This window comes from Nicotiana tabacum, chromosome 18 (assembly GCF_000715075.1).
Source record: "Nicotiana tabacum cultivar K326 chromosome 18, ASM71507v2, whole genome shotgun sequence".
Classification (NCBI taxonomy): Eukaryota; Viridiplantae; Streptophyta; class Magnoliopsida; order Solanales; family Solanaceae; genus Nicotiana; species Nicotiana tabacum.
Window position 1 is genome coordinate 122,007,261 of NC_134097.1, and position 144,179 is coordinate 122,151,439.

Sequence of the window (144,179 nt, forward strand, 5' to 3'; positions counted from 1 at the left end):
ACAGCATCTGCACTTAGGATTTGATTTTACATTTTTTGGTTAATTTAATAAAATGTTGTTTACAAAAATGAAAATTTCACACAAAAAAAAACGCATTCTTGCATTTTTAGTGTTTAATGTCAAAATTTTGTAATTTTCTTTTTTATTTAATTAGTTGTGATAATTTTTATTAAGTTAATTTAGTATAATAATTTAATACAAGGATTAATTAAGGTTTTATTTTTATTTTTTGAGAAGACAATACTTCTGAAATAAAAAGAAAAGGAAAAGAATGAAAGGAATTAAAGTTTTGGGCCAATTCAATTAAAATTCTCCAAAGCCCAACCGATTTTCGTCCAAACCACGCCCGCTACCCATCCAAACCGGCCCAAATCCGCTCCCCTACCCGATCCAACCCTACCCTAACCTAAACGACGCCATTTCGAACCCCCTACCCCAAACCAAACGCCCCCGTCTCTCATCCCTTCAGATGATCAAATATAACGCTGCATGAACCACCGTCCGTCGCCAGCCGGAAATCGCTCACGGCGGCGGACAACCTCCAATCAGCCCCAAATTTACACTGTAAAACCCCCCACTCCCCTCTTCCCAAATCCGTAACCCGTTACCTTCAAACATCCCTGGAGCCCTTCGAATATCGATTCAAAGGGATGAACCCTAGCGCCGCCCTAACTTTCTCCAGTGGCGGCGCCACCTCCAATCGACCCCAAACTAACACCCCTTGATCACCACAACTCCCTCTTCCCTAATCCATAACCAATTTCCTTCGAATGGGGCTCAATATGCTCGAATCTTAAATCCAAGGGTCCGAGTTCTAAAGTCAAACCTAAACTCGAGAATTGATGATAATTTTAGAGTCGGTTTCATCACAAAATGGTGTTAATCACTTGTTTTTAACAAAGAACAAGTGACTAACAACAATTGGCGATGAGATCAAAAAGAAGAAAAATTTGGTACCAAGTTGTCCAGTTGAGCCGGTAAGTTTTCTTGATTATTGATTTTTTAGTATTTGTTTTACTTCTCTATTTGTTGGTCCACTAACTCAGTCAGTTTAATTAGATCTTTTTATTAAATTTGTTTAGTAACAAGTCTAGTTATTTTGGTGTTGATTGTTTTAAAGGTCAAATCACAAATGAGTTCATTCGTTGGTTATTTCTTGCTTGTTTCAATTCTAATCACTCATGTATGGGGCATTTTCTGATTTCTTTTCACTGTTAAACCCTTATATATTCAGAAATTGATGCTGTTTGGTTTTGGCTGTTTGATGATTTTGTTTTATAGAATTGTTTGTGCAAGTTTACAAATAATCAGAATTTTCAGTAGTTCTGATCAAATAAGTAGGATTTCAGAGTATAGCTTGAGAATTGTTTAATAAAAAGGGGTATTCACATAACTTAAGAAGATTCTAATAGTGGTAGGGTTAGAGGTACATTAATTGAGTAAGTGGAATCATTTTAAAATGTTGAAAGGTCATTTTGTGAATCCAAGGGGCATTTCTCGTGACCTATTTAAGAGATCTTAAGACTGAAAAAGAAGAGAACATTCTGACAGAGAGGAGAAGAACATTCTGATATTCTGAAAGTATTGAAAAATACAGATTTTTTTAGAAATAAGAATCCAATAAATCAGCTGAAAACTCTCTACTGTACCATTGAGCCTCAGTAATTCTTGATTCTTTTAAGCTCTGAAAATAATAATGTTCAGTGATGGGATTTGAGTTGGTTTGATACTAGTTTTTGGAAGGTTTTGATCAAATTGTGTTAAAGACTACTGTTCCATTGGATTGTAAATTAATTTTCTGGTTTCATTTGCTGAATTTGGGCTGTGTTGTTGCTGCTGTCGATTTCTGCTGTTTAAAAATTGCTGATCCTTCTTTATTTCTTTGTCCCTTCAATCTCAAGTACCTTCTTAGCCCCTGAATAATGATTGATTGTTGAACATGTAAATCAGGTGGAATACTAATTGGATACAGGCTACATTTGAACTTAGTTTCCTCTGTTTCTCATACTGCTTTAATATTCTATAATAGATATGTAGTTTTAGATGTTATCTAAGCTATCATTTGCACATTTAATGTTGTGTATGTTCAGTAGTTATATGTATGGGTAATTGGACATGTATGTATGATTCTGCTGTGTATGTTCAATAGTTGTATGTATAGGTAATTGGACATGTACTTATGATTCTTATTTGAGATTAGTATGGTTCGAAGTATTTTGCAAGCATGTTCTGTATTTACATTTGCTCCTGAATGAGTTTGAAATATCTAAGGATTATATTGAAAGCTTTAGTATGATTTTCTGGAATTCATGAGAAAACCAAATTCTAATGTACTGGCTTGGTGACTATCAGTGTTAGGGGAAATTCAAGTTAGTTTAGTTATGTTGAAAATGATTCACTGGTTATCTACTGTTGCTTGCATGTCAATTGAGCATATTTGGTTGTTTTAAATTCTACAAGTTTTGTTAACGTGAGGTTTAATTAAGGTTTAAATATCAGCATTTCAAGTTAATTTAGGGCCTTGAAAATTTAGAATCATATGCTGTATAGTTTATCAAGAATTTGATCCTTAATTGTTTTCTATTTCAAATTCTTAGAGTTGTTTGTATGTTGTGACTAGCTATTTAGGTTCATTCTGAACTTTTGTTGCTCAGCCATCACTGGATCACGATACAGACTCGATGTCGAGTCTAATTGGTGTTGGTTTTGAGGCTTTAAAGAATTTGGGCCTTCTGCTTGGGCTCAATTTGGGCCTAGAATTTTAAAATTAATAAGAAATAAAAGTGATAGGCCCTACTGCATGAGTTTTCTTTTATTTGCTTCAAAACAGGGTTCTTCACTGTTAGTTGGGGTCGGTACAATTTCGTTTTAAGATTGGCCCAGTTCCCCAATGTTACAAATCAATTATGTTAGTTTCTTTAAAAGGGATTACCACACCAATTGGGCGAATAATTACGGCCCTTTAATTTGATGGTTGCTAATTAGTAGGAAGAAAATATATTTTTGATTCTTGCTCATATCTAAAGTACTACATATTGATGCAAAAAATCTTGAGCTTTAGTAATCAGGCTAATGATTTCGTGCGCTTAACGATACGGACTTCTCTTGGTCTCAATTCTCAATATGCTGTTAATTCCTCCTAGGCGGTTTCGAAGTGATTTGATCACAAAGAGCTTCTAAATTCAATATCTCATGATGTGCTTGTTGGAATGATTATTTGGTTTGTTTTGTGAGCTAATCTGGTAAATATTGAAATAAACAGAGGTCTATTGGGCTAAACTCTAAGAATGAATAGGTTGAGAAAAAACGTGATAGGCGTAAAACCTTTTAATAACTTTTTCTGTTGCATGTGGCATGATTACGGGTTCCAGAATTAAGACCAACGTATGCGTTCGCGTAATGTTGAGCGAAACAATCTTAGTCTTAATAAAATACTATCGTGGTTGTGTACATGTTCGCGTGGCATAATTACGATTCTAAAAGCAAAATCGGAGTATGCGCAACTTCGACCCAATTTTCTTAACATTAATAAAGCGTTATTAATTGTGGACACGTTCGCGTGACATGATTTTTGACGCGCCAATCAAATGGGTATACGTGCGCGTAACCCGTTTCAAGATAATTTTCTTGATTAAAAAGCGTTGAAAGGTAAATGCACATAGGTTTTAAAATTAGTAATTAAACAATTTTAATAAGCCAAGTATGATCAAAGCGACCGTGCTAGAACCACAGAACTCGGGAATGCCTAACACCTTCTCCCGGGTTAACAAAATTCCTTACCCGGATTTCTGTATTCGCGGACTGTATTATAGAGTCAACCGTTCCTCGATTCGGGATTTTAAATCGGTGACTTGGGATTCCATAAATCTCCCAAGTGGCGACTCTGAATTTAATGTAAATAATCCCGTTTCGATTATTCTTTAATTGGAAAAACTCCCTTATACATTCCTTCCCGGGTGTAGGAAAAAGGAGGTGTGACATATGCGTATGTGTATTGATAATCGCCTGTTGAACAAGGCTACAATGAAGAACCATTATCCTTTGCCTCGTATTGATGATCTGTTTGACCAGCTTCAGGGTGCACATGTGTTTTCTAAGATTGACTTGCGCTTATGTTACCATCAGTTGAAGATTCGGGAGCCATATATCTCGAAGACTACTTTCAGGACTCGGTATGGTCATTACGAGTTCCTTGTTATGTCATTTGGGCTGACCAATGCCCCATAATCCTTTATGCATTTGATGCACAGTGTGTTCCAGCCGTATCTTGACTCGTTCATCATTATCTTTATTGATGATATTCTAGTGTATTTCCAAAGTCGGGAAGATCATGAGTAGCACCTGAGGACTGTGTTTTAGACTCTGAAAGAGAAGAAGTTATATGCTAAGTTCTCGAAATGTGAGTTTTGGCTGGATTCCGTGGCATTCTTAGGCCATGTGGTATCGACTGAGGGTATTCAGGTGGATCCGAAGAAAGTATAGGTCATGCAGAGTTGGCTCAGACCATTCTCAGCTATAGAGATCCTCAGTTTCCTTGGCTTGGTGGGTTACTAGTGTCGTTTTGTTGAGGGGGTTTCGTCGATTGCAGTCCCTATGACCAGACTGACCCAGAAGGGTGCTTCATTCCAGTGGATGGAAGAGTGTGAGGCGAGCTTTTAGAAGCTCAAGACAGCTTTGACTACAGTCCCAATTTTGATACTGCCTATAGGTTCGTGGTCTTATACGGTCTATTGTGATGCCTCGAGAATTGACCTCGGAGCGGTGTTGATGCAAGACGGTAGGGTGATTGCCTGCACGTCCAGACAGTTGAAGGTACATGAGAAAAATTACCATGTACACGACCTTGAGTTAGCTACCATTGTTCACGCCCTGAAGATATGGCGTCATTATTTGTACGGGGTTCCCCGTGAGATTTATATTGATCTTCGGAGCTTGCAGCACCTGTTCAAGAAAAGGATCTAAATTTGCGCCAGAGGAGGTGGTTAGAGTTGCTGAAGGACTATGATATCACCATTTTGTATCACTCGATCAAGGCCAATGTGGTGGCCGATGCCTTGAGTCGTCGGGCAGAGAGTCTGGGGAGTTTGGCTTATTTACAAGCATATGAGAGACCTATGGCGATGGATGTTCAGGCCTTAGCCAGTCAGTTTGTGAGATTGGATCTTTTGGAGCCTAGTTGGGTTCTAGCTTGCGTGGTCTCTCGGTCTTCCTTATTTGATCGTATCAGGGAGCGACAGTATGATGACCCTCATTTGCTTGTCCTCAAGGACAAGGTTCAACATAGGGATGCCAGAGATGTGACTATTGGTGATGACGGGGTGTTGAGGATGCAGAGTCGGATTTGTGTACCCAATGTTGATGGGATTCGGGAGATGATTCTGGAGGAGGCCTATAGTTTGCGGTATTCCATTCATCCGGGTGTTGCGAAGATGTACTAGGATTTGAGGTAGCACTATTGGTGGAGGCGGATGAAGAAAGATATAGTTGGGTTTGTAGCTTGGTGCCTCAATTGTCAGCAGGTGAAGTATGAGCACCAGAGGCAAGGTGGGTTGCTTCAACAGATAGAGATTCCGGAGTAGAAGTGGGAGCGGATCACCATGGACTTTGTAGTTGGGCTCCCACGGACTTTGAGAAAGTTCGATACTATTTGGGTGATTGTGGATCGGCTGACCAAGTCTGCTCACTTCATTCCTGTGTGTACTACTTATTCTTCGGAGCATTTTTATTATATTCGTAGCTTGTGATTCATGGGTTTCCGGGTTTTGGGAAAATGTATTAGTTTTGAGGATTTATATTGTGTATGTCGAGCGGCACTTTTAACGTTGTTATATCACTCTATTTCTGTTTTAAATTATTTTCTTCCGCAAATTGGTTTATCTTCCGCATTTTAGGCTTCGCCGTCACGATGGTTCACGGATGGAGAACCGGGGTCGTGACATATGACTCCTGCTTGGTGAGATCAAACTTATATTGCCCACTTGGTATCTGTGAACTTATCCATTCCGACTCATAGTCTCAAAATTTTCTTATAACCAATACTTTCAAATTAGTCTGTTCCTCTTTCGAGTCCTGTTTCCAGGAAAAGTTTTCCCACTTAAGACTTTTAATATTCTCTAATCATCAAAATTATTTTGGAATATCCTTTTATTCTTTCCAAAGATTAATAAGATATTTGTCTCAGATTTATCCATAATATGGTAATTTAATACCCCTACTTTCGCTCGTATCTTTAGAGCTCATGCTAGATTCATAACTTGATAATAAATATTACCAAAAAGTTTACTCTGAAAGCAATTCAACTCACTACCAAGTTTGTCACCTAATCGGGGATATCCGTGTTCCAGTTTTATTTCTTAACTTTTAAAAATTCCTTGACCCCATTGAGTATCTTGTGATATTTTTCTACCAAAAATTCATTTATTTCCATGCACACCATAGACATGCTACCGCAGCCCGTAAGTTTTCAACAGTCGAGAGTCACTGTATTCGTGATGGTACTTGCACCCTTTTAATATTAGTGCTCTTCTTTGAATCCATGCTCTTTACTGATATACTTTATTTTTTTGTATAAAAGTCTTTTCTCATTCAGGAATGTGCATTACATTACCCTTTTCTATTTCATCTCGTGCTAAAGTGTGCACACATTAAAATATCCTCTTATTCCACTTAATCCCACGTACAATTTAAAGTATTTTCTTATTCTCCGCCAATACTTGAATTTAATTCAAATCGCACATGCCCCCAAAGTTGTAGGAATTCATTCGAGTGTCCATTAAATCTTTGACTATCAAACATAAATTTTAATATCCCTGATGAAGAACATCATAACTATTACTTGTAATGAGTCTTTGAATCCCAACACAATTTTTATGGTAATTGTGCTCATTCAATCATGAAGTTACCGAATGTTTTCTCTTCATCTTGACTCTAGTAAATAAAATATCTTATTTCTCAAACCATTATCTTTAAGGTGAATCCTTTTTGTTCTGATACTCCCCTACTTAGGAGTAAACCCAATTCAAACTCTTACTTGCCACTCGAAGTCAATATTAAACTTATATCTCACATAGAACTTTCATTGACAATCAATTTGTTCACCCACTACACTAGGCTATTTATCCCTCCCAATTAGAAACCTCCATTTTACCGCTTCAATATTTCATCATACATAGACTGTTATTTCATCATTATGCCGATTTGATCATTATTATGAAGATAGGATGGATTGCTTATACTCATAGGAACTTTCTTTGTTCATTTTCGTATCCAAGTATCACGTCGCTACTAACTGCAACATATATTGCTAAGGGCCACTATTTTCCGCCCTTATGACATCATTATAGTTACCACTCCACTCTTTCATGTTCACTCTGCTATTGAGATCTCTCATAATATTTCACCCTTCAATCCATGCTCTAATATAGTTCTAGCAAGTATGACCGCCTTGCGCCTCTCATCTAATGCTTAAATATGCTGAACAAGTGTGACTCCCTTAGGATAAATCCACATATCATTATATAACTTTTCACAACATATACCATCTTCACAATGCTATATGTAAGAATTACACATCCTATCTTTATGCCACCATCATGTTCTCAAGCCGCATATATAGATGAGATTCTGTAGTATATATCTCTGAAATTATATTTCTTGCTCTTAAGTCCTTTCATTAAACTCTATTTTGATGGTATCCCACCAAAAAACTTTATTTTGATGGTATTCCCACCGAGTAGGATAATACTTATGATAAAGATGTCATGCCTGTAGGGTCTTATTACCTTATGTCTGCATCATAAGACGAACTCTTTGGCCATAGCTCATACCACATATTTACATCAACACATTTCATATGAGAAATATATACTTTCATATTTTTCCATTCTTCATTGTATCATTGACCTTGTCCATAGATATCATGTTAGGGATTTATGACACATTATCATTTAGACCTAGAGTTCTTGTAACTTCTCGATCTCCAAATCCGTACCATAACCGCTTTCAATTTTTGTTTTTGAGATTTATGTCGTACACGTTATATGTATAACTTTCCAACAACTTTAACTTAGCCCATGAGCCATTTCAGTATTTATTCTTCTTAAATTATAAGGTTCCGTTCACTCACAAGTTAACTGCACTTTTAATATTGGGCACATATAGAGTTACTTTGAGATCATTCTTGGAAATTCTCAATATTTCATCATTTCAATAGAATAAAATAAAACATACCTCAATTAGAAAAACTCAAAGTTATTATTCCATATCATTTTTTTTCTTCCTTCTCTAACAATCTATATTGCTTCTTATAACCTCCAAGATTACACCTTTTGTGCATCTTATGCCTTAATATTTTCATGCGTACACATTTATGTCCGCAAACTTTATCCTCGGATGACTTGGCATGTATAATTAGAGATTGACTTTTATTTGTATCACATTCATCATCCGAAGGATCTCAAGGTTGTCATGCCCATCTGTTACATATGGCATGCTTCGTATACCCTCAACTCTTACTTACACGTGGCACTTTATTTTTTGTGTGTCACTTCTATTACATATGACACAATCATGATGATAACCTACCATGCTCAGAGGAAACCACGATCTCTAGTCTAATTAAGGGTCATCTCCCTCATCTAATATATTCCCTTTCCGGATAATCAAGAAAGTTTTGTTCTTTTTCCTTCGGGAATGTGTCTTTGGTCATTGTTGACAGTGTCTTAACTATGCCATATTCCTTATGAGTCATACTATGTTTACCACAAACTTGACTGATTCATATTGACTTATCAATCAGATACATATCACTTCTCTATATCTTTTCATGATAATTTAAGATGCAACATCTTCATTTACATTTTTTTATAACTTTGCTTAACTCGTTAATGGTGATTACCATTGTAAACAATCGCTCTAAAAATTTGACCAACAACCTTGAATTGAAATCCAGGGTCTAACATAGGTGCCCTTATTCGCATCCATTAGTAAAATTCTTTATAAATCAGGACATCATCCTGACAACACTAGATGACATCATCCCTTATTTTTCCATGATTTCTCAGTATTCGACTGATAATTCTTATTCACCAAAGTTGTACGTGTTAACTGTATTGGTCCCAATCTATTCTCAACCCGTCTTTCCATTTTGAACAAATCTGACACTTTCTGGCTATTAGTCAAAATATCTTGTGTTATAACTGGAACCTTGAGCTTCATTCTTGTCACTTTTATATCTTCCACAACAGGTAATTAATACTATCGAGAATCCGTACTCTCGCGTCAGGCACAAACACACGAACTGGAGTATGAAGAAAGTGAAATACCCTAGATGTCATTGTAGCCTCCCCGATATAAGTGTGGTCGGCGACACACTGATAAGAGGGACTCTACTTGACACGGCTCCATAGACTTCCTAGGACTCGACTTAGAACCTAGTGCTCTGATACCAAGTTTGTCACGACCCAAAACCACGTGAGCGGCACCTGGCACACCACCCGATCCGAGCGAACCAAACCATGTGATGCACCCAAATCATATGCATGAAAACTAATTTAACTGCGGAAGCTCCTTGAAAATCATATACACTTTCAAGTTAAATGATAAAATATTTTCCAACTCAAAATCACACATGATGCCCTTTCATAATAATAACAATGAGACTAAGTAAAATAAATATACTTTCATGAATGTCGTGTATAAGCCCGTTACTACAACCTTTCACAACTATCTATGAAGCCTCTATACCAAAGAATAGAATCAACGGTTTGGAATAATTCCAATAAAATAAAATAAGGAAGAACATGATGGCTACCACGAAATAAAAGTGGTGCTTCATAATACCTCAAAAAGAGAGTCATCTTGGCCTGACTGCATGCCACATATCATACATCATCCAGAAACATGTAAAGTAAGCAGGGTCCTAGAGGGGGTCCCCTAAGGGCTTAGTACACCACAACGATACTCAATAAGTGTCATAGACTCTCTCTAACTTAAGTTCTTAGGACAAATTTTATAAAAACATAATGCACCAATATTTGATATAAAACGATAAGAAATTTTATCAATTCATGACCTTTGTTATTTTAAATAACAACCAAGTGAAATATAACCCATAATATAAACTTTTAAAACATTTACATCAATTCAAAATTTTGGATAAGCCGTACAAAATCATTTCATATGCTTTAAGTCATCGAAATCGCTTTCGGCTCCTTAGGCCTAAATATAAGAAAGTCATCCTTACCTTTCACTGGGAGTACTATAACAGCACCAACATAAGAAAGTCAACTAGGTTATGTACCTAGCGGCAAGTATCATATACCCTACTTGCTCAGGTCGTCTCATCGTAGTGCCGTATGAATCGACTCAGCCATGCTAATAATAGTGCTAAATAGTACTCTCTCGAGGGAGAGCACTCTGTCGTAGTCTATACCACAAAGTGGCCATCTACGCCTACACCGGCATGTGTAGTTTCATGACAACGAACACAATATATCTGAAGTCAATCTCGGTGAACACAAGTAACTCCCAAAACATTTGATACTTCAAAAATAGATTCATAGCATAGTAGCTTTTACATGCTAAAGCCTTTAACAATTTAACATCAATCTTTAAAAGATACCACAAGAGCTATTCTGCACATCAATTTCCAAAAGAATTGCTTTCCGTGAAAACTTATCTTTAGCACTCAAATATGTATACTCCTGTCAATACGTAAGTATTGATAAAAACTTATAAAATTTACCTCGAGTGTCATTTTTCCAACAAGATTTAAAATAATTTTTTTACAAAACGGCATGACACTACATATGCAACATAATATTTAGTACATGGAGACACCCGTACTTGTTTGTCCCCACAAGCACGAAAGCACATTTTCAAACAACCTAAGTATTAACTTGAAACATGCTTTTAGAGAAAGTCCCTCAAGAAGAGTAAATTTTAATCAACTTGCTTCCTTTTTGCTTTATTAACATTCACAAGCTTTCAATCCTCTTCCATCATTCCAATGTTGATAAAAAAGCTCAACATCACCAACAAGTCGATATCTACAATTAGATATCCTAATTACATCAAAATATGGCCTAAGATATTAGTCAATATCCATATATGGCTCATGTATTGGCTACTAGCCTCCAACAACTCCAATCGCCAAATAGATTTACATGCTAGACCATTCAACTCCATTCTTATATTTTAATACCCATTTAATGTCATTAATGATACTACATCAATTGTCCAATGCCACCAAGTCACTATTCATCATCTTCCATAATCAAAACTTGAATAATATACAATTCAGATGATTACTTAGTTGATCATTTTCATCTTTTGCTAACAAATAATTCCATAGGTTCATTGTAATCAATCAATTTCATCGCCAAGATTCACCATTCATCTTCTCTCTTATTTTCTCAAAAGTACTATTCATGCCATGAACTAGAGTTTTACCATCCAATCTTTCAACCAATAAAACTTGTAAAAAATACTTCAAATACTTCTAACTACTCATAGTAACCGAGTTTGAAGCATTGAAATTACCTCTAGTAGATCAATCTTGAAAAATCACAACTTTAGTGTTTTTTGTGTTCTTGAGGATTTGATGATGAAATCTAGAATTTGGATGTTTAAATGATGTTAGAACTCATGTATATTGAGTAAGAATCAACCCAAAATAACATTAACAACTTACCTTGGTTGATTGGACTTGATTTGAGCTTAAAATCAACCCTTCACCTCAAGAACCCTAACCCCCAATACTCAAAATACTCTCTCCCCCGACTTGGTATTTATAGGCCTAGATTTCTGGTCTTCGGACGTGACCTTGGACGCTATGGCAGCACTTCACTGCCAGTAATCTTCCGGTCGCGGCTCCGGATGCTTCGCATCCGCAGGCTCCTCCGCCAGCCTTTGATAATTCGGTCATAACTTCTTGTATGAGTGTCCAAATGACAAATGGTTTGAAGCGTTAGAAAATAGACGCAAAGAACTTTCATTTGATAGGTTATCCATCATATAAATCTTTATACATATGTAGATATGCTCGTCAAAAGTTAGGTCTTGTGCGTACTCATTTGGAACTTTAGTCTACCATGTAATTTCCAACCTGACTTTGACTTAGGGCTATCCTTAGACCCCACATCACTTATAATATACCTCGTACACTTATTATCATATTTAATTAATATCAATCATATTAATAGTCCTCGTCTGCACACAAAATATTTGAATTAGGACAACACTAACAGTGATCCAGACAGGGTAGTTACATATTGAAAGGTCAGATAATAGATAGGAATAGACTGGTAACTAGTAAACTAAAACAGCAAGAAAACATATAGTGTTTAGGACTTGAATTGAAATCAGAACATACCAGTTAAGGAGAATAGACACAAAGTGAAGAGCAATAGGGTGCAATAATTAGCTTTGGCTTGCAGCCGGCTAATTCAGTAATAGTAGCAAGTAACAAGAAAGAGCAAAAAAGCTTTAAGTGTGTGAGGGAGTTGTGAACTAATGTTCGTGTCTAATGAGAGTAGAAGAAAGCATATATATAGTAGTTTGAAAGGTAGGTAAATAAGGTAAGAATCAAATTGTTCAATAATTGGAGAACTCAGAATTAATTAAATTAAAATCAGTCCAAGTCTTCCCTTAATTAAGGGAGTCATTTCAAATGGTAGAGAACATCTACCAAATAAGGAAAGAGTTCAAAAGACCTAAGTACAGAATAAGCAATTAAGGGTAGATACATAGAGCTCTAATTAAGGAAATAACAGTAAGAATAGAGCAATAATACAGTCAATCACATAGCAAGGTATGAAAATATTTTAAAGGTTGTGAAAATAGAAAAAGTAGCCAGAAACCAATAAAGAGTATCATCCCAGGAAATCAGGGATTTAAAGAATCGGAAAATAGTACTAATATTAAGGGAAACATTATAAACTTCCATGAATAACAAGTATCGAGTATAGCCAGAAAGAGACAAATCAAAAATCCTAGTAAAGCATTATTGGGGTAGAAATCACTAATCGAAACATATTCATGGGCTTCGAACACACACGTAGCAGAATCGACAAGAATGAACTCAGGATTATAAGATAGTGTTAAACCTTGGGGTTTAACATTAAAATTAGGATTAAAAAGCAATTTTAACAAAAAGTCGTTCAGACATATGATAATCAGAGAACAACATTAAAAAGACCAGAAATATGTTTTTGAAAAAAAAAGTTTCAGAAACCTAATGGGAAAATAAAGCGACGCTTTGAGAAATCGAAAGATTTTTCATAAAACAAATGAAAATAGCTCAGAAAAACCTCAAATCTGTTATAGATCTAAGATGTACAGGAGAAGAGATTAGGGTTTTCTAGAAAATAACCCAGAAATAGAGAGACTGGCTTAGAAACCCATAGGTTTAGCCGAGAAATATGAAGATCTTACTCAATCAGGCCATGGTGGTTTGAGAACGGCGAAGACAGGTCATAGGTGGTGAGTGAACAACTACTGGTCCCTTGAGGACCTCAAGACAGCAAGAATCCGGTCATGGGGGAGCCATTAAGGCTAGGGGTGGTGGTGAGCCACCATTATTACTAGTAAGCAAGTAGCCGGCGAAGAGGAGTTAGGGTTTAGGCAGAAGGAATTTGAGAGAGAAGGAGAGGGGTGACGGCGGGTGAGTGAAGAGTGAATGAGGTGTTTGGGATATTGGTTTGTGTTAAATTAGGAAAGAATGAATTCAGGTCGTTGATCAAAATTGATCAACGACCATGATTTAATTAGCATTGGGTCGGGTAGTATTAGGAATTGGGCTTGGGGTATGGGCTAGTTTAATTAAGGGTTTGGGCTGGTTTAATTAAGGCTAAAATTGAAATAGAAATGGGCTATTTGTTAAATACCCGAATTAAATTAGTCAAAAATAGTTTATAACATAATTATTAATTATAAAAAGTGATTCTATTGCATAAGAATAATTTAGAAATGATTATTTGGTATTTAAAAATATAAAGGACTAATTTATGGTAAAAATAGTGAAAAATTATACGTATGGGCTATAATTGCAAAGTTATTGCAATTATAGCCAAGAGGTGCCAATTTGGATATTTATGGAACAATTTGGTCTTAATAGGACCATAAACAATAAATTAAATCAAGAAATGCCTTTGAAATCATTTGTGATGCAATTTTATAATCATTTATTGGAAATAAAATACTGGACAAATTAAAAAAAGTGTAAAAATTATGGAAAAAAATATCAATTGGTGTTAATGCATGATTTTGAAGGTATATATGCAACTAAAAATATTTTGGAAAAATTGGGTATCAACAGCTGCCCCTCTTTACCTAGAAAGGATGAAAGAGTTGTCGGGTAAAGATATGATGGCCAATTTTGACCGAGCAAAATGGTTGAGAGATTTTGGCCGCCCCCTGGCTTCTGAGCTACCGACATATCCCTGGTTTTACAGGAATCAGGCCGTATGTAGTTCCGGATTCATCGGCAAGATATATCGGTGAAGTCGTTGCAAGAACAAGCGCAATATCTAGGGATGAGCGAATGAACGGTTCATGAGAGAGGTTAGGTTTGATAAAGTTGAGGGAACTGGAGTGGGATCGCTCCTGCTGGGATAGCCGTTGCTCACCGGGTTACCTGCAAAAATAAGAATACTACAAGCGTGTATTGTGCATAAATTTAAGCATGGTGCAAGTTCCCGTTCGAATATGAGAGTTGTCTTCGGACAGTTAGGGATGACGTCCTTAGAACCATGATATCGTGGGCCATGAATTGTTTGATGAGAGATTCCCAGGCCATGAAATGATGTTCTCGGGCCATGAAAATGGTGCCTCCAAACTATGACGCCTTTGAATAATGATAATGCAAATTTGAGAGAGATCCTTAGGCCATGACATGGTGTCTTCCGGCTATGAGGATGATGCCGTTAGACTATGGCACCTTTGGATAGGTTGGCGATATTTCTGCCCATGAAATGCAATAATATGATGCTACCAAGTGCTTAGTCTTGTGGAATGAAGGGCAAATCTTAGCCCGATTGAAAAGCAAATAGGTGGTGCTAGAAATAGAGCAATATTTACGCAAAGAGGGACAATGCCTAGTCCCATGCAAATATGGAGGCAAGGATTAGCCTCATGCAAATATGGAGGCAAGGATTAGCCTCATGAAAATATAGAGGCAGGGATTAGCCTCATGCAATTATGGGGGCAGGGATTAGTCTCATGCAGGTATGGAGGCAGGGATTAGCCTCATGCAAATATGGAGGCAAGGATTAGCCTCATACATGTATGGAGGCAGGGATTAGCCTCCTACAAATATGGAGGCAAGGATTAGCCTCATGCAATTATTGAGGCAGGGATTAGACTCATGCAAATTTGGAGGCAGGGATTAGACTCATGCAAGTATGGAGGCAAGGATTATCCTCATACAGATAGGGGAGGCAGGGATTAGCCTCATGCAGATAGGGGAGGCAAGGATTAGCCTCATGCAATTGTGGAGACAAGGGTTAGCCTCATGCAGATAGGGGAGGCAGGGATTACCCTCATGCAAGTATAGAGGCAAGGATTAACCTCATGCAATTATGGAGGCAAGGGTTAGCCTCATGCAGATAGGGGAGGCAGGGATTAGCCTCATGCAATTATAGAGGCATGGATTAGCCTCATGCAAGTATGGAGGCAAGGATTAGCCTCATGCAATTATGGAGGCATAGATTAGCCTCATGCAGATATGCGGGACAAGGCTTGGTCCCATGCAAAGAGCGAGTAGCAAATATGAGTAGTGTATGTCTTAGCTGGAGATATATTCGGTATCTGAGGGCCTGATTGATAGTGATCTTGTTACGTGTATATATTTGCGGACGCTATTGCTACGTCAGATATGCCTACATTCAAAGAAAAATTGTAAGTTCTATGATGGGGAGGTTAGTTCATGCTTTTGTCCACTGGTCTTGCTTTGCTCCGTTCTGGAGGCCTTTTCGAGTTTCCCCGAGTAACACCTGGCAGTTACGAAAATAGAGTTTTTGAAAATATGCAATTATTGGTAGGAAATAGAGTCATTTTGGAAACACATTGATAAATCAAGTGATTTTTTAGATGAACTAGTGACTGTAACACATTTCAGAGACATTGCAGCTTTCTTGTGTTAGAATTTTGAGGGTCCTCCTCAAAATTCTGCCCCAGTTTGGTAGATGATCTTTTGACCGTTTGCGGATAATGGGCCTTACTGAACCTTCTTCGGAATTTTGAGAATCCTTCTCAAAATTCTGCCCCAGTTTCTTAACTGATTTCTAACCGTCTGACACATGTTAGCGTTGGCTGGACTTGCTCTGGAATTTTGAGGGTCCTCTTCAAAATTCTGCCTCAATTTCTAATCTTGGGGAAAAATAGATATTTTATTATGATATGATCGAACCCACATGGCTGCCTACATATCCCCTCTTAAACGAGAATCAGGTCAAGCGTAGGTCAAGTACATTAGATGAGTAAATGTAAATAGTCTAAGCATATTATCTCTTGATTGCGTCTGAATTGATTGGTTTTGGCCAAATTTCTCCATCCATTTTTGCAAGTATGAGTGCTCCTCCTGTCAGCACCCTGTGAGCCATGTACGAACCTTGCCAGTTGGGAGAGAATTTCCCTTTTGGCTTCATCTTGGTATGGGAAAATCTTCTTCAACACTAGCTGTCCTGGTGCAAATTGTCTTGGTTTGACCCTTTTGTTGAAAGCTCTAGACATTCTGTTCTGGTAAAGCTGACCATGACATACTGCGTCCATCCTCTTTCCATCTATAAGGGCCAATTGTTCATAGCAACTCCTTATGCACTCTGCATCGCCGAGTTCAGCTTCCTGTATGATTCTTAAAGAAGAAATTTCTACCTCAGCTGGGATGATAGCCTCGGTTCCATAAACCAGCATGTAGGGAGTTGTCCCGGTTGATGTGTGAACTGTAGTGCGGTATCCCAATAAAGCAAAAGGTAGCTTCTCGTGCCATGGTTTGTGGTTCTCTACCATCTTCCTTAGTATCTTCTTGATGTTTTTGTTGGCGGCTTCCACAGTTCCGTTCATCTGAGGTCTATAGGCTGTGGAATTCTTGTGCTTGATTTTGAAAGTTTTACACATGGCTTTCATCAAATCACTGTTGAGATTTGTTGCATTATCAATAACAATGGACTCGGGAACTCCGAATCGGCAAGCAATACAATCCTTGACAAAGTCTGCGACGACTTTCTTGGTTACAACTTTGTAGGATGCAGCCTCTACCCATTTTATAAAGTTATCACACCTCATTTTTCTACCCCGGAAAGGATATAAGGGAGTTTTTTCCAATTTAAAGTGACAATCGAAATGGAATTATTTAATTAAAAATCAGAGTCGCCACTTGGGATAATTTATGGTGTCCCAAGTCACCAATTTAGAATCCCGAATCGAGGAAAGATTTGACTCTGTTTATGTCTGAGAACACAGAAATAAGGGTAAGGAATTCTGTTATCTCCGGAGAAGGTGTTAGGCATTCCCGAGTTCCGTGGTTCTAGCACGGTCGCTTTGATCATACTTGGCTTGACCAAATTGTTTGATTACTGATTTTAGAATTTATGTGCATTTGCCGCTTTTAATTAAGAAATTATCTTGAAACGGGTCACGCGCACGTGTACCCATTTGTTTGGCGCGTCAAAAATCATGTTACGCAAACGTGTCCACAATTAATAATGCTTTATTATTATTAAGGAAAAGTTTGGCCAAAGTTGCGCGAACGCATACTCCGGTTTTGTTTTTAGAATCGCAATCATGTCAGGCGAACGTGTCCACAACCGCGATAGTATATTAAATGTGCCTAAAGCAAACTACGAACATTTGTCATTTTATGTCTAAGTTGTGGAATTAATACGAGGTCCATGTATGAATGAACGGTGGATGACACACCTCAAACTATATGAACTAAATTAATTAGTGGCCTATTAAAACCAATTCTATTATTAAGAAAGTTTGATTGAAGTTGCGCGAACGCATACTCCGAATTGATTTTTTAGAATCGTAATTATGTCACGCGAACGTGTACACAATCACAATAATATTTTGAACGCGCCTAAAGGCTTTTCTACGAATATTCATTATTAATAACTAATAAAAGTATATTGTGAGGGATATAGGTGGTATAGTTAAATGGCACACCTCAGTCCATTCTTTAAGAGTCATTTTTAAACTAGGCCCAAAGACACTTGCATTTGCAATGGTTTGAACTTAAAAAGGATTGTTGGTTGTGAATAAATTTGGCAGTGGGTTATTTAACGGAATGGACCAACATGTTAGTCCCTTGGGCCGTTAAAGTCAAATGGCCCTAACTACTGAAGAGGAGCGTCCGGGGCATTGGGCCTGGGTAATGAATCCAAAATAAAAGGAAAGGGCCTGGGACCTGCGAGCCTAGCTTGGGCCCAACAGTCTTTTGGGCCATTTAATTCGCCTGACCGATCCAAAGGGTGTTGTTCTGCATTTCAAACATCTATTACACTTTGATTAACCCAAACATTAATTTACATTAGACTAACTGATTTCATCAAATCTAATAAAAGAGATTCACCATCTAATTTAAATCTAAACTGCAATTTTAAATACTCAAACCACATGCATTTTAAAGATCAAAACTACTATTAACTGATGTGAATGCATACATACAATGATTCCAACAGTAGAATACTTCAGACATTTCAACTAAGTGTTACAACGGCAACCATAGAACCCAAATTCATTCAAGTACTTAAACCAAAAGCTAAACAACGAAATCTTAACCTGAATCTAATCATGGACTAAACATCATTACTAACCTAGGCAAATTTAAAAAAATTCCAACAGGGAAAGGTTTCTTATATACATTAAATCCATGTTGTAACAGTCCAAAACCAAATACACGACAGAAAAGTTCAACCTAGCTGAAACCAAAATGACAAATCTAAAGTCCAAATACAATCCCAAGTTATACTATCAACAACATGAATAAACATAATAGATCATATTGTGACATGCTGCAGGAAACAGAGAAAAATTATAAATAACAATCAACTAATACTAATGCTTAAATCTCCACATTCAATTACATGCTTCAATTTTGAGCTTCACATTCAATAAAGTCCAAAGAGGAACCTGGATATCAAAATAAACCAAAGAGAATGAAGATTTCAGCAGTAGCAGCAGAGTAAGTGAATAAATAGATCAAACATAGCAATGTTCAGCTCCTTAGACCATTTTTAACCTAAACAAACAGGAATTCCTTGCAGCTTTCGAATTCTGCCTTGCCTTTGTTCTCCAGGTGGGCGCCTGATTATCAACACTTGAATTGCTTTCCCTTTTTTCTTCAGGTGGGCGCCTGATTTCCAACACTTGAACTGTTTTTCCTTTGTTCTCCAGGTGGGCGCCTGATTTCCAAAACTTGAACTGCTTTCCCTTTGTTCTCCAGGTGGGTGCCTGATTTCCAAAACTTGAACTGACTCCTCTGAAATTGCTGCTTTCCCTTTGTTCTCCAGGTGGGTGCCTAATTGTTGAACCTGAAATGCTTTCTCTTGAGACTGCTCTTCCTTGGAACTGTCTTCCCTTGTTTCTCCAGGTGGGTGCCTGATTGCTGAACCTGAATTGTCCTCTTCTTGAAACTGCTTTTCTTTGAACTGTCTTCCCTTGTTTCTCCAGGTGGGTGCCTGATTTCCCAAACTTGAACTGCTTCCTATTCTTGAAACTCGTGTTGTCTTCCATTGTTCTCCAGGTGGGTGCCTGATTTTAACAAATACAGACAAAACAAAAGAAATTTTTCTGCCCCAGTTTGATATTGGGAACATCTGTGAGTGTTAACCGATTCTTGTTATCAAAATAAATTCTAAATTAGATTCTTTTATCCTGCAAATTTCAAACCAAGCCTCATTTCAAAGTGAAAACTAAAATGCCAAATTACACTTCACAAAAGTAGACCTCTCGTCAGACCTTGTCATCTGCGAGGGCCTCAAAACTTACTAGATCCTATTATCCAGGAGAGGACTGGCATTTACTATCGAGCCTGTCTGGCGCTTGCTTTCCTTATGGAGGGTTTCTCCAAAACAAATGAAATTTTCTGCCCCTGTTTCAATTAAAGAAAAATTTTGTCAGTTTAAAAATGTGGTGGTTAGTTTGAGGCATTCTTGCTGAAGGTGGCCCTTTCGTTGCCGTGCTTTGCTTTGACTATCTACCTTGAACTGGCCAAGAATTATCTGCCTTTCTGACTGAATTTTAACCACAGGACCCTGAATGACCTGAATTCTCTATACCCAACCTGCTGTTTCATATTTCTGTCCTTCCAATTTGAACCTCTGTATCTTTCCCGAAATTTACAAACCACTCAACCGCTTGAACTTTCATCAACATCATACTTTCATTTTTGCATCATGCTATTTCTGGCATGCTTTGGCCGCACTTTGCTTTGTGCAATTTGGCAGTTGGTAGTAAGCTTTGCAATCCTTTCTTTTGCTTAGCAAGTTTAACATTGAAAGAGATCTAGAGGGATAAACCCAAAAGGAAAGGAAATGCAATGACTTCAAGAGTTATGAATAGAGAAGAAAAATCAAAACAGAAGGACTGTTTGAGGAAGTAAAGAAAAAGGGACTTATTTGAGTGAAGCTGTTGGCACCAATGATCATGACATGTACTTCAGATTAAATAGCCTTGTCCATCCGGTCAATCCTCTTCAGTCTTCACACTTTATGCCTGGGGTTCCCATAATCTGACTCCTTAGCAAAGTCAACAACCTTATTCGACTTGCGGTGCCCTGAAGGGTTTTCACCAACAAACCTCTCTCACTTATTTATATCTCAACTCACTGTCGCCTTACAGTGCCCGTGAGGGTTTTCACCAATAAGACTCTCTCATTTTTAATTTCTCTCGGCTTTCCATCGCCTTACGGTGCCCGTGAGAGTTTTCACCAATAAGACTCTCTTATTTTTCATTTTCTTGCTCAAAAACGAGTGTTGCCACTGATATGAATCACACTTCTACTTGCTCAACTGGGCATCTCTCGAAGACCGATCGGAAGGTCTTTCTTTGGACCGTAGTGCAGGCTTTTGGACAAGGTTAGAAAGAAAATGTATCACAAAGGCTCAAAACAACTTGGATGGGTTCAAAATTAGAACTTTTGGAATCAAATCTCTTACAATAACCACAACTTCTGCCCCAGTTTCTTTGCTTGGGGACTTTTGGATTTTTATTTTGATGGGACCGAACCGTGAGGCTGCCTATATATCCTTAAAAGGAATCAGGTCGAACGTAGTTCATGTCATAGGAATTGCTTTGTAACAACTTTTCTTTTTTCTTTTTCTCTCTTTTTCCTTTTCTTTTCTTTTTCTTTCTCTTTTTTTCTTTTTCTTTTCTTTTTCTTTCTTTTTTTCTTCTCTTTTTTTCTTCTTTTTCTTTTCTCTCTCTTTTTCACTCTTTTCCATTTTTTCCTCTTTTTCTTCTTTGCTTACCTTTTGCGTTCGTGTTCCTGAATTTTTCTACCGATTCCAAAAGAGGGGTATGCAAGGAAATAAATAAGGCTCAAAGGGGTATCAAAGGGTAAAGTTTTTAGATAGCAGAATAAAATACCTTCATCACTCTAATCTTCAAAATATGCCAAGTACAAACAACAATTTAAACAAACCAAAGAAATCATACATAATATCTTTTAACTGCATCAGAATTGATAGTCATGTCTACACACTTGCCTTCTATGTCTGTTAAATATAAAGCACCATTAGACAACACTCTTGTTACAATGAACGGCCCCTGCCAATTTGGGGCAAACTTGCCTTTCGCTTCAGCCTGATGTGGAAGGATGTATTTCAATACTTGCTGACCTACTTCAAATTTCCGCGGATGCACCTTCTTGTTGTATGCTCTTGTCATTCTCTTTTGATACAACTAGCCATGAGACACTGCTGCCAATCTTTTCTCACCAATCAAACTCAATTGCTCCAGACGGGTTTTGACCCACTCATCATTATCAATTTCGACTTCAGCAACAATCTGAATGAATGGAATTTCAACTTCTGCGGGTATCACTACTTTTGTTACATATACCAACAAAAAAGGAGTTGCACCTACTAAAGTGCGAACAGTAGTGCGATAGCCCAACAACGCAAAGGGCAACTTTTCATGCTATTGCCTGGAACCTTGCACCATTTTCCGAAGTATCTTCTTTATGTTCTTGTTGGCTGCCTCAACTACTCCATTCGCCTTGGGGCGATATGGGGTGGAATTGCGATGCGTAATCTTAAACTGTTGACACACTTCTTTCATCAGATGATTGTTAATATTAGCACCATTATCTGTGATGATCACCTTTGAGATTCCGAACCGACAAATGATATTCGAGTGAACAAAATCGACCACTGCCTTCTTTGTCACAGATTTGAAAGGTTTAGCTTCAACCCACTTAGTGAAATAGTCAATGGCCACCAGAATGAACTTGTGCCCATTGGATGTTGCTGGCTCGATTGGTCCGATGACATCCATACCCCAAACAACAAAGAGCCATGGCGCGAACATTGTATGTAATTCAGATGGTAGAGAATGAATCAAATCTCCGTGCACTTGGCACTGATGACACTTGCGCACAAAACTGATACAATCTTGCTCTATGGTGAGCCAATAATAACCTGCTCAGAGAATTTTCTTTGCCAGAACATACCTACTCATATGCGGTTCGCAGACTCCGGAATGTACTTCAGTCATGATAGCCGTGGCTTGTCTAGCATCTATGCATCTTAACAATCCAAGATCTGGAGTTCTTTTATAAAAAACCCTTCGTTGAAGAAAAATCCACTTGCCAAACGTCGAATTGTCCTCTTTTGATACCTTGTGGCTTGTACCAGATATACCCCCGACCTGATGTGCTCCCTGATATCATGGAACCAAGGTTCACCATCAAGTTCTTCTTCCACCATGTTACAGTAAGCGTGCTGATCGCAGACCTAAATATGCAAGGGGTCAACATAAGCCTTATCTAGATGATGTAACATCGACGCCAGAGTAGATAAAGTGTCAGCAACCTCATTGTGGATCCTAGGGATATGTTTGAACTCCACTAATTTGAACCACTGACAGAGATCCTGCAGACATTGACGATACGATATGAGTTTCAAATCCCAGGTCTCCCATTCTCCCTGGATGTGGTGTACTAATAGATCTGAATCTCCCAAAACCAGCACTTCTTGGACTCCCATGTCCACAGCTAACCTTAAACCCAAAATGCACGCTTCGTACTCGGCCATGTTGTTGGTGTAATAGAAACGAAGCTGAGCAGTGACAGGGTAGTGATGCCCTGCTTCAGAAATGAGTACAGCTCTTATCCCAATGCCTTTCATGTTAGCAGCCCCATCAAAAAAGAGTTTCCAACCGGGCCTTTCCCTTTTCTCGACCTCATCAATGTGCATTACCTCTTCATCAGTAAAATAAGTCTTCAAAGGTTCATATTCTTCATCCATCGAGTTCTTGGCCAAGTGATCAGCCAAAGCTTGGGCTTTCATCGTCATCCGGGTCACATATACGATGACAAACTCTGTGAGCAAAATCTGCCACTTTGCGAGCCTTCCTATGGGCGTGGGATTTTGAAAGATATACTTTAGAGGATCCAGGCAAGAAATTAGGTAAGTAGTGTAGGATGACAAATAATGCTTTAACTTCTGTGCTACCCAAGTCAGGGCGCAACATGTCCTTTCAAGGGGAGTATACTTAACCTCGTAAGATGTGAACTTCTTGCTGAGATAGTAAATGGCTTGCTTTTTCCTGCCAGTGATGTCATGCTGACCCAACACACAGTCAAATGAGTTATCCAGGACTGTCAAATAGAGAATCAACGGTCTCCTGGGTTCCGGCGGGACCAACACAGGTGGGTTCGACAAATACTCTTTGATCTTATCAAATACTTCATGGCACTCATCAATCCATTTGACCGCAATATCTTTCTTTATCAACTTAAAGATGGGCTCACAAGTTGTCGTGAGCTGAGCAATAAACCTACTGATGTAGTTTAGCCTCCCTAACAGACTCATCACCTCGGTCTTGTTCTTTGGTGGTGGTAATTCCTGGATAGCCTTGATTTTTGAAGGATCCAACTCAATGCCCTACCGGCTGACTATGAACCCCAACAGTTTCTCAGATGGAACACCAAACGCGCACTTTGCAGGATGGAGTTTAAGATTATACCTACGGAGCCTCGGAAAAAACATTCTCAAATCTCTGACGTGGTCAGACTGCTTCCTGGACTTTATGATCACATCATCCACATAAACCTTGATCTCCTTGTGTATCATGTCATGGAATATGGTTGTCATTGCCCTCATGTAAGTTGCCCCAGCATTTTTCAAACCAAAAGGCATGACTCGGTAGAAATATGTTACCTATGGCGTGATGAATGCCATCTTCTCCGCATCTTCCTCATCCATTAAACTCTGATGATACCCGCATAGCAATCCACAAAAGATCTAATCTCATACTTGGCACAATTATCGATCAAAATGTGAATATTTTGTAGTGGGAAATTGTTCTTTGGATTGGCTTTGTTGAGGTCACGATAATCAACACACACACACTATGGTCTTACCATCTTTCTTTGGCACAGGCACAACATTGGCTAACCACTTGGGATACTGCATGACTCAAATGACCTTCGCGTCAAGCTATTTTGTGACTTCTTCTTTAATCTTCACACTCATGTCAGTTTTGAACTTTCTCAACTTCTGCTTGACGGGAGGGAATGCTGGGTCAATTGGCAATTTGTGGACCACCAAATCGGTACTCAAGCCGGGCATATCATCATACGATTATGCAAAAATATCCTATACTCAAAAAATGCTTTAATTATTTCTTCCCTGATTTGCAGTTCAAGATGGACCCTTATCTTAGTTTCTCTGACATTATCTGGATCCTCTAGATTGATTGCTTCCATTTCATTCAGATTAGGCTTGGGTTTTTCTTCAAAATGACTGAGTTCCTTACTAATCTCTTCAAAGGCCTCATCCTCATCATATTCTGATTCATCATCATACTCTATTACTTGGATTATTATTTCAGAATTAGATTGACTTTTAAGACTTGGCTGAAGATTCCTCATGCATGTCATGTCATTAAAACCAGCATAAAAAGAACTGTACAAAGAAGAAAAGAAAAACAAAAATAAGAGCTATCAAGAATGATGGAAAAAGGAAATTGCATTTCATTGAACATAAAGGATAACAGGGTTGGTACATCAACAAGCGGAAAATAAAAATCTGGGTCACAACCCTGGAATGACCCAAATAGAAAGGAAAACAAAACAAACTACCAAGACTCCTTCCGGGTAGGGAGAGGAGTAGCCTTCCAATTGTTAATCTTTATATTCGGCCCGATGAACTGCACGTCTGCTTTGCTAGAACCTTCTCCAACTTCTACCATGTTCACATTATCAAAGAACCTCTGGAACCTTTCGATTAACTTCATCAATGTCGACCACAGAACTTGGAAATGTCACCACTGGGCGTTTCCTAGCACCGGGCTTGACAAAAGACCTGGAAAGATGCAGGATAGGCTTTGGAAGTGCCCATGCCTTCTGTTTCAACTTTCTATCCCTTTTCACATCTGCCGCTATGGGTTTGAATCCAAGACTGAACGTACCCAAGTTTTTAGGGAGGGACACTGGCTGTATGATACCCTGCAAGTATGCACCCAGACCTTTACCTAGCATAAAGCCATTTTTCAGCATTTCAGAGGCCACCATGACGGATGCAGAGGCTATCTTTGGAGTTGGAACACATTTCCCTTCTGAAACTTTCTCGACCGGCACTATTTCAAACACTTGATAGACCCAAGGCCCTTTGTCATCTTCATCCTCAATGAACGGGACAGAGGCATCACTGTAAGCACACAAATTATCCTCACCATGCATAACGATCTCCTGTCTATCCCATTCGAACTTGACCATCTGATGCAGAGTGGACGGGACTGCTTTGGCTGCATGAATCCAAGGTCGACCTAACAGCAAGTTGTAAGAGATGACTACATCCAGCACCTGTAACTCCATGGTAAATTCCACCGGTCCTATTGTCAATTCAAGCACTATATCACCAACCGAGTCTTTTCCTCCACCGTCAAATCCTCGGACGCATATATTGTTCTTGTGAGTTCTCTCTTCATCATTTTTCAACTTATTCAGAGTAGAGAGAGGGCAGATGTTCGCACTGGAACCATTGTTAACCAGCACCCTGGTGACCACAGAATCTTCACATTTTACCGTGAGATAGAGAGCTTTGTTGTGTTCAGTACCTTCCACAGGCAACTCGTCATCAGAAAAGGTGACCCTATTCACCTCAAATATTTTGTTGGCGATCCTTTCCATATGGCTCACTGAGATCTTGTCGGGGATATGAGCTTCGTTCAGAATTTTCATCAAGGCCCGACGATGCTTGTCTGAATGGATCAACAATGATAGCAAGGAAATCTGAGCAGACATCTTTCTCAACTTCTCCACGATGGAATAATCTTGTACCTTCATTTTCCTCAAGAACTCCTCTGATTCTTCTTCAGTGACTGCTTTCTTTACTAGAACTGGATTATCTTTGGATGTTTTAACTTTTCTTAATTCTTCCAGGGTAAAGCATCTCCCTGAACAAGTTAGTCCCTGGGCCTCAATGACTTCTTCTTTCACTTCCTTTCCCTTATAGGTCACTATCACCCGTTCATAGTTCCATGGGATAGCCTTGGGGTTGATTACTGGCAACTGGGTTACTGGCTTGATGAGGACAAGATCCGTACGGGCACCCTCTACAACTATGATAGGCTTGTTTGCCAGTCCTGGCATGACCATTTTTGACTTTTCTTGCTTTGCTATAACATCACTTGGGGATATTTTCTTAACTACCACAGATGTTTCGTCATTTGTCATGCTCAAGTTGTTCACTGATCCTTCAACCATTGGTTTTTTGACTGTTTTGACCTCACTGGACCAAATCATCATGACGGACTATGAAGGCTTCTTGGGCTCCCCCCTTGTATATTATCTCGATCATATTTGTTTCCTCATGGGTTGGCAGTGGGTTCTAGTTGATGTTGGGTGCCTCTAGAGTCTGGACTTCAATCCGATTTGCGTCAATGAGCTCCTAGATAGCATTTTTTAAGTGCCAGCACTTCTCCATATCATGCCCTGGAGTACCAGAACAATATTCACATCTCAAGGAGTAGTCAAGATTCTTTGGAGGAGGGTTGGGCTTCGACTCAACTGGCCTCAGCATATCAAACTGCCTCAATCTATGGAATAAACTGGTATAAGACTCCTCCAATGCGGTGAAAGTTTTCTTCCGCTGCAACCTCTCATTATTGAATGCTGGATTGGGTCAGAAACCTGGGTCGGTAGGGTTTCGGTAGGCTCATAGGGGTGGGTAAGCATTTTGTGGAGCTGGGTAGGTGTTTTGTGGGACTGGGGAACGCCATTGTGAGTAGGCAGGAGGTTGGGTATACGTCTGGGCGTGGTGGACAAAAATCTGAAGGTCTGGTGATGGGAAGTAATGCTGGGATGGATTACATGGGGTTTGGGTGTAGGTTCAGTGATGGGGTCGAGGTTGAGTATAGTGGTGTGGTGGGCCCCTAGGTCCAAACCATGATCCTAAATCAACTGTTGCCACATCTTCTTTCTTCTTCTTTCCGATCACTCCTCCAGTACCATTCTGAACGGCTTGGGTAGTTGCTTTGATAGCCGAGTAACTCATGATTTTGCTTGATTTAAGCCCTTCTTCCACTATGCCACCCATCTTCACTACCTCGTTGAAAGACTTGCCTATGGCTGATATCAGATGGCCAAAGTAAGTAGGCTCCTGAGCCTACAGAAAGTACTCCGCCATTTTCTTTCCTCCATCGAAGGATTGACTCTTCCCGCTTGTTCTCTCCAGCGAAAACCATATTCTCTAAAACTTTCACTAAGCTTCTTCTTAATTTTAGTTAGAGACAAACGATCTGGAACAATCTCGATGTTGTATTGGAAGTAACGAGCGAATGCTTGTGCTAAATCATCCCAGGTATACCATCTGCTATGATCTTGACGAGTGTACCACTCAAAGGCTGTGCCACTCAGACTCTGGCTAAAGTATGCCATCAATAACTCATCTTTCCTACCGGCTCCTCTCTTTTTTACTGTAGAATCCCCTCAAATGGGCCACCGGGTCCCGTGCCTGTCATACAAATTAAACTTCGGCATCTTAAACCCCACAGGGAACTGAACATCGGAGAATAAACACAAATCTTTGTAGGCTACGCTCACCTGGCCTCCCAATCTCTGCATGTTTCTAAACGACAGTTCTAGGCTTCTAACCTTTCTGAACATCTCCTCCTGTCCTGGTTCTTAGGGGGTTTCTCAGTCTTAACTGGGAGGTCAAAACGAGGAGTGTAGGAGTAATGTTCTAGGGCCTTCAAAGTAGGCTTCGGGGTGGTTATCTTGGGTCTGGAATAAGGGCTCACTGGAGAATCGATGGAGTGTAGTGGGTGGGGGTGCCACAAAATAGGGGTAGCTTGCGGAGGGGGGTATGGGACTGGTTTCGGTGGTAGTGCTTGTGGGTTTGGAAGTGGTGCCTTGGTAGTAGTGGTAAGTGGGAAAGTCCGAAGATGAATCAACAATGGGAGGTTCTTGGGATTGAGCCAGTGGTGGGACAAAAGCAGGGTTAACGGGGTATGATGGTCGTGGATGCCCTTTCACCCAAGCCTGGTACATCTCTGCCATCTGGTGTTTCAGCTTATATAACTCCTCTTTCAAATTAACATCAGACTCTTCCCCCTCCCTTGTCGGATCAATAACACTTGCATCCAATCCTTGGCCAACCATGATCAACTTGTCTTTGGACCTGGTGTTGTACGGGTGAGTTGCCAGAATGCCAAACAAACTAACCACCTGCCTGGACTAGATGACAACAAGCAGACTCGTTAGCGATTAGAGTTTAACAGATAGGTAATTTCACATTGGGGATGCAATGCACCTAAGCAGTTAACCATTTCTATTATGCAATTGAACGGTCGCTTGCGTCATCCCGACTTTCACTACTTTCCATTTTGCAATTCTCTTTTCTTTTTTTTTCTTTTTCACTCCTGCTTTTCTTTGCTCGATTCTCACTGTTGTTATCTTATTCTCTCATTTTTACTCTCTTGTTTTACACAATTTTTCTTGTTTTCATCTTCTTCTTTTTCATTTCACGATTATGATCGAATCCTATGGGGATTGCCTACATATCATGATGCCGTATAAATCAGACCAAGCATAGTTTTGGGAACATGTGCGAAATAAATAATAATAAAAATAATAATAATAAAAAAAAACATTTTTTGGGCTTTTCAAATTTCATAAAATAAAGTAAAATATCTTGATTACTACAACTTCCCTTACAGATTCAAACATAAAGACTAACAGACTCGATGAGTGGACTGACAACTTCAAAAGAAAACTGAAAAAACAGACTCGAATAAACAAAGTCAAGAATACATAAGTGCTTCAACTGCTGGTCTAGTTGGCCTTGCTGCGGGCCTTGCGCCATGTTTTCTTGGAGGCGAAACAAGTCATCCATGATCTGTTGGACAAAAATCGTAACTGAAGCGAAGAACATGGACCTGGTCATGTCTTCACACTCGTTGGATTTTATCACAATGTAGTCCGCAATCCTCCTAACCCTTTCCCTGATAATACCCTTCTCCTGTAACAATCGTCCGATCTGCTGAGATCTGGCATCCAAAACTTGTTCAGCTGTGTGATTTTGCTCTTGAAGCTGCTGCAGGTCTTTCTCTAGCTGTGACATCAGGGCATAGCAGTGTTCCCTTTCTGCTTTGAAGTCTCTAGCCTGCTTGGCCATTTCATTTTCAAGGACATTGACCTTTTTCTTTATTCTCACCATTCCTTTGTTATACTTCTCCTTCAGTTGCCGAATGAAACTGGTCCATCCCTCCGCATTCTTAGCTAACTTAGCTCGGGCATTTTCTAGCTCCACTTCAGTCTTTTGCAAATCCTCCTTAGAGTCACGTATTTTTTGTGTAAGGCTGTAGATGAGCTTTTCATCTTTTCTGCTCCTGCCCGGGTTCTCAACTGCTATTCTCATTGTTCGAACTTGGGCTCAGAGAGCTTCATTCTCTTAGGCCAACTTTCTTCTTTCACCTTCGGCTTCTTGTGCCTGGAGATCATTGTTGAATTCCATGTTTCTCAGCTTCTCTTTCAAGGCGTGAATCTTGGCTTGATATTTCTTCTCCTTTTCTCCCCAGGCCAACCTTTCTTGGATTTTATCGTCAAAAGCTTGAACATGAGGTCTCTTGGCAGACCTCTCGGGCTCGGGCTTGAGCTCTGGCTCATTGCTTACACAAGACCTTTTCTCAAACCATGCAGCATAATTTGGATCCACTTCCCCCTTTGCAATATCTGGTACCTGGGTGCCATTTTTCAAATAATGGCAACCATTCCAATCCTGCTAAACCAGAGCTTCAGGCAATGCAACTTCTGGATGTAGCTCAATGACCCAGGTGGTTAGATCTTCGTCTTCAGGCACTACATGATATCTCCCTAACTGCCTTAATACCCTCTGCAGTGCATATGGCTGGATACTCCTCACACCCATCAACCTCAGGTAACCCTTGGTAGCCGTCATGTATATGGCTTCTATCATCGGGTGCCATCCAATAGTCCACTCGACCTGACTTGCTTTGAGAGCTTTCAAGTGGGAAACCCAGGCTTCAAACATAACTCTCAATGAAGTTATTCGGGCTCGAACCATAACTAATGAATTTGGGATGATGGCGGAGATGCTCTATCAACCACATTTATAGAAGAATACTGCAACCTTCAAAGAACTGAGCCCTCGCTTTGCATAATGTCAATGCTCGATAAATATATGCCAGCACTAACGGGACAAGTGTATGATCTTCCTTGGTAGTGAGGATTTGGGTAATTCTGACCGTACGAGTATCCATTGTCCCTTCCTCATTTGGAAAAACCACGATCCCTAAAAACGCCACAATAAAAGCGAACCGATGATGAATTTGTCAAAGGACCTTATCTTGTTTGTTCATGCGTTTCAAACCCAGCTGAATGCCCGAACCTGAAGTACAAGAAGTATAAAAAATAGCACCTTTTGCTTACATGGGCCTTCTTCATCTATTTACTAAAATTTAGGAGATCAAAGAACTTGTGCACCGAAGGAGCCCTTGGAAATATAAGTTGCTGCTTCCTCAAATCCCAGCCAAACTCAATATACCCAGCCATTTCCTCCAAGGTAGGGGTGATCGCAAAGTCCGAGAAACGAAAAACATTGTGGACAGGGTCCCAAAAAGTTACCAAAGCCTTGATCAAATCTTCCTGCGGCTTGATTTCCAAAATGTTTATAAGGGCACCCAACTGTTGTTTCACCCACTTCTGACCATCTTCATCTAGATCATTCCACCACATACACAACTACAACTGAGCCTGTTTTCTGACCACTTCTGACGGGTTCTGGTCAGTGTTCATTTGTGATGAGTCCTGGATAATATTCATTTGTACCCGTGGAGGGTTAAGGTTAGGGTTGACTCTGGTAGACCCTTTTTGTAAAACAGGTTTTCCAATTTTTACAATAAAAATCAATGGATCATGATTCCTTCCCCTATTTTTTGGCAAAATGATCGTTTTGCAAACGTGGCCCCTTCCAAATTCCAAATGAATTTTGAGGCCGGGGAGGACTATTTTATGGAAAAAATGACACTTCACTGATAGACTTGTCCGTTCTTTTACAAAAATGGCCCTTCGACAACTGAAGATATTCTAAGGCTATCTCGGCAAGAACGATTTAAGACATTACCGAAGCTGGATCGGCTTATTTTGACCAAAACTCCAAACTACATTTATTTGACCATTGACTCTTTTTTTCTTTTCTTTTTCAAAAAATAAGGCCGAACCTTATGTAGGTTGCCTACGTATCCCACATCCGGTGAGAATCAGACCTGCGTAGTTCGGTCAGCTTTGACACATTTGAAAAGGACACAGTATTTGACTCTTTTGAAATGACTCTCTTTCTTTTCCTCTTTTTTGAAAAAAAAAATTGGCAGAGTTTTGGGACATTTTCCAAATATCAGGGATTTTTAGAACCGGGCTTTATTTTCCTTCCCTACATCACTCTTGGTTTTTCTTTTGCTTTATCTCCCCTAGCCGGTCAGCATGCAGGCCGAAACAAATAAATGTTCACATAGCACATAGGTTGCATCAGGATGGTCTGTTGTTTTGGGTCAATCTGTCTTAGACAGACCCAACCTCTGTGTTGAGTCCCCTAAGTCAAATGTACATGATGCAAACAAGCGCTCCTACTAGGGATCCGGCATGAGGCTATATTTTTCTAGGTTTAAATCCTGGGGTTGTGCTCTAGACCTAAGTTACCCGAGCAGACAATTGGGCCAAAGAGGGGGCAATGTACCAGGAGCACTAAAGTCTACCCGGCATTGTTGCTGGCCCAGCCTCATTCTATTTGGTATAATTTCTACAGAAAAGGAGGGCCATGTGAACATGTGCACCATTTTCAGAAGACTTAGAGGGGTGGCGTAAGAAGACAGTTATATACAATTCAAACAATATTAAAGCGGTAAATAGATAGCATTTACCACAAAAGGTTCACAGAATACAGTAATATTAACAATAAATGAAGCCAAGTAAAAATTATATTAATAAGCTCGAATTATTGAACCTTGAACCAGAAGTTCTGGGTTCTTATCCCCAGCAGAGTCGCCAGAGCTGTCACACCTCCTTTTTCTATCCCGGAAAGGGTATAAGGGAGTTTTTTCTAATTTTAAGTGACAATCGAAACGAGATTAATTAATTAAAAATCAGAGTTGCCACTTGGGATAATATATGGTGTCCCAAGTCACCGGTTTAGAATCCCGAATCGAGGAAAGATTTGACTCTGTTTATGTCTGCGAACACAGAAATTCGGGTAAGGAATTCTGTTAACCCGGGAGAAAGTGTTAGGCATTCCCGAGTTCCGTGGTTCTAGCACGGTCGCTTTGATCATACTTGGATTGACTAAATTTTTTGATTACTGATTTTAGAACTTATATGCATTTGCCACTTTTAGTTAAGAAATTATCTTGAAACGGATCACGCGCACGTGTACCCATTTGTTTGGCACGTCAAAAATCATATCACGCGAACGTGTCCACAATTATAACGCTTTATTATTATTAAGGAAAATTTTGGCCAAAGTTGCGCGAACGCATACTCCGGTTTTGTTTTTAGAATCGCAATCATGTCACGCGAACGTGTCCACAACCGTGATAGTATATTAAATGTGCCTAAAGTAAACTACGAACATTTGTCATTTTATATCTAAGTTGTGGAATTAATACGAGGGCCATGTATGAATGAACGGTGGATGGCACACCTCAAACTATATAAACTAAATTAATTAGCGGCCTATTAAAACCAATTCTATTATTAAGAAAGTTTGATCGAAGTTGCGCGAACGCATACTCCGAATTGATTTTTTAGAATCGTAATTATGTCACGCGAACGTGTACACAATCACAATAATATTTTGAACGCGCCTAAAGGCTTTTCTACAAATATTCATTATTAATAACTAATAAAAGTATGTTGTGAGGGCCATAGGTGGTATAGTTAAATGGCACACCTCATTCCATTCTTTAAGAGTCATTTTTTAACTAGGCCCAAAGATACTTGCATTTGCAATGGTTTGAACTTAAAAAGGATTGTTGGTTGTGAATAAATTTGGCAGTGGGTTATTTAACGGAATGGACCAACATGTTAGTCCCTTGGGCTGTTAAAGTCGAATGGGCCTAACTACTAAAGAGGACCGTCAGGGGCATTGGGCCTGGGAAATGAATCCAAAATAAAAAGGAAGGGCCTGAGACCTGCGAGCCTAAGTTGGGCCCAACAGTCTCATTTGGGCCATTTAATTGGCCTGACCAATCCAAAGGGTGTTGTTCTGCATTTCAAACATTTATTACACTTTGATTAACCCAAACATTAATTTACATTAGACTAACTGATTTCGTCAAATCTAATAAAAGAGATTCACCATCTAATTTAAATCTAAACTGCATTTTTAAATACTCAAACCACATGTATTTTAAAGATCATAACTACTATTAACTGATGTGAATACATACATACAATGATTCCAATAGTAGAATACTTCAGACATTTCAACTAAGTGTTACAACGGCAACCATAGATCCCAAATTCATTCAAGTACTTAAACCAAAAGCTAAACAACGAAATCTTAACCTGAATCTAATCATGGACTAAACATCATTACTAACCTAGGCAAATTTAAACAAATTAAAATAGTGAAAGGTTCCTTATATACATTAAATCCATGATGTAACAGTCCAAAACCAAATACACGACAGAAAAGTTCAACCCAGTGTAGACATGTGATTTTTGACCCTCCCCAAGATTTTTCACTTTTTAGCGTAAAATATTTAATTTAGGCCTAATATAGCTATTTCAACTATTTTTTGACTTCTTTCCTTTATTTTCGTCATAAAAAATAGAAAATTACAAAAAAAATATGTTAGCTTACGTATCTTTCATAAATTTAAATAAGAAAATATACAAAAAATAGCTTATTTTTATCTTTACATAATCTTGAAAATACAAAAAAAAAGTATGTAATAGTTTCATGTTAGCCTTTGCATTGTGTAGTATTTTTATCTTATTTTAAAAGAAGTCAATTAAGGTGTTGGATCATAATTTTAAGAGTTTTAGAACCCAATTATTGGCCCAATTCGGATTAGTTCATTAAGCCTAGGGACCCTTCTAGACTCTTCTTTGGAACAAAAAACAAATAAAAAAGACCCTAAGGACTTAACACAAAAAGACCTAGGGACTAATTGGCAAAATACACAAAAATACACCTAAGCCTAGACTCTACATATAAAGGGATGCTTAAAAATCCGAAAGGGGCTAAAGCCTAAGAGACTAAAAAAAAAAATCAAGCAGCTGAACAACAGGACCCCCGTCGCCCTAAAGATCGTCTTCTTCAGTCCACCCCCTCCCCGTCATCGTCTTCTTCAGAGGACACAAACTAAACCAGCCAAAGCCGCTCCTTTTCCTTCATCTCACAAACAACAACCCCCTTTCTCTTCACCTCACCCCAAACAACACTTCAGCTTCTCCTCTCATCAAACCAGTGACGAATTTGCCAGAAAATACTACGACGCACACACCAGGTGTATAAAAGTGAGGGGTGACTGCTCGTTCTTCACTGCCCAAACACCAAGAACAGAACACAACGACACAAGGTCTCTAACGAGCTCGAGTTGATTCTGTCCGTCACCTATCGAGGCTGGTTCGCGGTTCTACTCATTGTTGAGTTTCAAACTAGTAAAGTAAGATGCTTTATTTGAGGTTCATCCTTTGTTTCAGTTTGAAAACAAAATGTCTTTGCCTGTTTTCGTGCTTTTGGTGTTTAATGTGGTGATTTTCAGCGTTAGTTTTAGACTTGTTTGAGCTGGTTCTTTGTTTCTAATTTCTTTTGTTATTATAAGAAAGTAGGGGAATTCACATTTTGTTCTGCAAATCTGTACCAACGTGCGCTTATATGGGTCATGAGAGCATTCAGATAGAATGTGAATAACTAATAAATTAGAGTGTAGTTGGCATGGATGGAAGGTGGAATTTCCTAATATAATTAATCCTCACCTTGTTGCTCTCTTCCTACACAAAGTTTTGATTGCCAACAAATGGAGACGACACTATCAGTTGTACTATATTCCGTTGTGATTAGTGATTAGAAAGAATCGATCTATTATGGTAATTGTTTTAGGTAAAATCGATTCCAGCATTATTATGTGGTGGTTACTTAGTGCTAATAATTGTTTTGGTTTTGATTTAGCGAGATTATAAAAATGAACTGCTTAAATTTCATTTGGAACCACTAGCCCCTTTTACTCACTATTTGAATGTGGGCGTGATTAATTAAATATATTATCATGGCTACGGGTACGGTTCCCGTGACGTAGTTGCGATACTTCATTTCAACTTATTTCTAAATATGAATATCCGTAATTCACCTAATTGAATGCCTTTCCTTTAATAAAATCGAGGCGTGCCATTTAGTTGATTTTCCATGGCCCTCGCAAAGTTGAAAGTGCGTAGTTGCTTTAGGCGCGTTATGTTAAAATTACCTTCCTAAACTCGGGTGTGCATTTCATGTGACCCAAATCCCAATCTTAGCAATGTTAAATAGAACATATCTCGGATTGCGGGTGCATTTCATGTGGCGCAGTCCAAAGACGTGATTTAGATGACGTTGAAATCTTCCTTAAAATAATTGAAAGCGGTTTAAAGTTAAAATTTGCACATAGGTTCGTAATTATTTAAAATCAGATAATTAAGTTGAATATAACAGTTGAGCGACCGTGCTAGAACCACGGAACTCGGGAATGCCTAACACCTTCTCTCGAGTTAACAGAATTCCTTACTCGGATTTCTGGTTCGCGGACTGTTAAACAGAGTCAATCCTTTCCTCGATTCGGGATTTGAACCGGTGACTTGGGACACCATAAATTATCCCAAGTGGCGACTCTGAATCTTTTAATAATAAATCTCGTTTCGATTGTCACTTAAATTGGAAAAACTCCCTTATACGCCCTTTCGGGGGTGTAAGTAAAAAGGAGGTGTGACAGCTCTGGCGACTCTGCTGGGGATCGAACCCAGAATCTCTGGTTCAGGATTCAAGAATTCGAGCTTAGAATAATTGTTATAGTTGGCTTTATCCATTATCTGAATTTGTTACATGATTTGGGACTAATGTGCTAATTGATTGCTTTTACCGCTTTGATATTCTGTGAATTGTATATAAACTGTTGCGAAATCCCTCTTCTCTCTGAGTCTTCTAAATTATGAAGAAGTGTGCACTTCGTGTGACTTCTTTTCTGTTAGAGTCATATTTCAAATTTAGAACGAGGTTCGGACAAGTTGCAAAACCGGTGAAGCTTCTGTATTCCCGGTACGCTGCCTCTCCCCCCCTACTCGAGTTGTCCGGTATGCCAAGTTTAGAACAAATAAACCTAGGTTTTTAAACCTAGAAAAACACAACCTCATGCCGGATCCCTAGTAGGAACGTTTGTCTGCATCACGTGCATTTGACTTAGGGGACTCAACACAGGGGTTGGGTTCGTCTAGGATAGGTGTACCCAAAATAACAGACCATCTTGATGTATCATATGTGCTACATGTTGCATTTCTTCAAGGGTAAAAGGGTCATTTGGCGGACCAATGATAATTGAGGGCGAATGAAAAAAAAGGGAAAAAGAGAAAAAAAAAAAAAGAGGCTGAAATGTGAGGATGAAGCGAGTAGGGCCCAATTATATTTTTGTCACATTTTATTAAGGAAAAAAACATGGAAACTTCAAAAAGATTTTGCACTTCTTATCATTTTTCAAAAATCAAAAAATCAAAAAAAAAAAGAAAAGAAAATCCAAAAAGGTTTTATATGTTTCATCATTTTTCGAAAAAAAAAAAGAAAAATTGTGTTTTCTATATGTTAGTTGTTTTTTTTATTATTCTCGCCCGTATCCAATCTGCCCGAACTACGCATACCTGATTCTCGTCTTTCGGGGCGTGATACGTAGGCAACCCACATAGGGTCCGGTCTTCCTAGTAAATCTTAGGTTCTTGGCTTTGCGGGTCATAGCCAAATTTTGCACTTCTAGCCACCTTTTGGCCAAATAAGCCAGTTTGCAAAAATAGCCTCAACCATGTCTTCCATGTGTCCAGTAGAGAGTGTTATTGTCTCACATAGTGTTGCTTTAAAGTTTTCTCATACATGTGTGGATTTATTTACCGAAGTTTGAGCATGACAGACACCCCGTGACCGTCCGGTCAGGATCGCTCAGTCAGGAGTTGCTTAAGGAGACTTGTTTTATTTTTATGTTTTGAGTATGTTCTTCATTTTATGTCGTCTTTTACTTTCTAGTTTTGTACAATAATGTCAAGCTTTTTGTTATTGTATTTTCTGCTTTATATTTGAAAAATATGTTGTAACTCAAAAAACCGAAAAAAGAGATGTTGCATTTTATATTTCGTTATAAATTTTCTTTAGAATACTAATTCTAGAAATAAAAAAAAAATGTTGAGGTTGTTTTTCCTTTAGGCAATTAATATCTAGGACTTAAAATGAATTGTTTTTATGTTTCCTTTAGTATATTAGGACCAAATTTCAAAAAAAAGAGAATTTTCTTTTAGTACTTCTTTCAAAGCTTTCTTTAAGGTGTTAAATCCAAAATCCAAAAAGATTTTCTTTTGAGGTATTTCTTTGGGAAATTAGTGAAAAATGAAAAAAAAAATTCTTTTATTTTCATTAGAACTTTAGGATATTGTACATAGAAAAAAATACTTTATCTTTTGTTTATCATTAGAATTTCTTTTTAGGTAATCAAAATTGAAATCCAAAAGTATTTTGTTTTATCTTTTTCATTGCTCGTTTCGAAATATCGTGTCAGGATATCAAATGAAAAATACAAAATATGTTTCTGTGGTTTATGGTTTAGATTTCCTCCTTAAAAAAAACAAATCAAAAAATATATTTTTTTCTCTTCTAGGGTTTTCTTTAATAATTTCCCACGGAGTATTTGTCTTGAAAAAAAATATATGAACGTTAAACTTGAGTTTAGAATAGGTTATAGAACATTAAGTCTAGAAAATTCAAAAAAAAAAGAGATTTGCTTCATTTATTTCTCTTTTTTCAGCAGAGTAGTCATTAAGGTAAAAAGAAAAAAAAAAAGAAAAAGAAACAAAGAACGTCAGTTTGCTTCCTTTATTCCTGATCTTCCCGAACTACGCAAAGATCTGATTCATGCGGCGTCATGATACGTAGGCAACGTACATAGGGTTCGATCGAATCATTTTTTTATTTTTTAAAAGAAAAAAAAAGGAAAAAAAAAGAGAGAAAAAGATGGTGAAATTATGGGAGGTGAGAATTGAGAAGGAAGAAAAGAGCAACAATCAGAAAGAAAAGGGGAAAGAAAATGAGCGAGCTAAGAAGTGCAAGGAAAGAAAAGAAAAGAGAAGATTCAAATAGCCATATTGGGATGATGCCAGGTGACCTTATGACCTTCGAAGTCATTCTAGAACCATTAATTGTTGCTAGGTGCATTGCATGCAATGTGATATTTCTGGTGTTAAATGCCCTAACGCTAACGGGATGACCCCATTTTGTTCCTTTTGATATCTTCATAGTAAAAAAGGTGGTTGGTTTGTGGTCCTCGAAGTAGTAACTCCTCTCCACAACATAAAATCAAAAGGCAATGGCAGACAACAACAAAACTGAGTTGGTTGATACAGGTGCCCAAAAGCAATTGGTTGAACAGGACAATGGGTTGATTGAAGAGGTGAGGATGTTAAGACAACACATGACGGACATGTATCAGGCCTGGATGACTGGGAAGGCACCACCCCCGCCACCACCTAGCTTCCTAAATGCTACCCTTACCCAAACACAGGTCACAGTGCCAGATGATCCCCCATACTATTCAGATCCACCCGCTTATCATGGCTTTCCCAACCACCCTAGTAGCTCCATCACTCATCTTCCAATTACCTTTCCCAAAAATTGCCCTCCGGTCTTATCCACCATCCCCAACAATGAACACCCACTCAAAGCTCATGATGCCCAATATTACCCCTCAGAGATTGCCCACAAGGTTCCCAACTCATACAAGCAGGGTCCGCGGGATAGGCCTCATGTTGTAAATGAAGAGTTCACAGGAAGAAAAGGGCGAGATGGGATACCGAGGAGGCTGAAAGGCATAGAACAATCCTTAAAGAACAAACAAGTAAGGGGAGACTAGGGTAGTATGGCTTATAAAGAATTGTCTGTGTCCCCTGACATTCCTACCCGCGGGATTCAAAGTGCCAAGATTTAACTTGTATGATGGGTGTGGAGATCCGGTAACCCATTTGAGGGATTATTGCAGTGAAATGAGAAGTGTTGGCGAGAAAGATGATTTGTTGATGGCGTACTTCAGTGAGAGCCTGACCGGGGCAGCTTTGGAATGTCATAATCGTCAAGATGTTGGTAAGTGGCCTACATTGGGTGACATGGCTCAAGATTTTGTTTGATAGTTTCAATACATATCAGATGCTACCCCAGAACGTTCCTCCCTATCTAAAATGGAAAAGAAGTCGGAGGAAAGCTTTAGAGATTTTGGAATCAGATGGAGGGATCAAGCTACTCGAGTCAATACCCCAATTGGTGAAGAAGAAACGGTTGAGCTTTTCCTACAAGCCCAGGGGCCCAGCTACTTCAGTCATTTAATCCCGGCCTTGGGAAAGCCTTTCAAAGATGTGTTAAAAATAGGGGAGCTAGTGGAAGAGGGAATCAAGTCAGGCAAAATCATAAGTTGTTCGAAAGACATTCAGAACACCCCAGTAAGCTTGGGTGGAAGAAAGAGAAACAGAAAAGATGATCCGATGGGCTTTCCCGATCAACACTTCCAGCCTCGACATCGTCCCCGTGGATATTCTTGTGCGCCAAATGATCCTCCCCAATGCCACTTCTCTCCACAGAACTCCCAAAATCGTAGATCACTTTCCCAGTACCCAGCTCCATAAAATGCCTATCCACCCCCACGAGCCTACCGAAAACCTCCTAGATCAGGTTTCTGGCCCAATCAAGCATTTAAGAATGAGAGGTTGCTGAAAAAAGAAAAGGCTTTCACCCCTATTGGAGAATCATACGCAAGTTTGTTCCAAAAGTTGAAGCAATTGGACATGTTGAAGCTGATTCATATAAAAATGCCAAACCCTCTATCAAAGAAGTTTGATTTTTCTCAAAGGTGCGCATATTGCTCAGATGCCTAGGGGCATGACATAGAGAAGTGTTAGAATCTGAAGAAAGCAATTTAGAAGCATATTGATGCAGGTGACATTGTCATGCAAAATCCAGATGCAGCAGACACTATCCAAAGTCCATCGCCTGTTCGTAATGAGATGCATATGGTGAGAATGATTTGTTTTGAAAAGGAATATGAGAATTCTTTTGAGATCCTCGAAGGTCCACGCGCTGCAAAGTTTTCAGTGCTATCAGAGGTTGATCTTAAGAACGAGCCAGCAAAGGGAACCCAAAAGCAATTTATTAAGAACAATGTGATGGAGGTTTGTGAGGGTCGTAGTAATGTTGATGCGGAATTCAGTGGCTAAGATGCCGAGCTTGACAATTGGAAAGACGCTCATTTCTTGGTTAGTCAGGGAGGAGTTTTGGTGGTTTATTTTGTTGTCATTTCTGTTGTCCGGGTTATTTCAGGGTTGTAATCCGGATATTGTCTGGTGACTCAAACCTTTCTATCCTTTTATTTTGCCTAGTTTGTTTAGTCATAGTAGCTCATCTAGTGTTGTCTAGGTTTGTTCTAGGTTTGTGACCCCAGTTTAGTTTGTTTGTTTTGTTGTTCAAACCCTTTCACCATCTGTCTAATGCAATTTTTTGTTTTCTGTAATTTCTAGTCATTTTCATTTAGTTCCCTTTTCTTTTTATAATTCTTTTCCTGATTGACTCTAGTGACATGACATGCACGCGTAATTCTCAACCTGGTTTGAAAAATCAGTTTAGTCACGAAGCAACGAAACAATGTTGAAGATGTAGGGACATTTGAGGGAAATAAGTGAAGGTAGTTTGAGATCACTTCAAGCCCGAATTGTGCGAAACTATGGCAGATAGAACATAAAATACACTATTGAAATGCATCATGCTGCATCGGGTGAAGATAACGGCAAGTTTGCCCCAAATTTGTAGGGGGCTGTTCGTGATAGTGAGAGTGAGAGTGTTGTCTAATGGTACTTTGTATGTAACAGATGTAGAAGGTGAATATGTGGATATGGTCATCAAGTCTGGCGCAATCAAAAGATGTTACGAATGTTTTCCTTGGTTTGTTTAATTGTGTTGTTTGTACTTCACATGTTTTGAAGATTGGAATGACGAAGGCATTTTGCTCTGCTATCTAAACACCTTATCCTTCGTTACCCCTTTGAGCCTTGTTTATTTTCTTTCATACCCCTCTTTCGGAATCAGTAGCAAAGATCAGAAACACAAGCGTGAAAGATAAGTAAAGGAAAAGGAGAAAAGAAAAGAACGAAAAGGGAGAGAAAAATGAAAATCAAAAAAAAGGAAAAAAAGAGAAAGAAAAGAATGAAAAGAAAAAAAAGAAGAAAAACAACAAAAAGAGAAAGAAACCAAAAAAGAGAAAGAAAAGAAAGAGAAAAGAGAAAATCACAACAACAAAGTAATTCCTATGTCATGAACTACATTCGACCTGATTCCTTTTAAGGATACGTAGGCAGCCTCACGGTTCGATCCCATCAAAATAAAAATCCAAAAGTCCCCAAGCAAGAAACTAGGGCAGAAGTTGTGGTTGTTGTAAGAAATCTGATTCCAAAAGTTGTAATTTTGAACTCATGTGAATTGTTTTGAGCCTTTGATATCCTTTCTTTTTAACCCTATCCAAAAGCCCACATTACGGTCCAAAGAAAGACCTTATGATCAGTCTTCGAGAGATGCCAAGTCAAGCAAGGAGAGGTAATTCATATCAGGGGTAACACTCTGGTCCAAGCAGAAATCCAAAAATGAGAGAGTCTTATTGGTGAAAACCCTCACGGGCACCGTAGGGTGACGGAGCTGAGAGAAATCCAAAAATGAGAGAGTCTTATTGGTGAAAACCCTCGCGGGTACCATAAGGCGACGGTAAGTTGAGAGAAAGAACAGAATGAGAGAGGCTTGATGGTGAAAACTCTTCGGGCACTACAAGTCGAATAAGGATTGTGAATCAGATTAGATAATTAGAGCATTGAAGTCCAGTTTCACGGTTTAGGGGTATAACAAGAGTTGAACATCAGACTTGTTTGACGGATTAGGCCACTTAATCAACATGTGTATGTCATGGTCATTAGAGTTGGTATCCACATCTGATAGGTTTCTACTTTGTAGTTTTCTTGTTAGGAATCATCTCTTTCCTTTGTCCTTTACTCTGTTCCTTTTGTCTTGTTTACTTCTTCTTCCTGAGTCTGTTTGGTCAGAATAAGTGAGAAATGACTTCAAAATTTGCCACCAGCTTTCCAATTGCACAAAATGGGATCTGGCCAGCACATCAAAGTGGCATAAGTTAGGAAAGAACAACAAACACACCGAGTTGGTAGCAATCAACATGCTTTGGAGTCCATCAGAAATACAAAGGTTTGGTATATTTTAATTCGTGAACAATGCAACAGATAGAGGATGTTGGGTGAACGGGTCAAAGGTATTCTCTGTGATGAGGTCAACAAAGAAAGTGGTTAACCAGTGACAAGCGAGGTCTTCCAAGCAGAAATCAAAGTTATCGTGACAAGTGAGGGAACAATAGACTTCAAGGCCAAGGCCAGTGATTTAAGTCAAGAAAAAACAGCATGCGCACTAAGTGAATGGCAATTAACGTGCTTTGGAATTCATGAGAAACACAAAGGTGCAGTACATGTCAACACAAGAGCACGATGCAACAGATGGATGGTGTTAGGTGGACAGATCAAAGGTATTTTTGGTAAAACACAAAGGTTGGTAAATGTCAGTTCATGAGCAATGCAACATATAGAAGGAATTGGGTCTAAACGGAGAAGGGGTATTTTCTGTGATAAGGACGATAGAGAAAGTGGTTAGTCCATAAACAAGCAAGGTCCTCGAGTGGAAATCAGTTATCATGGGAAGTGAAGGAGCAATCGCCCTCAAAGTCAAGGCGACAAACCAACCACCACATTTTAAACTGACAAGATTTTTCTTTGATTGAAACAGGGGCAGAAAATTTTGTTTGTTTCGGAGAAGCCCAGCGTAAGGAAAGGCAAGCGCCAGACAGGTTTGATTGTAAATATTCAGGACCCTCCTGGAAAATGGGACCTAGTTTAAAATTCAAAACAATCATGAGTAGCATAATCTAGCATAAATGTAACCCCAAGGAATATAAGTTGGCTTCAAAGTTTGCATGTTTGAGATAGTATTCAATTAAGAGTTGTCAGGACCCTCCTGAATAATGGGACCTAGCTTTAAAATTTCCATTGGATAACAAAATCTAGCGTAAGTTCTAGTGTAGGGTAATATAATTTAGCCGTGAAATTGTCACTCTTAAGATAAAACTTGACTTTTGATTTTCAGGACCCTCCTGGATAATGGGATGTAGTTTTAAGACCTTCGTAGTTAACAAGATTTAACGGAAGTCATACCTTTGAAAGATATAGCTTAGATTTAAAATTGTCATTTAGTTAAGAGTTGTCAGGACCCCCCTGGATAATGTGACCTAGCTTTCAAATTCTTAGTAATATTTGGTAATATGATTCAGTTTAACACTCACATATGTGCCCAGTTACCAGACTGGGGTAGAAAATTTTCTTTATTTTGTCTATTTTTGTTGAAATCAGGTACCCACTTGGAAAACAGGGAGAAACGGTTCAAGTCAGTAATCAGAAGCCCGCCTCGAGAGTAGGGAATACATTTAAGTCTAGCAATCAGGAGCCCGCATGGAGAGAAGAGAATACATTTCAAGTCAGCAGTCAGGAGCCCGCCTGAAGAACAGGGAATACATTTCAAGTCAGCAATCAGGAGTCCACCCGGAGAACAATAGAGTATAGCTCAAGTTTTAGTTTTCACGTTCTTATTGATATTTGGTAATGTGGTTCGTTTTACACTTACATATGTGCCCAGATACCCAAACTGGGGCAGAAAATTTTTCTTTGTTTTTGTCTATTTTGTTGAAGTCAGGAGCCCGCCTGGAGAGCAGGGAATATATTTCAAGTCAGCAGTCAGGAGCCCGCCTGGAGAGCATGGGAATACATTTCAAGTTAGCATTCAGGAGCCTGCCTGGAGAGCAGGTAATACATTTCAAGTCAGCAATCAGGAGCCCGCCTGGAGAACAAGGGAGTACGATTCAAGTTTTAGCTTTCAAATTCTTATTGATATTTGGTAATGTGATTCATTTTACACTTACATATGTACCCAGATACCCAAACGGGGGAAAATTTTTTCTTTGTTTTTGTCTACTTTGTTGAAGTCAGGAGCCCGCCTGGAGAGCAGGGAATACATTTCAAGTTAGGAGTCAGGAGCCCCCCTAGAGAGCAGGGAATACATTCAAGTTTAGCAATCAGGAGCCCGCCTGGAAAGCATGGGAATATAATTCAAGTTCAACAGTCAGGAGCACACCTGGAGAGCAAGGGAATACATTTCAAGTTCAGCAATCAGGCGCCCACCTGGAGAGCACGGGAATACAATTCAAGTTCAGCAGTCAGGCGCCCACCTGGAGAGCACGGGAATACAATTCAAGTTTAACAATCAGGCGTCCACCTGAAGAAAAGGAAAAGTATCTCAGATTGCAATTCAAGTCAGCAACCAAAGAAGCTCGCGGTAAGAATGCGAGTCAACAGTCCGAGGTGATCAACAGAAGTTAGTCACAATAAAGAGAAAAAAAAAGAGAAAGGCAAGAAGTGAATCCAAATGCAGAAGTTGATGGAAGATGTGAACTGCTTAAGACATGGTGGAAGTCACAAGCACTACATGTCCGGTCTTGATCCAAAAAGCTGTAGAAGAACGAGCTAGCACCTGCAGCTAACAAGCGCCAAGGTTCAAATCTAAAGTCTGCATGAAGAACCATTCAAGACTCAAGATCAAGCTTCAGAAGACTTATAGATAGGAATCCTGTGATTCGTAGTTGACAGGTTTAGTTAGTCTTTTTCATTTGATTTTTGATGTAATAACAGGAACCGCGGACCGGACCTCGGCGGAACGGCACCTCGACCAGCTCTCCACCTTGGCATACTCCATCACCTCGCTCACCTCTGAACTACACGTGGCCTGATTCCTTTATAGCCAAGGATATGTAGGCAGCTCAGATACCAGGGCTCGGTAACATTCCCCTCTCTCTTAGTTTTAGTCTCTCCAAATCAGGGTCGGGTCAAAATATCTATCTAATCGTTCTTTGTCCGAAAATGCTTTGCATTTCCAGTCAAAGAGGGGCAGCTGTAGACATGTGATTTTTGACCCTCCCCAAGATTTTTCACATTTGTACCTGTGGAGGGTTAAGGTTAGGGTTGACTCTGGTAGACCCTTTTTGTAAAACAGGTTTTCCAATTTCTATAAGAAAAATCAATGGACCATGATTCCTTCCCCTATTTTTTGGCATAATGACCGTTTTGCAAATGTTGCCCCTTCCCAATTCCAAATGAATTTTGAGGCCGGGGAGGACTACTTTATGGGAAAAATGACACTTCATTGACAAACTTGTCTGTTCTTTTACGAAAATGGCCCTTCGACAACTGAAGATATTCTAAGGCTATCTCGGCAAGAACGATTTAAGACATTACTGAAGATGGATCGGGTTATTTTGACCAAAACTCCAAACTACATTTATTTGACCATTGACTCTTTTTTTCTTTTCTTTTTCAAAAAATAAGGCCGAACCTTTGGTATGTTGCCTACGTATCCCACATCCGGTAAGAATCAGACTTGCGTAGTTTGGTCAGCTTTGACACATTTGAAAAGGACACAGTATTTGACTCTTTTGAAATGACTCTCTTTCTTTTCCTCTTTTTTGAAAATTTTTTGGCAGAGTTTTGGGAAATTTTCCAAATATCAGGGATTTTTCAGAACCGGGCTTTATTTTCCTTCCCTACATCACTCTTGGTTTTTCTTTTGCTTTATCTCCCCTAGCCGGTCAGCATGCAGGCTGAAACAAATAAATGTTCACATAGCACATAGGTTGCATCAGGATGGTCTGTTGTTTTGGGTCAGCCTGTCTTAGACAGACCCAACCCCTGTGTTGAGTCCCCTAAGTCAAATGTACATAATGCAAACAAGCGCTCTTACTAGGGATCCGGCATGAGGCTGTATTTTTCTAGGTTTAAATCCTGGGGTTGTGCTCTAGACCTAGGTTACCCGAGCAGACAACTGGGGCCGAAGAGGGGCAATGTACCAGGAGCACTAAAGTCTACCCGGCATTGTTACTAACCCAGCCTCGTTCTATTTGGTATAATTTCTATAGAAAAAGAGGACCACACGAACATGTGCACCATTTTCAGAAGACTTAGAGGGGTGGCGTAAAAAACAGTTATATAAATATTAAAGCGGTAAACAGATAGCATTTACCACAAAAGGTTCACAGAATACCGTAATATTAACAATAAATGAAGCCAAGTAAAAATTAAATTAATAAGCTCGAATTATTGAACCTTGAACCAGAAGTTCTGGGTTCTTATCCCCGGCAGAGTCGCCAGAGCTGTCACACCTCCTTTTTCTATCCCGAAAAGGGTATAAGGGAGTTTTTTCCAATTTTATGTAACAATCGAAACGGGATTAATTAATTAAAAATCATATTTGTCACTTGGGATAATTTATGGTGTCCCAAGTCACCGGTTTAGAATTCCAAATCGAGGAAAGATTTGACTTTGTTTATGTCTGCGAACACAGAAATCCGGGTAAGGAATTCTGTTAACCCGGGAGAAGGTGTTAGGCATTCCCGAGTTCCGTGGTTCTAGCACGGTCGCTTTGATCATACTTGGCTTATTAAAATGGTTAATTATTGACATTAGATCCTATGTGCATTTACCCTTTACCGCAGAAATTATCTTGAACGGGTCACGCGCACATGTACCCATTTGTTTGACACGTCAAAAATCATATCACGCAAATGTGTCCACAGTTATAACGCTTTATTATTATTAAGGAAAAGTTTGGCCAAAGTTGCACGAACGCATACTCCGGTTTTGTTTTTAGAATCGCAATCATGTCACGCGAATGTGTCCACAACCGTGATAGTATATTAAATGTGCCTAAAGCAAACTACGAACATTTGTCATTTTATATCTAAGTTGTGGAATTAATACGAGGGCCATGTATGAATGAACGGTGGATGGCACACCTCAAACTATATGAACTAAATTAATTAGCGGCCTATTAAAACCAATTCTATTATTAAGAAAGTTTGATCGAAGTTGCGCGAATGCATATTCCGAATTGATTTTTTAGAATCGTAATTTTGTCACGCGAACGTGTGCACAATCACAATAATATTTTGAACGCGCCTAAACGTTTTTCTACGAATATTCATTATTAATAACTAATAAAAGTATGTTGTGAGGGCCTTAGGTGGTATAGTTAAATGGCACACCTCATTCCATTCTTTAAGAGTCATTTTTTAACTAGGCCTAAAGACACTTGCATTTGCAATGGTTTGAACTTAAAAAGGATTATTGGTTGTGAATAAATTTGGCAGTGGGTTATTTAACAGAATGGACCAACATGTTAGTCCCTTGGGCTGTTAAAGTCGAATGGGCCTAACTACTGAAGAGGAATGTCCGGGGCATTGGGCCTGGGAAATGAATCCAAAATAAAAGGGAAGGGCCTGAGACCTGCGAGCCTAGCTTGGGACCAACCGTCTCATTTGGGCCATTTAATTGGCATGGCCGATCCAAAGGGTGTTGTTCTGCATTTCAAACATCTATTACACTTTGATTAACCCAAACATTAATTTACATTAGACTAAGTGATTTCATCAAATCTAATAAAAGAGATTCACCATCTAATTTAAATCTAAACTGCATTTTTAAATACTCAAACCACATGTATTTTAAAGATCAAAACTACTATAAACTTATGTGAATGCAAACATACAATGATTCCAACAGTATAATACTTCAGACATTTCAACTAAGTGTTACAACGGCAACCATAGATCCCAAATTCATTCAAGTACTTAAACCAAAAGCTAAACAACGAAATCTTAACCTGAATCTAATCATGAACTAAACATCATTACTAACCTAGGCAAATTTAAACAAATTCCAACAGTGAAAGGTTCCTTATATACATTAAATCCATGTTGTAACAGTCCAAAACCAAATACACGACAGAAAAGTTCAACCCAGTGTAGACATGTGATTTTTGACCCTCCCCAAGATTTTTCATATTTTAACGTAAAATATTTAATTTAGGCCTAATATATCTATTTCAACTATTTTTTGACTTCTTTCCTTTATTTTCATTATAAAAATGGAAAATTACAAAAATAATATGTTAGCTTACGTATCTTTCATAAATTTAAATAAGAAAATATACAAAAAATAGCTTATTTTTATCTTTACATAATCTTGAAAATACAAAAAAAAGTATATAATAGTTTCATGTTAGCCTTTGCATTGTGTAGTATTTTTATTTTATTTTAAAAGAAGTCAATTAAGGTGTTGGATCATAATTTTAAGAGTTTTAGAACGCAATTCTTGGCCCAATTCGGATTAGTCCATTAAGACTAGGGACCCTTCTAGACTCTTCTTTGGAACAAAAAACAAATAAAAAAGACCTTATGGACTTAACACAAAAAGACCTAGGGACTAATTGACCAAATACACAAAAATACACCTAAACCTAGACTCTACATATAAAGGGATGCTTAAAAATCCGAAAGGGGCTAGAGCCTAAGAGACTAAAAAAAATCAAGCAGCTGAGCAACAGGACCCCCGTCCCCCTGAAGATCGTCTTCTTCAGTCCACCCCCTCCCCGTCATCGTCTTCTTCAGAGGACACAAACAAAACCTGCCAAAGTCGCTCCTTCTCCTTCATCTCACAAACAACAACCCCTTTTCTCTTCACCTCACCCCAAACGACACTTCAACTTCTCCTCTTATCAAACTAGTGACGAATTCGCCAGAAAACGCCACGACGCACACACCAGGTGTATAAAAGTGAGAGGTGACTGCTCGTTCTTCACTGCCCAAACACCAAGAACAGAACACAGTGACACAAGATCTCTAACAAGCTCGAGTTGATTCTGTCTGTCACCTATCGAGGCTGGTTCGTGGTTCTACTCATTGTTGAGTTTCAAACTAGTAAAGTAAGATGCTTTATTTGAGGTCCATGCTTTCTTATGTTTCAGTTTGACAACAAAATGTCTCTGCCTGTTTTCGTGCTTTTGGTGTTTAATGTGGTGATTTGCAGCGTTAGTTTTAGACTTGTTTGAGCTGGTTCTTTGTTTCGAATTTCTTTTTTTATTATAAGAAAGTAGGGAAATTCACATTTTGTTCTGCAAATCTGTACCAACATGCGCTTATATGGGTCATGAGAGCATTCAGATAGAATGTGAATAACTAATAAATTAGAGTGTAGTTGGCATGGATGGAAGGTGGAATTTCCTAATATAATTAATCCTCACCTTGTTGCTCTCTTCCTACACAAAGTTTTGATTGCCAACAAATGGAGACGACGCTATCAGTTGTACTATATTCCGTTGTGATTAGTGATTAGAAAGATTCTATCTGTTATGGTAATTGTTTTAGGTGAAATCGATTCCAGCATTATTATGTGATGGTTATTTAGTGCTAATAATTGTTTCGGTTTCGATTTACCGAGATTATAAAAGTGAACTGCTTAAATTTCATTTGGAACCACTAGCCCCTTTTACTCACTGTTTGAATGTGGGTGTGATTAATTAAATATATTGTCATGGCTACAGGTACGGTTCCCGTGACGTAGTTGTGATAATTCATTTCAACTTAGTTCTAAATATGAATATCCGTAGTTTACTTAATTGAATGCCTTTCCTTTAATAAAATCGAGGCATGCCATTTAGTTGATTTTCCATGGTCCTCGCAAAGTTGAAAGTCCGTAGTTGCTTTTGGCACGTTATGTTAAAATTACCTTCCTAAACTCGGGTGTGCATTTCATGTGACCCAAATCCCAATCTTAACAATGTTAAATAGAAAATGTCTCGGACTGCGGGTGCATTTCATGTGATGCAGTCCAAAGACGTGATTTAGATGACGTTGAAATCTTCCTTAAAATAATTGAAAGCGGTTTAAAGTTAAAATTTGCACATAGGTTCGTAATTGTTTAAAATCAGATAATTAAGTTGAATATAACAGTTGAGAGACCGTGCTAGAACCACGGAACTCGGAAATGCCTAACACCTTCTCTCGGGTTAACAGAATTCCTTACTCGGATTTCTGGTTCGCGGACTGTTAAACAGAGTCAATCCTTTTCTCGATTCGGGATTTGAACCGGTGACTTGAGACGCCATAAATTATCCCAAGTGGCGACTCTGAATCTTTTAATAATAAATCTCGTTTCGATTGTCACTTAAATTAGAAAAACTCTTTTATACGCCCTTTCGGGGTGTAAGTAAAAAGAAGGTGTGACATCCAGCTGAAACCAAAATGACAAATCTAAAGTCCAAATACAATCCCAAGATATACTATCAACAGCATGAATAAACATAATAGATCATATAGTGAAACTAATGTGTTGCAGGAAACAGAGAAAAATTATAAATAACAATCAACTAATACTAATGCTTAAATCTCCACATTCGATTACATGCTTCAAGTTTGAGCTTCACATTCAATAAAGTCCAAAGAGGAACCTGGGTATCAAAATAAACCAAAGAGAATGAAGATTTCAGCAGTAGCATTAGAGTAAGTAAATCAGCAGATCAAACACAACAATGTTCAGCTCCTTAGACCATTTTTAACCCAGATAAACAGGAATTCCTTGCATCTTTCGAATTCTGACTAACAATCAAGACTCAAGAGCAAAATCAAGACCAATTTCGACCCAAAAGATGCAGGAATTTTTAGTATTTTTTTAGAGTATCAAAGGCTGCTCAAAATGAAGGGAAAGAGGTCTTTATATAGGCATGCCTAAGTAGCCCTAGCCTAGCTAACCATTTCCCTTTTTACCCCTCGAATTCTTGATTGTTTTACCCCTTTTAACCCTTCAAAATATCTGAAACCCCTTCTTTTAACAAACTAGCTCTAAACTTATCCTGTAGAAGCTTCCTCCCAACAGAAAATGATTCCCTACCCTCAAATACCTAAAACACCCTTGACACCCTTGCAATTTACATTCAGAAAATCAATATGGGTCAAATTTGACCCAAGCCCCAAACCAAAAACCTGGGCTTGTCTGGCCCAACAGGACTAAACCAATCAACCCAAAAGAAAGACCTAGGCATCAGACTCTGAGTGGTAACCTTAAGACTTACTGATTTCAATTAACAAATAATATCAAATTAATTAAAGTAAATTGTGACTGACCTTGAACTAAAACATGCTGAAAATGTATCGATGATTAACTAATTTGAACAAACTGGATAACAACAACTAATCAGGGCAAATAAATAACACAAACAAATTCAGATGAACAACTTTAAAATTGAAAGAAGAAAATAGAAAACAAACGGAACAAAAGCAAACCATAGAAAACCAAAGAGAATGAATGACGTATTGGCTAAGTCCAAAGACTATTCCTTCATTACTTTTTTCCGGTCAGAAGAAGAGGAACATGAAGAAACTGATTAAAAAAAGGTGGAAGAAAAGGAAAGAAAATAGAAGAAGAATCACAGAAATGGGTAGAGGGAAAACAAGAGAAAATACCTAGTGATTAACTTGAAGAAATTCTGGCTACTTTGATTTAAACCCAAAACTCATGTTAGTCGCATGTTCTTTGTCAAGAACCAACGACCAACATCAATTTTGGTTAAATCAGCCCTGGAACTTGAAGGCTTGACTCTTAACTTTGCATGCCACAGATCCGAAGTTAGGGTAAATTTGGGGCTTTAGGGTTTCGGGGTGTTGATTTTAGATCTAAAATTCGAGAAGATTGAGAGAGATTCGAGGGACATGGTTTGGGTATTGTTAGAAAGGAGGTTACAGGGATTCTAGGGTGTAATTTTGGGGCGAATTGGGGCTATGCCGCCGATGGAGATGGTGGGGAATTTTAGGGCGGCGCTAGGGTTTTGGTTCTCTGAATCTGAAAGATGTGAAATGAGGCCGATGGAACTACGGGATAGGGATCGTTCAGACATTCTTATACTATGCCTATGACTAGTTCTCATCCGTTCGATGAGAAGAAAATCAACGGATGAGATTTGTTTGAACAAATACGACGTCGTTTGGCTTGGGGAGGGGCTGGACCGGGTAGGGATTGGGACTGGGCGGATAGGGTCGAAATTGTTTGGATTTTCCACTGAATTTGCCCAATTTCGGGGCTTTAAATCAAACTCTCAATTTTCCCTTTCTTTTGTTTCCTTTTATAATTGTTTTCTTTTCCTTTTCAATTAATTAAAAACCTAAATTAGACTCTTAAATTAAACTAGGTTGTAAAACTAAGCTAATTATCTACTAAGATATTTATGAAAGTTAATTACTCCTAAATTAAAAGAAGAAATCACTGATTTAATACTAAAAGGCAAAAATGCAAAAATAGACCAATTTTGATTTTCAATTTTAATAAAGCAAATAATTGACTAATTAACCTTAAAAATATATAAAAAAAATTGCCTAAATGCAATGCATGGTATTTTTATTTTATTTTTTTCTTTTTCGTGATTTTTAACAAAAATAAACATACACAGAAAATGCAAATAATTAGCACAAATTTCCACAAAATCCTATAAAATTGTAAAAAAAAATGGAAAAAATTATTTTTCTTGTATTTTATGGGAGTAATTCACATAAAGCAAAAATCACGTGCTCACAGAAGTAATCAATGGCTACCAGAATAAACCTGTGTCCGTTCGAAGCGGTGGGCTCAATCGGACCAATAACATCCATTCCCCAGGCGGCGAATGGCCAAGGTGAGCTTGTTGCATTAAGCTCATTCGGTGGCACTTTATCATATCAGTGTGTACCTGACATTGGAAGCATTTGCGGACATACTGGATGCAATCTGTCTCCATGGTCATCCAAAAGTAACCGGCCCTAAGTATCTTCTTAGCCAAGATAAAACCATTCATGTGCGGGCCACAGGTTCCGACATGCACGTCCTCAAGCAGTTTAGAAGCTTCTTTTGCGTTGACACATCTTAGCAGTCCCAAATCGGGAGTTCTTCTGTACAGATTTCCTCCGCTATGGAAGAAGCGATTGGACAGTCTTCGGAGTGTGCATTTCTAGGTGTGATTTGCATGCTCCAAATATTCTCCCTTTGACAAATACTCTTTGATGTCATGGAACCAAGGCTTTCCATTTGTTTCTTCTTCAACATGAGCACAATAAGCTGGTTGATTATGGATTTTCACTCGAATAGGATCGATATAATTCTTATTTGGATGTTGTATCACAGATGACAAGGTGGCCAATGCATCGGCAAACTCATTCTGAATTCTGGGTACGTATCGAAATTCTATCTTTGTGAACCTCTTTCTTAATTCCTGCACATGGTGCAGATATGGCAATATCTTGGAAATCTGGGTGGCCCACTCTTCTTGTACCTAGTGCACAAGCAAGTCTGAATCACCGATTACCAGCAGCTCCTGAATATTCATGTCGACTGCCATGTTGAGTCCTAGTATGCAGGCTTCATATTCTGCCATGTTGTTGGTGCAGGGAAATCTGAGTTTAGTAGATACGGATAATGTTGACTGGTTTCTGATACCAAAACTGCTCCAATGCCCGCTCCTTTGAAATTTGCAGGTCTGTCAAAGAACACCCTCCAACCGTCGTATGCTTCGGTAATGTCCTCTCCTACGAATGACACCTCTTCATCAGGAAAATATGTTTTCAAGGGATCATATTCTCCTCCCACCGGATTTTCAGCAAGATGATCTGTCAATACTTGCCTTTTGACTTCTTTTGGAGTTACGTAGACGATATCAAACTCACTCAACAGTATCTGACATTTGGCTAACTTTCCAGTCGGCATGGGTTTCTGGAATATGTACTTTAGAGGGTCCATCCTGGATATGAGGTATGTAGTGTAGGCACAAAAGTAATGCCTCAATTTTTGAGTTGTCCAGGGCGAAGCACAGCAAGTGCGCTCCAGCAAAGAGTACCGTGCTTCTTAAGGTGTAAACTTCTTACTCAGGTAGTATATTACATGCTCCTTTCTTCCTGTCTCATCATATTGTCCCAAAACGCATCTGAAGGCTCTATCCAATATAGATAGATAGAGTAGCAAAGGCTGCCCCGGCTCTAGCGGGACCAAAACTGGTGGGGTGGATAAGTACTCTTTGATTTTGTCAAAGGCCCTCTGACAATCCTCTTTCCAGCTTGTTTCGACATCTTTCCTGAGCATCTTGAAGATGGGTTCACATATAACTGTGGACTGTGCTATGAATCAACTGATATAGTTTAGACGCCTTAGGAAGCTCATCACGTCCTTTTTGCTCTTAGGTGGTGGTAAATCCTGAATAGCCTTGACTTTAAACGGATCCAGCTCGATCCCTGGACGATTGACAATGAATCCCAATAAATTTCCTTCGGGAACCCCGAATGCACACTTTGCGGGGTTCAGTTTCAAGTTGTACCTCCTTAGCCTGTCAAAGAACTTTCTCAAGTCCGCTATGTGATCCGCGGCCCTTTTGGATTTGATATAGTTGTCATGGCTCTCATGTAGGTAGCCTCAGCGTTCTTTAGATCAAATGGCATCATCTTGTAGCAGTATACCCCCCAAGGTGTGATAAAATCTATTTTCTCTGCGTCTTCTTCGTCCATCCAGATCTGGTGATAACCCGTGAAGCTGGACCGGATTCGAGGGACATGGTTTGGATCTGGAAATAACTAGAACCTTTCTTCCTTTTACTTTTGCTCTATACTTGGAGTCGTTTATAGGTTTGGATCTGTTTGTTTGAATCAAAATTCAATACCAGTTGGTTTGGTCAAGGTTGTATTTGGGTGTTCTTTTTTTTGGTTTCTACTGGGTTCATACTATTCCTGGTTTGGTCGAGTTAAGCTCTGGGCTGTTGTTGATTTCTGCCCGTTACTGCTGCTTGTTGATTGTTGAATACTAGTTGATTACTTGCTGCTGACCTCTCCTTTTCTATTTGATTCGATTTCCAGGTACACATCTTAGACTGCTTCAATGTATTGTCTCCTGTCGGAATAGCGAAAATGAAACTGAAGTTTCCTGCCGTAGATCTGTTGTCCTCATAGTTTCATTATGTTTTTATATAACTTATGTAGTTTGGTTTGTTGTATGCTGTAATTAATTGGAGTGTATAACTGGACTGATTAAGTTGAATTATGTAGGTTGCTGGACTGTTGATTTATGGTTATTCTAGCTTTAGACTTAGTATGGTTAGTATTTATTTAGTTGAGCATTTGGTTGTTTAAAATTTAAGAACCAAAAGCAGTTTAAAATTACAACCAAGTTGAAAGCAGGAGGCACTGACCACATCAAGTTCATTTCTAAGCCAAACGTGTTTGGGTATTCGAGGGACATGGTTTGGGTATTGTTAGAAAGGAGGTTACAGGGATTCTAGGGTGTAATTTTGGGGCGAATTGGGGCTATGCCGCCGACGGAGATGGTGGGGAATTTTAGGGCGGCGCTAGGGTTTTGGTTCTCTGAATCTGAAAGATGTGAAATGAGGCCGATGGAACTGCGGGATAGGGATCGTTCAGACATTCTTATACTATGCCTATGACTAGTTCTCATCCGTTCGATGAGAAGAAAATCAACGAATGAGATTTGTTTGAACAAATACGACGTCGTTTGGCTTGGGGAGGGGCTGGACCGGGTGGGGATTGGGACTGGGCGGATAGGGTCGAAATTGTTTGGATTTTCCACTGAATTTGCCCAATTTCGGGGCTTTAAATCAAACTCTCAATTTTCCCTTTCTTTTGTTTCCTTTTATAATTGTTTTCTTTTCCTTTTCAATTAATTAAAAACCTAAATTAGACTCTTAAATTAAACTAGGTTGTAAAACTAAGCTAATTATCTACTAAGATATTTATGAAAGTTAATTACTCCTAAATTAAAAGAAGAAATCACTGATTTAATACTAAAAGGCAAAAATGCAAAAATAGACCAATTTTGATTTTCAATTTTAATAAAGCAAATAATTGACTAATTAACCTTAAAAATATATAAAAAAAATTGCCTAAATGCAATGCATGGTATTTTATTTATTTTTTTGCTTTTTCGTGATTTTTAACAAAAATAAACATACACAGAAAATGCAAATAATTAGCACAAATTTCCACAAAATCCTATAAAATTGTAAAAAAAATGGAAAAAATTATTTTTCTTGTATTTTATGGGAGTAATTCACATAAAGCAAAAATCACATGCTCACAGAAGTAATCAATGGCTACCAGAATAAACCTGTGTCCGTTCGAAGCGGTGGGCTCAATCGGACCAATAACATCCATTCCCCAGGCGGCGAATGGCCAAGGTGAGCTTGTTGCATTGAGCTCATTCGGTGGCACTTTATCATATCGGTGTGTACCTGACATTGGAAGCATTTGCGGACATACTGGATGCAATCTGTCTCCATGGTCATCCAAAAGTAACCGGCCCTAAGTATCTTCTTAGCCAAGATAAAACCATTCATGTGCGGGCCACAGGTTCCGACATGCACGTCCTCAAGCAGTTTAGAAGCTTCTTTTGCGTCGACACATCTTAGCAGTCCAAAATCGGGAGTTCTTCTGTACAGATTTCCTCCGCTATGGAAGAAGCGATTGGACAGTCTCCGGAGTGTGCATTTCTAGGTGTGATTTGCATGCTCCAAATATTCTCCCTTTGACAAATACTCTTTGATGTCATGGAACCAAGGCTTTCCATTTGTTTCTTCTTCAACATGAGCACAATAAGCTGGTTGATTATGGATTTTCACTCGAATAGGATCGATATAATTCTTATCTGGATGTTGTATCATAGATGACAAGGTGGCCAATGCATCGGCAAACTCATTCTGAATTCTGGGTACGTATCGAAATTCTATCTTTGTGAACCTCTTTCTTAATTCCTGCACATGGTGCAGATATGGCAATATCTTGGAAATCTGGGTGGCCCACTCTTCTTGTACCTAGTGCACAAGCAAGTTTGAATCACTGATTACCAGCAGCTCCTGAATATTCATGTCGACTGCCATGTTGAGTCCTAGTATGCAGGCTTCATATTCTGCCATGTTGTTGGTGCAGGGAAATCTGAGTTTAGTAGATACGGATAATGTTGACTGGTTTCTGATACCAAAACTGCTCCAATGCCCACTCCTTTGAAATTTGCAGGTCTGTCAAAGAACACCCTCCAACCGTCGTATGCTTCGGTAATGTCCTCTCCTACGAATGACACCTCTTCATCAGGAAAATATGTTTTCAAGGGATCATATTCTCCTCCCACCGGATTTTCAGCAAGATGATCTGTCAATACTTGCCCTTTGACTTCTTTTGGAGTTACGTAGACGATATCGAACTCACTCAACAGTATCTGACATTTGGCTAACTTTCCAGTCGGCATGGGTTTCTGGAATATGTACTTTAGAGGGTCCATCCTGGATATGAGGTATGTAGTGTAGGCACAAAAGTAATGCCTCAATTTTTGAGTTGTCCAGGGCGAAGCACAGCAAGTGCGCTCCAGCAAAGAGTACCGTGCTTCTTAAGGTGTAAACTTCTTACTCAGGTAGTATATTACATGCTCCTTTCTTCCTGTCTCATCATATTGTCCCAAAACGCATCTGAAGGCTCTATCCAATATAGATAGATAGAGTAGCAAAGGCTGCCCCGGCTCTAGCGGGACCAAAACTGGTGGGGTGGATAAGTACTCTTTGATTTTGTCAAAGGCCCTCTGACAATCCTCTTTCCAGCTTGTTTCGGCATCTTTCCTGAGCATCTTGAAGATGGGTTCACATATAACTGTGGACTGTGCTATGAATCAACTGATATAGTTTAGACGCCTTAGGAAGCTCATCACGTCCTTTTTGCTCTTAGGTGGTGGTAACTCCTGAATAGCCTTGACTTTAGACGGATCCAGCTCGATCCCTGGACGATTGACAATGAATCCCAATAAATTTCCTGCGGGAACCCCGAATGCACACTTTGCGGGGTTCAGTTTCAAGTTGTACATCCTTAGCCTGTCAAAGAACTTTCTCAAGTTCGCTATGTGATCCGCGGCCCTTTTGGATTTGATATAGTTGTCATGGCTCTCATGTAGGTAGCCTCAGCATTCTTTAGATCAAATGGCATCATCTTGTAGCAGTATACCCCCCAAGGTGTGATAAAATCTATTTTCTCTGCGTCTTCTTCATCCATCCAGATCTGGTGATAACCCGTGAAGCAATCCACAAAGGATTGGAGTTCATGCTTAGCGCAGTTGTCGATCAAAATGTGTATGTTTGGCAGTGGAAAGTCGTCCTTTGGACTTGCTCTGTTTAAATCTCTATAGTCAACACATACCCCGACTTTCCCATCTTTTTTCAGAACCGACACAATGTTGGCTAACCAAGTTGGGTACTCAACCACCCTGAGAACTTTGGCTTTGATCTGCTTGGTAATTTCCTCATTGATATTCAGGCTCATATCTGGTTTGAACTTTCGGAGTGTTTCTGCTTTACTGGCGGACACATGGGATTAGTAGGAAACTTGTGAGTCACTATAGACGTGCTCAAGCCGGTCATGTCATCATATGACCATGCAAAAATGTCCTCATATTCCTTTAGAAAACGGATGTATTCTTCCTTCTCTGTTGGTGATAAGTGAATGCTGATGCGAGTCTCCTTGTTGGTCTCGGCGTCCCCCAAATTTACTGCTTCGATTTCGTCCAGATTGGACTTAGGCTTATTCTCAATGTTTTCAACCTCCCTGACAATTTCCTCGGGTATTTCATCCTTTTCATCTGAATCGCTATTCTTATGTTACGTTGCCTCATTAAATGTCACAGTCACTGGTTCATCAGGAAAAGTAATAATAACGTTGTAGAAAGAAAAAAGTGCAAAGATAGTAATGAATAATAAAGTGCAAATGCATTTGATTAAAATCGAAAAAACATCCAGACAAGTACGGCTCGATGAATCGAGCATTTATTTTGAAACAAGTAAATCTTAAAACAAAATTACTGGAAATCTTAAATGCCTAGAATGGCTATAGAAGTAAAATCTGCCAAGTTACCTAGGGACTCGGCAGGCTCGAGATAGTGTGACGGTCCAATTCCTTAGAGTAGTTCCCTTCTTTACGGTTTGAATAGTGAGGCCTTATTCTTCTTCCTCCTCCTCCTTCTCAATTATGGAATTGTAGTCCATGTCCTCATCCTCCAAGAACAGATTCTTTAACCCAGCTAATGTTTTCTCTTCTATAGTTCCCCATATTGTATCAGCTTGGTAAAAAGCTTGATCTAGATATGGTACTGGTTGCTCGAGAGGGTAATATAGTCCGTGCCATGGAGGCGACCAGTCATTATACTCTTGCCATGTGTACTGATATCCGAACGCAAAGGTGGTACCATGACCATTCAGTCGTATCGGTTTAGTGATACCTTGGAGGTTCTTCCCCAACCCTTTGCCGGGTTCATATCCAGACCAGGCCAATATGCTTTCTATTTTACTACTCTACCATTTATCTTTCTCGACAACATTGACACGTTCAATGTGATGATAGGTTTCCCCTCCTAGCCTTCTTCTATGTCCAATGACCGGGATGGTTTGACTGGTGTAAATGGGGTTACTTCCATCTCCGTGAATGATCACCTCCTGACGATTCTATTAGAACTTCACTACTTGATGTAGTGTGGAAGGCACGGCTCCAGCGGCATGGATCCATGGTCGGCCCAACAGAAGATTATATGGGGTTGGTATGTCGAGCACCTGGAACTCGACGTCGAACCAAGTTGGCCCCTTCTGCAAGCAAAGGTTGATTTCCCCGATTGTGGCCCTTTGGGACCTATTGAAAGCTTTCACACTCATGTTTCCTACCCGTATTTCATGAAAACCTTTGTCCAACCTTTCCAGAGTGTCCAATTGACAAATATTGAGGCTTGAACCTTCGTCAACCAAGACCCTAAATTGCATCGTGATATGCAATGCTCGATTGTGATTCTACCCCTCAGGCGGTAGCTCATCTTCGTGGAAGATAATCTTATGACTTTCCAGTATTTTCCGTACCATATTGGCCATTTCTCCACCAATGATGTTATTGGGTACATAAGTCTCGCTCAACACCTTCATTAAAGCATTCTTATGTGCCTTTGAATTTTGCAACAGTGACAGGATGGATATCTGAGCTGGGGTTTTGTTCAGATGGTTAACGACGGAATACTCCTTTGCTTGTACTTTGCTCCACAAGTCATCTGGCCCTATCTCAATGACAGGCTGTCTGGTAGTGGCATCCTTACTTGATCCTCCCAAGCAGCATCAGATTCTTCTACCTTTGCCTTCCCTTTTCGCCGAGCTTCAGCAACGTAATCCTAAGGTATTGCTTTTGAGTGGAAAGGAGGTGTGGTTAATACTATCACTGTAAAAGGTATGACCACTTCTACTTCAAACGGAGAATGGGTGTCCGTGGGCGGAGCCACCTCTACCTCAAATGGAACTAATGCAGCTACCTCAACCTCGATTAGGGACTAAGTCTGTACTACAATAGGAGTAAGTGTGACCGAGGGTTTAAAGTCATCACCCTCTCGAATAAGCCCAATCGACCCCTTAGGGTCCCATTCTTCGTTCGTCTCTATCACATGTACCCCACCACCTATATGATCGGGGAGAGGGTTGTTGCGGACATTGGGTGCGGCTTCCTTTGCATGTATGATCTTGTTGTCAATTAACGTCTGGATCTTATCTTTCAATGTTCGACACTCATCAGTGGTATGCCCTTTCATACCAGAGTGGTATGCACATGTTTTGTTTGGATTGACCCATTGGGATAGATTTTCTAATGCCACAGCAGGAATAGGGGTGACATAACCAACAGCTTTCAACCTTTCATACAGTTGGTCGATGGTTTCAACAATAGCGATATACTGTCTGGGTGGCTTACGGTCAAAGTTTGGCCGTGGTCTTGGAAAATTTTGGCGAGTTGGAGGTGATTGGAAATGAGATGGTTGGGAATTATAAGTGTGATGGACAGTGGCTGGTTGGAAATATCTGGGAGATGAAGGTTGATATATAGGCGGTGATGCTTGGTATGTGGGCGGAGGTGTTTGATATGTGGGAAGAGGTGTTTGATATGTGGGTGGAGGTGTCTGATATGTGGGTGGAGGTGTTTGATATGTAAGTGGAGATTTCGGGCCTTGGGCTACCATTACTTCCCCAACGCTCTCTTCTGTGATATTCCTCCTGATTGTAACGCCTTATTTGTGTCCTGTAATGCCTCAAAATTCGTTACCATCCCGCTTTTGATGCCTTCCTCAATTCTTTCTCTAAGCTTGATAATATCAGAGAACCTATGGTTTTCAATGACCATCAACCTCTCATAATACTACGGATCCTGTGCTCTGACGAAGAACTTGTTCATCTGTTCCTTGTCCAAAGATGGCCTGACCTTGGCCGCTTCCAACCTCCAACGAGTAGCATACTCACGGAAGGTTTCGGTGGGTTTCTTCTTAAGATTCTGGATGTAGAAAACATCTGGTACATTCTCTGTATTGAACCTGAACCGATCCATGAAATCCAACGCCATACCCATCCAATTGGACAATTTCTTGGGATCCTGGCTGATGTAGTAGGACAAAACATCTCCAACAAGTCTCCTCATAAAGAGCTTCATTCGGATCTTTTTGTCTTTCCCGACCCTGACAAGCTTGTCACAATAGGTCCTCAAATGAACCCTGGGATCACCTGTACCATTAAATATTTCAAACTTGAGAGGTTTATATCCCTCTGGAGGTTCTACATCTGGCTGTATGCACAGGTCTTCATAGTTCAGACCTTCTATTCCCTTGCCGCCCTCGACACCCTGAACCCGACTTGTCAGCTTCTTGAGTTCTTTAGCCATGTTTTTGATGAGCAGGTCATTCTCGGCGGATTCTGGTGTGTAGGAGATCGGTTGGGTAGAGTGAGGTACGGTTTCTACGTATATAGGATTGCTTTGATGGGTGCCGGGTACTTGGGTGTAATGATGGTCGTTGGTTGAATTTTGAGGATCGGGAATGGGTTGTGGTGTGTTTTGGGGAGTGTGGTAAGTGGTGGTTGGTGGGTACTGAATTGGTTGATGGTAGTGTTGTGGAAGAGTTGGTATTGGTAAGGGATTGCGATTTTGGGGTGGGGTTGCATATTGATGCGGCGCATGAGGGTTTTGTGGGTGTTGGTTTGGTGTGTTTTGGGGAGGTGTTGGGTTCTTTGTATTGATGGAAGGGACATTCAGGGTGAGGGATAAGTTTGACAAATTGCGACCTGCTCAAGCTCTCCCTATAGCTCCAATATCTTTTGTTCCAACCTCAAGACTAGGTCGTTTGGTGCCGGAGTACTTTGTGCATCCGAAGTTTCTGCATTATCAACATTCTCTTTTCGAATACCACTTAAGTCGTCCATTTTTGTTTTTCCTTTGCCTTTTGTATTGCTTGGAGGATGAGGAGGTAGAGGGCCTCTAGATCTGGTATGATATGCTGATGATGCCAGTATAAGAGAACCAACCTTAGGGAATGGGAATAAAGAATAAAACAAAAAGGTAAACAAGTCAGTAAGGATCCTAAAATGTTTGCAACATTTAAACACATATTGCAGGAATGTAAATTCGTGTCCTAATTTGTGGACCTCGTTGTGCCCGAGGTAGGCCTAGAGACAAATAAATTTGGAGAAATTTAGTACCAATAATTGCCTCATTTCATTAATGTAAAAGTAAACAAACCAAAACTAAACTAAATAAGATAATGTCACTAATGGCACTTGGCCTTATTACATTTGAAAGGAAAGCAAGTAAATCTAATCTATTTGGTTCCAGAAGGACCTTCTCCGGACTGGATGCTCTTGTCGATCAATTCTCCTATCTTGCGCAGGTTCAGCAACATGAATGCCCTTACCAGATGTCCTCCTTCATTTCCTTCGGTGTTCTGGCAGTCAGTGACCCTCCTCCTCATTTTCCCCTCCAATTCATCAGGATGTAATCTAGCTATGCCACCTCTGCCTCAGCAACCTCATCTATGACCCGATTTCCTGGCCCAGCCCTTGGCTTAGAGACCCCAACTATGTTGTCCTCCAACCATGAAGAGTAAAGGTATGAATGGCCCGCATGGTATCGGTCCGGCTCAATAGTATCCTTCTCTGCGATAATTAAGGTCCACATGTGTTGCGCTTCATTCTTATACGGGATGGCGTACCCTTGGAAATCGGCCCTGAAGTGACACATCTTTGTGACCCATGGTATGATTTGTCTTTTGCCTGCTTGCCTCATAACCCTGAGAGGAGCGTAAGGGTATATATCCCTCAATCCAATCAGCACCAAGTGTGGAAAATCTCTAGACCTGATGATGAACTCATTGGTAGGGAACCACTCGAACATCCACTGGACCTACTCCTCGGTCAAATTTTTGAAAAGGTGTACCCATCTCACAGCGTCCTCTGGCTGAGCAAACATGTCTGGAATGTAGTTCAATCTTTTGGGATAGTGGAAGGCTATATGATCATTCCACGGCCTTCGCGGAAATTCTTAACGGTATTGTCCCTTTTGGAGATGTTCCAACAACTAGACCTATAGCAGCAAGTTGCAACCCTCGAAGAACCTGAACCCCTTCTGACATCTTTCCAAAGCCCGGTACATGTCTGCAACGATCATAGGGACGATAGTGTATGTTTCCCCCTCGATTCCATCCATCAGAGTTTTGGTTACCATGGCCAACCGAGTATGGATTCTATCCCCTTAGATTGGGAATACCAGCATACCCAAGAAACACATAATAAATACGAAGACCCTGCGATGAATCCAACCTAAATAAGTGATTGAAAACTCATCATCAAAAATATGGTAGGAACTACTGTGACCGTATCTTTCATAAAGGAACTCAAAAGGTATGTAAGAGTTCTTTAGGCATTTCAAGTTGTCATTCTTCTTCAGCCCTACCATTTTCAAAAATCCTCTAGCAGTGCAATTTTCATGTGCTAATAGATTAGGGCTATCCCAAGGCAACCCATCAAATCCTCATAATTCCTCTAGGAGAGGAGTCATTTCTATGTTCCCAAAATGGAACACAGCCCTTTCCTTGTCCCAAAACATAGTTGCAGCCTCGATCAGCATTTTGTTGAGTTGAAGATCCATCAGAGAAGGCAAGTTTCCTAAGACTCGTTTCACGTGGTTTTGGTCATATGGAGGAAGATCCCTCCACCAATCTAGCAAGAGTGAAGGTGTACTAACCATACCGAATCCGGGGACCTCATACCTCATTTTCTACGAAACAAAGAGAATTAGGCCATTTCCCCCTCCAAGTTCGTCTATTTATATAGTAATGATTAGCATATTGACACTTATTTCTCCAAATTAATGCACATAATCGTGGTTATGTCCGTTGGAATTATGAAAAATCCGGTGGACTTTTGGACAAGGCTTGTCTTAAAGAGTTACTATGCGGACAACATATTAACCCGATTAGGTTTGACCATGATGCATGTACAATTAACCAGAGTAAGGTTACTATAGAGGTCTAGACTGGGACCCTCAAACGGACAACTTGAGGGGAAAAGGCACGGAACTGTCGAACGCACCGCTGATCGACTAGTTTTACCACAAATACGCCTTTCCACATTTAAAGGGTGATAATATAGGAAGAGCGCAAACACTCATCAAGCGTTGCTATGGTAGTAATTACGCAAGAGTGGAGTATGATGTTGAGCATGATTTATGCAACAATAAATAGCATGTTGTCAAGTATTTGCACGTAAGAAAATGATAAATGCGATATTTAAATAATTAAAAGGCGGTTACAAAAAAGAAAACAAGGAGAAAGTCAATTTCACGAAAAGTAAGGAAATCATAAATGCTTGAAAATAGACAATTAAATTCAAATAAGGGAAAAGGGTACGTGGGATAGAGCATGCTTGGACTAATTCACAAAAGATAAGTTCATTATGGTAAGAGTCTAAAAATATCCCTAGCAGAGTCACCATACTGTCGTGCCCCTTTTTTCCCTCCACGGAGAGAGAAGTCCGGGTTCCGACGTTCATGGGGTGTAATAACTCATTTCCTTTTAAGAATTTGGGTATTTGAAGAGTCACCACCTAATGGATTATGGTTCGTTAAGGCACCTAGAGTGATTAACTCTTAGACTAGTTTGCATTACTAGAGATTTAGGGTAAGGGCTCGAAATAACCTTGAATGGAAGGTGTTAGGCACCCCTCTCGGTCCACAATGGTGGGTCCCGGCCAAACTTATACTTGTGAATTAGTACTTTTAACAAATAAATAATTTAAACACATACTTGCAAATAAAGGCATATTTTGGACATTGTATGATTCAAGTAATGAGACAAAAGGAAAAGACTTGAACAAGTTGCATATATAGAGAAAAGTAAAGTCTAAACAACGAGAATTGGGAAAGAGGGGTCCTAGGTTAGTTAGCCTATAGGATCACCCTACACAATGCCCGGTAATCACTCCTTAATGAGAGGCTACACGTGACATTAGTGCGTAGTCATCATATCCTTACTACCCAATTCTCTCCCCTTGGTCATGGCCTAAAGCGTTCTAGCAACCTTGAAAATATCCTATGCGTGCACTACCCGTCCCTTCCTCGTGGCCCTAGAGGTATTTTAGGACCTCTACTTTTGGGCAGTTCTAGACCATTCTAAGTTATTTAAAGGAGAAAAGTCTAAGCGTCAATCAAAACAATTAGGACTACACATAAAGAAGGAACAAATAATGGCTCACATTTTTACCTCCACAAGAAGAACAAACAAGTGCACGTCTCAAAAAATTGTTTCAGGTAATAAAACTTAGAACATGATATCTAAGTGAGCAGGAAGTATACAACATTAAATTAGGACTGAAGTGTCAAAGACCTACTAATTTTAGACCTATGAATACGAGCAATTTTAAAGCGCAGTTTTATAGTTGCAGGCCTTTAATCGCCCTATAGGCTTGCCTAGGTGTGGGATCATGCATAATAGTTACCAGAATCATTAATAGTTCAGAAGTCGTTTTACCATAAGAGCATGTTGTTCTAGTTGATACGAATCTGAGAATGCAGAGATTATTACCAGTTTTATTCAGAAAACATCACAATGTGAGATTATTTTTATTACCTTTTCATGAATCAGTGATTAATTAGGCGTCTTAAACAAAATGCAAACAGGTCCTAGAACATGGTATCTAATATGCACATGCAAATCGCAGGATTGTTAAAAATAGAATCCCTAAGGCATGATTTCTAAATGCACAAAAGAGTTGCAGAATTATTGAAATATGACTTCTGAATGCACAAGAGTAACAACTTTTATTCTAATGTTGTTATTGTCCTAGGAGCAGGATTTCTAAGTGATAGACATAAAACATGGATTAGTGACGGATGAGATGCTGAAACAGTAGACATGAAATCATAGGAACATCATATCTAGTGCGTATTTGGCATGATTTGGATGAGCGTATTGATCATAAAAACATGGATTATAATGCAGATATAAATAATGTAAAGTCTACGACATGCTTTCTACCCCAATAATATTAATAGGATTATATAGCTACCCCTCCCGTTTCACTAGCCATCCCCAACATTTGTTTACAAATAATTAATACAGACCAGCTGAATAAATTACACAAACAAATAAAGAAAAACAAGAAGTTAACTATAGGGAGCCTGAAGCAGGCCCAAGTGTATCTTGAAGACACCAGATTTTTCATAGCCTCAAATGCCAAGTTTATAGTCAGTCCCATGTCCGAGTGTGTCAGAGTTCCCTAAGGACCTCAAGGATCTCGGACAGTGCTTACACCTAGATTTCATAACCAGAACTGAGTAAGTGTAGTATGGAAGGGCGAGCCCCAGTGCATCAGAGTTCAGAGGGATCTCGCAGGGATTCCAAGGCAGTCACACACTGGAGGGGCAGAATCTAGGGACTTAAGAGTGGAGTGAGAGTGCTTGACATAGTTTTGAAAAGGTTTGATAGGAAACAACGTATTGAAAAGGACTCAATTGAGGTAGTTTTATAAAATAGGAGAGTTGTTTAGCAGTAAAACAGTTTCAACAAGAGTTGTATAGTCAAACAAACAACAGATCAATCACAGAGCAAACAGAGTCCTAACCACATGATTCATACACGGGAATTGGGATTTGGGGACACATAATACACATAATGAACATATAATAAATAAAAGTCTTTTGTAATTAAGGACTAGCTAACAGTGCAAGCAGTAAGGCATGGATTTCAGAGGTGCTAATTAGAACATAGTTATAGAATCAGAAGTGCTTAGGGGGTTCATGGGATTGGGAGATGACATAGTATAGGATTTCATAGCAACAGTGAGGACATAGAAGTACTAAACATGATTGGGCATAACATCAGAATAACTTAGGGTAACAAATCAGTTTTGCAAAAACAGGAGCAAACCAGAAACCAACTAACACATAACCATTCAAACATATACTAATAGAGTAAAGCCAGTACATACTACAAGGAATGGACAAGCTCATATCATTCTGATCACATATTAGAATTAGGACAGCACTAACAGTGATCCAAACATGCTAGTTACATATTGAAAGGTCAGATAATAGACAGGAATAGACTGGTAACTAGTAAACTAAAACAGTAAGAAAACATATAGTGTTTAAGACTTGAATTGAAATCAGAACATACCAGTTAAGGAGAATAGACACAAAGTGAAGAGCAATATGGTGCAATAATTAACCTTGGCTTGCAGCCAACTAATTTAGTAATAGTAGCAAGTAACAAGAAAGAGAGCAGAAAAGCTTTAAGTGTATGAGGGAGTTATGAACTTATGTTCGTGTCTAATGAGAGTAGAAGAAAGCATATATATATAGTAGTTTGAAAGTTAGGTAAATAAGGTAAGAATCAAATTGTTCAGTAATTGGAGAACTCGGAATCAATTAAAGTAAAATCAGTCCAAGTCTTCCCTTAATTAAGGGAGTTATTTCAAACGGTAAAGAACAGGTACCAAATAAGGAAAGAGTTCAAAAGACCTTAGTACAGAATAAGCAATTAGGGGTAGATACATAGAGTTCTAATTAAGGAAATAACAGTAAGAATCGTGCAATAATACAGTCAATCACATAACAAGGTAAGAAAATATTTTAAAGGTTGTGAAAACAGGAAAAGTAGCCGGAAATTGGTAAAGAGTATCATCCCAGAAAATCAAGGATTTAAAGAATCGGAAAATAGTACTAATACTAAGGGAAAATATAAACTTCCATGAATAACAAGTACTGAGTATAGCCAAAAAGAGACAAATCAGAAACCCTAGTACGACATTATTGGGGTAGAAATCACTAATAGAAACATATTCATGGGCTTCGAACACACACATAGCAGAATCGACAAGCAAGAATGAACTCAGGATTATAACATAGTGTTAAAACTGGGGTTTTAACATAACAAATTAGGATTAAAAAGCAATTTTAACAAAAAGTCGTTCAGACATATGAGAATCAGAGAACAACATTAAAAACACCAGAAATATGTTTGAAAAAAAAGTTCCAGAAACCCTAATGGGAAAATAAAGGGACGCTTTGAGAAATCGAAAGGTTTTTCATAAAACAAACGAAAATAGCTCAGAAAAACCTCAGATCTATTACAGATCTAAGAGGTACAGGAGAAGAGATTAGGGTTTTCTAGAAAATAACCCAAAAATAGAGAGACCGGCTTAGAAACCCATAGGTTTAGCCGAGAAATATGAAGATCTTACTCAATCGGGCCATGGTAGCCTGAGAACGGCGAGAACATGCCATGAATGGTGAGTGAACAGCCACTGGTCCTTTGAGGACCTCAAGACATTAAGAATCCGGTCATGGGGGAGCCATTAGGGCTAGGGGTGGTGGTGAGCCACCATTATTACCGGTGAGCAAGCAGCCGGCGAAGGGGAGTTAGGGTTTAGGCAGAGGAAATTTAAGAGAGAAGGAGAGGGGTGACGGCGGGTGAGTGAAGAGTGAATGAGGGGTTTGGGGTATAGGTTTAGGTTAAATTAGGATAGAACAAATCCGGACCAGGATTTAATCAGCATTTGGTCGGGTAGTATTAGGAATTGGGCTTGGGGTATGGGCTAGTTTAATTAAGGGTTTGGGCTGATTTAATTAAGGCTAAAATTGAAATAGAAATGGACTATTTCTTAAATACTCAAATTGAATTAGTCAAAAATAGTTTATAACATAATTATTAATTATAAAAAGCGATTCTATTGCATGAGAATAATTTAGAAATGATTGTTTGGTATTTAAAAATATAAAGGACTGATTTCTGGTAAAAATAGTGCAAAATTATACGTATGGGCTATAATTGCAAAGTTATTGCAATTATAGCCAAGAGGTGCCAATTTGGCTATTTATGGAACAATTTGGTCTTAATAGGACCAAAAACAATAAATTAAATCAAGAAATGCCTTTGAAATCATTTGTGATGCAATTTTGTAATCATTTATTTGAAATAAAATATTGGACAAATTAAAAAATGTGAAAAAATTATGGAAAAAAATACCAATTGGTGTTAATGCATGATTTTGAAGGTATATATGCAACAAAAAATATTTTGGGAAAAATTGAGTATCAACAGCGCACACACCCAACAACTCAAAGGAGCGAGTGCGGAAGCATAGCAATCAGTGATGTCGGGAGTCAAACTTGACGTGCGGACAGACGTTATCAAGGAACCTGACATCGTGGAAGCATCCGCACCAACGATAGAAAATCTTGATCCCATCCTGCTGGACGGCAATGACAGCACAAAAAAGGCTTATATCGGGCACAACCTCTCGGAACCAGGTAAGTTTCATAAGTTCTTGACTGACCATGCCGATCTGTTTGCATTTTCCCATGCAGATATGCTAGGCATCCCAAAAGATATTGCCACCCACAAGCTAAGTATAGATCCCCTCTACCCGCCGATGCGGCAAATGAGAAGGAAGTTCAACGTCGCTATCAACGAAGCCGTTAGCGAAGAGGTCGATAAGCTGCTCGCGAATGGTTCGGTCCGGGAATCAAAATATCCTCAATGGGTCGCCAATGTGGTCATGGTGAAAAAGAAGAACGGAAAGTGGCGGATGTGTGTAGATTTCACGGATCTAAACAAGGCATGTCTGAAAGATTCTTTTCCATTGCCACACATCGACCAGCTCATCGACACAACAGCAGGGCACGAGTTGCTAAGCTTCTTAGATGCCTATTCGGGTTACAATCAGATCCTCATGGAAGAAGAAGACTAGGAGAAAACCACTTTCATCACTCACCAGGGAACATACTACTATAAAGTGATGTCGTTCGGGCTAAAGAATGCGGGGGCGACATATCAGAGATTGGTCACCAAAATGCTGGTTAAGTCGAAAAGGAAATAAGATCATATCGATCATCTGAAGGAAGCTTTCGATATATTAAGACGGTACGACATGAAGCTGAACCCCGAAAAATGCGCCTTCGGTGTAAGCTCGGGTAAGTTCCTCGATTTCCTGGTATCCTAAAGAGGCATTGAGGTCAACCTAGAATAGATTAAGGCAATCGAAGGAATACCCGAAATGCTGACCAGCAAGAAGTACGTGCAGAAGCTGACATGACGGATAGCCGCCTTGTCAAGGTTCATCTCACGGTCATCGGATAGATGCCACAAATTCTTTAATGTATTAAGGAAAGTCAATGGACTTCAATGGAATTCGGAATGCGTCGACACCCTAAGGAAACTGAAGGCATACTTGTCTTCACCACCCTTACTCGCCAAGGCAGATCCAAGAGAATGCCTCTTAGTCTACTTGGTTGTGTCCGAAGTCGTGGTAAGTGTAGTTCTAGTCCGAGAAGACAAAGGTACGCAATCTCCAATTTACTCTATCAACAAAACCTTAATTGAAGCCGAAATGAGGTACCCCCACCTCGAGAAACTGGCCCTAGCATTAGTCATAGCTTTACAAAAGCTTAGACCGTATTTCCAATGCCACCCTATAAAGGTAGTAACAACCTTTCCCCTCAGGAGTATCCTACACAAACCCGAACTATCGGGAAGGTTGGCCAAGTGGGCAATAGAATTAAGAGAGCATGACATAACATATCAAATGGGAAATGCGATAAAGTTGCAAGTACTCGCCGACTTCAGTGCGGAAATACTGCCTGAAGTCAAACAAGAACCACTTCGCATTTCACATGACTGATCTGACCTCTGGGTCCTCTACACCGATGGCGCGTCCAACGCCTCAGGATCGGGACTAGGACTCGTACTCGAAGTTTCGACGGGCGAAATAATTCGTCAATCTGTACGATACCCCGAAATGACTAACAATGAGGCCGAGTATGAGGCCGTAATTGTAGGATGAAAATTGGCTCTCAAGTATGGTGCTCGGCAGATCATCCTCCGCTGCGACTCGCATCTCGCTGTGAATCAAGTCACTGGGACTTTCCAGATTAAGGAACAAAGGTTGCAGAAATACCAGACCAAAATCCACAAATTGCTGCCAGAATTCAATGAATGTCGATTCACCAAATTCCCCGAGCACACAATATCGAAGCAGATAGTCTCGCCAAACTAGCGACAGCAACTAGAAACATCACCAAGGAGAACGTGGTCACCCTCCTCCACTCATCAATAGATCAAGTCATGGTACATTCTATAAATTTAACTTGGGACTGGCGTAATCGCATCATATCATATCTACAGGAAGGAACACTCTCGCAAGATAAAAAAGAAGCCAAAAAAGCTCTGAATACAAGCGGCCAGGTAAAGCCTCATTAACCACGACCTTTACAAAAGGACGTTCGGCGGCCCCTTAACCAAATGCCTTGGACCAAATTAGACAAGGCGTGTGCTCGAAGAGGTATACGAAGGCCACTGCGGCGCCCATACGGGCAACCGGGCCCTCGTCAGGTGTCTTATTCGTGCAGGATACTACTGGCCCACTATGAAAAAAGAGGCCGCAGAGTACGTCAAGAAATGTGAGCAATGCCAGAAATATGCCCCTATGATACACCAAGCGGGAGAACTCCTACATTCCGTCACCTCTCCATGGCCGTTTATAAAATGGGGGATGGACATCATCGGGCCCCTCCCAGCAGGGTGAGCTAAGACACGCTTCCTTTTGGTTTTAACTGACTATTTTTCCAAATGGGTGGCGGCAGGTGTATTCTCTCAAATACGCGAACAAGAAGTCATCATGTTCATCTGGAAAAACATCATATGTCGCTTCGGCATCCCTAAAGAAATCAGTCGCGACATCGGACCCCAGTTCATCGGGAATAAGACGACTGAATTCTTCGAGAAATGGCACATCAAGTGGACACTCTCCACGCCATATCATCCCGCTGGCAACAGTCAAGCGGAATCCTCCAATAAAACAATATTAAACATACTAAATAAAAATCTTGAAGATGTCAAAGGGTTATGGCCGGAATTGCTACCGGAAGTGCTATGGGACTACTGCACAAAGCCGAAGACCAACACAGGCGAGACACAATATTCACTAGTCTACGACATCGATGCAGTCATACCCGTTGAGGTCGGGGAACCCAACCTGAGATACTCAAATGAGAGTGGATCAAGCAACGACAAGGAGGGAGCCTCAAGGTGTGAGGTATTGTTCATTGCCCCGCCTGCTGATTACATCTCCAGGCCGAACAATGAAGGGACTAGATATAAGGAATCTCCATTACATGTACAAAATCGACATGTACCGCCATTGTACGAGCAAAGTTGACATGTATCCCCAACATATGAATAAAATCACCCCATTATGTACACGAAATCAACACGCGTCTCCAATGCACGAATAAAACCGACACCAACAACATTCCAATAGCTAAGGCCATCGACAAAAGAATGGGTTCGACATCATTCGAACCATGACGGGATATTACTTCAACGCCAGCTTGAAAGTAATATCCCAATGGCTAAGGCCATCGATAAAAGAATGGGTTCGACATCATTTGAACCACGACGGGATATTACTTTGGCGCCCGCTCGAAAGTAACATCCCAATGGCTAAGGCCATCGACGAAGAATGGGTTCGACATCATTCGAACCACGACGGGATAATACTTCGGCGCCAACTTGAAAGTAACATCCCAATGGCTAAGGCCATCGAAAAAAGAATGGGTTCGTCATCATTCGAACCACGTCGGGATATTACTTCGGCGCCAGCTCGAAAGTAACATCCCAATGGCTAAGTCCATCGACAAAAGAAGTGGGTTCGACATCATTCGAACCACGACGGGATATTACTTCGGCGCCAGCTCGAAAGTAACATCACAATGGCTAAGGCCTTCGACAAAAAAGAGTGAGTTCGATATCATTCGAACCACGACGGGATATTACTTCGGCGTCAGCTCGAAAGTAACATCCCAATGGCTAAGATCATCGACAAAAAGTGGATTCGACATCATTCAAACCACGATGGGATATTCCTTCGGCGCTAGCTCGAAAGCAATATCCCTATGGCCAAGGACGTTGCTAACGAACATAGTTCAACTAAATGCAATAAGTTTAGCATTTCAACAAAGCTCTAGAGCGATGTCATTGCGGCAGAAGCCATCGTCAAATAAACCAAAGAAAGAAATGACTCGGAGATGCACGCCCAAATCGACCTTCATTTATAGCAAATATATTACAAATATTGATCTTTACAAAGGGTTCAAAAACACCCTTACAAAAATCGCGAAGCAAAAAGCACAAAACAAATACTACACATCATTTATGGTGGCATACACGTCTTCTTACCAAGAGTCGGAGGCAAGTCTGTTCGCATCATCAGAAGTTAATATCATCTCCATCGGTCATGAGAGGATCGTACCCGCATGCCTCACGAGTCGCATAAGCCCTAGCGTGTACATCCCAAAGTTTTATTTCAGACACCCTCCCATCAACATGAAGAGCTTTGTACACATCGAGCTGAGCCTCAGTGTGAACCCACAACTCATATAAATGTTGAGGCACGAGAGGATCAGCTGGGGCATAAGATGTAGAAGGACGCGACTATCGTCGTACGTCCTCCGCTTTCAAATAATCCACTTGCTTGTTCAGTGCGAACAGTTCCGCCTCCATCTCCTTAGTCCGCTTTAACTTATAAACACGGAGAGCGTCCTCTAAAACCGCCACCTCAGAAACGGCCGCCGCCCTCCCCCTCTCAGCATGGGCCAATCTATCAGCATTTGCTCTCAATTCACCCTTAAGCTCGTCGACCTCAGTCATCTTCATATCCAGTTCAATAGTCAAACTGGCTACCTTCGCTTGAAGATCGGCATTTTCAGACACTACTCCCCTACTTAGCTCAAGCTCATCTTCCCTGGCTTTGAGGGCTGCCTCAAGTTTACTACTATGGGCAACGGCCCTCATCTCGTTCCTTCAACTCGTCGACCTTACGCGTCAGTTGATCTTCCCTCTGTTTGAGCCCTTCACAGAGCAGTTAGAGGTCACGATCTCTATTGTAGATGTCGACCATTGTACGATGCTTGGTGCGATGTTGTTAGTACTTGGAAAACATCTTTCCATAGAGGGTCGTCCTTCTCCTTTACCGACGCTCACGGTCGATCTCCATGATGAGGGTCTAGCACGAGAAGTAAAAGTTAAAACAAATGGGCCAAAAATAGTAACATGGATCCAACGACAAAACAAAAAGAAAGACATTTACCCGTAGAGCCATGCCAAAAATGCTCCGAGACAACTCTGCATCATCGCTTTAAGTGCCTTGCTCTCAGGGGAAGTACACAAAGGGGCAAAAACAGATGCCACCCGATCACAGTCCGACAATAAGTCATAATTCCCAGGAACAACTATATGTCGATCAGAACCCTCCATTCTAACCTCTACGTGAGTATGACGCTCTGCAAACTCGCGAACATCCTCTGGGTCGACGTCTGAACCTGAACCGTCACCCTTGGCGCGCAAACCCCCGCTAACAGTAGATGATGTGCCGCCCTCAGCGGGACGCACAGACCCCTCTCCTTGATAAACCCCTTATATTTGGGGAGATCTCCCCGCCAAGATGGCGTCGGCCATAAAGTGGGTACCGATGCCGTCTCCGATGCACCCGTCCTGCTCTTGCCGGTCTCAACGACCACGCTCTTCCCAAGATCCATCCTCCTCTTCTTTCTCAACGAAGACTCATCCCCATTAGAGGACTCATCCACGGTGTGTTGAACTAGTAAAGAAGGGATCTCCTCCCTCATAACCATGTCTCGAGAGGAGCCCCTCGCCTGTAGTGACTGGGCATGACCCTCTCGGGCGGAATCACCCAAAGTGAATTGCATCCCTGCGAAGCCGACGGCCCTACAAAATGCAGGGACTGGGGGCCCCCGCCTAGAAGCTCCACGACCTGTCATCATAAAGAGTCGTATCAATAGACAACGGTATATAGTCGAAGTCTCTGCTGTATGGGGAAGCAGAAGGGCTACCCAATCCCTTATGACTGCAATGGGATGGGGTGGGTGCCTCATAGCTGCAAAAGAAAACCACAAATAAACACTAAGGTGAATGAGGAAAAAAGAAAGAGTAAACAAGTGGTAGCACTTATGATTCTCATTCCACCGCTTAGAAAATCTAGCGGGGTCGGATACGATGTGGTCAGTTCTGACAAAGAAGTATTTATACCAAAATTTGTGGCTTGCCCAATCATCGGTTCCGAGCACCAGCCCTTTTGTCCCACGGTGCCTCAGATGCACCATAGTACCCATGTGAAAGCTGGGTGAAAACAAATGTAGGAGGTGGTGAACGGTAACTTCACACCCCGCCAATTCTGCATACTTTGTCAACAACAGGAGTATTTTGAGCGTGTACGGGGAAAGTTACGCCGGGCAAACCTGATAAAATCGACAGAACTCGTCAGCTAACGGGAGAAGGGGGAAGGAATGACCAATCACAAAGGGGTACTCATAAAAAGCACAGTACCCCGGTCTATGGACTTCTATGAAGTCTCTTCCCGCTGGAACCATTTCAATATGAGCAGGAATGTTATATTTTGCACGGAGGGCATTGATGTGGACTTGCTCAGTTTCAGAGAATACTGGGACGGGAGTAGGAGGAGGACCTTTGAGAAAGTCACTTCAAGACATAGGGTGTCTCGGCAATAGCTCATCCACGGTAGGAAGGTTATCTCCTTCCTCCATCGTTAGGTCCTCGCCACCGGGAGGGGGTGCCATGGATAACGGGGTGGCGTCAAAAAAACCCTCACGTGATCGATGTGTTCTAGGCATGTCTGTGAAGGGAGATGTGCTAATGGAACAAGAAAGACCAAGAACAATGAACGAGAAAGAGGAGATGAAGAAAAACGCAGAAGCAAAGCTAGAAATGCGAAAGGAAATGATCGGAAGAGAAATGGCCAAACGTTTTTGAAAAAACAAACCCTTCCCCTATTTATAGGGTTGGGTGGCGCCAGAATCGAAACGAAACGACTTCTCGTGGCAGCGAAACCGAAGTGACATGCCATCATGTTGTTCCTTGGGAAGACGTGTCATGATGACGCACATGGAAGTGACATCACTCCAAAGATGGCACACACCGCCCAAGGTATGGCGAAATGCTTCGTTCTTCCGTTATCAATCGAAACCGTCATGGTTTGCAGATCAAATCTCTTCGTATGCATGGACGACGTTCGCTTATCAAGGACGCCCCAAGCTGCGACCTCGACAAGAGGAGGAACTAACTGTATGGGTCAAAATTTGGACGACCACGACCGAAACCAAGTGTAGCAGAGAACGAGGTCCCTACGATGTCGCTTCTTAAGGATCGTCATGAACGACGATTGACAGTAGCTAGTGAACGCACGACGTTTGTAGTCGTGTTAGCATGATAGGAAACAATGGGAATATGCCTTTGGAATATTCTTTAAGTTGTACTTTTTCCTTTTGAGAGTAAGAAGGAAGATTGTCCCCTATAAATGGGGACCGAACACTCTGTAAAAAGGGGATTTTTTGGATCACAATTTTAAGATCTATATACGATTTTTACTTGAAGTTAAGAATATCTGTTGCAAAATCTCTCTACATTCAAAGCTGTCATATTTATAATTTGTCGTTCAACTCTGAAATACAAAGAAATATTATTCATCTTGCTCATTCTTAGCATCCTTCAAGCTAGATCTTATTATACTTGGATGGAATTTACACCTTCAATTTTCTTAATTGATTTAATCAAAAAGGTTTCAATATTTTTTGGTCAAACAGTTACCTTGAAGTGAATTATCATTAACAACATTCCATATTGAACCACTGATCAACCTTGATCAACCTGAACAACAAAAAGTAAATAGAAAAACCAAGTTCTAACTACATATCTACAATATAGCCAGTTAGCCACACGCATCCAGAATGTAAACAAAGTATCTACTGTCTGTGCCACTACTAATTAGATCGAAATAAATTTTGGACCCTGTCGAATAGAAATCTTTTGATTTATGGGTTCTATGTATCAACCCATAAAGCAAGGCCAAAAAATTGCACACTTTTTAGGTGGTCTTTTAACTTTTGACTCTCCTTGTCTTATAGGTCAAATTTTAAGGTCAAAAGTAAAAGTGTTGCTCATGGAATAAGCAAGAGACAACACTTGTTAAATTTAAAATTCTACCATGAAATATACAGAAACAAAAATTCAAGATCATCTACTTTGAGGATTTTTGTGTACTTCACACAAGCGAGATAGACGCGGATGAGTTTCAAGGCTATTTGGTGAATCGAATTTAAACCTAAAATCAACATAGAAATTAACCGAATTCACTTTAGTCTTAATTTAGCTAAATGCAACGAGAGGTAGACACGGGTGATCTGCAGTTATCTTGATTATTTTTTAATCTTAAATAAAGCCAGGATGAAAATTGACGCATTTGAACTTATATAAATTACTAGTTTTTTTTGGGTACGTGCAATGTGCGTGTACCCCCTAATGAGTATTAGACTTTAAAAATAACATAAATATAATTAAAAATTTATTTTTAGTTATAAAAAAATTTAATTGCAAATTCTAAAATAATGAATGTTGATCTTGCTTAGCAAATTTCATAAAAGAAGAAACCTTATAAGTTCTTGGATACCTTAGATGCTAAGGTTTCTTTTATTTTAGATAACCCGTAAATATAGTAGCAAAGAAGCCAATACAAAAGAACTGCGCAAAGCAGACATTTCAATTTAATTGCAAAAAAATATAAAAAAATGCAATTGACTATTACAAGAATGTCATAATCATAAGAATACAAACTTTCGTGAAGCTAATTTTAAATAATTTTTTTAAGAAATAAAAGAACAAAATGATTAAGGAATACACATCAATTTAACATAAATTTATATATTTGTATGTCAGAGATATTTATTCAGTACCTGAAGAGAAACTAACCACTTGCACTCAATTGCTTCACTCGCTGCATCGTTAACTCTAGTAGGCAAAATTTTGACCTCTATCTCACACCTGCAACAAAAATCATAAAATTGGGTTTAAGATATCAATATTTTAAATTAATCCAAATCAAAAAATTTAAAATTATGAGTGACGAACGTGCATATATAAAAAAAAACAAAGTGGAGATAATGAAGTTTCTTTCGTAGAATAAAAAGTAAAGTTACAATACGAAAAATATAAATTTTTGAGTACAACTTACATAGAGAAAAAGATGGAGATAAGCTTTTGCCCATAAATAAGAGGTAAAGCTACGATATGAAAGGTTATGAAGATTAGTCAATTAAGAAGGTGTTTTTCTAAATTTTTAAACGGAAGAATAAATATGAGTGTTCTTGTAATTTAGTGTGATTTAAAGAGCATAATAAAAGTGCAATGTCATAAGTCAAAACTAACTCTGTGGCTAATATATTGCTTAATAAACCTTGCATATATTGAATGGATAATAAGTTAATGAGTAATAATTTGCATTCAGGTGATGAATTTGGCTTGTATTAAATTAGCCAAATGAATTTAGCCTATTACTTGAGTTATTCAATGCAACTCCTTACATTCTCCAAAAAAATTTGAAACTTTATTAGTATGTGTAATTCCATTTTTGCACAATCTTTTTTACTTTAGTAGTATTTGCTTGAAGGGTAAAGAATGACATTTAACTTTTATAGGATAATTTGGTAATTCAACTTTCACTTTGAGTTTTTCTACTTATAATATAGTATGATGATATGATGACGATAATTGGTGGAAATCAACAATTAATCTCTCAACCGAAAATAAAATAACATTCATCAAATAAATAGGCTCATAATAAGTGTTGAAATGAAATCAAATGCTTTCGTTAAAGAACCTATTAATATTTTTAATAATTATACTATATGAGTAAAAATAATTAAAAGCTTGAGATTTGGTTAATGGCAACGCATTTGCGATATTATTTTTCATATCCTTTCACTAATCCCATGCATAACATTCCAAGAATACCAAGGATACTTGATATCATAATCTCTATCGTCCATTTAGCGAAAATGATCTAAAGTCGTTTATTGCTTGAACCGTTAGGAGCTTTCTACCATTTATGTGTTGCTTTCAAAAGTACTGTATGGCATTATAGCTAAGATATTCAGTTTCTAACAAATGTTCTTAGCAATAGGAGAAGGGACATCCAATGAACAAATAGCAATAAATTGGAAAATTTTATAGCCCCAACAGCAGGTCGATCAAAATGATACAAGATGCTTCCATACACAGGAAAAAATAATATATGAATTAGCAACAATTATTAAAAGAACAGGACAGCTTTTCCTTCGTCTAATACCCAATAACTGTCGTAGACAAGGCTCTAGCGGCATACACCAACCTATGACACAATTTTGTAATGAATCTGATGTCACAAATTAGAATACATGATTGCTTACAGAAGAGAGGTACTTTAGATGTTGCAACACGTGAATAACGAAAAAATTACGTGTATGAGAGACAAACTATGTAGATTTTTACTGAGGAGAATCGTATGAAGAAAACGAAAGACCTGCCAACGAGTAGCAAACCATCAATTGGCAGTTGTTTTAGACATGGCCTGCTTGACAGCCTCAGCATATGTCCTGTGTTGGTATGTGAGCGTGGATTCAAGCAAGTCCCATAGGGAAGTCTTCGGGTTCCAACCTGGTCATCACATTTAACAGTCAGATTATTCTTGAGCTTTACAAGTATTAAATTGTCAGTGGGCGAAGAAACAGATCAATACCAAGCTGCCTGTTGATTATGGTCATGTCTGGGATTCTCTTGTCACTGTCATCATACCCCTCACCATAAAATTCTTTAGAACTTACATCAATGGTGGGTGTTTCAATAGAAGACTCTCCACTCACATTTGAGTAGACCTGGTATTATTCAGAGAAAGAGCTGAGAAAAATCAGCATGATTTGGACAATATGCTGCATTTAGGACCAGAGTAGTTGCCACCACAAGAGGGTAGCGAAAAGACAAAATGAACATTTAATTCACCTGAGTCATCATTTCAGCCAGCTGCCTGACTGTAACTTCATTGTTCGGATTACCAACGTTAAAGATATGACCATTGGCCCTTGCAGGATTTTCCTGAGGAGATATACTTGAATCAATATAGATCGTAATGTATTTCAATAAACAAAAGAAAGGGTAAGGAGGTCAAACTCACGATCATTAGAAGAACAGCTTCAATAGCATCTTTTATATAAATGAACGTCCTTTGTGATTCTCCCCCATCCACAAGTTTCAAAGGTTCACGTCTTAAAAGGTTCTGAGAATAGGAAACATGAGATGATGGAATCATAAGACTAACAAATGAACATCAGATACAGGATAAAAGCCAACCAAAAGGGAAGTATACATACGTTACTAAAGCAAGCCAATACTCTTGGAACACCTTCACTAGGACCATCAATGCCAGGAATGAAATCCATCCTAGGACCAATCCAGTTAAAGGGCCTCACAATGGTGAACTCTAAGCCATTTTCAGCACCCTCAGCTGTAAATATAACACATGAGATACATATATATGATAAGGGATTCAACTATGAAACAGCCACATCAATGCATAATGTTACATACCATAGACCAGCCTCTCAATCAATTGCTTTGCACATGCGTAGGACCATCTCTGCTTCTCAATTGATCCAAATATGCAAGGGGACGTATCTTCCTTAAGCACAAAGTAGGCAGGATCCTAGAAAACGCCAAAGAGTTAGAACATTTCCACAACAAACAATGGAAAAGAAAATGGTAAATAATGCCAATTCTCAACGTTTCCTAAATTATGATTCAAATTAAGAGGTAACTAATGTAACTTCAAAGGATAAAAAGCAAAAGACTACTTCAATTATATAAAGTCAGACGTGCTAAACTGGATAAAGTTGGCTAGCTTCATCTTGCTTAGACTAGACTTCAACTCGGGTTGCCGAAGGAGAAGAAAGGAAGACATAGAAACAAAAGCAACAAGGTAAATGTTTAGAACATGTTAGGATATCTACAGGTTTCCATCTAAATTGAAACATGTTTACCAGAAAAGAAGAATCACATAAAGTAAATTTAACATTATTTATATCTTACAGCATTATTTGCAATATTAAGACCATATTCAGCATACACAAATATTTGATATTTTAAGGATATAGCATGAACTTTCATGATATGACACGTGAAACACAAAGAAAATAACAGATCAAGGTTTTGCACCAGTTTTGCATTAAACTGAAAATACAACACAGAGAAAGCAAAGTCTCACCTGCCGCAATGGGCTGTCTTTGGGCAAAAATGCACCTATGGTTTTCCCATAAACTTCACAAGTTGAAAAGTGAATGAGACGCTTTCCATTTTCTGAGCAGTACTTAACCTGCATTAATCAATTCACATCAACTTCAACTGAAAAAGTGAAATCTTTTCCAACAATTGACAACCATCAAAATCTAAACTATCAATTTCATCGACCAATATAAAGTTAATAATCCAGGATTAATACCACAGGTAGAGCATCAATGAAATTGCTGTAAATTGTGTCAAGTGGTCGAGTGTTGTAATCTGCTGGAGTACAGATCGCAGCAAGATTTATGGTCTACAGCACACGAAAAAACAAAAAGTCAGCAATAGTGAAAGACTTGCACGGATCAATATTAAAATTCCAGGGAAAAGCATCTGAAAACGTACAGATGCATGAATTAACCAAAACCCACATAAAATTAGACAAAGCTATTAAATTAAATAGTCCAAATAAATAAATAAACACTACATTAGGTACACAAAAAACCAAAAGACTGCTACGTTTTAGGAATCCCTGGATATTCTCTCTAGAACATCACAATAGTCAGAGGCGGGTCCATAATGTAACCTATGGGTCACGGACCCAAATAGCTTAGTAGCTTTTCCTTGGACTCTATAAACATATTAAGAAATCTACTAAATATTTATAAATATTTGACTGTGACAAATTATAATTGTATATTAACAAAATCTCAAATCCTGAATCCGCCTACGTGACAAAAAGGATCAAGCTCAGATCCAAGAGTAATCTCGAATCCACAATATAAATCCATAAAAAATGCGTAATAAAATTGGAAATTCCGAATACCTATAATAAGAAGTTAAAAAGACATCATAATGACGCAACAACCAAAAAGAGAGATAATGAGATCAACTCATAGTGGCAATTTCGCAATAAAACGGAAAACCTGATCCTAATGTTCAAATAAGGCAAAATAACCAAGCACAAATGAACACTATGAGAAAATGCGTGATAATTACCAGATCTGCCATCTTGATGAGACCTTCAAGGCGAGAATCATTCTTAATATTGATTCGATGGAACTGAATACGATCGGCCCAAGGAAGAGTTGCCGGTTCAAGCAAATGCTTAATTTTGTCACTGTAAACGTCGACGGCGAGTACCTTGTGAGGAGTCTCCGACATGAGTTTCTCGCATAAGTGGGACCCAATAAATCCACCGGCACCAATCATACATATTGAAATTGGCTTTATTGGATTACCGTCCAGATCTACTCTCCCTGCCATTTTTGAAAAACGTCACTTTCTCTCTGTATAATTTTTGGAAGTTATTCTTTGATTGTTCTTTCAGTTTCTCTCTCTGTATTGACGTGAATGGATATGGAGGATTGGGGGAAAATGAATGGGTTTTTTGACGGTGAAGAAGAAAGGTTATACATATTTAAAGCAAGAAAAAGGAGGGAGGAGAGCTTTCTCAAAGTCTGTGGCTGTGGCCCGACTGTATTCATTTTTCTAAAGAGTGTTATTTCTACGCTCGAGAGCATCACGTTTATTCTACGCGCTACCCGATTGGGAAATGTTAGTTAAATGGAGAGTTACGAGTTTGAATTGTAAATTTTGTCTATAATAAAAAAAAATTCCTGTCATTAAAAATTTAGTATACTACACTAAATAGGAAGAGAAATGAAAAAATGGAAGTAGCAATTGAAGTTCACCCTATGGAACAAATGGTGTCTAGTTTATAAAAGGAAAACAGTAGTAATAGCCTGTTTGGCCAAGCTTCTCGGGACAAAAAAAATATTTTTTTTCCCAAAAATACTTTTTTTTTCCTAATTTGAGGTGTTTGGCCAAGCTTATTTGGGAAAAAAGTACTTTTGGGAAGAAGCAGAAGCAGTTTTAGAGAAGCAGAAAAAAGTAGCTTCTTTCCAAAAGTAGAAGCAGAAGCAGTTTTGGCTTTTCTTCTTACCTAAAATACTCTTAACAAAATATATTATATAGCCAAATAAACCCTTAAACCTAATACTTAGGATATTAATTTATAAATATTTCTTCTTATTTTTAGGAAACTTTCTAATATATAGTGACTTTAGGGGTGAATGATTTTATATTTGTTGAAGGAATTTTAATATATTTAACTTATAAGAATTAAGTACTTTTTAATTTTATTTTCATATTTTACTTAAATAAAATATTTTTTTTAATTATTGCATGTAATAACAAAATTTTGATATTATTTATTTACTTATAATATTAATTATTAAGTAAATCTATTTAGGTCCTTATTCGTAATTTGACACTTAAAAGCACTTTCTAAAAAGTTTGGCCAAACACAAATTATTTCTCAAAAGTGCTTTTTAGACTGATTAGCCAAACACAAACTAATTCTCTCCAAGTGTACTTTTTTCAAAAACACTTCTCAAAATAAGCTGATTTCTCCAACTTGGCCAAACAGGCTATAAGTAGTAATCTTGCGAGGAGAATGTCAAGCAGGGAGAGGTAGCAAGATATATGGTTCTGAAGGCGAGGATGTTGAGCATATTATTTTTAGATGTTTTCGTTCTTGGTTAGTGTGAAAACTAAGCCCTATAAATTGACCAGACTTGAAAAACATTAATGATTTGTTAGTTTGATGGATTGGTTTCTAGTACTAGGCAGTATCCTGAGTCGATAGAGTTACTCTTTCCGGTCCAAAATAAGTGGCCTTTTTTTCATGGTCCAAAAAGAATGAATTAATTATTATTCTTTACATTGCTCTTGGAGTAAATAATGTTAGAGTATGTGTTTATGTGAAGAGATAGTAAAGGTTAATTTGGTCAATTTCATTACTAATTAATATTAAAAATAGATTTCTTAATCTGTGTGAAAACAACTAAAAATCACTTATTTTGGACCGAAGGGAGTATTAAATTTAAGTGTTAATATTATGTGACATGTATGAAAAACAAGTTAAACATGGTATTTTAATAATGATAGGTTTGAACCGACCGATATCATTTTTAAGTTACTGTGAACACCTAATTTTTGACAACATTTAATTTTTTATCACTTCTTTTATGTAAATATTTTAGGGGGGTTTAACCTACTATTATTTTAGCTTTATTACACTTTTTATTATAGGATAAAAATACAAAAAAAAAAGGTGAATTATCACTATTAATATTTTTTTTATTATTTTTTGTTTTTTTTTATAAAAAAAATCCGAAAATATTATTTTTAAAAAAAAAAAAAATTTCGGGAATGATTTAAAAAAAAGAAAAAGGGAAGTATTGAATAAAAAAAAATATAAAAGTAAAAATAGGTAGAATTCTCTTTTTTTTTTAAAAGTAAAAGAATGTAGAAAGTTAAAAAAAATAAAAGGTTTTGTGGAAATTTTGAAAAATTAAAAAGTAAAAGAAGGTTGGAATTAAAAAATAAATATAAAAGGTATCTGAAAATTTAAAAAATTTAAAGTAAATGAAAGTAGCATTTTTAAAAGAAAAAGGAAAAGAAAGTGGTTTGTTTTTTTAAAAGAAAAGTTAAATAAAGTGAGATTCTCTTTTAAAAAAATAAAAAGTGGGATTTTAAATAAGATAAAAGTAATTAAAGTTGAAATTTTAAAATAAAAGTAAATAAAGGTGTGATTTCTTTTTCTAAAAAAATAAAAGCAATTTGTAAGTGGGATTTCTTTTAATTAAAAAATAAACAAATAATAAAAAAACAAATCTGAAAAATTTCAAAAAATTTGCTATAAATAGAAGAGAAAATTTAGGAAGAAGGGGGTTGAAAAAAGAGGAAAAAAATAGAGGAGAAGAAAAAAAGAAGGGGGCGGAGAGAGCAGTATACACTCGATATACACTCTTGATACACTGGATATACGAAAAATTCATTTTGCAAGAGTTTTGGGAGTTGAAAAAGAATAGCTACTGTTTCATTGCCTCGCTTAGGATCTGAAATAACTAGAACCTTTCTTCCTTTTACTTCTGCTCTATACTTGGAGTCGTTTATAGGTTTGGATCTGTTTGTTTGAATCAAAATTCAATACCAGTTGGTTTGGTCAAGGTTGTATTTGGGTGTTCTTTTTTTTGGTTTCTACTGGGTTCATACTATTCCTGGTTTGGTCGAGTTAAGCTCTGGGCTGTTGTTGATTTCTGCCCGTTACTGCTGCTTGTTGATTGTTGAATACTAGTTGATTACTTGCTGCTGACCTCTCCTTTTCTATTTGATTCGATTTCCAGGTACACATCTTAGACTGCTTCAATGTATTGTCTCCTGTCGGAATAGCGAAAATGAAACTGAAGTTTTCTGCCGTAGATCTGTTGTCCTCATAGTTTCATTATGTTTTTATATAACTTATGTAGTTTGGTTTGTTGTATGCTGTAATTAATTGGAGTGTATAACTGGACTGATTAAGTTGAATTATGTAGGCTGCTGGACTGTTGATTTATGGTTATTCTAGCTTTAGACTTAGTATGGTTAGTATTTATTTAGTTGAGCATTTGGTTGTTTAAAATTTAAGAACCAAAAGCAGTTTAAAATTACAACCAAGTTGAAAGCAGGAGGCACTGACCACATCAAGTTCATTTCTAAGCCAAACGTGCTTCAGTAGTTGGAATTTTGACATAATGGTTAACATTAGTTCAGGGCTTAAACCATTTCTCATGAGTAAGTTTCTTTTATTTTGATTGGCATGTGAACTCAAATGGTCCTCCCAAATTAATATTAGTGTTTGAGTATAAGTCAGTGAAGCAATGGTCAAGTCTGTTAAGTTTTGGTCAATAAGTTGGTCAATTTGATTTAGGTAGCATAAGTTGAATCCATATGATAATCGTGTTCTCTATTTCAATAGTAGGTTCATTAATGCCAATTAGTAATATTAGTTCGGATCAACCTAAAAAAATTGGGTTTTCACGATCGTGTTTCCAGTAGCTAATACATAATTATTCTGAGTCTTAAACTAGGATTCTATGGATCACTATTTCATTAATTTCTAATAAGTAAATACGACTTCTCCTTGATTCTAATTGTTAAGCACGTTTGAATAATCTGGATAATCTCAGTGAATAAATTAGGATTTTTTTTTAAAGACAAATAAATAGAAAATCATAGTCGCTTTAGGATATCCTTGAATAAAAAATGAGATGTGCCTCGCCGAAATAAAAAAAAATACAAAATTGCGGGGCCCTCAATAAATATTTGTTTTAAAATACTTAGATTTAGGGATGGGCCATCTAGCGAATTTCACGGTCTTCCCCAAAAGATAATAACGTGCAAGTCACTTCCGGCGCGCTTTAAATAAAGTACTTTCTTAAAACTCGGGTGCACATTTATGTGACCCAAATCCAAATCTCAACGGAGTCGGAACATGTCAATAACCACGGGTGCATTGATGTGACGTGGTTCGAGATGTGTTTTCACGACGTTGCAATTCTCAAAAAAAATAAAAAAAAAAGCTGTAAAAAGTTAAAATTTGCACATAGGTTCAACATGTATTAAAATCAGATAAATAAGCCGAATATGACAGTTGAGCGACCGTGCTAGAACCACGGAACTCGGGAATGCCTAACACCTTCTTCCGGATTAACAGAATTCCTTACTCGGATTTCTGATTCGCGGACTGCTAAACAGAGTCAATCTTTTCCTCGATTCGGGATTCAACCGGTGACTTGGGACACCATAAATCTCCTAAGTGGCGACTTTAAATTAAATAATAAATCCCGTTTCGATTGTCCTTTGATTGGAAAAACTCCCTTTCCGCCCCTCTACGGGGTGTAGGTGAAAAAGGAGGTGTGACAGCTCTGGCGACTCCGCTGGGGACATAACCCAGAACCTCAGGTTCAGGGTTCAGGATTCGAGCTTAGATAAATTGTTGTATTTGGCTTTATCTGATTTTTTGTTACATGTTTGGGCCTAATGTACTAAATGCTGCTTTTACCGCTTTGATATTATCTGAACTGTATATAAACTGTGCCGAAACCCTTCTCCTCTTACCTCCGGGGATGAGCTCGCTGGTCGAGACTCCCTATTCTGTTAGTGTCATACCTTGAAATAAGAAAGAGGCCGGACAAGTTACAAAGCCGGACGATCCCGCGGGTCCCTGATACGTAGCCCCCTCCTCGACTCGAGTTGTCCGCTCGGGTACACAGTCTAGAACAAATACCCAGGTTATAAACCTAGAATAACTCAGCTTAATGCCGAATCCCTAGTAGGAACGTTCGTTTGCATCACGTGCATTTAACTTTGGAGGCTCAACACAGGGGTTGGGTCTGTCTAGGACAGGTGTACCAAAAATGAAAAGACCATCCTGATGCATCTTACTTGTGCATTCATTTGCTTCGGACTTGCATGTTGACCGACTTTTGAATATCTTTACGAGGGTTAAAGAGAGTTAATCGCTTATTTTGGAAAAAAAACAATGTCCAAATAGTGTCGAAACTCTGCCGAATTTTTGAGAAAATGAAAAAAGGAAAAAATATATATATAAAAAAATATATAGTTTTATCTACCAATGAAAAGAGTCTGGTTTTCAAAAAAGAAGTTTGTTTTATCGACCCGAACTACGCCGGTTTGATTCTCACCGGATGTGAGATACGTAGGCAACCCTCATCGTGTCCAACTTCCCCTTTTTACAAAATAGCCAAAAATGTCAAATTTTAATTGTCAACATAAATAAGTCGGATGATGCCGTTTTTGGCAAGAATAGCCGAATGTTCCCGAAAGGGACGCCGGAAGGCTGACTTTGCATAAACGGCCACTTTTAGTCATTTTTGGATTTTTGACCGGTTGACTCACCCAGCTTTAAAATCTTCGTTCCCGAAATGCTGAAAAGTCGTGTGCGGAGCCGGATCTTTATTTTAATCTGTGAAAAATTTTTAAAAAATATAGCCAATTGGTTGAGTCAAATAAATTTTATTTTTTGCTCAAATCACCTTAATAAATGTGCAGGATAAGCACGATGCAAAATGAACCTTTTTCAAAAATGACTAAAATCCCTTTCAAGTTGCGACTATGGTGGAATGATTTTGGTGGTGAAGGGCAAGATGAGGTCAAGAAATATCTAAAAGGTCTTACGGGTTTATTGGAAATCCAACCTCGGGGGGATATCATAAGAGCTTTGGTCACTTGCTAGGACCCGGCACATAATGTCTTCCACTTCTCCGATTTTGAACTCACCCCGACTTTGGAGGAAATAGCATGGTACGTCGGAAATGCTGAAGTTCCGTTGAGGCAAAAATACCTGGTTGCTCCAAGAGCTGTCTCTGTGCATCGGTTTTTAGATTCGTTAAAGATACCCAGGATGGTCCATAACCCAGATTTGGCCGCAGGGTTTTGTAATCCGCGCTTCATATACGACAGATACGGTCATGTTGGAGGATTCAACAACCCGGGTAACAAGTTATGCAGCAAAAGTAACCGTCAGAAATGGGATGAGCATATACGAGTGGCTTTTATGATAACCTTTTTGGGCCTTTTGGTATTTCCAAGGAAGGACGGAAACATTGATCTGAAAATAGTCGGGGTCGTTAGTACCTTGCTCATTCAAGCCGAAAGCACTTTTGCGCCTATGATAGTATTTGATATCTTCCGAGCTCTCATAACCTGCAAAGCCAGAGGGAACTTTTTCAAGGGGTGTAACTTGTTGCTACAAATATGGATAATTGAGCATCTCTGCCACCGTTCTCAGCTCTTGAGTTATGGTTCCTCGAAGAAAACTTGCATAGAAGAGTTCTACACAAGAATCAAGGGGGTCGTCTACCCGAGGGAGTTACGGCGTGGACGTCGTTCTTTCGGACCCTCACCGCCAACCTAATACAATGGACACTAGGATGGTTGCCCGTTGACGAGGTCATCCATATGCCGGCAGCTAGAACCCACTTTCTATTGATGGGGCTTAAGAGCATTCAGCCTTACGCGCCATATCGAGTTTTGAGACAACTCGAGAGATGCCAAACAGTGCCACAGGAGGAAGATCTTAGTGCTCAAGTAATTGAGATTAGCCCTGACGGACAGTTCCTTGAAGCAAGAGTCCATCAGATCTGGAGTGAATGCCGATATTTAAAAGCAGATACTTGTGTACGGGATCGGGCCAAAAGCTAAGTGGCACTAGGATACCTTGCTTGGTACAGGAGAGAACTTGAGCACGAAAGGCCGGCTAAAAAACCCCATCTCTAGGAGTTCGTCAAGGCGTCGCAAGAACAGTGGGATTGGTTGGTTAAAGAAGAGAGTTACATGGCAGAAATAGGCCAGCTAAAGCAACAGGTTAAAAACCTGGGATTTGAAAATAGTCTGCAAGCTGACGCCGATCAGGGAGAAAAGAACAAATTGGCCCAAGAAAATGAGGCGCTGAAAGCCCAAATCCGACAAATGCGGATAGACGCTGACAACCAACAAAGGAGTCGATCGGATGAGCGATTAATAAAAGGGTTGAAAAAAGAAATCAGTGAATGCCGAAATGATTTGAAGCAATCCGAGGGTACCATAGCACAACTCCAGGCGCAATGGGCAAGAAGAACTAAAGAGCGCACACAGTACTTACAGCAGGCGAGGAAGGATTATGAAAAGATCATTGTCAGTCTAAAAAGAGAGGTAACCACCCTAGAGAGCAAGGCGGATAAACAAGCCAAGGCTTTTGAAACCGAAAGTAAACACTGCTATAATCTAATGGCCTCGATGGAAGATGAAATACAGCAGTTACAGAAACAACATCTGCATGACTCTCGGCTTTTGAAGGTTAGAGAGGATCAGGTAGAACGCCTACTCCTGGAGAAAGACCGAACCAGGGACAAGATTCTGACTATTGCTCACGCCATTACCAGGAAATGCTGGGTGTGTGAAAACATGACCCGCACTACTTTCTTCTCGGCGGTGATGATATTTGTGAAGCAAATCATGCATGAATTGGAACAGCTGGAAAGGAACCTCACCCCTAAACCCGCGGCGAGGCCGAATGACGCCCTGCGGGCACCCAAATTTAAAACTTTAATGTGTTCATAGTTTGAATCTACATTTTTCTTTCTTTCCTAGAGTCTGTTGTCAGTTAAAGTCTGTCTTTCTTTCGCGTCAGAGTCTGTCAGTAGTTATCGAGTTCGTATTTGGTTTGGTTTCGAGTCTGTTATTTTTCTTTCCAAAAAGTGTCTGGTTTGTAATAGAATATTTATTAATGAAAAATCGAAAATTTCCAAAAAAATTATCTCTTTGCTTTTCTCACTTGTAGGGCAGAACTACGCCCGGTCTGATTCATGCGGGGACATGATACGTAGGCAATCTCTATAGGATTCGACCACCACTAAAAAGAAAAAGAAGGGAAAATGAAAATGAATAAAGAAGGATAGAATATAGGAAGCTTAAAAAAAGGGGCACAATTATGAGAGGCTGGAATGACGCATGCAACCGAAGCAAATGCATGATAGAAACGGTTAATTGCCTAGATGCCTTGCATCCCAACGTGTAATTGCATATCTGTTAAACTCTGAAAGCTAACAAGTTTGTTGATTTTCAGAGAATTCAAGCAGTTAGTTTATTTAGAGGATACTGACACATTACCATTACCAAACCAGATCGAAGGGACCAATACCGGAAATCATGTCTATTCTAGATGTCGACACTAGTGTTGAAGTAGAAGAGTTGTACGTCTACAAAATGAAAGAGGAGATGCTCAAGCTCAAGCAACAGATGGCCGAAATGTACCAGGCCTGGTCCAAAGGGAAATCACCGTCGGCTTACCCTGCCAACCCGGCTCTTACCCCACCATTAGCTCAGTCTCAGGATCCGCCCGCCACCGATCCAGGTTTTCCCATTTATCAGCACTACCATGGCACTACTTCTCATACGCCACAAGCTCCACCACCAAAATCAGTCTCATACCCTCCTCCGCCAATCACCCCTGTCTTTGTGACATCTCCACCAACTGCACTCCATAAATCCCCGAGTGAACCTTTGTTTCAAGCACAGGACAACCAGTATTATCCCCCGGAGCTTACCTTCAAAGCGCCTGGAGCTTACCCACATGATGCACATTCTGACATACCGAAGAAAGCAGAAACCCCGGCCAGAAATCCTGAACAGGAAGAGATGTTCAGAAAAATGAAAAGCATAGAGCAATCCTTCAGGGATATGAGAGGGCTAGGAGGTCAGGTAAGCATGGCTTACAAAGATCTGTGTTTATTCCCGAATGTACAACTACCAGCAGGGTTCAAAATGCCAAAGTTCGACTTGTACAACGGACACGGCGATCCGGTGGCTCATCTGAGAGGTTTTTGTAGCAAGATGAGGGGAGCGGGCGGAAGAGATGAACTACTGATGGCGTATTTCAGCCAAAGTTTGAGTGGATCGGTGCTAGAATGGTACACCAGGCAAGATCATAACAGGTGGTACACATGGGATGATTTGGCCCAAGCATTCGCTTGTCACTTTCAATATAATCTTGAGATCATTCCGGACCGACTGTCCCTGACCAAACTGGAAAAGAAGCACAGTAAAAGCTTTAGAGAGTATGGTTTCCGGTGGAGGGAGCAAGCAGCAAGGGTAGATCCCCCAATGAAAGAGAGCGAGATGGTCGATTACTTTTTGCAGGCTCTGGAGCCGGCTTACTTTGGTCATTTGGTGTCCGAAATTGGCAAATCTTTTAATGAGGTTGTGAAAATGGGAGGCATGGTCGAGGAGGGGCTTAAGTCCAACAAAATCATGAGTTATTCAGCGATCAAGGCAACCACTCAGGCCATCCAAAGCGACACTGGGGGTGTACTTGGGAAGAAGAAGAAAGAAGATGTTACGACTGTTGAGTCCGGAGCCTGGTTTGGATCTAGAGGCCCGTTACCCTACTATAGCCAACCACGACCCTACCACCAAAATTACCCCCACATTCCTCCACAACATTACTATCCACTGCCAGATCCCCATTTTTCCGTCCATCATGCACAAACCTATACCCAAACTCCGGCACATGCGCCATGGCGTACGCCGGCTCCACAAAATCCATACACAGCTCCACAAAACACATATCCACCCCCACGGGCCTACAAAAATCCCCCCGGGATAGGTTTTCGACCAAACCCAGCCCTCAAGAATGAGAGGTCACAGAAGCAAAAGACTTCCACTCCACTAGGGGAATCATATACCAGTCTTTTCCACAGATTAAGGCAGTTGGGCATGTTAAGTCCAGTTGAGCCCAAAATGCCAAATCCTCCTCCTAGAAATCTTGACCATTCGGTGAGTTGTGAGTACTGTTCAGGGGCCCCAGGGCATGATACAAAGAAATGTCGGAAGCTGAAAACAGCTGTGCAAGAGCTTATCGATACTCATCGGATCGAGGTTCAAGCACCAGAAGCACCAAATATTAATCAGAATCCACTGCCAACTCACCATGAGACACACATGATTGAGTTGATACACAAAGAGGGGAGCCCAGGAAGCCCTCACAGACGGTAATGATGATCCGTTCCAGCGAAACCAGCTCAAAGGAAAAAGTAACCAGTAGGAAGTCCGTGGTCCAGTTGAGAGGGGTAGAGGATAAGACAGTTGTGGTAGCCGAGAGAGGGTCGTCAAACATTGTTGCAGTGAAACCAGAGAAAGATAAAATGGTAGTGCCAGGGGTTGCAAGTAAATCTGTTGTGGTTGTGAAGGGTGCTCGCACAGAGCCTGTCATTATAAAACCGGTAACTCAGCTTCTAGTGATCAACAACAAAGCTGTTCCTTGGAATTATGAACGAGTGACGGTGATATACAAAGGGAAAGAAGTCAAAGGAGAAGTGTGTGAAGCCCAAGGTCTAACTCGTTCGGGGAGGTGTTTTGCTCCTGCAGAGTTAAGAAGGGCCAATCCAATAGCAACAAAGAATTCAGTTATCGAGGAAGAGGCGGAAGAATTCTTAAAGAAAATGAAGGCGCAAGATTACTCCATTGTGGAGCAGTTGAGGAAGACCCCGACACAGATCTCATTGTTATCCTTGTTGATCCATTCAGATGAGCATCGCCAGGTATTGATGAAAATTCTGAACGAAGCCCATATTCCGGATAAGATCTCTGTGAACCAATGAGAAAATAGCAAACAAGATTTTTGAGGTCAACAGGGTCACTTTTTCAGACGATGAGTTGCCCGTGGAGGGTACAGAACATAATAGGGCCCTCTATTTGACTGTGAAGTGTGGAGACTCGGTAGTCACTCGAGTACTGATTGATAATGACTCCAGTACCAATATCTGTCCGTTGACCACCTTGAACAAACTGAAGGTCGATGGTGACAGAATTCACAAGAACAACATCTATGTTCGAGGGTTTAATGGTGGTGGTACAGACACAGTGGGTGACATCGTACTTGAATTAACAATTGGTCCGGTCGAGTTCACCATAGAGTTTCAAGTGCTGGACGTGGCAGTGTCATATAATCTTTTGTTGGGGCGACCCTGGATCCACGCCACCAAAGCAGTGCCTTCTACATTACATCAGATGATCAAGTTCGAGTGGGATAGGCAAGAGATCGTAGTACATGGGGAAGACAATACAAGCGTCATAAGTGATGCCATCGTACCCTTCATAGAGACTGACGATGACAAGGGGCCGTGGGTCTACCAGGTTTTCGATACGGTTTCAGTGGACAAAATTCCCGAGGGTGAAAGTATCCCACTTCATAAAATAGCAGCTGCAACTGTCATGGTAGCCTCAGAGATGTTGAAAAACGGGTTTGTGCCAGGCAAAGGTTTAGGGGCTGATCTTCAGGGTATTGTTCAACCGGTTTCTTTGCCCAAAAATCTGGATACCTTTGGGCTAGGGTTCAAGCCTACCGTGGCGGATGTGAGACGAGCCCGCAAGTTGAAGAAAAGAGTCTCGGTCCTTCCCAAGCCAATCCCACGCCTGTCCAGATCTTTTGTTAGGCCAAACATCAAAAAGCAATTGCTGTCCAAGATTATAGGGCCATTGATTGGTGTAGATGGAGATTTAAATGAAGGCTTTGAGAGATTGTTTACCAAAATCAACATGATAGAAGTTGGGGAGGGGTCCAGCAAGGCGGATGTGCAGTTTGTGGGGCCAAAGGCAAAAATCAACAATTGGATGGCTACTCATTTTCCCATTCGGAGGGAGTCTTGGTAGTTGGCTCTGATTTTCCTTCCCGTTTTCTGGATTATTCCAGGGTTGTAGTCCAGATTTCTTTCATTTTGTTGTGTTCATCGAAGTGTGAAACCTTGTTATCCCTTAATTCAATAAAATAAAAAGTTTCTTCTTCATTCCTTATTTCATTTTAATTTTATTTTCTTCTTTTCTTTTTCTGTATAGTTCTCTTTATACTGGTCTTAATGACATGGCATGCATAAGGAATTCTCAGCCCAGTCTAAAAAATCAATCTGATTCTGAAATGATAGTTCAAGAAGTAGATTGCGATTACGAATCAGAATATGATGATGATGATGAAGCCTTCGAAGAAATTAGTAAGAAGTTAATTCACTTCGAAGAAAAAACCAAACCCAATTTGAATGACACAGAAGCCGTCAATTTAGGGGACACGGACAATATTCGAGAGACTAAAATAAGTGTCCACCTCGAGCCAAAAATCCGGGAGGAGTTAATCAAAACACTCATTAAGTACAAAGATGTTTTTGCGTGGTCATATGACGACATGCTAGGGTTAAGCACTGATTTAGTGGTCCAGAAATTGCCCACTAATCCATCGTTCCCTCCCGTCAAGAAAAAGTTGAGGAAATTCAAAACTGATATGGGTGTGAAGATTAAAGAAGAAGTTACCAAATAGTTGGATGCAAAGGTTATCCGGGTCACCCGATATCCTGTTTGGTTGGCTAATGTCGTGCCGGTGCCGAAGAAGGATGGCAAGATCAGAGTATGCATTGATTACCGCAATCTCAACAAAGCAAGTCCGAAGGATAACTTTCCGCTACCCAATATCCACATTTTGATCGATAATTGTGCCAAGCATGAGATCTGATCTTTTGTGGATTGCTATGCCGGGTATCATCAGATTCTAATGGATGAAGAGGATGCAGAGAAGACGACATTCATCACACCCTGGGGAACTTATTGCTACCGGGTAATGCCATTTGGTTTGCTGGGGCAACTTATATGAGGGCAATGACTACTGTGTTTCATGATATGATACACAAGGAGATTGAGGTATATCTAGATGATGTGATCATAAAATCAAAGCATCAGGCCGATCACGTCAAAGATTTGAGGAAATTCTTCCAGAGGCTTCACAGGTACAACCTCAAGCTTAACCCCGCCAAGTGTGCATTTGGTGTTCCATCCGGAAAGCTGTTAGGATTCATAGTCAGTCGGCGAGGCATCGAGTTGGACCCATCAAAGATCAAAGCCATACAAGATTTGCCCCCTCCGAGGAACAAGACTGAAGTGATGAGTCTGTTAGGAAGGCTGAACTACATCAGCAGGTTTATTGCTCAGCTCACGACAACTTGTGAGCCTATTTTCAAGTTGTTAAGGAAGGACGTTGCGATCAAGTGGACTGACGAGTGCCAAGAAGCGTTCGACAAGATAAAGGGTTACTTGACAAACCCACCTGTGCTGGTTCCGCCAGAACTAGGGAGACCTTTGATTCTTTACTTGACAGTCTTGGAAAATTCATTTGGATGTGTACTAGGGCAGCATGACATCACCGGTAGGAAGGAGTAGGCTATCTATTATCTAGCAAGAAGTTCACAGCTTATGAGGTTAAGTACACTCACCTGGAAAGGACATGTTGCGCCTTAACTTGGGTGGCACAGAAGTTGAAACATTATTTGTCATCCTACACTACTTACCTTATTTCACGCTTGGATCCATTGAAGTATATTTTCCAAAAGCCTATGCCGATAGGAAGACTTGCAAAATGGCAGATTTTGCTCACAGAGTTTGACATAATCTATGTGACTCGGACTGCGATGAAAGCCCAGGCATTGGCTGATCATTTGGTCGAGAACCCAGTCGATGAAGAGTATGAGCTGCTAAGGACTTATTTTCCTGATGAAGAGGTGATGCATATTGATGAACTAGAACAAACCGATAAACCAAGCTGGAAACTTTTCTTTGATGGGGCTACTAACATGAAAGGAGTCGGAATAGGAGTTGTGCTTATTTCTGAAATAGGGCATCACTATCCTGTTACGGCTCAACTTCGTTTTTATTGTACCAACAATATGGCTGAGTACGAAGCATGCATTTTGGGTTTAAGATTAGCTGCGGACATGGATGTCCAGGACGTCTTGGTCTTGGGAGACTCGGACCTCCTGGTGCATCAGATTCAGGGTGAATGGGAAACAAGGGATTTGAAGCTCATACCATATCGACAATGCTTGCTTGATCTGAGTAAACGATTTCAATCAGTGGAGTTCAAACACATCCCAAGAGTTCATAATGAGGTCGCCGATGCTTTGGGCACTTTAGCATCGATGCTGCACCATCCGGACAAAGCTTATGTCGATCCTTTGCATATTCAAGTCCGAGATCAGCATGCTTATTGTAACATGATTAAAGAAGAACTGGATGGCGAACCATGGTTTCACGATATCAAGGAATACATCAGAATGGGGATATACCCAGAGCAAGCCACGGGGGATCAAAAGAGAACAATTCGACGGTTGGCAAGTGGATTTTTCTTGAGTGGAGGATTTTTGTATAAGAGAACACCAGACCTGGGACTGTTAAGATGCATAGACGCTAGACAGGCTATGGCTGTCATGTCCGAAGTACATTCAGGAGTCTGTGGACCACATATGAGTGGATATGTGTTGGCGAAGAAAATTCTCCGAGTAGGTTATTATTGGCTCACTATGGAGCGAGATTATATCAGTTTTGTGTGCAAATGTCATCAGTGCCAGATACACGGAGATCTGATTCATTCTCCACCATCAGAATTACATACAATGTCAGCACCATGGCCATTTGTCGCCTGGGGCATGGATATCATTGGACCAATTGAGCCAACAACATCCAACGGGTATAGGTTCATTCTAGTGACCATCGATTATTTTACTAAGTGGGTTGAAGCTAAGACTTTCAAGTCGGTAACCAAGAAGGCACTGGTAGATTTTGTTCACGCCCATATCATCTGTAGATTTGGAATCCCGAAGGTGATCATCACAGATAATGGTGCTAATCTTAACAGCAATTTGATGAAAGAGGTATGTAAGCAGTTTAAGATTACACACCGTAATTCCACCCCATATCGTCTCAAGGCGAATGGAGCAGTTGAGGCAGCCAACAAAAACATAAAGAAGATACTTCAGAAGATGGTAAAAGGTTCGAGACAATGGCATGAAAAGCTACCATTTGCATTGTTGGGATATCGCACTACTGTTCGCACTTCAGTAGGTGCAACTCCTTATCTGTTGGTATACGGAACTGAAGCAGTGATACCGGCAGAAGTTGAAATCTCGTCCCTTCGGATTGTCGCTGAGGCTGGGATTGATGACGATGAATGGGTCAAAGCCCGATTGGAGCAGTTGAGCTTGATTGATGAAAAAAGATTGGCAGCAGTATGCCATGGCCAACTATATCAAAGGAGAATGGCAAGAGCCTACAACAAGAAGGTGCGCCCCAGGAAATTTGAAGTAGGGCAGCAGGTGTTGAAACGAATCCTGCCACATCAGGCCGAAGCAAAAGGCAAGTTCGCCCCGAATTGGCAAGGGCCATTCATTGTAACCAGAGTGTTGTCCAATGGCGCTTTATGTTTAATAGATATCGAAGGGAAATGCATCGACATGGCTATCAATTCGGACGCAGTTAAGAGATATTATGTATGATTTCTTTTGATTGTAATTGATGTTTGTTTGTACTTGGCATTTATCGGAGAATGAAATGACGGAGGCAATTCTTTCTTCTATCCAAACACTTTAACCTTTGCTTCCCCTTTTGAGCCTTATTTATTCTTTCATATTCCTTTTTTAGAATCAGTAATGAAAATGAAAGAAAAGAGAAGACAAAATAATGATAATAAAGACAGAAGAAAAGTCACAAAAAAAACAAAGGAATTGGGAACTACGTTTGACCTGATTCCTCAAAAAGGATACGTAGGCGCCTCACGGCTCGGTCATAGTGTAACAAAAAATAAAAACCCCCAAGCAAGAAAAATTGGGGCAGAAGTTTGTGTTTGTAATTTTGGAAAGAAAGTTTGATTCCAGGAATTGTACTGTTTTACCCATCAAAATTATTTTGAACTCTTGATACCCCTTTTCTTTAGCCATACACAAAAACCCATATTGATGTCCATAAAAGACCTCCCGATCAGTATCCGAGAAGTGCCAAATCATGCAAACGGAAGTCGGGGATAACACTCCGATCCCCAGCAGAGAAGAGGATCATGAACTGGAAATGAATTGATAGCCGAAAAGAATACCCAGCAGAGAGAGTCATATCGGCAGCACTCCAATCCCCAACTGAAAAATAAAATAAAATAAAATGAGAGAGTTTTATCGGTGAAAACTTTCACATGCACCATAAGGCGACGGAAGATGAGAGAAATAAAATGAGAGAGTCTTATCGGTGAAAACCTTCACAGGCATCATAAGACGACGGGAGTTGAGAGAAATGAGAGAGTCTTATTAGTGAAAACCCCTCGAAGGGCACTATGAGGCGACAAGACAAGATTGGCGGAAAGGATTCGCATTTGGCAAAGAGTTGAGTGTTTGTTTATCCCCAGCGAAATGAGGCCGTCCGAAAGATTGATTGATACAAATAGACTGGGTTGATTAATCTGGAATGCACGACATGATCGTGGGGATCGGTTATATCATTCAGATAAGTTCTTTTCTTTCCTTTTCCCCAGCATTTGTTCAGAAAGATTTCCTCTTTTTCTATCTTTTGAAATCATCACTTTTTCATTTCTTGGTCTAAAGACTTTATCCCCCAGCAGTTTATTTTTGAAAAGGATTTTCAGAGCTTACTACCAGTTGCCAAAGCGGTGCAAAGCAAAATGCAAATAGGACAAGCCAAAGATAAGACGACACAACAAAAAAAGTTTGTCGCAAGACCAAATGATGAAGGGGTCTAGATTCGGAAAGGACCGAATTTCCAGGGGAAGTGGGAGAAAAACAGAAAAAACAACGGTTGAAAGGTTATGGATCGAATTCCAAGAGGATCGCCAGCAAATTTGCGAGATGCAGGAACAACTCTGACAGATTATCGACCAAGTTCCGCGATAATTGGACAACACAGAGCGGGGAAGGGAGAGAAAAGAAAAACCATCCCCGGCAGGAATATCATCCCCAGCAAATAATATCATCCCCGACAAGTTTTGTAATAAAACGCAAAGCAAGGAAAGGAAAAGGAAAACCATCCCCAGCAGGAGTGTCACGACCACTCACCACGTTTTAAACTAACAAATTTTTCTTTGATTTGAAGCAGGGAAAGGAAATATTATTGACATCAGGAAGACATGGCCGCAAAGAAGATTATCAAACTGGGGCAGAAAATTTTCTCTCATGGCGAAAATTTTCTTGAAATCAGATACCCACTTGGGGAAGATGGAAGATAACACAAGTTTTGAAGGAAGTGGAATCCCCAGCAGTATACAGGAGAAGGCAATACAAATTTTAAAGAAAGCAATCTTGGAAGAAGCAAGATAACTCGAGTTTTAAGGGTAGTGGTCTTTGAATCAGTGTCATCCCCACCATTGTTAAAAGGAGAAAAGTAACTAGTTTTAAAGAAGGAAGATAATTCCCCAGTAGTGTTATCCCCGGCAGGTTTCAGAGAAGTGAAAGCACCCGCTTTAAACGAAGTAGTCTTTGAAGAAGGAAAATAACATATTTGTGAATAAAATATCGGTGTTATCCCCAGCAGTTTTCAGAGGAATAAAACACCAGTTTTGAGGGAAGCAGTTCTGAAAGAGGATGATTCAAGTTAGAAGGAAAATGGTTCGGGAGGCAAGAAGGAACAATAGCAATAAAATGCATTATTTAAGAAGTAGTTGAAGTCAGGAACCCGCCTGGAAAATGGAGGTATTACATTTTACGAAATAGTTGAAGTCAGGAGCCCGCATGGAGAATGGAGGTGTTATATTTTAAAGTTTATTGAAGTCAGGAGCCCGCATGAAGAATGGAGGTGTTATAATTTTAAGAAGTTGTTAAAGTCAGGATCCCGCCTGAAGAACGGAGGTGTTACATTTTAAAGTTAATTGAAGTCAGGAGCCCGCCTGGAGAATGGAGGTATTATGTTTAAATTGTTTATCGAAGTCAGGAACCCGTCTGGAGAATGGAGGTGCTATATTTTTAAGAAGCAGTTGAGGTCAAGAGCCCGCCTGGAGAATGGAGGTATTACGTTTTGAGTCGTAGTTGAGTTCAGGAGCCCGCCTGTAGAATAGAGGTTGTTAATTTTAAGTCGAAGAAGTCAGGAGCCCGCCTGGAGAATAGAGGTGTTGTATTTTTAAGAAATTGTTTGAAGTCAGGAGCCCGCCTGGAGAATAGAGGTGTTGTATTTTTAAGAAATTGTTGAAGTCAGGACCCCGCCTGGAGAATAGAGGTGTTATATTTTTAAGAAGTTGTTGAAGTCAGGAGCCCGCCTGGAGAATAGAGGTGTTGTATTTTTAAGAAGTTGTTGAAGTCAGGAGCCCGCCTGGAGAATAGAGGTGTTATATTTTTAGGAAGTGGTTGAAGTCAGGAGCCCGCCTGGAGAATAGAGGTGTTATCTTTAAGAAGTTATTGAAGTCAGGAGCCCCCCTGGAGAATGGAGGTGTTATATTTTAAAAAGTAGTTGAAGTCAGGAGCCCTAACGGGAGAAGGGGGAAGGAATGACCAATCACAAAGGGGTACTCATAAAAAGCACAGTACCCCGGTCTATGGACTTCTATGAAGTCTCTTCCCGCTGGAACCATTTCAATATGAGCAGGAATGTTATATTTTGCACGGAGGGCATTGATGTGGACTTGCTCAGTTTCAGAGAATACTGGGACGGGAGTAGGAGGAGGATCTTTGAGAAAGTCACTTCAAGACATAGGGTGTCTCGGCAATAGCTCATCCACGGTAGGAAGGTTATCTCCTTCCTCCATCGTTAGGTCCTCGCCACCGGGAGGGGGTGCCATGGATAACGGGGTGGCGTCAAAAAAACCCTCACGTGATCGATGTGTTCTAGGCATGTCTGTGAAGGGAGATGTGCTAATGGAACAAGAAAGACCAAGAACAATGAACGAGAAAGAGGAGATGAAGAAAAACGCAGAAGCAAAGCTAGAAATGCGAAAGGAAATGATCGGAAGAGAAATGGCCAAACGTTTTTGAAAAAACAAACCCTTCCCCTATTTATAGGGTTGGGTGGTGCCAGAATCGAAACGAAACGACTTCTCGTGGCAGCGAAACCGAAGTGACCGTCATGTTGGAGGATTCAATAACCCGGGTAACAAGTTATGCAGCAAAAGTAACCGTCAGAAATGGGATGAGCATATACGAGTGGCTTTTATGATAACCTTTTTGGGCCTTTTGGTATTTCCAAGGAAGGACGGAAACATTGATCTGAAAATAGTCGGGGTCGTTAGTACCTTGCTCATTCAAGCCGAAAGCACTTTTGCGCCTATGATAGTATTTGATATCTTCCGAGCTCTCATAACCTGCAAAGCCAGAGGGAACTTTTTCAAGGGGTGTAACTTGTTGCTACAAATATGGATAATTGAGCATCTCTGCCACCGTTCTCAACTCTTGAGTTATGGTTCCTCGAAGAAAACTTGCATAGAAGAGTTCTACACAAGAATCAAGGGGGTCGTCTACCCGAGGGAGTTACGGCGTGGACGTCGTTCTTTCGGACCCTCACCGCCAACCTAATACAATGGACACTAGGATGGTTGCCCGTTGACGAGGTCATCCATATGCCGGCAGCTAGAACCCACTTTCTATTGATGGGGCTTAAGAGCATTCAGCCTTACGCGCCATATCGAGTTTTGAGACAACTCGAGAGATGCCAAACAGTGCCACAGGAGGAAGATCTTAGTGCTCAAGTAATTGAGATTAGCCCTGACGGACAGTTCCTTGAAGCAAGAGTCCATCAGATCTGGAGTGAATGCCGATATTTAAAAGCAGATACTTGTGTACGGGATCGGGCCAAAAGCTAAGTGGCACTAGGATACCTTGCTTGGTACAGGAGAGAACTTGAGCACGAAAGGCCGGCTAAAAAACCCCATCTCTAGGAGTTCGTCAAGGCGTCGCAAGAACAGTGGGATTGGTTGGTTAAAGAAGAGAGTTACAGGGCAGAAATAGGCCAGCTAAAGCAACAGGTTAAAAACCTGGGATTTGAAAATAGTCTGCAAGCTGACGCCGATCAGGGAGAAAAGAACAAATTGGCCCAAGAAAATGAGGCGCTGAAAGCCCAAATCCGACAAATGCGGATAAACGCTGACAACCAACAAAGGAGTCGATCGGATGAGCGATTAATAAAAGGGTTGAAAAAAGAAATCAGTGAATGCCGAAATGATTTGAAGCAATCCGAGGGTACCATAGCACAACTCCAGGCGCAATGGGCAAGAAGAACTAAAGAGCGCACACAGTACTTACAGCAGGCGAGGAAGGATTATGAAATGATCATTGTCAGTCTAAAAAGAGAGGTAACCACCCTAGAGAGCAAGGCGGATAAACAAGCCAAGGCTTTTGAAACCGAAAGTAAACACTGCTATAATCTAATGGCCTCGATGGAAGATGAAATACAGCAGTTACAGAAACAACATCTGCATGACTCTCGGCTTTTGAAGGTTAGAGAGGATCAGGTAGAACGCCTACTCCTGGAGAAAGACCGAACCAGGGACAAGATTCTGACTATTGCTCACGCCATTACCAGGAAATGCTGGGTGTGTGAAAACATGACCCGCACTACTTTCTTCTCGGCGGTGATGATATTTGTGAAGCAAATCATGCATGAATTGGAACAGCTGGAAAGGAACCTCACCCCTAAACCCGCGGCGAGGCCGAATGAAGCCCTGCGGGCACCCAAATTTAAAACTTTAATGTGTTCATAGTTTGAATCTACATTTTTCTTTCTTTCCTAGAGTCTGTTGTCAGTTAAAGTCTGTCTTTCTTTCGCGTCAGAGTCTGTCAGTAGTTATCGAGTTCGTATTTGGTTTGGTTTCGAGTCTGTTATTTTCCTTTCCAAAAAGTGTCTGGTTTGTAATAGAATATTTATTAATGAAAAATCGAAAATTTCCAAAAAAATTATCTCTTTGCTTTTCTCACTTGTAGGGCAGAACTACGCCCGGTCTGATTCATGCGGGGACATGATACGTAGGCAATCTCTATAGGATTCGACCACCACTAAAAAGAAAAAGAAGGGAAAATGAAAATGAATAAAGAAGGATAGAATATAGGAAGCTTAAAAAAAGGGGCACAATTATGAGAGGCTGGAATGACGCATGCAACCGAAGCAAATGCATGATAGAAACGGTTAATTGCCTAGATGCCTTGCATCCCAACGTGTAATTGCATATCTGTTAAACTCTGAAAGCTAACAAGTTTGTTGATTTTCAGAGAATTCAAGCAGTTAGTTTATTTAGAGGATACTGACACATTACCATTACCAAACCAGATCGAAGGGACCAATACCGGAAATCATGTCTATTCTAGATGTCGACACTAGTGTTGAAGTAGAAGAGTTGTACGTCTACAAAATGAAAGAGGAGATGCTCAAGCTCAAGCAACAGATGGCCGAAATGTACCAGGCCTGGTCCAAAGGGAAATCACCGTCGGCTTACCCTGCCAACCCGGCTCTTACCCCACCATTAGCTCAGTCTCAGGATCCGCCCGCCACCGATCCAGGTTTTCCCATTTATCAGCACTACCATGGCACTACTTCTCATACGCCACAAGCTCCACCACCAAAATCAGTCTCATACCCTCCTCCGCCAATCACCCCTGTCTTTGTGACATCTCCACCAACTGCACTCCATAAATCCCCGAGTGAACCTTTGTTTCAAGCACAGGACAACCAGTATTATCCCCCGGAGCTTACCTTCAAAGCGCCTGGAGCTTACCCACATGATGCACATTCTGACATACCGAAGAAAGCAGAAACCCCGGCCAGAAATCCTGAACAGGAAGAGATGTTCAGAAAAATGAAAAGCATAGAGCAATCCTTCAGGGATATGAGAGGGCTAGGAGGTCAGGTAAGCATGGCTTACAAAGATCTGTGTTTATTCCCGAATGTACAACTACCAGCAGGGTTCAAAATGCCAAAGTTCGACTTGTACAACGGACACGGCGATCCGGTGGCTCATCTGAGAGGTTTTTGTAGCAAGATGAGGGGAGCGGGCGGAAGAGATGAACTACTGATGGCGTATTTCAGCCAAAGTTTGAGTGGATCGGTGCTAGAATGGTACACCAGGCAAGATCATAACAGGTGGTACACATGGGATGATTTGGCCCAAGCATTCGCTTGTCACTTTCAATATAATCTTGAGATCATTCCGGACCGACTGTCCCTGACCAAACTGGAAAAGAAGCACAGTAAAAGCTTTAGAGAGTATGGTTTCCGGTGGAGGGAGCAAGCAGCAAGGGTAGATCCCCCAATGAAAGAGAGCGAGATGGTCGATTACTTTTTGCAGGCTCTGGAGCCGGCTTACTTTGGTCATTTGGTGTCCGCAATTGGCAAATCTTTTAATGAGGTTGTGAAAATGGGAGGCATGGTCGAGGAGGGGCTTAAGTCCAACAAAATCATGAGTTATTCAGCGATCAAGGCAACCACTCAGGCCATCCAAAGCGACACTGGGGGTGTACTTGGGAAGAAGAAGAAAGAAGATGTTACGACTGTTGAGTCCGGAGCCTGGTTTGGATCTAGAGGCCCGTTACCCTACTATAGCCAACCACGACCCTACCACCAAAATTACCCCCACATTCCTCCACAACATTACTATCCACTGCCAGATCCCCATTTTTCCGTCCATCATGCACAAACCTATACCCAAACTCCGACACATGCGCCATGGCGTACGCCGGCTCCACAAAATCCATACACAGCTCCACAAAACACATATCCACCCCCACGGGCCTACAAAAATCCCCCCGGGATAGGTTTTCGACCAAACCCAGCCCTCAAGAATGAGAGGTCACAGAAGCAAAAGACTTTCACTCCACTGGGGGAATCATATACCAGTCTTTTCCACAGATTAAGGCAGTTGGGCATGTTAAGTCCAGTTGAGCCCAAAATGCCAAATCCTCCTCCTAGAAATCTTGACCATTCGGTGAGTTGTGAGTACTGTTCAGGGGCCCCAGGGCATGATACAAAGAAATGTCGGAAGCTGAAAACAGCTGTGCAAGAGCTTATCGATACTCATCGGATCGAGGTTCAAGCACCAGAAGCACCAAATATTAATCAGAATCCACTGCCAACTCACCATGAGACACACATGATTGAGTTGATACACAAAGAGGGGGAGCCCAGGAAGCCCTCATAGACGGTAATGATGATCCGTTCCAGCGAAACCAGCTCAAAGGAAAAAGTAACCAGTAGGAAGTCCGTGGTCCAGTTGAGAGGGGTAGAGGATAAGACAGTTGTGGTAGCCGAGAGAGGGTCGTCAAACATTGTTGCAGTGAAACCAGAGAAAGATAAAATGGTAGTGCCAGGGGTTGAAAGTAAACCTGTTGTGGTTGTGAAGGGTGCTCGCACAGAGCCTGTCATTATAAAACCGGTAACTCAGCTTCTAGTGATCAACAACAAAGCTGTTCCTTGGAATTATGAACGAGTGACGGTGATATACAAAGGGAAAGAAGTCAAAGGAGAAGTGTGTGAAGCCCAAGGTCTAACTCGTTCGGGGAGGTGTTTTGCTCCTGCAGAGTTAAGAAGGGCCAATCCAATAGCAACAAAGAATTCAGTTATCGAGGAAGAGGCGGAAGAATTCTTAAAGAAAATGAAGGCGCAAGATTACTCCATTGTGGAGCAGTTGAGGAAGACCCCGACACAGATCTCATTGTTATCCTTGTTGATCCATTCAGATGAGCATCGCCAGGTATTGATGAAAATTCTGAACGAAGCCCATATTCCGGATAAGATCTCTGTGAACCAATGAGAAAATAGCAAACAAGATTTTTGAGGTCAACAGGGTCACTTTTTCAGACGATGAGTTGCCCGTGGAGGGTACAGAACATAATAGGGCCCTCTATTTGACTGTGAAGTGTGGAGACTCGGTAGTCACTCGAGTACTGATTGATAATGACTCCAGTACCAATATCTGTCCGTTGACCACCTTGAACAAACTGAAGGTCGATGGTGACAGAATTCACAAGAACAACATCTATGTTCGAGGGTTTAATGGTGGTGGTACAGACACAGTGGGTGACATCGTACTTGAATTAACAATTGGTCCGGTCGAGTTCACCATAGAGTTTCAAGTGCTGGACGTGGCAGTGTCATATAATCTTTTGTTGGGGCGACCCTGGATCCACGCCACCAAAGCAGTGCCTTCTACATTACATCAGATGATCAAGTTCGAGTGGGATAGGCAAGAGATCGTAGTACATGGGGAAGACAATACAAGCGTCGTAAGTGATGCCATCGTACCCTTCATAGAGACTGACGATGACAAGGGGCCGTGGGTCTACCAGGTTTTCGATACGGTTTCAGTGGACAAAATTCCCGAGGGTGAAAGTATCCCACTTCATAAAATAGCAGCTGCAACTGTCATGGTAGCCTCAGAGATGTTGAAAAACGGGTTTGTGCCAGGCAAAGGTTTAGGGGCTGATCTTCAGGGTATTGTTCAACCGGTTTCTTTGCCCAAAAATCTGGATACCTTTGGGCTAGGGTTCAAGCCTACCGTGGCGGATGTGAGACGAGCCCGCAAGTTGAAGAAAAGAGTCTCGGTCCTTCCCAAGCCAATCCCACGCCTGTCCAGATCTTTTGTCAGGCCAAACATCAAAAAGCAATTGCTGTCCAAGATTATAGGGCCATTGATTGGTGTAGATGGAGATTTAAATGAAGGCTTTGAGAGATTGTTTACCAAAATCAACATGATAGAAGTTGGGGAGGGGTCCAGCAAGGCGGATGTGCAGTTTGTGGGGCCAAAGGCAAAAATCAACAATTGGATGGCTACTCATTTTCCCATTCGGATGGAGTCTTGGTAGTTGGCTCTGATTTTCCTTCCCGTTTTCTGGATTATTCCAGGGTTGTAGTCCAGATTTCTTTCATTTTGTTGTGTTCATCGAAGTGTGAAACCTTGTTATCCCGTAATTCAATAAAATAAAAAGTTTCTTCTTCATTCCTTATTTCATTTTAATTTTATTTTCTTCTTTTCTTTTTCTGTATAGTTCTCTTTATACTGGTCTTAATGACATGGCGTGCATAAGGAATTCTCAGCCCAGTCTTAAAAATCAATCTGATTCTGAAATGATAGTTCAAGAAGTAGATTGCGATTACGAATCAGAATATGATGATGATGATGAAGCCTTCGAAGAAATTAGTAAGAAGTTAATTCACTTCGAAGAAAAAACCAAACCCAATTTGAATGACACAGAAGCCGTCAATTTAGGGGACACGGACAATATTCGAGAGACTAAAATAAGTGTCCACCTCGAGCCAAAAATCCGGGAGGAGTTAATCAAAACACTCATTAAGTACAAAGATGTTTTTGCGTGGTCATATGACGACATGCTAGGGTTAAGCACTGATTTAGTGGTCCAGAAATTGCCCACTAATCCATCGTTCCCTCCCGTCAAGAAAAAGTTGAGGAAATTCAAAACTGATATGGGTGTGAAGATTAAAGAAGAAGTTACCAAATAGTTGGATGCAAAGGTTATCCGGGTCACCCGATATCCTGTTTGGTTGGCTAATGTCGTGCCGGTGCCGAAGAAGGATGGCAAGATCAGAGTATGCATTGATTACCGCAATCTCAACAAAGCAAGTCCGAAGGATAACTTTCCGCTACCCAATATCCACATTTTGATCGATAATTGTGCCAAGCATGAGATCTGATCTTTTGTGGATTGCTATGCCGGGTATCATCAGATTCTAATGGATGAAGAGGATGCAGAGAAGACGACATTCATCACACCCTGGGGAACTTATTGCTACCGGGTAATGCCATTTGGTTTGCTGGGGCAACTTATATGAGGGCAATGACTACTGTGTTTCATGATATGATACACAAGGAGATTGAGGTATATCTAGATGATGTGATCATAAAATCAAAGCATCAGGCCGATCACGTCAAAGATTTGAGGAAATTCTTCCAGAGGCTTCACAGGTACAACCTCAAGCTTAACCCCGCCAAGTGTGCATTTGGTGTTCCATCCGGAAAGCTGTTAGGATTCATAGTCAGTCGGCGAGGCATCGAGTTGGACCCATCAAAGATCAAAGCCATACAAGATTTGCCCCCTCCGAGGAACAAGACTGAAGTGATGAGTCTGTTAGGAAGGCTGAACTACATCAGCAGGTTTATTGCTCAGCTCACGACAACTTGTGAGCCTATTTTCAAGTTGTTAAGGAAGGACGTTGCGATCAAGTGGACTGACGAGTGCCAAGAAGCGTTCGACAAGATAAAGGGTTACTTGACAAACCCACCTGTGCTGGTTCCGCCAGAACTAGGGAGACCTTTGATTCTTTACTTGACAGTCTTGGAAAATTCATTTGGATGTGTACTAGGGCAGCATGACATCACCGGTAGGAAGGAGTAGGCTATCTATTATCTAGCAAGAAGTTCACAGCTTATGAGGTTAAGTACACTCACCTGGAAAGGACATGTTGCGCCTTAACTTGGGTGGCACAGAAGTTGAAACATTATTTGTCATCCTACACTACTTACCTTATTTCACGCTTGGATCCATTGAAGTATATTTTCCAAAAGCCTATGCCGATAGGAAGACTTGCAAAATGGCAGATTTTGCTCACAGAGTTTGACATAATCTATGTGACTCGGACTGCGATGAAAGCCCAGGCATTGGCTAATCATTTGGTCGAGAACCCGGTCGATGAAGAGTATGAGCTGCTAAGGACTTATTTTCCTGATGAAGAGGTGATGCATATTGATGAACTAGAACAAACCGATAAACCAAGCTGGAAACTTTTCTTTGATGGGGCTACTAACATGAAAGGAGTCGGAATAGGAGTTGTGCTTATTTCTGAAATAGGGCATCACTATCCTGTTACGGCTCAACTTCGTTTTTATTGTACCAACAATATGGCTGAGTACGAAGCATGCATTTTGGGTTTAAGATTAGCTGCGGACATGGATGTCCAGGACGTCTTGGTCTTGGGAGACTCGGACCTCCTGGTGCATCAGATTCAGGGTGAATGGGAAACAAGGGATTTGAAGCTCATACCATATCGACAATGCTTGCTTGATCTGAGTAAACGATTTCAATCAGTGGAGTTCAAACACATCCCAAGAGTTCATAATGAGGTCGCCGATGCTTTGGGCACTTTAGCATCGATGCTGCACCATCCGGACAAAGCTTATGTCGATCCTTTGCATATTCAAGTCCGAGATCAGCATGCTTATTGTAACATGATTAAAGAAGAACTGGATGGCGAACCATGGTTTCACGATATCAAGGAATACATCAGAATGGGGATATACCCAGAGCAAGCCACGGGGGATCAAAAGAGAACAATTCGACGGTTGGCAAGTGGATTTTTCTTGAGTGGAGGATTTTTGTATAAGAGAACACCAGACCTGGGACTGTTAAGATGCATAGACGCTAGACAGGCTATGGCTGTCATGTCCGAAGTACATTCAGGAGTCTGCGGACCACATATGAGTGGATATGTGTTGGCGAAGAAAATTCTCCGAGTAGGTTATTATTGGCTCACTATGGAGCGAGATTATATCAGTTTTGTGTGCAAATGTCATCAGTGCCAGATACACGGAGATCTGATTCATTCTCCACCATCAGAATTACATACAATGTCAGCACCATGGCCATTTGTCGCCTGGGGCATGGATATCATTGGACCAATTGAGCCAACAACATCCAACGGGTATAGGTTCATTCTAGTGACCATCGATTATTTTACTAAGTGGGTTGAAGCTAAGACTTTCAAGTCGGTAACCAAGAAGGCACTGGTAGATTTTGTTCACGCCCATATCATCTGTAGATTTGGAATCCCGAAGGTGATCATCACAGATAATGGTGCTAATCTTAACAGCAATTTGATGAAAGAGGTATGTAAGCAGTTTAAGATTACACACCGTAATTCCACCCCATATCGTCTCAAGGCGAATGGAGCAGTTGAGGCAGCCAACAAAAACATAAAGAAGATACTTCAGAAGATGGTAAAAGGTTCGAGACAATGGCATGAAAAGCTACCATTTGCATTGTTGGGATATCGCACTACTGTTCGCACTTCAGTAGGTGCAACTCCTTATCTGTTGGTATACGGAACTGAAGCAGTGATACCGGCAGAAGTTGAAATCTCGTCCCTTCGGATTGTCGCTGAGGCTGGGATTGATGACGATGAATGGGTCAAAGCCCGATTGGAGCAGTTGAGCTTGATTGATGAAAAAAGATTGGCAGCAGTATGCCATGGCCAACTATATCAAAGGAGAATGGCAAGAGCCTACAACAAGAAGGTGCGCCCCAGGAAATTTGAAGTAGGGCAGCAGGTGTTGAAACGAATCCTGCCACATCAGGCCGAAGCAAAAGGCAAGTTCGCCCCGAATTGGCAAGGGCCATTCATTGTAACCAGAGTGTTGTCCAATGGCGCTTTATGTTTAATAGATATCGAAGGGAAATGCATCGACATGGCTATCAATTCGGACGCAGTTAAGAGATATTATGTATGATTTCTTTTGATTGTAATTGATGTTTGTTTGTACTTGGCATTTATCGGAGAATGAAATGACGGAGGCAATTCTTTCTTCTATCCAAACACTTTAACCTTTGCTTCCCCTTTTGAGCCTTATTTATTCTTTCATATTCCTTTTTTAGAATCAGTAATGAAAATGAAAGAAAAGAGAAGACAAAATAATGATAATAAAGACAGAAGAAAAGTCACAAAAAAAACAAAGGAATTGGGAACTACGTTTGACCTGATTCCTCAAAAAGGATACGTAGGCGCCTCACGGCTCGGTCATAGTGTAACAAAAAATAAAAACCCCCAAGCAAGAAAAATTGGGGCAGAAGTTTGTGTTTGTAATTTTGGAAAGAAAGTTTGATTCCAGGAATTGTACTGTTTTACCCATCAAAATTATTTTGAACTCTTGATACCCCTTTTCTTTAGCCATACACAAAAACCCATATTGATGTCCATAAAAGACCTCCCGATCAGTATCCGAGAAGTGCCAAATCATGCAAACGGAAGTCGGGGATAACACTCCGATCCCCAGCAGAGAAGAGGATCATGAACTGGAAATGAATTGATAGCCGAAAAGAATACCCAGCAGAGAGAGTCATATCGGCAGCACTCCAATCCCCAACTGAAAAATAAAATAAAATAAAATGAGAGAGTTTTATCGGTGAAAACTTTCACATGCACCATAAGGCGACGGAAGATGAGAGAAATAAAATGAGAGAGTCTTATCGGTGAAAACCTTCACAGGCATCATAAGACGACGGGAGTTGAGAGAAATGAGAGAGTCTTATTAGTGAAAACCCCTCGAAGGGCACTGTGAGGCGACAAGACAAGATTGGCGGAAAGGATTCGCATTTGGCAAAGAGTTGAGTGTTTGTTTATCCCCAGCGAAATGAGGCCGTCCGAAAGATTGATTGATACAAATAGACTGGGTTGATTAATCTGGAATGCACGACATGATCGTGGGGATCGGTTATATCATTCAGATAAGTTCTTTTCTTTCCTTTTCCCCAGCATTTGTTCAGAAAGATTTCCTCTTTTTCTATCTTTTGAAATCATCACTTTTTCATTTCTTGGTCTAAAGACTTTATCCCCCAGCAGTTTATTTTTGAAAAGGATTTTCAGAGCTTACTACCAGTTGCCAAAGCGGTGCAAAGCAAAATGCAAATAGGACAAGCCAAAGATAAGACGACACAACAAAAGAAGTTTGTCGCAAGACCAAATGATGAAGGGGTCTAGATTCGGAAAGGACCGAATTTCCAGGGGAAGTGGGAGAAAAACAGAAAAAACAACGGTTGAAAGGTTATGGATCGAATTCCAAGAGGATCGCCAGCAAATTTGCGAGATGCAGGAACAACTCTGACAGATTATCGACCAAGTTCCGCGATAATTGGACAACACAGAGCGGGGAAGGGAGAGAAAAGAAAAACCATCCCCGGCAGGAATATCATCCCCAGCAAATAATATCATCCCCGACAAGTTTTGTAATAAAACGCAAAGCAAGGAAAGGAAAAGGAAAACCATCCCCAGCAGGAGTGTCACGACCACTCACCACGTTTTAAACTAACAAATTTTTCTTTGATTTGAAGCAGGGAAAGGAAATATTATTGACATCAGGAAGACATGGCCGCAAAGAAGATTATCAAACTGGGGCAGAAAATTTTCTCTCATGGCGAAAATTTTCTTGAAATCAGATACCCACTTGGGGAAGATGGAAGATAACACAAGTTTTGAAGGAAGTGGAATCCCCAGCAGTATACAGGAGAAGGCAATACAAATTTTAAAGAAAGCAATCTTGGAAGAAGCAAGATAACTCGAGTTTTAAGGGTAGTGGTCTTTGAATCAGTGTCATCCCCACCATTGTTAAAAGGAGAAAAGTAACTAGTTTTAAAGAAGGAAGATAATTCCCCAGTAGTGTTATCCCCGGCAGGTTTCAGAGAAGTGAAAGCACCCGCTTTAAACGAAGTAGTCTTTGAAGAAGGAAAATAACATATTTGTGAATAAAATATCGGTGTTATCCCCAGCAGTTTTCAGAGGAATAAAACACCAGTTTTGAGGGAAGCAGTTCTGAAAGAGGATGATTCAAGTTAGAAGGAAAATGGTTCGGGAGGCAAGAAGGAACAATAGCAATAAAATGCATTATTTAAGAAGTAGTTGAAGTCAGGAACCCGCCTGGAAAATGGAGGTATTACATTTTACGAAATAGTTGAAGTCAGGAGCCCGCATGGAGAATGGAGGTGTTATATTTTAAAGTTTATTGAAGTCAGGAGCCCGCATGAAGAATGGAGGTGTTATAATTTTAAGAAGTTGTTAAAGTCAGGATCCCGCCTGAAGAACGGAGGTGTTACATTTTAAAGTTAATTGAAGTCAGGAGCCCGCCTGGAGAATGGAGGTATTATGTTTAAATTGTTTATCGAAGTCAGGAACCCGTCTGGAGAATGGAGGTGCTATATTTTTAAGAAGCAGTTGAGGTCAAGAGCCCGCCTGGAGAATGGAGGTATTACGTTTTGAGTCGTAGTTGAGTTCAGGAGCCCGCCTGTAGAATAGAGGTTGTTAATTTTAAGTCGAAGAAGTCAGGAGCCCGCCTGGAGAATAGAGGTGTTGTATTTTTAAGAAATTGTTGAAGTCAGGAGCCCGCCTGGAGAATAGAGGTGTTGTATTTTTAAGAAATTGTTGAAGTCAGGACCCCGCCTGGAGAATAGAGGTGTTATATTTTTAAGAAGTTGTTGAAGTCAGGAGCCCGCCTGGAGAATAGAGGTGTTGTATTTTTAAGAAGTTGTTGAAGTCAGGAGCCCGCCTGGAGAATAGAGGTGTTATATTTTTAGGAAGTGGTTGAAGTCAGGAGCCCGCCTGGAGAATAGAGGTGTTATCTTTAAGAAGTTATTGAAGTCAGGAGCCCCCCTGGAGAATGGAGGTGTTATATTTTAAAAAGTAGTTGAAGTCAGGAGCCCGCCTGGAGAATGGAGTTGTTATATTTTTAAGTTATAGTCGAAGTCAGGAGCCCGCTTGAAGAGAGGAATGACGTTTATTTTTAAGTTGTTGTTGAAGTCAGGAGCCGGAGGCAAGGGGGAACAATGGCAATACGAATGCAGTTCTAAGTTGTTGTTGAAGTCAGGAGCCCGCCTGGAGATTGGAATGGCGTTATATTTTTAAGAAGTTATTGAAGTCAGGAGCCCGCCTGGAGAATGGAGGTGTTATATTTTAAAAAGTAGTTGAAGTCAGGAGCCCTCCTGGAGAATGGAGGTGTTATATTTTTAAGTTATAGTCGAAGTCAGGAGCCCGCCTGAAGAGAGGAATAGCGTTTTATTTTTAAGTTGTTGTTGAAGTCAGGAGCCGGAGGCAAGGGGGAACAATGGCAATACGAATGCAGTTCTAAGTTGTTGTTGAAGTCAGGAGCCCGCCTAGAGATCGGAATGGCGTTATATTTTTAAGTTGTTGTTGAAGTCAGGAGCCCGCCTGAAGAGAGGAATGGCGTTTTATTTTCTAAGTTGTTGGTTGAAGTCAGGAGCCCGCCTGAAGAGAGGAATGACGCTTTATTTTTTAAGTTGTTGTTGAAATCAGGAGCCCGCCTGAAGAGAGGAATGACGTTTTATTTTTAAGTTGTTGTTGAAGTCAGGAGCCCGCCTGAAGAGAGGAATGGCATTTTATTTTCTAGTCTTGAAGTTGGGAGCCCGCCCATATAACAGAGGAATACATTTCAGTCTTTACATTTCAAGTTTTGAAGTTGGGAGCCCGCCCATATAACAGAGGAATACATTTCAATCTTTACATTTCAAGTTTTGAAGTTGGGAGCCCGCCCATATAACAGAGGAATACATTTCAGTCTTTACGTTTCAAGTTTTGAAGTCGGGAGTCCGCCCATATAACAGAGGAATACATTGAAGTTTGAAGTCAGTAAAGCGGAGGGTTACAACAAAAATCCCCAGCAGAAATCAGAAGGAAGACCACAAGTCGAGCCATAAGTAAAGAAACAGCGGAGGAAGCACAAATCGACAAGGCAACATCAGTCACAAGATCAAGTTTGGAAATAAATCTTTGTAAAGCATAGATTATAACTTAGTCTAGCTTCTTCATTTTTTTCATGGTGTAATAAGGAGGTCAGTAGGCAGTATCAGCAGCAGTAGCAGTAGTAACAGTAATATCGCAATCCCATGGTACTCCCAGCTACCAAAAATTCGGAACTACACGCGACCTGATTCCCTTATAACCAGGGATATGTAGGCTGTCCAAAACCAGGACTCGGTTGCGCCTTTCCTTTTTATTTTCTTCCTCTTTTGAATAACGATATGATCAAAAATTAGTCGCATTGTTCACTTTATCTTTGCCCGAAAGCTCTTCGTGTTTTCGAGCAAAGAGGGGCAGCTGTGAACACCTAATTTTTTACAACATTTAATTTTTTATCACTTCTTTTATGTAAATATTTTAGGGGGTTTTAACCTACTATTATTTTAGCTTTATTACACTTTTTATTATAGGATAAAAATACCAAAAAAATTAAAAGCTGAATTATCACTATTAATATTTTTATTATTATTTTTTGTTTTTTTATATAAAAAAATCCGAAAATATTTTTTTTAAAACAAAAATAATAATTTCGGGAATGATTTAAAAAATAAGAAAAAGGGAAGTATTGAATAAAAAAATATAAAAGTAAAAAATAGGTAGAATTCTCTTTTAAAAAAAAAGTAAAAGAATGTAGAAAGTTAAAAAAAAAAAAGTTTTGTGAAAATTGTATAAAATTAAAAAGTAAAAGAAGGTTGGAATTAAAAAATAAATATAAAGGTATCTGAAAATTTAAAAAATTTAAAGTAAATGAAAGTAGCATTTTTAAAAGAAAAAGGAAAAGAAAGTGGTTTGTTTTTTTAAAGAAAAGTTAAATAAAGTGAGATTCTCTTTTAAAAAAATAAAAAGTGGGATTTTAAATAAGATAAAAGTAATTAAAGTTGGAATTTTAAAAATAAAAGTAAATAAAGGTGAGATTTCTTTTTCTAAAAAAATAAAAGCAATTTGTAAGTTGGATTTCTTTTAATTAAAAAATAAACAAATAATAAAAAAACAAATCTGAAAAATTTTGAAAATTTTGCTATAAATAGAAGAGAAAATTTAGGAAGAAAAGGGTTGAAAAAAGAGGAAAAAAAATAGAGGAGAAGAAAAAAGAATGGGGCGGAGAGAGCAGTATACACTCGATATACACTCTGGATACACTGGATATACAGGGGCAGAATTCATTTTGGAAGAGTTTTGGGAGTTGAAAAAGAATAGCTACTGTTTCATTGTCTCGCTTAGGATCTGAAATAGCTAGAACCTTTCTTCCTTTTACTTCTGCTCTATACTTGGAGTCGTTTATAGGTTTGGATCTGTTTGTTTGAATCAAAATTCAATACCAGTTGGTTTGGTCAAGGTTGTGTTTGAGTGTTCTTTTTTTGGTTTCTACTGGGTTCATACTATTCTCAGTTTGGTCGAGTTAAGCTCTGGGTTGTTGTTTATTTCTGCCCGTTATTGCTGCTTGTTGATTGTTGAATACCAGTTGATTACTTGCTGCTGACCTCTCCTTTTCTATTTGATTCGATTTCCAGGTACACATCTCAAACTGCTTCAATGTATTGTCTCCTGTTGGAATAGCGAAAATGAAACTGAAGTTTTCTGTCGTAGATCTGTTGTCCTCATAGTTTCATTATGTTTTTATATAACTTATGTAGTTTGGTTTGCTGTATGCTGTAATTAATTGGGGTATATAACTGCACTGATTAAGTTGAATTATGTAGGCTGCTGGACTGTTGATTTATGGTTATTCTAGCTTTAGACTTAGTATGGTTAGTATTTATTTAGTTGAGCATTTGGTTGTTTAAAATTTAAGAATCAAAAGCAGTTTAAAATTACAACCAAGTTGAAAGCAGGAGGCACTGACCACATCAAGTTCATTTCTAAGCCAAACGTGCTTCAGTAGTTGGAATTTTGACATAATGGTTAACATTAGTTCAGGGCTTAAACCATTTCTCATGAGTAAGTTTCTTTTATTTTGATTGGCATGTGAACTCAAATGGTCCTCCCAAATTAATATTAGTGTTTGAGTATAAGTCAGTGAAGCAATGGTCAAGTCTGTTAAGTTTTGGTCAATAAGTTGGTCAATTTGATTTAGGTAGCATAAGTTGAATCCATATGATAATCGTGTTCTCTATTTCAATAGCAGGTTCATTAATGCCAATTAGTAATATTAGTTCGGATCAACCTAAAAATAACCGGGTTTTCACGATCATGTTTCCAGTAGCTAATACATAAGTATTCTGAGTCTTAAACTAGGATTCTAGGGATCACTATTTCATTAATTTCTAATAAGTAAATACGGCTTCTCCTTGATTCTAATTGTTAAGCACGTTTGAATAATCTGGATAATCTCAGTGAATAAATTAGGATTTCTTTTTTTTTTAAAGACAAATAAATAGAAAATCATAGTCGCTTTAGGATATCCTTGAATAAAAAATGAGATGAGCATCGCCGAAATAAAAAAAATACAAAATTGGGGGGCCCTCAATAAATATTTGTTTTAAAATACTTAGATTTAGGGATGGACCGTCTAGCGAATTTCACGGCCTTCCCCAAAAGATAATAAAGCGCAAGTCACTTCCGGCGCGCTTTAAATAAAGTACTTTCTTAAAACTCGGGTGCACATTTATGTGACCCAAATCCAAATCTCAACGGAGTCGGAACATGTCAATAACCACGGGTGCATTGATGTGACGTAGTTCGAAATGTGTTCACGATGTAGCAATTCTCAAAAAAAAAAAATAATAATAAAAGCGGTAAAAAGTTAAAATTTGCACATAGGTTCAACATGTATTAAAATCAGATAAATAAGCCGAATATGACAGTTGAGCGACCGTGCTAGAATCACGAAACTCGGGAATGCCTAACACCTTCTTTCGGGTTAACAGAATTCCTTACTCGGATTTCTGGTTCGCGGACTGTTAAACAGAGTCAATCTTTTCCTCGATTCGGGATTCAACCGGTTACTTGGGACACCATAAATCTCCTAAGTGGCGACTCTGAATTAAATAATAAATCCCGTTTCGATTGTCCTTTGATTGGAAAAACTCCCTTTCCGCCCCTCTGTGGGGTGTAGGTGAAAAAGGAGGTGTGACAGTAACTATTTCATTATATGAATATAAGAATACTAGTAAATTTGTCCGCGCTTCGCGCGGTAATAAAAATAATTAAAATATGCCTAAATAATAAATGGCATATGAAAGAAATTCAATCTTTGCTTATCAAAAATTTCTTCATGATTCTACCACGAACTATTATAACGAGTAAATGACCTATTAGAATTGGTAATACTACATTAACTGTGAAAGTCTTTTATCCTTGTCAGTAAATAACAACTACGATTCCATCTTTCTCCAAATTACTATAATATGAGTACTATTTAAGAATCCAAAAAAATATTTTTAAATAATAATTTCAAAATAAAAAAAATGTAAACACATATATTGTTTTGTACTATATTTGACAAATTTCGTGCAAACTTACAGAGAGTAAGCAAGGAAGAAAGAGAAAAGAATTATAAAAAATAATAAATTCATCATTTGTCTTCTATAAAAAAAATGAAAAAGGAAAAAGCAAAAAGAAAAGAAGATTATAAGAAAAATTGTTACATGTGTTGTTATTTGTAGCGCTTAGACTAATTACTATGGCTTCACCATTCTCAACTTCTACTTCATGTCCTGTATCTGACAACTTTTTGCTAATATTTATGATTCAAATATTGCTCCCACTGAATTCATGATTATCTAAATTATGAGTGAAGGATGAAGAAAGGAAGAGATGGTTAACTAAGTTTAATTAAGTCGTCATAACGTATAACCACAATGTTCTCCAGTACCATCTCATGCATTAGTAATTGGAACATTAGAGTTGTTGGTGCTCTCCTAGCAACACGATTTTCAACGTGTATCAAAATAGTCTCATATCGTTTTAATGGAACCTGCAAAACAAATGCCAGTATAACCCAAAGTTCAATATAAACAAATTAAAAAAGTGTAGCTGACAAAGAGAAACCTATAAATACATATCCTTTCACTGAATTTGAATATTCAAAATGTTTGAATATTACTCCAACTAAATTCATAGCTCCCATATCAATCTGAAATGAAAAAGGCAACATCTTGACCTCATTAGTCATTACGTGTTCGAGAAAACAATTACTGGAACAAAAAATTTAAAGCGTTTATACTTTTAAAATTAAGCAGAAATCAAGAAGTTGATTGAGCAAACAGATACAAGAAACAGTGAATGAACTTCCTTAATGTATCATTATCGATGCATATGATCGATGAAAAACTTATTAAAATGATAACAATAACCAAAAGATACAAATTTATTGCTACAAACCAACCTAAAATCAAGCATAAAATCAAGAATATTAGATTCCTCTTGTAATATTATGCCATTAAATTCATCCGACTACCAATGAAATTATTTAAAAACAAAATGATAAACCCATAAATGACATAGAAGAAGAATGATAGTAAAGGGATAGAAAAAAATAATAGAAAACGAACAAAAATCTGAAATAAAGATTAAAGTTATTAAGTAGCCATTAGAATATAGAGTTAATGAAGATTGTATTCACAGCTGGAACAACGCAGAGCTTCCACAATTACTTCATTTAACGCCATTATAAACCTGATAAAACCCTAGTAAAAGTTAGCAAAAGAAAGCGGAAACGGATGAATGAACTTTTTAGCTTCTAATTAATTAGCGTAGAGCTTTTCGGCATAGTATCTCATATATTGTATTTTCATTCTCCTTCATCTTAAATTGTGCAATATAATCGATCATCAATTTGTTCATGGTTTATAGAGGTTATTTTGGTAAAAGTAGAATAACCCTATCTATAAATCTTAATAGTATTCTGATTATTTCACATCAAGGAGCACAATAAGAAGTTGGTGGAAAAAGGCAATATAAGTACCACAGAAGAAACATGAAATGTTTTTTTAGAAGAAATTGAAGAAGAAAAGTGGAAAAGTTCAAAATCATAAACTTTCTTACCAAAAAAAAGCTGCAAATTCATCACATATCTAAAGAAGAAGATCACGGAAACATTGTACCTATAAGAATGCTTATCTTCACGGTAAGAGGCAATATCAAAGTCCGCATAATAATACGGGCATGTATTTTCCAGAAACGGCTATTCGGTAGATCTATTTCTTTTGTTTAGGCCGTTTTAGTGATTGCATATTTATTCTCTGTTTTTAGTGCCACTGCAACTGAAGCAGATTTTGGTTTGAAACGGTTCATTAAAGATGCAGTGTAATTCTCTGTTTTTAGTGACATTGTAATTGAAGCAGATTTTGGTTTGAAACGGTTCATTAAAGACGTAGCGTTTATGATTCCCTATTATTCTGTAACTGTAACCGAAGCTTAATATTATAGATTTAACAATTGAGTTATGATATGAAAATCCAAAAATTCGAAAAAAATAAATAAATACTCATCTTTGCATTCAGTTTTATATGCAATTTATTCTTTGATATATATATATATATATATATATATATATATATATATATATATATATATATATATGAGAGAGAGAGAGAGAGAGAGAGAGAGATTTTGGGTATGTCCATTTACTTCTCCTCAAATTATGATTTGCTTCGCGGCTCAACTAACAAACCACCAAGATAGTATATTATTTTTTATTGATGCAGGTTTACATGTGAATGCTAGACGTGTAAGTATTGGTGTTGCGGCTATCGATAGCGTCGGAAACCTGCTTCATGCCCATGAATCCCCAATCCAAAAGTCATTACAATTGAAACGTTTGCTATAAGAATGGCTTTTGAACGTACAATCATAAATGACAGGAAGAAGGTGAAGGTCCTATCAGATGCAAAAAGTATTGTTGATATGATTTAGAAAAAAAGTTACTACTTTATAGGAGATAAAAGTAACTTGTGAAGATATCTGGAAGCTATTAACTTTGCTTGATCGTGTAGTCTTTGTTTATATTCCTAGAAGTCTAGACATAAACTAGCACAAAATTTAACTAAGTTTTCTATTACTTAGTTGAAGGAAGTATCTTGGGAGAACTTATTCCCAAGTTGAATTGTAAAGATGCTATGGATAGCTTGCTCAGCTTATTTATTTGTTACATTAATATAATATCTACCTTTAAAGAAAAAAATTAAAAGGGAAGTTGCAATTAACTCCTACCTTTCAAAAGATATGAATTTATACCACCTATTAAGAGCATATATTTAAAAAAATTAATTATGACTTCATTGTTTAAGTTGTTTGTTGAAGTTTGAGACTGGGCATTGAGTCCTTTGATTGTCGAAGTCGTGTTATTTGTACATAATGTCCCTTTACAATATTGAATTTAAGAAAATGATCTTTTTAAATTATTTGTGTGCAAAACACAAATCTCTTACGTGTAAAAATAAATCTCCCATGTGTAAAAAAAAAGTAGAGTCATTAAACTAAAAACAAATTTGTAAGGAGCCAAAAAATTAATTAACCCGTTGAAGTCTAAGACTAGGCATTGACTCCTGAAATCAAAATTTATAATATTTTTATCCCCATAATGAAGAACAAATGAATTGTTTTGAAGTACTCCTATTTTTTTAGAGCATTAGAACGATCATGTCAAACTTTTGTTGTTATAGAGCTTTCTATGTACTCCTATTGTTTTAGAGCACTCAAACCTTTAATTATATGATCATGTCATTAAGTATCTTTTAGTATTTTCAAAACCTTTGGGTAACATTTTTCTTGTGACGACTCGGCCGATCGTCTTAAGAATTAACGCCTCGATCCCCTATTAACTACTTTTCCCAAGTTTATTTCTGGTATTTTGATTTGCCGGAATGTTCGGTTTTAAGTTTCGGAGAGTTTTGGGACACTTAGTCCTTAAATGAGAGCTTAAATGTTGGAAAGTTGACCGTAGTCGGAACAGTATAAAGACGACCTCGAAATGGAAATTTGATGGTTCTGTTAGCTCTGTTGGGTGATTTCAGGGTTAGGAGCGTGTTCGGATTGTGTTTTGGAGGTCCGTAGGTAGTTTAGGCTTGAAATGCCGAAAGTTGAATTTTTGAAGTTTCCGGTTTGATAGTGAGATTTTGATCCGAGGGTTGGAATGGAACTCCGAGAGTTGCAGTAGTTCCGTTATGTCATTTGAGATGTTTGTGCAAAATTTCAGGTCATTCGGAGGTGGTTTGGTTGTGTTTTTTTTATCAAAAACGTAATTCCGAAGATTTTGAAAAGCTTAGGCTTGAATTCGATGTGTTTTGGTTGAATTGATATTGTTTGAGGCGTTTTGAAGATTTGTACAAGTTTAAATAAGATTTTAGGATATGTTGGTGCCTTTGGTTGAGGTCCCGGGGGCCTCGGGTGTGTTTCGGATGCTCAACGGATCATTTTTAGTTATTAAAAAGTTGCAGATTTTGTTCAGCTGTTGCAGAGGAATTTTACTCTTCGCGTTCGCGAGTGGACCCTCGCATTCGCGAAGAGTCAGTTGAGGAAGGCAAATGTTAAGCCTTCGCGTTTGCGATGGGAGCTTCGCGTTCGCAAAGGGCTGGATACTTGTGAACCGCATTCGCGACTGGGCTTCGCGTTTGGCCTAGTAGAATTTACTCATCGCGTTCGCGATGAGAGGAACGCGTTCGCGAAGGTTAGCCGGGTAAAGCATCGCGATCGCGAGGGACTTGTCGCGTTCGCATAAGAGAACTTTTGGTCAACGTCATTTTTGTGCTTCGCGAACGCAAAGGTTTGACCGCGTTCACGAAGAAGGAATTAAATACCTAGGCAGAATGTTTTAAAAGGTTTATTTCGCGAATTTTAGCCTAGGTTCCTCCATTGTTAGGCGATTTTGAAGAGGGTTGAAGAGGGATTCAAGGGGAATCACTTGGAGGTAACATTTTTGACTTCATAACTCATTTTTATGTGATTAAGGACCTAATTAGTGGTGAAAAATTTGGGAAAATTGGGTAATTAGGGCTTGAGTCTAAGAGACCTTTAAATGAGGATTTGAGGAGTCATTTGGACTCCGATTTCAGTGTTCTTATTATGTATATACTCGTGAGAGTACGAGGTTTCTAAAAATGTAAATTTTGCTTGATTCCGAGACGTGGGCCCGAGGGACATTTTGGTCATTTTACCTAATTTCGCGTATTAGCTTAGAATTAAATTGTAGAATCAGTTGCCTGAAGTGTTATATATTACAAAATTGAATTGAATATATTTGGGCTATTTGGAGTCGAGTACTCGTGGCAAAAACGTGATCTTGGGTTGATTTTGAGCCGGTTCGAGGTAAGTGGCATGTCTAACCTTGTGTGGGGGACCTTCCCCTTGGGATTGGTATGTTTGGTAATTGAAATGTATTGTACGTGAGGTGACGAGTGCGTACTTGTGCTAATTGTTGGAAATTCGATTTTCTTTAAGTAATTACTAGTATGTTTCCTTTCCTGTTTCTATTACTTGCACTATTAAGCTTGTTGTTAGCTTATAAAAGCATGTCTAAGTGACTTAATTATTTTCTTTGATTCAACCTGCCTTACTTGAATTCTGTGCAGCATGCTAGGCTGAATCACTTATTGCCTTAATATGAAATTTTGTCATTTTTGTATTTCTTCCTGCTGCTGCTATGTATTTATTTTGGGACTACGGATGTGGGATTCCGGTAGCTCCCCCTTATCTGTTTACTTTGGGACTACGGGTTAGATTCCCGGTAGATACCCTGCACATTTACTTTGGGACTAGGGGTTAGATTCCCGGTAAATCCCCCTACATAGTTATATGGAACTACGGGAATGCACCCGGTAGATTCCCCCAGTACTGGGTATTTATAATTGGGACTACGGAACGGGATTCCGGTAGATCCTCACGCAATATGAGTTGGACTACGGGACGCGATCCCAGGAGATCCACTGGACATGTACAGATGGGACTATAGGACAGTATCCTGGGAGATCCCCGATTGTTATTATTGGTGCTGAGCTGTATTTCCTTTCCATGTCTACCTTGTTTCTGTATAGTTGTTGTTGTCCTGTACATCTTGTGTTATTTTACTGCTGTATTTATTCATATTGTTCTGTTATATACTGTTGATGTTTATATTGTATTTAACCTCAGTAAGGCCCCGACCTTCCTTGTCACTACCCAACCGAGGTTAGGCTTGGCATTTACTGAGTACCGCTGTGGTGTACTCATGCCCCTTATGTGCATGTTTTTTATGTGCAGATCCAGGTACCGCTACTCAGGCCTACCATCCTTGAGGGAGGTGACTGCTCTAGAGACTTCGAGGTACATCTGCCATGTTCGCAGACCGAGAAGTCCCTTTTTATTCTAGCTGTTAAACATTGCCCTTCTGTATTTTTCTTTCTTGTTAGATAATTCTGGAGTTAGACTGTTAGATATTCCAAAGGCTTGTGTTTCCATGAGTTTCCGGGTTTTGGGATAGTGTACTTGGTTTTGAGAATGTTGTGTTGTATATGCCGAGCAACATTATAACTGTTGTTCCATTTAGTTACTTTTGGTTTTTGGTTATTTTCTTCCGCAAGTTTTGTTTATGTTCCGCATTTGTTAGGCTTACCTAGTCGTAGAGACTAGGTGCCGTCACGAAAATTCACGGAGGGCGAACTGGGGTCGTGACAAGTTGGTATCAGAGCTCTAGAATCATAGGAGTCATGGATCACAAGCCGGTTTATTAGAGTCTCGCTGATTGGTACGGAGACGTCTGTACTTATCTACTATAGGCTATGTAACTGTTAGTAAAATTTCACTTAATTTGATTTCCTTGTCATGCGACATTTTGACATCACAATTCTAAAATTTTGTCTTTTATTCTCTCACAGATGGTGAAGACACGTGCTACCCGAGATGATCAGGCACCTGCGCCCCCTACTGCAGCCGTCAGAGGACGGGGCCGGGGTAGAGGTCGAGGACGCGCACGTGGTGCAGCCAGTACACCTATGCGAGCTGCCGCCGAGGTACCACCAACAGTTCTAGCCGGAGTCCAGGCACCTGACATGCCTACTGCTACTACTACTCCAGCTCTTCAGGAGACTCTGGCATAGTTCATGAGCATGTACACCACTCTGGCTCAGGCAGGGTTGCTTCCTCTTGCTGCAGCTACATCTCAGGCTGGGAGAGGAGCACAGACTCTCGCCGCCCGCACTCCTGAGCAGCGAGTGCATGTTGAGCAGGTCCCTAAGATTATTCCTGTACCGCCTACAGTGCCGGTTCAGCCCGAGGATAGAGCAACGGCTTCCGAGGATGAGCAGTTGAGGCTTGAGAGGTTTAAGAAGTACAAGTCTCCTGTATTCAGTGGTCTAGAATCGAAGGATGCTCTGGGATTTCTTGATGAGTGTTACCGCATTCTCCGTACCATGGGTATCTCAGGATCGAGCGGGGTTTCTTTCACTACCTTCTAGCTTTGAGGAGCCGCCTATGAGTGGTGGCACACCTATGAGTTAGACAGTCCAGATGAGGCTGCTTCACTGACTTGGACTCAGTTTTCAGATCTGTTCCTGAGAGAGTATGTTCCTCAAAGCCTCAGGGACGCATGGCGCTCAGAGTTTGAGCATTTGCATCAGGGTGTTATGATTGTCTCAGAGTATGCTGTCTGTTCCACTAGTTTGGCTAGGCATGCACCAGCCTTGGTTTCTACTGTTCACGAGAGAGTTCGCTGGTTTATTGAGGGCCTTATTCCCAGTATCAGGTCTAGATGGCTCGTGAGATGGAGATGGATATTTCCTATCAGTAGGTGGTGAGTGTGAGCACCTAATTTTTGACAATATTTAATTTTTTTATCACTTCTTCTATGTAAATATTTTAGGGGTTTTAACATACAATTTTTAGCTTTGTTATACTTTTTATTATAGGGTAAAAATACAAAAGTTTAAAAGGTGAATTATTACTATTAATATTATTTTATTTTTATTTTAAAATAATAAAAAAATAATTCCGAAAAATATTAATTTTTTTTTAAATTTCAGGAGTGATTTAAAAAATAAGAAAAAGGGAAGTATTGAATAAAAAAAATAAAAGTAAAAGTAGGTGAAATTATCTTTAAAAAAAGTAAAAGAAAGTAGAAAATTAAAAAAAATAAAAGTAGAGTTTTGTGGAAATTTTAATAAAATAAAAAGTAAAAGAAAGTTGGAATTAAAAAATAAATATAAAGGTATCTAAAAATTAAAAAAATTTAAAGTAAAAGAATTAGCATTTTTAAAAGAAAAGCAAAAGAAAGTGGATTGTTTTTTTTAAGAAAAGTTAAATAAGTGGAATTCTCTTTTAAAAAGTAAAAAAAGTGGAATTTTTAAATAAGATAAAAGTAATTAAAGATGGGATTTAAAAAATAAAAGTAAAGAAATGTGGGGTTTATTTTTATAAAAAATAATAAAAGCAATTTGTAAGTGAGATTTCTTTTAATTAAAAAATAATAAAATAATAAAATATTTTTTTCAAAAAAAAAAAATCTGAAAAATTTCGAAAATTTTGCTATAAATAGAAGAGAAAATTTGAGAAGAAAAAAGAAGAAAAAAAGAAGAGAGGGGGAGGAGAGAAATTTAGGTTGAAGGTTTTCATTAAATATTTCTTTCAATATTTCGGGCCTTGAATCTTGGGTTTGAAGAAGAGTTGATAGAAATTTTGTTGTTGCTGTTGTATTGACTCTACAATTTTCAGATTTTATTCATTTGAATTCACTCTCTTGTAGGTATGTAATTCAAGCTCTTGAGTTAAAAAATGTCGGAACATTTTTATTGAAGCAGAAGTAAATTGATTTGGTTCTTTTGATAAAGTTTCTTTCGTATTGGATCTGTTCGCATGAATGATGTTTCTTTGATTGAGTGAATTGAGATTTGCAAATGTTAGCGTTATTTTAGTATTTTCATGACTCTGTCTCGTTTTTGTTTTTTTTCTTTATTTTATTTTTTTTACTTTTTTTTATTTTTCTTGGCTCATGACTTGTAACTAGCAGGTATTGTTTTGTTTATATTTAGATTTCAAGATCATGTAGCACCATGTTCATATTTTGAAATTTAAAGAAGTATGTGAAGTTGAACAATTTGTCAACGTTAAGATGTAAAAAAAATAGATTGCGTTAGTGGAATGATCTAATCTTCAATTTATGTTATTGGCTGCATATTTTCTTAAATTAACCATGTGAAGATTCAACTTCTTCTTCTTCAAAATGGTACTGTAGAAGTTATAGTGGTGATACTACCACTTTCTCTTTAGCATAATGTTAAATAAATTAATTATTTTACGTGTTCTTTGTTATAATCAAGTTTAAAATGCATTTTTGTATGTCCATGTTTGTTTTGTTCCTTCTGGTTCATCCGAATAGTTCTCAGCATGATTTCTTTTTCTTTTTGTGCTCATATGGTCATTTAAGATTCATTTTTTGCTATAAAATTTTGTTAGTTTCTTTCTAGAATTTGAAATCGAAAGTCGGTCTTTTGAAGATGATATGGAGATGAACCCAAAGCTGGCACCTGTCTTTTGTTATTTTCACATAAATGCCACTCCATCCATAGATATCCCAGGAACATTGCATTCAGGAGCTGCTCGAGGAGCCATTTTATGTTTTTGAGTCAATTGTTTTTATTTTGTTTTTCAGTCTTGTATAGTAGTATTTAGTCTTTTAGGTGATGTTAGAGTTTGTAATAGTCAGGTTAAGTTTGCCGAGTCTTTTGTTATTGTATTTCTTATTTTGTATGTGGAAATGTGTTACAAGTCGAAAATCCAGGGAAAAAAAAAGAGAAGAAATTTTGCATTTTTGTTATAAGAAATAAAAAGAATTCTTCTTTGAGATTGTTTTTCCTTTAGGCAATTAATATTTAGGACTTAAAATAAATTATTTTTATATTTCCTCTACTATATTAGGACCAAAATTCAAAAAAAGAGAATTTTCTTTTAGTACTTCTTTAAAATCCTTCTTTAATGTATTAATTCCAAAATCCAAAAAGATTTTCTTTTGAGGTGTTTCTTGGGGAAATTAATGAAAAATGAAAAAAAAATCTTTTTATTTAGAACTTTAGGATATTGTACATAGAAAAAAACATACTTTATCCTTTGTTTATCATTAGAAATTCTTCTTTAGGCAATCAAAATTGAAATCCAAAAAATATTTTGTTTTATCTTTTTCATTGCTTGTTTCGAAACCTTGCATCAGAATATCAAATGAAAATTCTAAATATTTTTCTGTGGTTCACTCTTTAGATTTTCTTCCTAAAAAAAGGAATAAAAAAATATCTTTCCCTTCTAGAGTTTTTCCTTAATAGAGTATTTGTTTCAAAGAAAAGAAAAAAAATCCGTTAAGCTTGAGTTTAAAATAGGTTATAGAACATTAAGTTTAGAAAATTCAAAAAAAAAAAGATTTGCTTCATTTATTTCTCTTTTCTCAGCAGAGTAGTCATTAAGGTAAAAAGAAAAGAAAAAGAAAAAGAAACAGAGAACGTCAGTTTGTTTCCTTTATTTTCGATCTTCCCGAACTACGCAAAGATCTGATTCATGCGGCGTCATGATACGTAGGCAACCTACATAGGGTTCGATCGAATCATTTTTATTTATTAAAAGAAAAAAAAGAAGATAAAAAAAAAGAGAGAGAAAAAACAAAAAAAAAGAGGTGAAATTATGGGATGTGAGAAATGAGAAGGAAGAAAAAGAGCGATAATCAGAAACAAAAAAAAAAAAGGAAAGAAAATGAGCGAGCTAAAAAGTGCGAGGAAAGAAAACTAAAGAGAAGATTCAAATGGACAAATTGGGATGATGCCAAGTGACATTATGACCCTCGAAGTCATTCTAGAACCGTTAATTATGGCTAGGTGCATGGCACGCAATGTGATATTTTTGTTGTTAAATACCCTAACGCTAACGTGATGGCCTCATTTTGTTATATTCATAGCAGAAGGGTGGTTGGTTTGTGGTTTTTAAAGTGGTAACTCTTCTCTACAACACAAAGTCAAAAGGCAATGACAGACAATAACAGAACTGAGTTGGTTGATACCGGTGCCCAAAAGCAGTTGGTTGAACAGGACAATGGGTTGGTTGAAGAGGTAAAGATGTTAAGACAACACATGGCGGACATGTATCAGGCTTGGATGACTGGGAAAGCACCACCCCCGCCACCACCTAGTTTCATAAATACTACCCTTACCCAAACACCGGTCACAGTGCCAGATGATCCCCCATACTCTCCAGATCCACCCGCTTATCATGGCTTTCCCAACCACCCTAGTAGCTCCATCACTCATCTTCCAATTACTTTTCCCAAAAATTGCCCTCCGGCCTTAGCCGCCATCCCCAATAATGAACACCCACTTAAAGCTCATGATGCCCAATATTACCCCTTAGAGGTTGCCCACAAGGTTCCCAACTCATACAAGCAGGGTCCGCGGGATGGGCCTCATGTTGTAAATGAAGAATTCACAGGAAGAAAAGGCGATACGGGATGCCTAGGAGGCTGAAAGGCATAGAACAGTCCCTAAAGAACAAGCAAGGAATGGGAGACCAGGGTAGCATGTCTTACAAAGAATTGTCTATGTCCCCCGATGTTCGTCTGCCTGCGGGGTTTAAAGTGCCAAAGTTTAACTTGTATAATGGGTGTGGGGATCCGGTAGCCCATTTGAGGGATTATTGTAGTGAAATGAGAAGTGTTGACGAGAAAGATGATTTGTTGATGGCGTACTTCAGTGAGAGCCTGACTGGGGCAGCTTTGGAATGGCATAATCGTCAAGATGTTGGTAAGTGGCCTACATTGGGTGACATGGCTCAAGATTTTATTCGATACTTTCAATACAGATCAGGTGTTACCCCAGACCACTTCTCCCTATCTAAAATGGAAAAGAACCGGAGGAAAGCTTTAGGGAGTTTGGGCTCAGATGGAGGGAGGAAACGGCTCGAGTCAATATCTCGATTGGTAAAGAAGAAATGGTTGAGATTTTCCTACAAGCCCAGGGGCCCACCTACTTCAGTCATTTGATCCCGGCCATGGGGAAGCCTTTAAATGATGTGTTAAAAATGGGGGAGCTAGTAGAAGAGGGAATCAAGTCATGCAAAATCATGAGTTGTTCGAAAAACATTCAGAACATCCCAGTAAGCTTGGGTGGAAGAAAGAGAAACAAAAAAGATGATCCAATGGGCTTTCCCGATCAACACTTCCAGCCTCGACATCGTCCCCGTGGATATCCTTATACACCAGATGATCCTCCCCAGTGCTACTTCTCTCCACAGAACTCCCAAAGTCATACATCACTCTCCTAGTACCCAGCTCCACAAAATGCCTATCCACCTCCACGAGTCTATCGAAACCCCCCTGGATCAGCTTTCCGGCCCAATCAAACATTTAAGAATGAGAGGTTGCTGAAAAAAGAAAAGGCTTTCACCCCATTGGGAGTGTCATATGCCAGTTTGTTCCAAAAGTTGAAGCAATTGGACATGTTGAAGCCGATTCATATAAAAATGCCAAACCCTCTATCAAAGAAGTTTGATTTTTCTCAAAGGTGTACATATTGCTCAGATGCCTCGGGGCATGACATAGAGAAATGTTGGAATCTGAAGAAAGCAATTCAGAAGCTTATTGATGCAGGTGTCATTGTCGTGCAAAATTCAGATGCAGCAGACACTAGCCAAAGTCCATCGCCTGCTCGCAATGAGACGCATATGGTGAGTATGATTTGTTTTGAAAAGGAATATGAAGATTCTTCTGAGATCCTCGAAGGCCCACGCGCTGCAAAGTTTTCAGTGCTATCAGAGGTTGATCTTAAGAACGAGCCAGCAAAGGGAATCCTAAAGCAATTTGTTAAGAACAATGTGATGGAAGTTCGTGAAGGTCCTAGTAATGTTGATGCAGAATTCAGTGGCTAAGATGCCGAGCTTGACAATTGGAGAGGCGCTCCTGTCTTGGTTAGTAAGGGAGGAGTTTTGGTGGTTTATTTTGTTGTCATTTCTGTTGTTCGGGTTATTTCAGGGTTGTAATTCAGATATTGTCTTGTGACTCAAACCCTTCTATCCTCTTATTTTGCCTAGTTTGTTTAGTCTAGTAGCCTGCTTAGTGTTTTCTAGGTTTGTTCTAGGTTTGTAACTCCAGTCTAGTTTGTCTGTTTTGTTGTCCAAATCCTTTCACCATCTGTCTAATGCAAGTTTCTGTTTTCGGTTATTTCTAGTCATTTTTGTTTAGTTCTCTTTTCCTTTTATAGTCCTTTTCCTATTGACTCTAGTGACGTGACATGCACGCGTAATTCTCAGCTTGGTTTTAAAAGTCAGTTTAATCACGAAGCAATGAAACAATGTTGAAGATGTAAGGACATTTGAGGGAAATAAGTAAAGGCATTTTGAGATCACTTCAAGCCCGAATTGTGTTAAACTGGGGCAGATAGAACATAAAGAACCCCTATTGAAATACATCTCGCCGCATCAATTTGAAGATAAAAGCAAGTTTGCCCCAAATTTGTAGGGGGCCGTTCGTGGTAATGAGAGTGAGAGTGTTGTCCAATGGTGCTTTGTATATAACAAATGTAGAAGGCGAATGTGTGGGTACGGTCATCAAGTCTGGCACAACCAAAAGATGTTACGAATGTTTTCCTTAGTTTGTTTAATTGTATTGTTTGTACTTGGCATGTTTTGTAGGTTGGAATGACGAAGACATTTTGTTATGCTATCTAAACACTTTATCCCTCGTCACCCCTTTTGAGCCTTATTTATTTTCTTTCATACCCCTCTTTCTGAATCAGTAGCGAATATCAGAAACACAAGCATGAAAGATAAGAAAAGGAAGAAAGAAAAAGTGAAAGAAAAGGAAAGAGAAAGAAAGAAAGAAAAAGAGAAAAAAAAGAAAAAAGAAGAAAAGAGAAAAGAGAAAAGAGAAAAGAAGAAGAAAAATAATAAAAAGAAAAAGAGACAAGCAAAAGAGGAAAAAGAGTGAAGAAAGAGAAAAAAACACAACAAACAAAGTAATTTCTATGACATGAACTACGTTCGACCTGATTCCTTTTAAGGATACGTAGGCAACCTCACGGTTCGGTCCCATCAAAATAAAAATCCAAAAATCCCCAAGCAAAGAAACTGGGGCAGAAGTTGTGTTTGCTGTAAGAAATCTGATTCCAAAAGTTGTAATTTTAAACCCATGTCGAAACTGTTTTGAGCCTTTGATACCCTTTCTTTCTAACCCAATCCAAAAGCCCACATTACGGTCCAAAGAAAGACCTTCCGACCAGTCTTCGAGAGATGCTAAGTCGAGCAAATAGAGGTGATTCATATCAGGGTAACACTCTGGTCCAAGCAGGAAAAGTAATGAAAATGAGAGAGTCTTATCGATGAAAACCCTCATAGGCACCGTAAGGCAACGGGAGTTGAGAGAATAAAAATGAGAGAGTCTTATTGGTGAAAACTTTCACGGGCACCTTGAGGCGATGAAAGTTGAGAGAAAAAATCAAATGAGAGAGACTTGATGGTGAAAACCCTTTGAGCACTACAAGTCGAATAAGGATTGTAAATCAGATTGGATAATCGGAGCATTGAAGCCCAGTTTCACGGCTTAAAGGGTACAATAATAGTTGAACATCAGACTTGCTTGACAGAATAGGCCACAGGTGCATGTCATGGTCATTAGAGTTGGTATCCAATTTGATAGGTTTCTCCTTTGTAGTTTTCTTGTTAGGAATCATCTCTTTCCCTTGTCCTTTACTCTGTTTCTTTTGTCGTGTTTTTTGAGTCTGTTTGGTCAAAACAAGTGAGAAATGGCTTCAAAATTTTCCACCAGCTTTCCAAGTGCACAAAATGAGATCTGGCTAGCACATCAAAGCATCATAAGTCAGGAAAGAACAACAAACGCACTGAGCTGGTAACAATCAACATGCGTTGGGATCCATGTGAAATACAAGGGACAAAAAAGGTGGTAAACCAGTGACAAGCAAGATCTTCCATGGATAAATCACAGCTATCATGGCAAGTGATGGAGCAATAGATCTCAAGACCAAGACCAGTGATTTAAATCCGGAAAGAACAACGTGCACATGAAGTTGGTAATAATCAATATACCGTGGGGATCATGTGAAACACAAAGGTTTGGTAGATGTCGGTTCATGATCAATGCAACAGATAGAAGGTATTGGGTCTGAACGGATTAGAGGTATTTTCTGTGATAAAGGTGACAGAGAAAGTGGCTAGTCAATAAACAGGCAAGGTCCTTCAAGTTGAAACCAAAGTTATCATAGGAAGTGAAGGAGAAATCGCCCTCAACGTCAATGCCACAAACCAACTACCATATTTATAAACTCACAAGTTCTCTTTGTTTGAAACAGGGACAAAAATTGTGTCTAAATCAAAGCTTGGAAGTTTGATTTTTTTCAAGTGTCATGCCAAAATTTTGTCAGCCCAAAGGCGGTTTGAGAATGGGAAAGAAAAATTTGTTCGACCTGTAGGAACCCTCCATGAGGAAAAGCATGGTTCAGAGGCAAGAAATTTTGTTCGTTCTACAGAGATCCTCCAGAAAGAAAGCATGGCTCAGGTAAGTTCATTCTCGGCTTTTCAGGACCCTCCTGGATAATGTGATTTAGTTCTAAGACCTTCATAGAAAATAAGATTTAGCATAAGTTTTACCTTTAGGAAATAGGATTTAGCTTTGAAATTGTCACTCTTAAGATGAGATTTATTTTGAAATTTTCAGGACCCTCCTAGAAAATGGAACCTAGTTTAAAATTCAAAATAATCATGAGTAGCAAGATCTAGTATAAATGTACCCCAAAAGAATATAAGTTGGTTTTAAAGCTTTTATTGTTAGGATAGGATTTAATTTGAAGTTTTCAGGACCCTCCTGGAAAATGGGACCTAGTTTAAAAATTGAAACAATTATAAGTAGCAAAATCTAGCATAAATATACCACAAGGAATATAAGTTGGTTTCAAAGTTTGCATGTTTGAGATATGATTCAATTAGGAGTTTTCAGGCCCTCCTGAATAATGGGACCTAACTTTAAGATTTCCATTAACAAGGTTTGGCATAAGTTTTGTTGTAGGGTAATATAATTTAGCCGTAAAATTGTCACTCTTAAGATAAGACTTGATTTTTGATTGTCAGGACCCTCCTGGATAATAGGACGTAGTTTAAAACTGGCTTGCATAACAAGATTTAGCAGAAGTAACACCTTTAGAAGATATAACTTAGATTTAAAATTGTCGTTTAGTTAAGAGTTGTCAGGACCCTTCTGGATAATGGGGAGTAGTTTAAGACCCTCTTAGATAACAAGATTTAGCGAAAGTCATACCTTTAAAAGATATAGCTTAGACTTAAAATTGTCGTTTAGTTAAGAGTCGTCAGGACCCCCCGGACAATGGGACCTAGCTTTCAAATTCTTAGTAATATGATTCAGTTTAACACTCACAGATGCGCCCAGCTACCAAACTGGGGCAGAAAATTTTCTTTTGTTTTGTCTATTTTTGTTGAAATCAGGTGCCTATCTGAAGAACAGGGAGAGCAACACGGATGTTAAAGATAAGAGCGTGACCAAGTACTAGCAATCAGGCGTCCACCTGGAGAACAAGGAACAACATTTGAAGTATCAACAATCAGGCGTCCACCTGGAAAACAAGGAAAAGCAGTTGAAGATTCAGTAATCAGACGTCCACCTGGAGAACAAGGAACAACAATTCAAGTTTCAGCAATCAGGCGCCCACCTGGAGAGCAAGGGAATACAATTCAAGTTTCAGCAATCAGGCGCCCACCTGGAGAGCAAGGGAGTACAGTTCAGGTTTCAGCTTTCAAGTTCTTAGTAATATTTGGTAATATGATTCAGTTTAACACTCACATATGCGCCCAGCTACCAAACTGGGGCAAAAAATTTTCTTTATTTTGTCTATTTTTGTTAAAATTAGGGACCCGCTTAGAGAACAGGGAGAAGTTGTTCAAGTTCAGCAATCAGTAGCCCACCTGGAGAACAAGGGAATACATTTCAAGTTCAGCAATCAGGAGCCCACCTGGAGAACAAGGAAATACAATTCAAGTTCAGTAATCAGGCGCCCACCTGGAGAGCAAGGGAATACAGTTCAAGTTCAGCAATCAGGCGCCCACCTGGAGAGCAAGGGAATACAATTCAAGTTTCAGCAATCAGGCGCCCACCTGGAGAGCAAGGGAGTACAGTTCAAGTTTCAACTTTCAAGTTCTTATTGATATTTGGTAACATGATTCAGTTTACACTCACATATGTGCCCAGCTACCAAACTGGGGCCGAAATTTTTCTTTGTTTTTGTCTATTTTGTTGAAATCAGGCGCCCACCTGAAGAGCAAGGGAATACAATTCTAGTTTTGGCAATCAGGCGCCCACCTGGAGAGCAAGGGAATACAATTCCAGTTTTGGCAATCAGGCGCCCACCTGGAGAGCAAGGGAATACAATTCCAATTTTGGCAATCAGGCGCCCACCTGGAGAGCAAGGGAATACAATTCAAGTTTTGGCAATCAGGCGCCCACCTGGAGAGCAAGGGAATTCAATTCAAGTTTTAGCAATCAGGCACCCACCTGGAGAGCAAGGGAATAAAGTTCAAGTATTGGTAATTAGGAGCCCACCTGAAGAACGAAGGGAAGCAGTTCAAGTTTTGAGAAAAAGCAGTGCAAGTATTGGCAATCAGGAGCCCACCTGGAGAACGAAGGGAAGCAGCAAGGTTCAAAGGAGATCAGCAATCAGGAACCCACCTGGAAAACGAAGGGAAGCAGTTCAAGTTTCGAGGAAAAGCAGCGCAAGTGTTGGGAATCAGGAGCCCACATGGAGAACGAAATGAAGCAGCAAGGTTCAAAGGAAAACAACAATCAGGAGCCCACTTGAAGAACAAAGGGAAAGCATCTCAGAATGCAATTCAAGTCAGCAACAAAGGAATCTCACTCAGAGAGTACAAGTCAGCAGGGCAGCAGAAACTGCAAGTTCAAGTTTGAAGATATAGATAAGATTCTTGTAATTCGTATATCATAGTTTAGTCTGGTTTCTTTTATTTTGTCACGGTGTGATAAAGAGTTCAGTAAGCAGAAATAACAGCAATAGCAGCAAAATCACAACTCTTCGGTAGTACCAGCTACCAAAACTTCTTGAACTACACGCGACCTGATTCCCCTATAACCTGGGATATATAGGCTGTCCAAAGCCAAGACTCGGTTACACCCTTTCTCTTTTCTCTTATCCTTATTTCTTCCCTTTTGAATAAAAATATGTTCAAAAATTAGTCATATGGCTCACCTTATCTTTGCTTAAAAACTCTTCATGTTTCCAATCAAAGAGAGGCAGCCGTGAGCACCTAATTTTTGACAATATTTAATTTTTTATCACTTCTTCTATGTAAATATTTTAGGGGTTTTAACCTACTATTTTTAGCTTTGTTATACTTTTTATTATAGGGTAAAAATACAAAATTTTAAAAGGTGAATTATTACTATTAATATTATTTTATTTTTATTTTTATTTTAAAATAATAAAAAATCCGAAAAATATATTTTTTTTTTAATTTTTAGGAGTGATTTAAAAAATAAGAAAAAGGGAAGTATTGAATAAAAAAATAAAAGTAAAAGTAGGTGTAATTCTCTTTAAAAAAAAGTAAAAGAAAGTAGAAAATTAAAAAAATAAAAGTAAAGTTTTGTGGAAATTTTAAAAAAATAAAAAGTAAAAGAAAGTTGGAATTAAAAAATAAATATAAAGGTATCTGAAAATTAAAAAAATTTAAAGTAAAAGAAAGTAGCATTTTTAAAATAAAAGCAAAAGAAAGTGGATTGTTTTTTAAAAAAAGTTAAATAAGTGGAATTCTCTTTTAAAAAGTAAAAAAAGCGGGATTTTTAAATAAGATAAAAGTAATTAAAGTTGGAATTTAAAAAATAAAAGTAAAGAAAGGTGAGATTTCTTTTTATAAAAAATAATAAAAGCAATTTGTAAGTGGAATTTCTTTTAATTAAAAAATAATAAAATAATAAAATATATTTTTAAAAAAAAAAAATCTGAAAAATTTCGAAAATTTTGCTATAAATAGAAGAGAAAATTTGAGAAGAAAAAAGAAGAAAAAAAGAAGAGAGGGGGAGGAGAGAAATTTAGGTTGAAGGTTTTCATTAAATATTTCTTTCAATATTTCGGGCCTTGAATCTTGAGTTTGAAGAAGAGTTGATAGAAATTTTGTTGTTGCTGTTGTATTGACTCTACAACTTTCAGATTTTATTCATTTGAATTCACTCTCTTGTAGATATGTAATTCAAGCTCTTGAGTTAAAAAATGTCGGAACATCTTTATTGAAGCAGAAGTAAATTGATTTGGTTCTTTTGATAAAGTTTCTTTCGTATTGGATCTGTTCGCATGAATGATGTTTCTTTGATTGAGTGAATTGAGATTTGCAAATGTTAGCGTTATTTTAGTATTTTCATGACTCTGTCTCGTTTTTGTTTTTTTTCTTTATTTTATTTTTTTTACTTTTTTTTATTTTTCTTGGCTCATGACTTGTAACTAGCAGGTATTGTTTTGTTTATATTTAGATTTCAAGATCATGTAGCACCATGTTCATATTTTGAAATTTAAAGGAGTATGTGAAGTTGAACAATTTGTCAACGTTAAGATGTAAAAAAAATAGATTGCGTTAGTGGAATGATCTAATCTTCAATTTATGTTATTGGCTGCATATTTTCTTAAATTAACCATGTGAAGATTCAACTTCTTCTTCTTCAAAATGGTACTGTAGAAGTTATAGTGGTGATACTACCACTTTCTCTTTAGCATAGTGTTAAATAAATTAATTACTTTACGTGTTCTTTGTTATAATCAAGTTTAAAATGCATTTTTTTATGTCCATGTTTGTTTTGTTCCTTCTGGTTCATCCAAATAGTTCTCAGCATGATTTCTTTTTCTTTTTGTGCTCATATGGTCATTTAAGATTCATTATTTTGCTATAAAATTTTGTTAGTTTCTTTCTAGAATTTGAAATCGAAAGTCGGTCTTTTGAAGATGATATGGAGATGAACCCAAAGCTGGCACCTGTCTTTTGCTATTTTCACATAAATGCCAACTCCACCTTTCTGAATTGTAGTATGCTATAACAAAAGGCCCCAATGATATACATGTAGCTAACCCATTTCTTTAGGTCTTTTGTATATACCACTCCATCCACAATAAAACCTCAAAACGCATGGCCCTCATTTAATTAATTTTAAATCCATAGAATTCTAGGCATGCTATTTAGCGTATTTTCTATGGCCCTCGCAAAGCTGAAAAATGCATAGTTGCTTTAGGCGCGTAATTTAAAATTACCTTCCTAAACTCGGGTGTGCATTTCATGTGACCCAAATCCAAATCCCAACAACGTTAAATAAAATGTGTCGTGGACCGCGGGTGCATTTATGTGACGTGGTTCAAGACATATTTTAAATGACGTTGTAATCTTCCTAAAAATGAATAAGAGCGGTTAATAAGTTAAAATTTAACCATAGGCTAAAACATGTATTAAAATCAGATAATAGGCCAGTTATAACAGTTGAGCGACTGTGCTAGAACCACGGAATCCGGAAATGCCTAACACCTTCTCCCGGGTTAACATAATTCCTTACCCGGATTTTTGTGTTCGCGGACTGTAAAACAGAGTCAATCTTTTCCTCGATTCGGGATTTGAACCGGTGACTTGGGACCCCATAAATTATCCCAAGTGGTGACTCTGAATTTTTAATAATAAATGAATCCCGTTTCGATTGTCACTTTAAGTTGGAAAAAATTCCCTTATACCCTTTCTGGGGTGTAGGAAAAAAGGAGGTGTGATAGTGAGCATTGCTAGGAGGATTGACGGTATGCATGCTAGGGAGAGAGAGGAAAGGGAGGCCAAGAGGTCTCGAGAGTCGGGCCATTATTCTGGTGCCCGTACCTCAGCTGCAGGTCGTCATGGTAGGGGTTATATTAGTCATCCGGTTTATTCAGCTCTTCCAGCAGCCAGTAGTGCTCCAGCTCCTCCTAGGGCTCAAGAGCCGTATTATGCACCATCGGTATCTAGCGCGCCTCCTGCGCGGGGTGCTTTCAAAGGTCAGTCCAGAAGACCTGGCCCTAGCCAGTCATAGACACCACGTCCTCCCATAGCTTATTTTGAGTGTGGCTTCACATGCCATATAGTGAGGGATTGCCCCAGACTTGGGGGGGGGGGTGCACCTCCACAGACTTCTCAGCCACAACGTACTCCGCAGAGTTCTCAAGCTATGGTTATCGCTCCAGTTGCTACCCCACCTGCTCAGCCAGCTAAAGATAGAGGTTGGGGAGGTAGATGTCGCCCTAGAGGGGTAGGCCATGCCAAATACTATGCCCTTCCTGCCCGTACCGAGGCTATTGGCTCTGATTCTGTCATCATAGGTATTATATTGGTTTGTCACAGAGATGCATCGATTCTATTCGATCCAGACTCCATTTATTCTTATGTGTCTTCTTATTTTGCTCTGCATTTGGGTGTATCTCGGGATTCTTTGAGTTCCCCTATTTATATTTCTACTCCTGTGGGAGATTCTCTTGTTGTGGACCGCGTTTATCGGTCGTGTTTGGTTGCTCTTAGTGGGTTTTAGACCAGAGCCGATTTATTGTTGCTCAGCATGGTAGATTTTGACATCATCTTGGGCATAGACTGGTTGTCACCCCATTATGCTATTCTTGATTATCACGCTAAGACCATGACGCTGGCTATGCCAGGTGTACCGCGTGTTGAGTGGAGGGTTACTTTAGATCACACTCCAGTAGAGTTATTTCTTTTCTTAAAGCTCAGCGTATGGTTGAGAAGGGGTGTGACGCGTATTTAACTTATGTGAGTGATGTCAGTATTGATACCCCTTCAGTTGATTCAGTCCCAGTAGTACAGGATTTTCCCGATGTGTTTCCAGCTGATCTTCCAAGCATGCCACCTGATAGAGATATTGATTTTGGCATTGATCTGTTGTCGGGCACTCAGCTCATTTCTATTCCTCCGTATCGTATGGCTCCTCCTGAGTTGAAAGAGTTGAAGGATTAATTACAGGAATTGCTTGATAAGGGTTTTATTCAGCCCAGTGTATCACCTTGGGGTGCTCCTGTCTTGTTTGTGAAGAAAAAGGATGGTTCTATGCGTATGTATATTGCTTATCGCAAGTTAAACAAGGTTACAGTGAAGAACCGTTATCCTTTGCCTCGTATTGATGATCTGTTTGACTAGCTTCAGGGCACACGGGTGTTTTCTAAGATTGATTTGCGCTCAGGTTATAATCAGTTGAAGATTCGGGAGCCAGATATCCCAAAGACTACTTTCAGGACTCGGTATGGTCATTACGAGTTCCTTGTTATGTCATTTGGGCTGACCAATGCCCCAGCAACTTTTATGCATTTGACACAGTGTGTTCCGGTCGTATCTTGACTCATTCTTCATTGTCTTTATTGATGAGATTATGGTGTATTCCAGGAGTCGGAAAGATCATAAGCAACACCTGAGGACTGTGCTTCAGACTTTGAGAGAGGAAGTTATATGCTAAGTTCTCGAAATGTGAGTTTTGGTTGGATTCAGTGGCATTCTTAGGCCACGTGGCATCGAGTGAGGGTATTCAGGTAGATCCAAAGAAGATAGAGGCCGTGCAGAGTTGGACCAGACCATCCTCAGCTACCGAGATCCCTAGTTTCCTTGGTTTGGCAGGCTACTACCATCGTTTTGTGGAGGGGTTTTCATCGATTGCAGCCCCTATGACCAGGTTGACCCAGAAGGGTGCTCCGTTTCAGTGGACGGAGGAGTGTGAGGCAAGCTTTCAAAAGCTCAAGACAGCTTTGACCACAACCCTAAATTTGATATTTCCTACAGGTTTGGGGTCTTATACAGTCTATTATGATGCTTCGAGGGTCAGCCTCGGAGTGGTGTTGATGCAGGTCGGTAGGGTGATTGCCTAAGTGTCCAGACAGTAGAAGATACATGAGAAGAACTACCCTGTTCACAACCTTGAGTTAGCTGCCATTGTTCACGCCCTGAAGATTTGGCGCCATTACTTATACGGTGTGCCTTGTGAGATTTATACAGACCATCGGAGCTTGCAACACTTGTTCAAGCAAAAGGATCTAAATTTGCACCATAGGAGGTGGCTAGAGTTGCTGAAGGACTATGATATCACTATTCTGTATCACGCGGGCAAGGCCAATGTGGTGGTCGATGCTTTGAGTCGCCAGGCGAAGAGTTTGGGGAGTTTGGCTTATTTACCAGCATCGGAGAGGCCTATAGCGATGGATATTCAGGCCTTAGCCAGCCAGTCTGTGAGATTGGATCTTTCGGAGCCTAGTCGGGTTCTCGCTTGCATGGTTTCTCGGTCTTCCTTATTTGACCGTATCAGGGAACGACTATATGATGACTCCCATTTGCTTGTCCTCAAGGACAAGGTTCAGCACAGTGATGCCAGAGATGTGACTATTGGTGACGATAGGGTATTGAGGATGCAAGGTCGGATTTGTGTACCCAATGTTGATGGGCTGCGAGAGTTGATTCTAGAGGAGGCCCATAGCTCGCGGTATTTCATCCATCTGGGTGCCGCGAAGATGTATCAGGATTTGAGGCAATACTATTGGTGGAAGCGGATGAAGAAAGATATAGCTGGGTTCGTATCTCGGTGTTTCAACTGTCAACAGGTGAAGTATGAGCACCAGAGACCGGGTGAGTTGCTTCAGCAGATAGAGATTCCGGAGTGGAAGTGGGAGCGGATCACCATGGACTTTGTAGTTGGGCTCCCACGGACTTTAAGGAAGTTTGATGCTATTTGGGTGATTGTGTATCGGCTGACCAAGTCCGCTCATTTCATTCCTATGTGTACTACTTATTCTTTGGAGCGGCTGGCGGAGATTTATATCCGGGAGATTGTTCGTCTTCATGGTATTTCAGTGTCCATCATTTCAGATAGAGGTACTCAGTTCACATCATGGTTCTGGAGAGCCGTTCAACATAAGTTGGGTACTCGGGTGGAGTTGAGTACAACATTTCACTCTCAGATGGACGAACAGTCCGAGCGCACTATTCAGATTCTTGAGGATATGCTCCGTGCGTGTGTGATTGAGTTTGGAAGGTCTTGGGATCAGTTTTTGCCATTGGCAGAGTTTGCTTACAATAACATCTATCAGTCCAGCATTCAAATAGCACCGTATGAGGCTTTATATGGGAGACGGTGTAGATCCCCGGTGGGTTGGTTTGAGCCGGGTGAGGCTACATTGTTGGGCATAGACCTAGTTCAAGATGCTTTGGAAAAGGTTAAAGTGATTCAGGATAAACTCCGCACAGCCTAGTCCAGACAGAAGAGTTATGCGGACCGAAAGTTTCGTGATGTTTCCTATATGATTGGAGAGCAGGTTCTGCTTCGGGTTTCGCCTATGAAGGGAGTCATGAGATTCGGGAAGAAAGGGAAGTTGAGTCCGAGATTTATTGGCCCTTTTGAGATATTGAGGTGTGTTGAAGAGGTTGCTTATGAGCTTTCCCTACCTCCTAGCTTGGCCGGAGTTCATCTGGTATTCCATGTTTCGATGTTGCGGAGGTATCACAGCGATCCGTCGCACGTGTTGGACTTCAGTTCAGTCCAGTTGGACAAGGATCTATCTTATATTGAGGAGCCAATGGCAATATTGGACAGGCAGGTTAGAAAGCTGAGGTCAAAGAACATTGCATTAGTGAAGGTTCAATGGCAGAGTCAGTCGGTCGAGGAGGTGACCTGGGAGACCGAGCAAGATATGCGCAGCCGTTACCCTCATCTTTTCACTACTTCAGGTATGTCTCTATGCTTGTTCGAGGACGAACGAATGTTTAAATGTAGGAGGATGTGACAATCCAGCCGGTCGTCTTAAGAATTAATACCCTAATACCCGAATGTTTACGAATGTTATGTCATTTTGGATGTGTGTGCAAAATTACAGGTCATTCGGAGGTGGTTTGGTTGGGTTTTTGATCAAAAATGTAATTCGGAAGATTTTGGAAAGCTTAGGCTTGAATCCGATGTGTTTTGGTTGAATTGATGTTGTTTGAGGCGTTTTGAAGATTTGTACAAGTTTAAATAAGGTTATAGGATATGTTGGTGCCTTTGTTGAGGTCCCGGCGGCCTCGGGTGTGTTTCAGATGCTCAACTGATCATTTTTAGTTG

General features: G+C 39.5%; 1 protein-coding gene across 1 annotated transcript; it reads right to left on the reverse strand.

Annotated features, from left to right (window-relative positions):
- Positions 1-80,325: 80,325 nt before the first annotated feature.
- On the reverse strand, positions 80,326-83,894 carry LOC107759642 (UDP-D-apiose/UDP-D-xylose synthase 2). The gene is made up of 9 exons (XM_016577626.2): positions 83,432-83,894; positions 82,653-82,745; positions 82,419-82,526; positions 81,746-81,860; positions 81,529-81,662; positions 81,333-81,434; positions 81,161-81,253; positions 80,901-81,036; positions 80,326-80,818 (listed from the first exon to the last, which is right to left on the reverse strand). The coding sequence occupies exons 1-9, from the start codon at positions 83,696-83,698 to the stop codon at positions 80,706-80,708; spliced, it is 1,161 nt and encodes a 386-aa protein (XP_016433112.1). The 5' UTR covers positions 83,699-83,894; the 3' UTR covers positions 80,326-80,705.
- Positions 83,895-144,179: the final 60,285 nt, after the last annotated feature.

Coding starts and splice junctions, on each gene's coding strand:
- LOC107759642 (XM_016577626.2), bottom strand. CDS start 83,698: ATGGCAGGGAGAGTAGATCTGGACGGTAATCCAATAAAGCCAATTTCA. Junction 81,435..81,528: donor TATTGGCTTGCTTTAGTAAC/GTATGTATACTT, acceptor TCCTATTCTCAG/AACCTTTTAAGACGTGAACC. Junction 81,037..81,160: donor TGGCTGAAATGATGACTCAG/GTGAATTAAATG, acceptor GAATAATACCAG/GTCTACTCAAATGTGAGTGG.